Source organism: Nerophis lumbriciformis, linkage group LG23 (genome assembly GCF_033978685.3).
Source record: "Nerophis lumbriciformis linkage group LG23, RoL_Nlum_v2.1, whole genome shotgun sequence".
Lineage (NCBI taxonomy): Eukaryota > Metazoa > Chordata > Actinopteri > Syngnathiformes > Syngnathidae > Nerophis > Nerophis lumbriciformis.
Genome location: NC_084570.2, coordinates 11,552,501 through 11,675,000, shown reverse-complemented (window position 1 = coordinate 11,675,000; position 122,500 = coordinate 11,552,501). Strand labels below are relative to the sequence as shown.

Genomic DNA, 122,500 nt, shown 5'->3' with positions numbered 1-122,500 from the left:
TAAATGGTAACACCCGAGTAAGTTTTTCAACTTGTTTAAGTCGGGGTCCACGTTAATCAATTCATGGTAAAGTTACATTGTTTAATGCATCCAGCGGGGCATCACAACAAAATTAGGCAAAATAATATGTTAATTACACGACTGTATATATCGGTATCGGTTGATATCGGAATCGGTAAATAAGAGTTGGACAATATCGGAATATCGGATATCGGCAAAAAAGCCATTATCGGACATCTCTAATTTTGACAAACTGAATTTTTAAAAACAAAAAGTTAAAAAATGTGTTAAAAAATTCTGTTCACAAAAATTAAACGCAAAAAATGTTGGTGTGGAAAAAAAAGCTTTAGAAATAAAGACACAGATTAACCTTCATATTGTAGATAACAAACACTGTTCATAGGTTGTCCACAATCATTGGAGCAGACCAGATTTTGGTCATCCGTGAGGGTCGGATTGCTGAGCGAGGACGGTGAGTTCTGTATTTTCAGTGATAGAAGCATCCTCTGTGACTTAGCAGTAAAAGCACCTTCTTTCTGTTGAAGACACGAGGAGCTGCTGCACAAGGGAGGCCTTTATGCGGACATGTGGACAAATCAACAGCAGGCCCAGGACTTGGATTCCTCATCCGAGACAGAGGCCAAAGACTCCCAATCTGAGAAACTGCAGCCGCCATCTTCTCCATCAGGCCACCATGAATAGGGCTGGGGAGGTTATAGGGCAGCGGAATGAACAACAGAATTGACTTTTAAATGCGGAAATTGACTTAATGTGACTGAAATGCTGTCAACGTTAGGATAAGGAGCGTTTGTCCGGGGGGGATAAATGTTTACTCTAGCCGGGAAGCCAGCACCCACCACCCTGCTCTCTGTCTGTCTCCGGGACACCTGTCACTCCGACCTCAAAGCGTGTAAAAGGTGATATGTTTTTTCTTTTTGTGCAAATTTTGATGACTACTTGTCATCCAAAAAAAAAAAAAACACTGCAACTCCTGCTATTGCTAATGCGAGCAAGTTGGCTGTTAATGGACGCGACCATCTTTAACACCTTAGTTGGTACATTTTCTGACACTATAGTTTGGCCACCAGTGTTGAAATAATAACTGGTGCTTTCTTTTATTTGAATGCATGTCAACTTAAAGCGTTTGATATGTTATTGTGCTTTTTCATATTTAATTTGCTATCTACTTTATAACAATTCAGAGCTAATCTCTATAGTTTTAGTACAGATACTTTCAAACTGTCTGGTTCAAAACTAAATAAAATGTTTTAATATTAATCAAGATCTGATGATCTAATGAAAAACAATTATAATTTTTTGCCATATCACCCAGCCCGTACCATGACCATTGAATGTTCTTTTGGTTATTGTGACTAGACCCCGTTTTATACTGATATTTATTTGAGATATGTCAGCTTGATGTCGGGGTTATTTTTTTTATTTATTTAAAATTGTGTTTACTATTAACTATATGTATTTAGTGTTCCCTTTGTTGGGATTCAATCTTTTTTTTTTCTAGAAAGAAAAAATATCCATGGTAAAGTGGAGAATATTTTTTATATATGTTTTACAATCGCTTGGTTGTCAGTCCTTGAATGTATCTTTTTCCAGACATGTACCTACTTAATAAAGCCATATTTTGTGACACATAGGTGTGTGAGCTTTTTATACAAGACGGAGTGAAAGCTTCTCACTAATGACAGAAGCGTTTTGTCTCACCCAGCAGGCAACAAGACATTGATTTAACGTTGATTATACATAGATGTTCTTTAAAACTGACTTTGAAACAACGTTGCAAAATAGTTGTATTTGTAAATTGTGACAACATTGATGTCCAACGTTGGACCCACGTTGTTGGTTGAGAAATGACCACAATTCAAAGGTCAAATCGACGTCAAAAAGCATGTTTCAACGTTACGTTTGAGTTGCTCAACGTCAGGACTTAATTCAACCAGTTCTCAACATTGTTTTAATGTCTTCTGACTTCTGGGTAAATCGTTACATTTTTATTAAAAAGCCACCACGTAGTAGCAACATTACCTCTTGTTAGAAGTAAAGATGAATCATTAGAAAATAAAATATGTGTGAGGGATACATTTAAAGCAAGACAAAAAACGTCTCTTTTTGCATTTTTTTTTAATATATTATCAATTTTCCCCTCATATAGGACATTTTACTGGCAAAAGGGGTTTTTATTGGAGTAAAATTAAGTTTCCACAGTTCTCCCAATATTGCTAAAAAAAAAATCCAAATAATGTCCAGTTTATGTTTATTTTTAGCAATGCCTTGACGCAAAGTCTAAAAGTGAAAGTATTATGTATTAATAGAATAAAAATAATAATAAATAAGGGTGACATACGAGGGACAAAGTAAAGCAAGGAGGAAGAAAAAAACGTAGCTTTGTACATTTTTCTTTAAAGGCTCTTTTTATAATTTTTCCTCAAATACAGTTAATTTTACTGGCAAAAAGTTGTATTGAAGTAAATTTAAGTTACAGCAGTTCTCCCAATGTTGCTCAAATTCTAAAATATTGTCCAGCTCATATGTTTATTTTCAGCAACGAGACGCAAATTCGAAAAGTGAAAAAAAAAAATATATTTAAATAAAATAAGGGTGACATATGAGGGATACATTAAAGCAAGAAAAAGACACATATTGCTTTTTAAACTTTTCTTTGATGACTATTTTTTTTATAATTTTTCCCCTCATATAGGAAATTTTACCAGGGAAAAATGTTTTTTTGGGAGTAAAATTACGATACCCAAATTCACCCAATGTTGCTCATTCCAAATAATGTCCAGCTCATGTGTTTATTTTTAGTAATGACTTGACGCAAATTCTAAATGTGGAAAAAAAAAGATTTAAAAATGTATTATTAAAATAAATAAAATAAGGGTGACGAATGACGGATAAATTAAAGCATGAAAAAAATACAAGTCGCTAATCACATTTGTCTTTGATGGCTATTTTATAGTTTTTCCCTGAATATAAGAAATTTTACTGGCAACATTTTTTATTGTAATAAAATTAAGTTTCTGCAAATCTCTCAATGTTGCCAAAAAAATCAAAATAATGTTCAGCTCATATATTTATTTTTAACAATGCCTTGATGCAAATTCTAACAGTGAAAAAATTACATATTGATAAAATAAAACAAATAATAAATAAAATAAGGGTGACTTACGAGGAATTTGATGAATATAGGAAATGTTACTGGCAAAAACGTTTTTATTGGAGTAAATTTAAATTAAGCAGTTATCCCAATGTTGCTCAAATTCCATATATTGTCCAGCTCATATGTTTATTTTTAGTAATGACTTGATGCAAATTCTAAAAGTGGAAAAAAATATAAACTAATTTAAAAAATATAAACCAAATGAGGGTGACATACAATGGATAAATTAAAGCAAGAAAAAAACACATTGCTTTTTTAAACATTTTAATGATTCTATAATTTTTCCTCATATAGGAAATGTTACTGGCCGAATGGTTTTTATTGGAGTAAAATTAAATTACTGCAGTTCTCCCAATGTTGCTAAAAAATTCCAAATAATGTCCAGCTCATATATTTATTCTTATTTAATTATTTGGCGCAAATTCTAAAAGTAAACATTTTTTTTGTAATAATAAATATAAAATAAAATAAAAAATATTAAATAGAATAAGGGCGACATACGAGGAATTTGATGAATATAGGAAATTTTACTGGCAAAAACGTTTTTATTGGAGTAAATTTAAATTAAGCAGTTATCCCAATGTTGCTCAAATTCCATATATTGTCCAGCTCATATGTTTATTTTTAGTAATGACTTGATGCAAATTCTAAAAGTGGAAAAAATATAAACTAATTAAAAAAATATAAAAGAAATAAGGGTGACATATAATGGATAAATTAAAGCAAGAAAAAAACACATTGCTTTTTTAAACATTTTAATGACTCTATAATTTTTCCTCATATAGGAAATGTTACTGGCCGAATGGTTTTTATTGGAGTAAAATTAAATTACTGCAGTTCTCCCAATGTTGCTGAACATTTTTTTTTGTATTAATAAATATAAAATAAAATAAAAAACATTAAATAGAATAAGGGCGACGTACTAGGGATTAATTAAAGCAAGAACAAATAACATGGCTTTTTACATATTTCTTGATATTTTTTTAAATTTTTACCCCAAATGTAGGACATTTTACAGGAAACAATGTTTTTAGTAGAGTAAAATTAAGTTACTGCAGTTCTCCCAATGTTGCTAAAAAAAAAATCTAAATAATGTCGAGCGCATACGTTTAGTTTTAGCAATGCTTTGACGCAATTTCTAAAGGTGAAAAAAAATCATTAATAAAAAATAAGGTGACGTAGAGCGCCCCCTGTCGGCCAGTCGATGCGAACAGTAGGACGTTTGTGACGTCACTACTGTTTGAGGGTGTGTTGCAAGCGGCAGCGAAGGTGTCCAGGCCAAACAGTCGTCTTTTCAACATCAGCCGGACTAATGTGGAACCGTTACTAACTTGGACATGGATTTCAACTCTTTATTCAACGATACAGCTATTCAGTTTTCGGACTTCCACGAGTTCACGGTACGTTGTTGTGCTAACCCGCCAACTACGGAAGCTAAGCTAACTCAAGGCGCCATGTTAAATGTAGCTCGCTGTTAGCATGCTAGTATGTTAGCATGCTAAACCACTGCCAGTGTCTTCCCTTTGCGTCCTTTCTCACTTTGTTAACTAACTAACAAGGTTACCGCACAGTATAAGGTGATTTACATGTTTGACAAATTAGATCTGGAATTTGAGTTTAAGGCTTGAACCTAAAATAAAGTATGCGTTCTTTAGAACAAGTGCTAACAAAGTTAGTCTACACAGTCGCTGACTGTGGTAATTCATTAATTAAAAGTACCACTGATAGTCACACACACTAGGTGTGGTGAAATTACCCTCTGCATTTGACCCATCCCCTTGTTCCACCCCCTGGGAGGTGAGCAGTGAGCAGCAGCGGTGGTCGCGCTCGGTAATCATGTTGGTGATTTAAGCCCCAATTCCAACCCTTGATGCTGAGTGCTAAGCAGGGAGGTAATGGGTCCCATTTTTATAGTCTTTGGTATGACTCGACCGGGGTTTGAACTCACGACTTACCGATCTCAGGGCGGTATCTCTAACCACAAGGCCACTGAGCAGGTGAGCTAGTGTAACAGGGTCAATTATGTCTTGTAAATAATGTATTTTCCATTCATCCATTTTCTACCGCTTATTCCCTTCGGGGTCGCGGGGGGCGCTGGAGCCTATCTCAGCTACAATCGGGCGGAAGGCGGGGTACACCCTGGACAAGTCGCCATCTATAATGTTTTATTAATGTTATAATTACACTAAATGTGTACCATATTTTCCGCACTGTAAGGTGCACCGGATTATAAGGCGCACCTTCAATGAATGGCATATTTTAAAACTTTGTTCATATATAAGGCGCACCGCATTATAAGGCGCATAGAATAGACGCTACAGTAGAGGCTGGGGTTACGTTATGCATCCTTTAGATGGAGCTGCGCTAAAGGGAATGTCAACAAAACAGTCAGATAGGTCAGTCAAACTTTATTAATAGATTACAAACCAGCGTTCTGACAACTTTGTTCACTCCCAAAATGAATAAACAGCTGTTTTATTATTTTCCCCGAGGTAAAGTCAGAGACGTGGTGTTTTGTTTATCTTTTAACAACAGCAAGGTATAACATGTAGTGCAACATTTATATCACACAGTGGAGGGGAACTTTTCCCTGATTCAATAAACATGTAAAAAACAGTGATACTGTTAAGGTAAATCAAATGTTAGTGCAATCACAATATAGTAACACTCGAAATAGTGCAGAGCGATAACAATATATCAATAACTCAACGTTGCTCAAACGTTAATGTCACACAACAAAACACACAAAATAAACATGTAAAGCTCACGTTATGAAGTTATTCCTCATCCACGAATCCCTCGAATTCTTTTTCTTCAGTGTCCGAATTAAACAGTTGGGTGAATACGGCATCCAACATGCCCGGCTCCGTCTCGTCGAAGTCGTCATTAATCGAGTCAGTGTCGCTGCTGTTGTCTAGCAGTTCAGTGACAATGTTAAATTCTCTCGCTGCTGCTCTATTCCTGATCGTCTTAAGTCTAAACTCTGCGTCAAAAGCGTGTCTCTTAATAGGAGCCATTTTGGGGTCTTTACATAAACAAATAGAAATGAAACGGCACACCTCGCGCAGTCATATATCCCAGCATGCACCGTGCGCTTCTTCTTCTTCTACGGGGGAAAATTAAGACAGGGGAAGATTAAGTCGGCGGCTGCTTACCGTAGTTGCGATTGATTGATTGATTGATTGAAACTTTTACCTGTTGGAGGCTCAATATTGGTCCATATATAAGGTGCACCGGATTATAAGGCGCACTGTCAGCTTTTGACAAAATTGGAGGTTTTTAGGTGTGCCTTATAGTGCGGAAAATATGGTAAGTTACATGTAAATACCTGATTGTTTTTCGATGTTTTGTCTATGTGGAACCATTGTCTCATTGTCCCTCCTACTGCAATAATTACTGTGACACCAGTCACGCCTTCCAACTGCCCTTTTGTCTACGATAACGGGTTAGGGGCTCAGCGATGGCAGAAAGTTATTGACAACAATTGTATTCTGTGTATTATCAGTAAAGTGCAGCTAAGCAACAACCCATGGTGTCGGTCGTGTTCCATAAAATCCACACAACCACTGTGCCATGGCACACTATGTGCCTTGGGAGATTATGTAATTTCACCTAATTGGGTTAAAAAATTATTTGCAAACCAGTAATTATAATCCGCAAATGTGCCGTTGTTGAGTGTCTGTGCTGTCTAGAGCTCGGCAGAGTAACCTTGTAATACTCTTCCATATCAGTCGGTGGCAGCAGGTAGCTAATTGCTTTGTAGATGTCGGGAACATGGTTTGTCGTGATCACAATATGCGGGAGGCAGCGTGTAGGTAAAAAGGTATCTAACACTTAAACCAAAAATAAACAAAAGGCGAGTGCCGCTAAGAAAAGGCATCGAATAAAACAAAACTAAAACTGAACTGGCTGCAAAGTAAACAAAAACAGAATGCTGGACGACAGCAAAGACTTACAGTGTGTGGAGCAGACGGCGTCCACAAAGTGCATCCGTACATGACATGACAATCAACAATGTCCCCACAAAGAAGGATTGCGTCCGCACAACTTAAACAGTCTTGATTGCGAAAACAAAGCAGGTGCGGGGAATAGCATTCAAGGAAGACAAGAAACTGCTACAGGAAAATACCAATAAAAGAGGAAAAGCCACCAAAATAGGAGCGCAAGACAAGAACTAAAACACTACACACAGGAAAACACCAAAAAACTCAAAATAAGTCATGGCGTGATGTGACAGGTCGTGACTGTACACCTACTTTGAGACAAGAGCAAAAGTGATGCATGGTTGGTTATTGTTTGAATTTATATCCAACAATTGCAAGAACAACTTTTTATCGTCAATATCGGCTACTGAGTTTCATTTTTGTTATGTTGTCTGCTGATGGTGGGCCTCAGAATTTTTTCTATGAAAATAATGTGCCTGGCTCAGAAAGGTTGAAAAACACTGAGCTAGCATAATCTGATAAAGCTGTTTAATTTGTAAGTATCTTCTGCAATCACTTTAATCTCAGGACAAATTGTGAGGCCAGTTCACTTTATAAAATCCACAATGTAGCGCTTAGGAGCAACAAACATTCAAAGTGTACTCCTTGTAATAAGTGGGTTGTGTTTACAGTTTCTTCCTGGACACCAGAAGTTGTCTGAGCGAGTAAGAAAGCGACTGTATTATGGCCTGGATCAAGATGTGTCCCTTGAAGTTCTCTCCTCCCCAGTGACGGGTGAGTGCAAGTGTTGTCACATGATATGAACGTTTTGGTCGTGCCTGTGTTGAGCAATGTGAGCGATGTGCCCTGTCTTCTTCAGATATAGCTGTTGAAATCTTCCAGAAAAATGCCCCGAGCCCAATACGGAAACTACACAAGAAGTATGCTGCGCATGTTGCCAGGTAGGCATCGCATACTGTGGGTCAGGAATGGGCTACATCGCCTAAAATCCATATTGTAGGGGTGTAACAATTCGGTTCGATTCAGAATTTGTGGTTGCCGCTACGATTCAGGGACGATATACATGTTTTTAAATGGAACGATCCTACACAATTCACATCGTTCAGGGTACCGATCTGTGACGCATTTGCTACCGGGCCACACAGAAACATTAAATAACATAACTTTTAGAATACAAATCCATTGGAACTAGGGCTAGGCGATATATCGATATACTCGATATATCGCAAGTTTGTCTCTGTGCAATATAGAAAATGACTATATCATGATATTCGAGTATACATTCTCACGCAGTTGCTTTTAGCTGCAGGCATTACACTACAGGCGCTTCTCACTCTTTCTAGTCTCTCCTTCTCACAGACACATAAACAAGCGCACCTTCTTACATACGTCAAATACGTATACGCCTTCACGGAGCAGAGAGGTAGCAGCATGGCTAAAGTTAGCTGTGGTGCGAGTGGTAATACGAGAGAAAGAAGGTGCGAATCTGGTAACAAATGAAGGAAGAATTAATTCCCAAGAAAAACAGTCTGGCGGTGGTTTGGTGTCAATTGGGAATATGTTGAACAGACAACCGTCATTTGTCAAGCGTGGAGCAAAAGCGTTGCTACAAAAAGTAGCATTACTGCTAATTTGTAGCATCATTTGAAAAGTCACCTGCTAGAGAATGAAGAGTGCTTACTCCGCATGTCAACATCTCCGGTCGGTGCCACACCAACAAAATGCAGAGGCAACCATTTCCACATCAACACCGTATGAAAAAAAAAACGACATAAGGAGATAACGTCCGCCGGAACCTACCACATAACGAAAGACGTACACTATTTGATTTCCTATTATGCAGCTCATTTTTATTTGACAGTTATTGAAATATCTTGTGTGACATCATGCACAAAAGTGCACTTTATTTGTTTTAAACTATTGTAGTGGCGTTCTGTACAAAATGTGCACTTTAATTTAGTGTTGTTTTGATTTGTCATCTTAGTGACATCCTGCAAAAAAGTGCACTAATAGCTTGTTTTAAAATGTCTCTGACAATCTTGCACTTTCTGTTTTGAATTGACATGAATGTTTGTGCCACTGCTTAATAACTGTTTAATTAATAAATACAGTTTTGGTCAATTGACTTAGTTGTGATTTCCCTCTCTGCATGAAAGTTTAAAATGAGCATATATTAATGCAGTATGAAGAAGAATGTTTTAATGTAGACACATAGAATCATCATACTGCTGTGATTATATGCATCAAGTGTTCATTCAAGACTAAGGCAAAATATCGAGATATATATCGTGTATCGCGATATGGCCTAAAAATATCGAGATATTAAAAAAAGGCCATATCGCCCAGCCCTAATTGGAACTAATGGCAATTGTATGTAGTTGTATCGTATATCTATGCTCTTGTCCTTGATGATGATGCATAACGTATAATGCATCTGATAAGTTAGCCCAAAAAAAAGCCCACAAGCTAGCGAAAATGATTTAAAATAAACCAAAAGTCTTTGGAGGGCTTTTTATTTTTCATATTGGATATTGGATTAAATGGCCAAAATACAACGGTGTAAGTTGTATTTTTCATTTACTTAATTTTGCTGTATTTATCAGCCACACGTGGAAATCTGGTCCATGAAAATAATGCCAGCATTACACCGGTTTCTGGTGCAAAAAAGATCTATACTGCACAACTGTACTGTGGATGCAGCAACTAGATTTAGCACGGAAAGCAACGCTGTCTTTTATCTGCTGCAGGGAGGCTTGCATTTCACCATGTGCCATGATGCTGGCTCTGGTTTACATCGAAAGGCTCCGTCACAGAAACCCTGAATACCTGCAAAAGATTTCCTCTTCTGACCTCTTCCTGATCTCCATGGTATGTGTCTGGGGCTCAGATGTCATCCTATACATGTCACTTAAATGTGTCCAGCATATTCCCGGCTCACAGGCCATTTGAGCTGTCGGACGTTTCTTGATGTTGTTTTGACAAATGCACATTTCTCTTATTTTTGATTAGATGGTTGCCAGCAAGTATTTGTATGACGAAGGGGAGGAAGAAGAGGTTTTCAATGACGAGTGGGGAACAGCTGGGAAACTGGACGTTAATACGGTTAACAAGCTGGAGATGAATTTCCTGAACGCCATTGTAAGTTTGTGTACGTGTTACGTGCTCCTTCTTGTTCTGTGTTCCAATCATTGTGTGAACTCTTGCAGGAGTGGAGTCTCTTTACAGAGTCAAAAGACTTCTTTGATGCCCTGAGCCAACTAGAGACCAGGTGTGTGGTTCTCTAACGTTTTCAAAATGCAGACTTTGCAAAGAAATGTCGTGTGTAAAAAGTGTTTTGTTTTTGTTCTCAGCATTGCAGAGCGTCAGGGCATGAAGCGAGGCTGGTTTACCTACACTGACCTATGTGTGTTACTTGAGCAATCAACATGGAGCCAAGCACTTACAGCAATCTACCAGCACTTTACCAAGGTGAGTGACAGATTGAGGACCAGGGAGTCATGTGACGGTTACTTCTGCCTGGGGCTCATGTGGTATTTGGGATTGGCGGGTACTAGGGTTATCATTTATCAATGATATAAACATGGCTGACTGTAGAGCTTTTTATACTGTCGTCATATCGTGATAATGTATGTTGATGACACATTCTAGTTGTGTCTGAAAATTTGAGAGCGGCAAAAAACGAATGCGTCCTCAACGCAATGTAGAATTCTCGCTAACGTCCCGTCACAGTGCAAAGCCACTTCTAAGTCACTAATCCTGGCCTCCATGGCAGCGAATTAACTATATTTCCTACAAATATCATCCCTAGAGGACACTAATGTTTTTATTATCAAAAAAATATTACCGTATTTTCCGCACCATAAGCCGCCCTGGGTTATAAGCCGCGCCTTCAATGAACGGCATATTTCAAAACTTTGTCCACCTATAAGCCGCCCCGTGGTATAAGCCGCATCTAACTGCGCTAAAGGAATGTCAAAAAAACAGTCAGATAGGTCAGTCAAACTTTAATAATATATTAAAAACCAGCGTGATGTGGGCGCGCATGGAGTCGTATATCAACATGGACGGAGCTGCGTGAAAAAAGCCACCCGGCCTCTTCGCGTAAACTTACCTTAACCACTCGCTCATCTTTTCTTCATCCATCCATCCCTTCGAGTTAGCTTTTATGATGACGCCGGCTGGAAAGGTCTCTTTTGGCAAGGTCTTCCTTTTGAATATCACCATGGGTGGAAGTTTCTGGCCATTAGCATGGCAAGCTAGAACCACAGTGAAGGATGACTTCTCATTCCCTGTGGTGCGAATATTCACCGTACGTGCTCCCGTTGTATCCACAGTGCGGTTCACAGGAATATCAAAAGTCAGTGGAACCTCGTCCATGTTGATAATGTTCTCTGGCCGGATCTTTTTTTCAGCTATCTTGTTTTTACAATATGCACGGAAAGTAGCCAGCTTTTCTTGAAAGTCTTTAGGCAGTTGCTGTGAAATAGTAGTCCGTGTGCGGATGGAGAGATTGCGTCTTTTCATGAACCGGAAACCTGTCGCTTAGTAGGAGCCATTTTGTGGTCTTTACAGATGTAAACACACAAAGGAAATGAAACGTAATATCCGCGCGCTTCTTCTTCTTCTTCTACGCGGGCGGGTGGTTGCTTACAGTAGAAGAAGAAGCGCTTCCTGTTCTATGGGGGCGGGTGCTTACCTTGGCGGTTGCTTGCGTAGAAGAAGAAGCACTTCCTCTTCTACGGGGAAAAAAGATGGCGGCTGTTTACCGTAGTTGCGAGACCGAAACTTTTATGAAAATGAATCTTAATATTAATCCATATATAAAGCGCACCGGGTTATAAGCCGCACTGTCAGCTTTTGAGTAAATTTGTGGTTTTTAGGTGCGGCTAATAGTGCGGAAAATACGGTAACTTCTCTTTTAACTATTTTTTTAAATTGTGTCCTGATAAAGAAATAAAATGTATACTCCAGTTTGTTGCTATTATAAGGCATTTGTTCAAAGGATATGCATTTTTACAGCATGTTTTAAAAAGGAAAAATGAAAAAAAATTACTTAAGGTGTATTAAATTGATCAACTAATTCAGAATTGAATGTTTGTTTGGATGGCTTAAGTGCCTTTGACAATTTAGATTGAAGGTACTTGTGATGATTGACAGACGGAACTTTTGAACTGGCTATTGGCCGGCGCACAAAGTCAGAACTCTGGATGCTACTACAGAAAAATGAATAAATAAAAACAAATTCTCAGATGAAACAGTCTTGCGATCCAATTCTAATTCACAAAATAACAGTTAATGTTAACTTTTCAAATATTCAACATTTTTATTGTCAAATGCTAACAATTGTAAGCTGTTGACTATACATGACAACCATATGTGTTAGGACATGGCCATTAATTTTTTTTTAAGTCTCATTAAAATGGCATTCAATTAGATGTGGAAACCCTGATAGGGTCAACTTGTTTTTCCATTATACTGGTACTTTAAAGTTAATCTAACTTATGTATGCAGGTAATTTACTGCAATTAATCAGTGAATATTCTGATGAGAACATATCACTGTTTGACAGCACTAATAAAAATGCTTTGTTTTTATAAAAATTTGGTTCGGTAAAAATGTAAATACCCATCACTATTCCAAACACCCAAAGATATTAAAACAAAACACATTTAATAAAGAATAATTATGGTTTTACATGCAGAAAACAACGTGTGGGCAAAGACAGGCGATTTATGAAGAGGAAGGCGAGCCACATGGACATCACCTTTGTACTTTGCTGCGAGTTCTTTCTTAATTTCAATATTGTTTCTCACCTTCTTTGTCAAAGTGCTGGCACCCGCAACTTTGGCCCCAAGGTGGCTTATTTTACAGTTGTACTTGATTAGAAAAAAATGAATACCGTATTTTCCGGATTATAAGTCGCAGTTTTTTCATAGTTTGGCCGGGAGTGCGACTTATACTCCGGAGCGACTTATGTGTGAAATTATTAACACATTACCGTAAAATATCAAATAATATTATTTATCTCATTCCCGTAAGAGACGAGGCGAATGTCAGCAATCGTCACACACACGTCAGCAATCGTCACACACACGTCAACCAATAAAAATTCGGCGGGGGCGGGTCATGGCAGAAGTGCATTGTGCATCATGGCAGAAGTGCATTGTGTAGCTATAAAAATGGATCATTTCAACATTGGCGGTAACTTTTAAAAACTGAGAAGGGCTGAACAAAAATGGCACCGAAAAGGAAATCATATACTGCAGATTACAAGCTGGACGTAGTGAAATATGCAGCAAAAAACAGCAAGAGGAAGCGGCGCATACCTTTGGAGTTGGCAGAGTTGTTTAGAAGCGACACAGAGGAAGAAGATTTCATGGGATTTAGCGATTAGGAGTGACAGATTGTTTGGTAAACGTATAGCATGTTCTATATGTTATAGTTATTTGAATGACTCTTACCATAATATGTTACGTTAACATACCAGGCACGTTCTCAGTTGGTTATTTATGCGTCATATAACGTACACTTATTCAGCCTGTTGTTCACTATTCTTTATTTATTTTAAATTGCCTTTGAAATGTCTATTCTTGGTGTTGGATTTTATCAAATAAATTTCGCCCAAAAATGCAACTTATACTCGAGTGCGACGTATATATACCGGTATATGTTTTTTTCCTTTTTATTATGCATTTTGGGCCAGTGCGACATATACTCCGGAGCGATTTATAATCCGAAAAATACGGTACATATGCACCAAATACTCGTAGCGTTACGCAGTTCACTTGATTAAACGCCTCATCACATGCGCATCGTATTATAAAGGCGATTAAAGGATTCCCTGGCAGAAATGTGTTTATAGTGTTCCAGAGCTTTCCATTCTTTACAGAGAACGATTCTTTGTTAGAGTGCTCCATTCCACAGAATGATTCGCGTTTGTTGCGGGCAATTTAGGAATCATACGGCAGTACTGTAATAATACTGTTATTTTGAATTGTTTAGGTCTCCTGTATGCTCGGATTTTTGTACCTGACGAGTGTGGCTGGCCTCATTGCCAGCAGCACCGTGCTGCACCAACTCTCTCTCTTTCCAAGCGGCCACACTCTATTGCCACGCCCCACAAACGTCTCCCCGGCACACTTTCGCACCACAGAAGCTCCCGCCGCACTCCACCACCTCCCCTGTTGCACTCCCACCAACGAGAGTCTGAACGGTCACACCAAAGTGCTTGGAGTGAGCCGACCTCACAGTCCAGATTCTGTCCAGGCCACCCCAAAGACATCCATCGTGTATCTCTGGAGCTCACTGCTCACCTCCGTGGACTCCACATGTCCAGAAATAGAGTCGGATTCCACAGCTTCCACTTTTTGTCGAGGCTGTCATAGCAGCCTTCCTCAACCGCAGTGTTTGCTGAGGAACGGCTCGACCGTGTTCACCCATCATGCATCATGGCTGACCTCCATCTTCCTTGAAGGCGCTAACTCCAACCTAGCAATGTTTCCACCTGTGCAGCTGGAACTTAGTCATCCACAATTGTTGTTACCTGTAGACAAGACCCAAGCGCTCCTCATGCCCGGCTAGCAGCCGACAGATCCAGCTGCTAAATCAAAGAAATAGAAAGGAAACCAGCACAGTTTTTATAACAACCATACATTTTTATTTACATGAATCATATCTAGAACACACAGGAAGTGCACATCTCATATTTCACTAGTGTGTAAAAACCCTTCAGTCACTTTCTTTGACTGCAGAGATCATTATTTTAAGAGGATTTGCACTGCTTTTCTTTTGTTGGGCTGCAACTAAGCTAGTTTGCCTGATATTTGCTTGAAAATGTAAGGATTTTGTGATGAGTGCTGTGAACGATCGCCGCTAAAAAGGGTTTAAGTAAGTTGGGTTAAGTGACGGTGCTGGGCGAGAAGAACAAATATAACCGACCGGTTTAGTTTCAGGCTTTGTTTTCACTGCAATACATTTTTTTCTTGTCACAAACAGGTCACACCTGCACAAGGCTGTAAGCACTGTTCTAAATAGAAAAGAGACATGCTAAACCTTAATGTGTTCACCTTAATGGCTGCATACAGAAATCTTAAAGTGACAGTTTGCAATTTGCTGTAAGTTAAATTTTTACGTTTAAGAACACCAGCTAAATTCTGTTAACATTTGTAGTTAAAAAATATTTTTGGCACAAATACCATTTATATTGAATAAAAAATGTTTGTCGTCCCAGGATTAAGACTGCCGTTACGTGCACACTCAGAGCGTGTCCAGGGATGTAACGATAAAAAATATTAATGATAACTAAAGAAAAACTCCCGACGTATAGTATTGCCATTTTAAATGAAAATGATTTTAAAAAAAAACGCCATTGATAATTGCTCTTTGGTAAACTCACAGACTAGCTTAAATGCTAACATAAAATCAAGAGACATTAACGTCTTTCCCCATTAAGAAACGACATACCTCAATCCAAAGACATTGCTGTCTGCCAAACTAAGCTATTCAATTGTGCACATCGAGCCTACAAACTGTGCTCTCTTAAAACAGAATGCTCGTTCTATACTCTAGAGGTTTTTTTTACGGTGCGTTCAAGGACTGCTGAACAGAGTAGGAGGCAACTTCTCCCCACCAGAAAACAATAATAGATTTTATTTGGTACGTACATTCATTTGAATAAATCTTACAGTGCTAATGTACAAACTACTATTTACAAAATAAAAGCGGTCAGGTGCAAGCCTGGCTCAGGGAGGAGGATGCCCCTGCCATGCAGAGTCCCCAGGGATTGTACCATCTAGTCCTTTAAACAAATACAAATTCTACAAAATAAAAGCTTAGCCATTAAAAAGGATATAATATGAAGACAAACATTATCAGTGAAGCGTAAGAAACACAAACATGTAAAATAGTGGGTTTTATAACAGTATTTGTTTCGATTATTTAAGAAAAAGATAACTCAGTCAAAATATTTCAGTGTGTAAGGGTACTTTTTCTGCACATTAAACAATACCACGATAATAATAACCGTGATATGAAATGTTTTTATGGTTACATCCCAAAGCACGTCTTCATACACAAAAGCAGTCCCAGAGAAGCAACTAACAATTTGCAGTCATGTTGTTATGGTGGGATGTACATTTCAACGGTAACTAACCTTTGCCAAATCGCTATCATTAGTTGACAACAAAGGGTGGAATAGATCGAGATTAGAACACTTTGGAAAGTTAGCGCCGTTAAGACATCTGCGTAAGGTTTGCAAACAGTCACATTAAACCAGTGGTGTCAAACGTACGGCCCGAGGGCCGGATCGGTCCCGTGAACAGATTTAATCCGGCCCATGGGATGAGTTTGCTAAGTATAGAAATTAACCTGAAATGTTTTAATGAAAGAAACAGCTGTTCCAAATGTGTCCACTAGATTTCACAATAGCAATTATTTGTAGATTATGCTACATATGTAATAAATAAACCACATGATGTGAGTACATAAGTCGAGGAAAATTATCAAACTACATAAATAACATACTGTAATTTGATTTTGATATAATTTTTTTGTCTTGATTAAAAATTAACACCAATAAGTTGATTCATGAAAATTATCACATAATTTGTTCAGAAAATATAAATAACAATTAAAGTATATATACTATTAACCGCAACAGGTAATTGTAAAAAAACAACATGATTTGTACAATTTCAGAATGTGCTTGTTCTATTTTTAAACAAAGAAAACAATCTGAAGTTGTCTTTATTTTTAAGTTATCGTGCTGTGATTTTTCTCCATGTGGCCCCCGATCTAAAATGAGTTTGACACCCCTGACTTAAACGATAACTTGATATGTTGTGCTTTAAAGATTCTAAAACTAAGCTATCTGAATAAGTCATCCGCATTTTAGGTTTGCGTTATCGGCGACAAAGCCAAAACAAGCCAGAGAATGGAAAAATGTGAAATGTCTCCCTGGCCGCACTGTTTGCACGCACCTGCGAGAAGAAATTGTTGATTTTCCAATGTTTGCGTTTTGGAGCATGTTAACGCCACTTTCCTAACATGCCAACATTGCAGTGGGACTTGTTACTTCACTCCACACTTTCAATGCCATACCCATCTTTGACAGGAAGAACGTTGGACTCATGTTTTGATGATTGTGTCGCTTATGAAGCCAAAAATGCCAGAATTGGACAATTGCATATACTTGGAAGCACAATGTCCAATAAGTTTGTACGTCTTGTAACATGCAAATATTGTAAAAAAAACAAGACTATTTAGCGGGAAAGATGACATTAATAAAGTATGACTTTCTTTGTTGATTTCTGGAATATTACTAGAATCACTTCAGTGCAGTGCTTTTCAAATATTCATCATGACCACGCCCCGCGCTCCCCGGAGCTCATTTGATTGGTCGGTGCAAAGTCCCTTCTTCTTCTTCTTCTTCTGCTGCTCTCGCTGATTTGTCATGCAGTGCGCCAGTTTTGCCCCCATCGGTCGCTGAGGGAAAGTGAATGACTGTCTTGTTCATCATGACGGCGGCATGCTGAAGGTAGACGATGTGATGAAATGTTGACACTCGCCAGTCGTCATCATGCTAAATGCAAATTGTACATACAGCCAACAGCCAGGAAGCAGCGACTTTCAGGGGTAGGTTTGACTTGTTTTCCATGACATTAATACTGTTAAATAGGATTACATTGTGATTGCCAACTGCATGTATAAGTCTGTGCTATCGCTATGTGGCCCTTTGTTGTAAAAAAAAAAAATTCTTCAGAAACTATTAGGAACCCTGAGGATTTAAGTTTGTTCCACAGGCAGTTGATATGTGTTGCTTCCCTTCCTATCTGAGGGCTACGAGTGATAAAAACTACAGATTTTCGGCCATTTTGTGAGTTTTTACACCAGCGAGAGACTTTGCAGCGGCCAATCAAATGAGCTCCTTTGAGCGCGGGGCGTGGTCATCTCTAAATATTTATATATATATACACACACACACACATGTGTTTATATATGTTTTAGAATCCATCCTGTTTGGGTCCCACATCAACCTTAAGTAAGTCAATGACTTCACTATAAAAGTGGGTGACATTGTTATCACCAGGAAGGATGAGGCATACTTGCCAACCCTCCCGGATTTTCCGGGAGACTCCCGAAATTCAGCGCCTCTCCCGAAAACCTCCCGGGACAAATTTTCTCCCGAAAATCTCCCGAAATTCAGGCGGACCTGAGTCCGCTTTCCCACAATATAAACAGCGTGCCTGCCCAATCACGTTATAACTGTAGAATGATCAGGGCGATTTCTTGGTTTTTAATGTGGGTTTATTGTTAGGCAGTTTCATTAACGTCCTCCCAGCGCGGTAACCACCAGAGGTGTGGACTCGAGTCACATGACTTGGACTCGAGTCAGACTCGAGTCATGAATTTGATGACTTTAGACTCGACTTGACAAAATGTAAAAAGACTTGCAACTCGACTTAGACTTTAACATCAATGACTTGTGACTTCACTTGGACTTGAGCCTTTTGAATTGACATGACTTGACATGACTTGCTACTTTCCCCAAAACCCAAAGATGAAAAAGTTATTTGGGAGCGCTCCGTATTTTTCATTGTGTACTTGTCTATCAGCGTTGCGTGTGTCAGCTGGTGTGGTCTCAGTACAACAGCCAATCAAATTACATCTACTTTGTTTTCATCACACAGCATTCATCCAATCAAATTGCAGGACAACCAACAAAGAAGACATGTCCAAACCACACGCCAGTGAACAAAAAATGATACCTAAAATATTTTCGTTTGGGTATAAAAATTACGAGGTGGTCAACACAAAACGGTTTACAGTATGCAACACATGCGGTTCGAAAATTACTGATGGAGAGGCAACAACTTCCAACTTCGTCCGGCATTTGAAGTTGCACAAAGAACGGTAAGTTTTGAATGTAAGATAACGTTTATTGGCTAAGTAACGTGACTTTTATTTGCTGTGTAGTTAAATCAGTGAGGCTGTAAACTCACTGCTAACGTTATAACGTTATTGCAAACACGGGAATCTGTTGCAGTTCACTACCTTATTCATACTTTTTGTTCAGTGATTTTTTAAGCAGGGTTACGTTAGTCAATATATCACACGTAACGTTAGACGGCGGTCAGCAGCACCGCGTATTTTAGCCACCTAAAAAAAGACAAAAATAGTAAAATAAAGGTCAGTTAAAATGTATACTATATTATGAATATGTGTACCGTTTTAGCTAGCTTTCTGACATACTGTTGGTTGTTTACCTCAGTGGTCCCCAACCACCGGGCCGCGGCCCGGTACTGGTCCGTGGATCGATTGGTATCGGGCCGCACAAGAAATAATTTTTTCTTTTTTTAATTAAATCAACATAAAAAACACAAGATACACTTACAAGTAGTGCACCAACCCAAAACAACTCTCTCCCCCCTTTTGTTCTGGGCATTGAACATGAAGACTCTTCCTTCACTGTTCCGAGTGGCCATGAGAGTCTTGGCAGTGCCTGCCTCCAGTGCTCCAGTGGAGCGAGTTTTCAGCCATGGTGGCATCATACTACGCCCCCATCGTGCACAAATGACTGACAGACTCTTGGCTAATTTGGTCTTTTGCAAATGCAATGCAGCATAGGGCCCTGACATATAAAAAGTACAACTTTTTTGTTATGTTCACGTATATGTCATGTTTTTTCAATGTTAACACTTTTGTACAAATAAGTACATTTGCACTTTATTTTTCAATGTGTTTGTTCTGTAAAGGAATGAGTTAATGTTTAAAATGACTGGTTAATAGTGCTATTATAAAGTGCAATGTCAGCACAATTTTCTTTCCTGCAATTTAAAATGCACTTGTTTTAATAAATAAATACAGCGTTTGAAAAGCATACACAATCTGTGTTAATATATTAGTCTGTGGTTAAAAGGACTTGAAAGGACTCGAAACTCAAAATGCAGGACTTAGGACTTGACTTGAGACTTTCCAGTCTTGACTTTGGACTTGACTCGGGGCTTGCCTGTCTTGACTCGGGACTTGACTCGGACTTGAGGGCAAAGACTTGAGACTTACTTGTGACTTGCAAAACAATGACTTGGTCCCACCTCTGGTAACCACACACAACAACAGCAGTCACGTTTTGTCTACCTAAAGCAGTTCGTCTGCCGTAAACAGCAATGTTGTGACACTCTTAAACAGGACAATACTGCCATCTAGTGCATTTGATGAAAGCACTTTTGTGCGTGCCACACAGCAATGCATCATCAGAGAGGGTGTTCAGCATGGTTAGAAAAATAGTGACAGAGAATAGAACAAGGATGGACAATTCAACCCTTAACTCAACAATGAGTAGATGAGTCTTATGTGTGTGTATATGTGTAAATAAATGAACACTGAAATTCAAGTATTTATTTTATTTATATATATATATATATATATATATATATATATATATATATATATATATATATATATATATATATATATATATATATATATATATAAATAAAATAAATACAATAATATATATATATAATTTTATTATATATATATATATGTATATATATATATAATAAAATAAATATTTATAGCTAGAATTCACTGAAAGTCAAGTATTTCTTATATATATATATATATATATATATATATATATATATATATATAAGAAATACTTGAATTGGTGAATTCTAGCTGTAAATATACTCCTCCCCTCTTAACCACGCCCCCGCCCCCAACCACCCCCCCACCCCCCACCTCCCGAAATCGGAGGTCTCAAGGTTGGCAAGTATGGGATGAGGTCACCTACCTAGGTTCCATTCTAGAGGCTAATCTTTCCTGTGATAAAATGGCAACCAAGGTAATCAAAAAGGTCAACCAACGAACAAGCTTTCACTGTAGAATTTCCTTTCTGGTCAACAAAAGCACCATGAAGATTCTGGCGGGAACTCTCGTTCAACCCTTTTTCGATTACGCATGCACCTCCTGGTACCCTAGCACCTCCAAAACCCTCAAATCTAGACTCCAAACATCCCAGAACAAGTTAGTCAGATTACTTCTAGACCTCCACCCCAGATCCCACCTCACCCCTACCCACTTCTCCAAAGTGGGCTGGCTCAGGGTGGAGGACAGAGTAAAACAACTTGCACTGAGCCTAGTCTATAAAATCCGCTACACCTCCCTGATACCGAAGTACATGTCAAACTACTTTCTTAAAGGCCTACTGAAATGACATTTTTTTATTTAAACGGGGATAGCAGATCCATTCTATGTGTCATACTTGATCATTTTGCGATATTGCCATATTTTTGCTGAAAGGATTTAGTATAGAACAACGGTGATAAAGTTCGCAACTTTTGGTCGCTGATAAAAAAAAGCGTTGCCTGTACCGGAAGTAGCGTGACGTCACAAGTTGAAAGTCTCCTCACATTTTCCCATTGTTTACACCAGCAGCGAGAGCGATTGGGACCTAGAAAACGACGATTACCCCATTAATTTGAGCCAGGATGAAAGATTCGTGGATGAGGAACGTGAGAGTGAAGAACTAAAGGGCAGTGCAGGACGCATCTTTTTTCGCTCTGACCGTAACTTAGGTACAAGGGCTCATTGGATTCCACACTCTCTCATTTTTCTATTGTGGATCACGGATTTGTATTTTAAACCACCTAGGATACTATATCCTCTTGAAAATGAGAGTCGAGAACGCGAAATAGACATTCACAGTGACTTTTATCTCCACGACAATACATCGGTGAAGCACTTTAGCTACGGAGCTAACGTGATAGCATCGGGCTTAACTGCAGATAGAAACAAAAGAAATAAACCCCTGACTGGAAGGATAGACAGAAAATCAACAATACTATTAAACCATGGACCTGTAACTACACGGTTAATGCTTTCCAGCCTGGCGAAGCTTAACAATGCTGTTGCTAACGACGCCATTAAATCTAACTTCGCAACGGACCTCGACAGAGCTATGATAAAAACATTAGCTCTCCACCTACGCCAACTCTCATCTGCTCATCAACACCGAAGCTCACCTGCGTTCCAGCGATCGACGGAGCAACGAAGGACTTCACCCGATCATCGATGCGGTCGGCGGCTAGCGTCGGATAGCACGTCTGCTATCCAAGTCAAAGTCCTCCTGGTTGTGTTGCTGTAGCCAGACGCTAATATACACCGATCGCATCTACAGCTTTCTTCTTTGCAGTCTCCATTGTTCATTAAACAAATTGCAAATGATTCACCAACACAGATGTCCAGAATACTGTGGAATTTTGCGATGAAAACTGAGCTTTTTGTATAGGATACAATGGCGTCCCAATACTTCCGTTTCAACTATCGACGTCACGCGCATACATCATCATACCTAGATGTTTTCAACCGGAAGTTTCGCAGGAAATTTAAAATTGCACTTTATAAGTTAACCCGGCCGTATTGGCATGTGTTGCAATGTTAAGATTTCATCATTGATATATAAACTATCAGACTGAGTGGTCGGTAGTAGTGGGTTTCAGTAGGCCTTTAACGTAAATGACCGCCATAACCACAACACCAGGGGGCGCTCTACTAACCACGTTAAACCCAGATTCCGATCTAACAAAGGTCTTAACTCATTCTCTTTCCATGCCACATCAATGTGGAATGCGCTCCCAACAGGTATAAAAGAAAGGGCATCTCTATCCTCCTTCAAAACCGCAATAAAAGTACACCTCCAGGCAACTTCAACCCTAAACTAACACCCTCCCCGGATTGTTGTTAATAATCAAATGTAAACAATCAAATGCAGATATTTTTCTTATGCCTTCTGATCTCTCTCTCTCTCTCTCTCTCTCTCTCTCTCTCTCTCTCTCTCTCTCTCTCTCTCTCTCTCTCTCTCTCTCTCCGTCCGTCCACTACTTGCTGTACATATCCTAACAGGTCAGACCTACACTGTTTCAATGTCCATTTCTCTGTTCTCAATTGTTGATGACTGATGATAACAACCAAACCTAACCCCCCCTCCACACCCCGAATTGTAATTAATTCAATGTATACACCCTGATGATTATCTTGTGTGATGACTGTATTATGATGATAGTATATATGATCGTATATATCTGTATCATGAATCAATTTAAGTGGACCCCGACTTAAACAAGTTGAAAAACTTATTCGGGTGTTTCCATTTAGTGGTCAATTGTATGGAATATGTACTTCACTGTGCAACCTACTAATAAAAGTCTCAATCAATCAATCAAAAATTATTTTTTTTAACTTGGGTCGTCCTGTAGGCCAGATTTTGGACGAAGTAGCCGACCCGCCGGCCGTAGTTTGGGGATCCCTGTGCGAGAGTGTAGAGACCAAAAATAACCTCAGGGGGTCCCGGCCCACTATTTGAGAAACACTGCATTAGAATGTCCTGGCGTGCTTCACTGTTTCAAGTTACCAGGAGCTGACATTTATGCCGTGTAATATCTCACACTTGCTTTCGATTACATTTATAGGACATTCACGTTGCGTTTTTTTGAGATATTTTCGTAATGCCAAAAATCAACATGTGCTCACTGAAATTATTATTACATCATGAAAAAAAAAGTGGTGTTGCAGATGTCTGAAGCGGGACACTCCCACTGTCCAACACCAGTCCCAAAATAGTTCCACCCTCTTCCCGAAAGAGCGGGCAGCTAAGCAGAGCACCGAGTGTCTGCTTTGCTTTGAAAACATCTTTTTCATGGACGCAGCAGAATTATGGAGGTAAAATGATCAAATGGGATTGTGTTTGTTTGGACTTGAGTCATGTGTGGATTGTGTCACCTGTTGTGCTGCAGGTTTCAGTCCCAACCAAAGGGGGGATGCAGAAACAGGGTAAGGCTGCACTAGTCGGTCACCTACGTGTTGTAAACATGTGACCTGTGACCCCCTAGAGGCCGATGTCACCGTCTATATGGATTTCATGAAGACTCATTGCTGCTACGATGCCATTCCAACCAGTTGTAAACTGGTCATTTTTGACACCAAGCTCCAAGTAAGTACTGACAAGCTTGAGCAAACTGGTTGCATTTAAAACTATCGTGATAATCCATTTTGATAACACATTCTAGCTGACAGCAATAAGCCTGAATGCAACGTAGCGCCATTGCCAGCGGCTAACGTCCCTCCACAGTGCAATTCATGAACCCAGCATATAAACTAAAGCAGCTAAACATGCTACACCACACTACACAGCGGAAGAAGAAACAAACTATGGTAACCCCTAAGCTAGAGCTTTTAAACGTAAACAGATGTGGGTGGATCGATACAGATATTGACAGTAACGATACCAAGTATAGTATCAGTATACGGTCGCTACTACAATGATTAGCTCAAAATATTTTACTATCTCAAACCATTTTTTTTTGTTATTGTTTATAACTTTAACTTTCATGCGGATGTGTCCAAAGTGCGGCCCAGGGCCCAATTTCGGCCCGCAGCTCATTTTTTGGGGACCCTCGTAGTTTGTGAAATAAAAATAAATTCCATATTATCGAGATATGTTATTAGAGGTTCTGTCCAACAATAATAAAATTTAAAAAATCCGATTAATCACAGTTTTGAATTAGGATTAATCATGATTAATCACAAGTATACAAGTGGTGTTAATCGCTTGTACAGTTTTAATCAACTTAAAAATTTTAAGAATTTAAAAAAAGACCCCAATACTTGGTCACAAATGCAATTTTTTTGTTAAAATAGATTAGAACAGGGGTTCGTAACCTTTTTGACCTCAGGCCCCAACTTTTCACATAAGGTTAAACTGAACTAGTAATCGTACTCTTGATTTTAATTGTGTTTAATTATGATATCTGAGCTACTTACAGTTTAATAGGGTAAACCTGTGCTAATCACAAATATTTGTATCATTGCTTTGGTCAGGCTGATTACAAAAATAAATACTACTGAAATATATTGCAAAAGAAGGGACAAATCGAATCTGATTAAAAATAACTTGACATACAGTTACGTAATTATGATTTACAAACTAAATTTGTGATAACATGTGTTTAACTAAACTGTCAATTAAATTCAAGTGCAAATGAAAGGACTGTACAGTGTCACTACTTTAGTCATCATTTTTGCGCTTAAGAAACTTCTCTATGACTTTAGCTCCAGACTTCTTCTGTTTTTTTGATATTGTAATTACTGCCACAAGTGGTGGAAAAGTGTATTACAACTGCTCCTACTGGTGCGGCCCATAAGGACCACAGCTGAGAAACAGATATTTTTTGGCAGCCCTCTCGTGGGTGCAACAATGGAAACACTGGATTAGAATGTAAAGGAACAAAATAAATTGTGTGATTAATCTGGGTGTATATACATGACTAATGCAACATTTTTTGTGATTAATAGCACGAGTTAACTTGTTAATTTTGACAGCCCCAGTAATGAGATATTACGCTAATTTTCTTTGTCACCTACAAAACAAAGCTAACATGGATGTTTTGTCCAGCTATCTTAGCATATATTGACATAGATTTGTTTGCTTTCAGCATTTTTAGTGTACAAAATGTATCAAAGTAGCCCACGCATCCTTCAATTTTACTAAATGTGGCCCTCGCTGGAAAATTTTAGACACAACTTCTTTAGTGCAAAAAACAACTTATTTAAATAAGAGCCAATGGTAGTCTTTGCTTGTGTTTAGTCATTTTGCATTATTGATATTATTTTTGATCAAAATACTGTATTAAATGTAAAAAAAGATATAAGGAAATAATTTTGAATATTTAATTGATATTGTTACACCGCCATCTTTGTTTTGTTTTGATTATAATTCTGATTTTAAAAAAAGTAAGCAATTTAATAATCTTGAGATTATGAAGCCCCTGTAACCACTTGGTATTGGTTACAAACCTACATTTGTAGTTTGCAAACAAGAGAAGAAGTGCTTATTACATTTTAAGAAGTATAGATTACAACAGCAAGTAACCAGATATTAACAAGTAGATTAATAGTAGTTTTGACAAAACAATACAACCGGAAATTACAATATTTTGTAACCCATTTTGAAATATTCTAATATCATTTACATACAGAATAATATATCGCAGTATATATCTTTATCGCAGGAACCTGCAATATATATGGCGATATAAATTACAGGCTATATTGCCCATCCCTAGTAGCATGCTCTTAATATATGTCTCCACATCGAAAAGGTGCAAAAAGCCTTCTATGCGCTGGTGGCCAACAGCTTGAGGGCTGCACCTTTATGGGACAGCAAGTTGCAGAAGTTTGTGGGTGAGTAAAAAGTATAATAACAAGATTGAAAAGATAAAATGCTGTAATTGAATGAAATGTGCCCTCTCCACTTTCAGGTATGCTGACTATTACAGATTTCATCAATATCCTTCATTGTTATTACAAGTCCCCTTTGGTGAGAGTGATTGTCGCTAACGTCATATAAGGAGCAATACGATCATATTTTCCTCATAAAAGGTGCAGATGTACGAGCTGGAGAGCCACAAGATTGAGACGTGGAGAGGTGAGAATGTGTGGTTAAAGTTAAAGTACCAATGATTGTCACACACACACTAGGTGTGGCGAAATTATTCTCTGACCCATCACCCTTGATCACCCCCTGGGAGGTGAGGGGAGCAGTGGGCAGCAGCGGTGGCCGCGCTCGGGAATCATTTTTTTGGTGATTTAACCCCCAATTCCAACCCTTGATGCCAAGCAGGGAGGTAATGGGTCCCATTTTTATAGTCTTTGGTATGACTCGGCCGGGGTTTGAACTCACAACCTACCGATGATTGAAACTTTTATTAGTAGATTGCACAGAACAGTACATATTCCGTACAATTGACCACAAAATGGTAACACCCGAATAAGTTTTTCAACTTGTTTAAGTCAGGGTCCACGTTAATCAATTCATGGTAAATATAGATATGGTTGAAAGGAGCATTCAATGTGCTCGCTGTGATCAACATTGACATGATGTTGAATTTTCAACCAATTCTGACAATGACTTAACTTTGATTCAACAAGGTTATGATCAGTGTTGGGTTAGTTACTGAAAACCAGTAACTAGTTACAGTTACTAGTTACTTTATTTCAAAAGTAACTCAGTTACTTACACCAAAAAGTAATGCGTTACTGTGAAAAGTAACTAGTTACTTTTTTTTTCTTCTTTTTTTTTTAAAAAGCTCCCATTAATGCCCTTTTAGCCTTCATTTCAGTACTGTTATTGCACTGAAGAATAATACAATGTGTTGATCAACTTGACATGCATTTGCATCACTGAACTCAAAGAAAGCAATGTGGTCTACATACAACACACAAAGACAAAGATATGTTTCAAAGGGCCAATTTATTTCAGGCCAGAACAAATTGACAAAACTATTTGAAATAGCTGCAACATAACATACAGAGGTAACAAACAGCATAATAACAACATAGCTGTAAACCTGGCTTCACCTAAGGAAGGCACACGTGACATACACAAAGCCTAACCAGGCAGAATTTTATTGTTGTTTTGGGCAATAGACGAGATCTTTGTTCCAAGACACAACTTACATTTAACTAAAATGTTCTTTTCTTTGTGCTCAACAAAAGAAAAGAAGTGAGAATATCTCATACTTGCCAACCCTCCCGAATCTCAGTGCCTTTCCCCGGGACAACCATTCTCCCGAATTTCTCCCGATTTCCAGCCGGACTTAAGGCACGCCCCCTCCAGGTCCGTGCGGACCTGAGTGAGGACAGCCTGTCGTCACGTCCGCTTGACCAACCAAAAAGTAACCACAGAACACTATACAGTATAGTGTTCTGTGGTTACTTTTTGGTTGGCCAACGGTTTACGTTGTATTGCGCAGACCCCCCTACCCTCCCCTCCCCGCCCCACACCCACACACAGAGTGCGCCTCCGGCTTGTGACACAAGAGATTCAGGACGACACTGCAGCGCTCCAATAAAACACACTCAGATCTTCTGTTTCTAGCCAATACTACATAAAAAATAACGTAAAATAACGCAGTAACGCATCATGTAGTAACGGTAACTGAGTTACTGAATATAAAAAATAACGCGTTAGATTACGAGTTACCGCCGAAACTAACGGCGCTACAGAGTAACGCGTTAGTCCCAACACTGGTTATGATCAACATTGAATTTTTAACCAATTCTGACGATGAATCAACCATGAACCAACATATTATCAACACTGAATTTCCAACCTATTCTGACAATTGAATATAATAAATCTCTATCATTCACCAAGGTGGAAAATTGACTTTGGCTCTAACACTGGCGACAGAACTAGAAGAATGCGGGAATAACATTTTACCAAAAAAAAAACACCAACAAATAATAGTGGAAGTACAAAAACAAAGGCACTATAACAGGCCTGGGCAATTATTTTGACTCGGGGGGCCAAATTTAAAGAAAAAATGTGTCTGGGGGCCGGTATATCTAGTTTAAGAACACTAATACAAAACCTCACAATAATGTCTGATTGAATGCTAAAAATGTTATGACAGACCGCCTTAAAACGGAATGGAATTTTTTATTTGTTTTTACTGAATGAGACACCTAGAATCTACATGACAATAAAGAATGTGGGATTTACAAGATTAACTACAAACGATAAAACACTGAATATTGACAACATATGAATGTCACACCCCCTCTCCATCCACATATTTTACAATCAAGCGAAACGCAACAAACATGGCGAAATATGAACGCGAAGGGTAAAAAAATAAACAGACCTACAATCTGATACATCACTAAGCTTTAGAACCTTGTTGTAAAAATCTCCTTTCGCGTCTGTCCATGACACCCGCATTTCAGGCTAGCCGCTCTGGAAACACTCTGTGGAAACGCTCCCTACCCACACTGCTTGGTGTCTCGTCTGAGCTGCTGTGACTGAGATTACCATAGCGACTAATTAGATTACCATAGTAACTAATTAGATTACCATAGTAACTGGTATATCATCCATAAGCGCAGATTCCGACCATTGAAATACTTGTAAAGTTCAAGACTTACAGTCATTAGAAAACATCACTGCACATCATAATGGCAGCTACAGTTTCCATCTTAAAGATCTAAAAAAATATTTGGGAATGTCCGGCGGGCCAGATTGAAAAGCTTAACGGGCCGCATACGGCCCCCGGGCCTTAATTTGCCCAAGTTTGCACTAGAAGGTCGTGATTATAAAAATGGGACCCATTGCCTCCCTGCTTGGCACTCAGCATCAAGGGTTGGAATTGGGGATAAATCACCAAATGATTCCCGAGCGCGGCCACCACTGCTGCTCACTGCTCCACTCACTTCCCAGGGGATGGAACAAGGGGATGGGTCAAATGCAGAGGGTAATTTCACCACACCTAGTGTGTGTGTGTGTGAGTGTGACTATCGTTGCAACTTTAACAACATAAAGAGGAAATAGCTGAAGTGTTAATACTAATGATCTGACCTCGTGGAAACAAGTTATAACGATTGTATTTTTGTGACGAATAGTCAGACTATGACTAACAATAAAGGTTTGTCACCATTCCCCGCCCACATCTGTATGTCATCGTCCATCCGTTTTAAATGGGTTGTAAATGGGTTGTACTTGTATAGCGCTTTTCTACCTTCAAGGTACTCAAAGCGCTTTGACACTACTTCCACATTTACCCATTCACACACACATTCACACACTGATGGAGGGAGCTGCCATGCAAGGCGCTAACCAGCACCCATCAGGAGCAAGGGTGAAGTGTCTTGCTCAGGACACAACGGACATGACGAGGTTGGTACTAGGTGGGGATTGAACCAGTGACCCTCGGGTTGCGCACGGCCACTCTTCCACTGCGCCACGCCGTCGCCTTGATTTATGTTTGGGCTCATTCGGTCAAAGTACCGAAACACCAACCCTGTTTTTGACCCAAAATAGCCGGCAGTTGTTAGTTTGCTAGTTAGCTAGCTTGTTAGCTGGCTAGTTAGCTGGCTAGTTAGCTTGTTAGCTAGCCAGCTAGTAACATTGCTCAAATATGTATGGGCAGATTTTGATGAAACTTTTAGGAAATATCAGATATGAGATAAGGAATAAGTGACTATTATTATTTTCAATTTGATTAATAATAATGATAATAATGAATTCAGGATTAGTCACAAGGACTCATACTTGCCAACCCTCCCGAATTTTCCAGGAGACACCCGAAATTCAGCGCCTCTCCCGAAAACCTCCCGGGACAAGTATTCTCCCGAAAATCTCCCGATTTTCAACCGGAGCTGGAGGGGGCGTGGCCTCTGAGTGAGGACAGCCTTTTTTCACGTCCGCTTTCGCACGATATAAACAGCGTGCCTGCCCAATCACGTTATTCCATACGAAACGTCCAGCATACCGCCGATGAGCATGGTGCAGATGGAGAAGATCTTCTCGGCGTCCGTGTTGGCGCACACGTTACCAAAGCCGACGCTGGTCAGGCTGCTGAGGGTGAAGTAGAGGGCGGCGATGTACGAGCTGCGCACCGACGGGCCGCCAACCGTGTTGTTGACGTAGGGCATCTCCAGGCGTTTGCCCAGCTCATTGAGCCATCCTTGGGGAAGAGACGGGAGGACAACAGGGTCACAAGAACTCAATCATCCAGACTAGAGATAAATTGTATTATTATGTTTATCTTACCTAAAAATAAATATATTTATTAATTTAAAAAAAATAAAAAAATGTTTACTATATTTTGCTAAAAACATCAAAATTAATTGTGTTTTTATTTGTATTTTTTTGACTCCTTATTACATCCAGCCATAGAATTATACATTAAAATAAACATATTTTAAATAATTAATTTTAAGTGATCATAATCATTCATTTAAAATGACCATATTTAATTATTAAAATAATTGCTTGTTTATCAACAACTTTAGCATTTTATTCATTACATTTTGAAGCTCTCAGAAGCCAAGTTATGTTATATTCCTTAAGATTTATTTATGCAAGTTTGAGGTATCAATTATCTAAACACAGTTTTGTTTGCATATTTTCACGATGTGTGTGTGTATATATATATATATATATATATATATATATATATATATATATATATATATATATATATATATATATATGTATATATATATGAAATACTTGACTTGGTGAATTCTAGCTGTAAATATACTCCTCCCCTCTTAACCACGCCCCCCGCCCCACCCCCGACCACGCCCCCCACCTCCCGAAATCGGAGGTCTCAAGGTTGGCAAGTATGCACAAGGTTTCAATTGTACTTCTTCCTGGACACTACTTTGAACGCATCTGTAACCTATAATACTTGGTACTTCCTTTATGGGTCGTGGCTTTGCCGAACTCGTGCCAAGCAAAGGTCTCTTTTGAAATTAATACGTTTTAAAACGCGGTTAAATCGTTTAATGTGTGTCTTTTCTCTTTTGACATACTATTAGTATTAGTATCACCATATCTATCACTGTGGGTGTGTATTTCTATGTAATTGCTTCTAATTTGGACAATTTGTGGTCATTGCGTAAATCGTGCTGGCGATTTGGCCAGTGACTGTCCGTAATCTGCAGTTTCCCTTAAATCCTTTACAGCCGATGGTGCGTTCAACGAACACATTGGTTTTTTTAGAATTTGGTGAGAATTGCCACAAATGACAGTACAGTATTTATCTTCTATTGCACTATTTTAATTTTGTTTCTCTCTGAAGGGAGCCATGTCTTGAAGAATTGTAAATTTGGATTTTAATAGTGAAAATGTTCACCAATTTATACTCTGTGAGAAATATTCTGTACCTCGCAAGTGGTACAGAATATGGTGTAAGTCAGGGGTGGGCAATTAATTTTTACCGGGGGCCGCATGAGCAACCCGAGCACTGCTGAAGGGCCACATCGACAATATTTCAATTAAATTTTGCTCAATATTATTTTTGATATATACTGTAAGATAAATAATAATAATAATACTTTCATTTAACCTAACTTAACTTTATACCAAAAGCACTGCTTTGGAAATCATTTGTACCCCTTTCAGAGATCACATTTAGTTCCCCTTAAACATCCTCATGTTGCACAATGAAATAAGTATAGGATGAAGTGTGCATTCCTGTAACTTTCTCTCGTATCAGCATTCCATGATTAATATAAATAAATTAACATTAATAATAAATGACAGTAAAATAAGCACACGTATGACTGAGGAGTCATAGTGTAACTTTGTGTGGTGTTTGAGTTGTCCGACTTTTTGTGTGGCCATAAACGCACCAGTAGTTTAGTGGTATACGTGTTGGTGACGGATGACAAGTTGGTTTTGGCCTGGTTTGTACGGCAGAAAATGACTAGTTTTTCGCGATAGAAGTGTTTTACTCATGTTTTTGGTGTGGTTATGGCCGAATATTAACAGTTTTGCTCAATAAAGTGATCGATATAATTCCTGGCCTCGAAGCACCTCGATAGACGTTACAATAATTGAACGGTGTTCAATTGAACGGTGTTGACGAACATCGTTAGGGCCGCTTCGCTTGTTGTCACTGTCACTCAGAGTTGCATTGCAAAATTACACAGAATAAATGTGATTATTTTGTTTAGAATTCAGATGGGATTTGATTTGGTGCACGGCATATATTTGCTGTGCGCAGAGGACGCTTGAGCAGTGCGCAATTGCGCAGGCGCGCACCTTAGAGGGAACGTTGCTTGGCAGTCCATGTCTTGTTGAAAACACGCCAACTTTTCTCTTTTTAGCGTCTCGGAAGTAACCGTGCATCACTTGTCGCAGTGCACCTTCACTCACTGGTTACACACGGACATACGTCCATAAATAACACTTTTCAAAATAATAGCAGCACAGTTGTATTGCGTGCACGACATAGATGTTTTTTTCAACTTTATTTTGTAATTTGTGTTTGCAGCTGTTCACATTCACTCAGAATCACGCACGCGCATACTTCCACACGGAAGTAATACAAATAACGCTTTTCAAAACAAAAGCAGCACCGTTGTATTACACACTCGACATAGATACTTTTTTAAATGTATTTTGTAATTTATGATTGGCCTCACGCGAGCCGGACAGGGACTCACAAAGGGCCGGATGTGGCCCGCAGGCCGCAGAATGCCCAGTTCTGGTGTAAGTGGTACCTTTTTCCCCATGCTTTGAAAGTGAGATTATTACTTTTTGAATTTTCTCTCACCTAAGAAACTCTGTGGCACAATAAAAACTACAAAGACATCAAATAACCTCCATTCAAATAAACTTTACTGTAAAATATATTTTTTTTTACACAAGAGCATTTTAGCAATACAAGAAAAATATAGCATATACATAATACATGTAAAATAATATGTCTATTAAAATAAATAAATAAAACTAAAATAAAAATGAGGACAATGTATAAATGTGAATGCAAAATACACCTAATCTCGGCTACTTAACAAATCCATAACAAAACAATGAACCAGAAAAGGGCATTCAAATACGTTTGAAGCACAAACGTCGCATTTTTTTCATTTTTCTAATTGTGAGGGGCGCTACTGGGTGAGTTTTGGAGGTTCACGTTGGGATACTTATAATGCTAGGGAACACATGTGAAATAATAATAGCATTTCCAATAGGACAGGGGTGTTAAACTCTATCGCACATGCCGCCAAAATTCAAAGCACACTTTAGACCGTAGGCCAAACAGGATTAATAGCGAGGTGTTATATGTCAGTCATCTGTCGTTGTGTTTTCTGGCTTGGACAAAATATGCAAGACAGCCAGTGAATATGTTTTATGTGGGCAGACTCTTTTTTTTTCTTCTAAACACCACTTGTGTGGATTTGACTTTTTCTTAAGGAAATGTGCATTTGTGTAGGTTTGTTTTCTGACAGTTTGAGAGTCCATAAATGTATCGTGATACTGTGGGAGAGAGATGCTTTTATGTGCACGCTTTTGAGACGACTGCGGCTGCTCTTTCTATTAAAGCGATTGTTGGACCACTTCCTCGTCATGCTTTGAACATCCGGGCTAAAGCTACAATATTTTATAACCTGAGGAGTTGTGACTTCAGTCAGGACGTTGGTAAACAAGGGCAATACAGGAGTTTTCAGCACCTGAGAAGCGACTGCTTCCCAGCATGCTTTGTTGTTTTTAACCTTAATCACTTTTGATTGTGCTGTATTATCATGCTTCTTTAATATGGTATGTTGTACGAACAGGGTTTAATACTTAAAGTGGTGTTGTTTCTAGCCTTGTACATTTAAATTATTGCTACTTTTGGTGGTACTCTGACACCCTTAGTGAGAATGGTCAGTGCTATGCATCCTATTAATACCACTGTGGCCTCTACAAAGGCTTTTGTTACAAAAACTGCTATGGAGAGTTGTTTTTTTGTTTTCTTTTCGCTGAAGTTTGCCATGCTGGCCAGATGCACATCAATTTCCATATGGTTCCGCGGGCCAAATTAAATGCCTCCCAGAGTCAGGAGTTTGACACCTGTGCGGTCCCTAATTATCAAAGGCATCCTTTAGTGTTTGATTTTTCAATATGTGGAAAAAGTTTGAACACGGCGACGGCCAGACTGTGTCAATGGGGAATACTTCAATTAATTATTATTATTACAGATTTGTGAGCTTTAAATATATCATAACACAATATTTGGTCCATGTTTTCAAGTACAGTGGTACCTCAAACTCAGTGTGTCCCAACGTTAAAGTGTTTTGAGATTAAAGCTGTCTCTCTGCAAATTCTTACGCTTTAGCAAATGTCACAGCATACCCTGTAAGATCTGGTCTTACTCGCTAACATTGGCTTAAAGCTAGACATGGACATAACTTTGTTTTTCCAAGCATGGGAAAGACGAACGTGAGTGTGAAGGACAGTGCTGGGAAGAATAAGTCGAGGATGTTCATTGAATTGAAGAAATTAATCACCAAAAACCGGACCTTGGTGAAGCAATTTGAGCGTATGACCGATAGTCTGCACCATACTGAAGCAGAAGGAGTCTAACATCAGCCAAGGATGTTAAAATAATATCTAAATGACTGACATTTATCCATGAAAATATGGAGAGGCTGCTGATGGTGTGTTTGACGGAAAGCAGCCAGACAGAGAGAACCTAGAAAGTATATTATATATAATATTATTACATTACTTCATCAAACTAGTTAGTAGTAGTCCTTTTTATTGTATTATTTTTAATACAATATTTCTAATCCAGAAGTTTGCATTTCTTTTTCAAAAGACATGTTACATGTAAAAAGGGTGCTGCTTTGGTGGGGCCAAACATAAGTTAGATTAATTTAAAAGAATTTCAGTGGACGACGTTAATTTGAGATACAAGTGTTCTGAGTTAAGAGCTCCGTCCCAAAACCAGTTAATCTTCTAAGTCCTCTTAACCTTGTCTTGTTTAGATGTGTACTTGAAGTCTTCCCCTCCGCTTCTGATTAGCATTTCTCCAGATGCCAGGTGAGTATGAAAGCTGCCTTTAGAAAATAGGAATAATTTTGATACCTGTGTGAAGTTGCCACCCCCAACCCTTCTAATCCCCCCAAACTTTTCCCAAACGTTTGTTACGGTTTTTGTAAGTAATTCTAATGTACATTTTCTAACCAGTGATGTCATCCATCCCCCCAACCCCCGTCTTGTCCAAATCATCCCAAACTTTTCCCAATCGTTTGTGCTACGTATATGCTGCAAAACGTTTTGTTCTAACTATTATAGTTTTCAAGTTATTAATGTTTTATGTTATTAATGTGTAATTATTGTTATCAAGCATACCTAGACTCCCACGCCCGCACACCTCCCAACTATGTCAAAAATATCCACAAGTATGTCTCATTTGTTTGTGCTGCCAATTTTTTTGGTTTAACCATTATAGTTTCTAATTTATTAACGTTTTATGTAACTTTACCATCCTCCCGCCCCAACTATGTTAAAATCTTCCTAAATTTGTCCCAATCATTTGTGCTACTGGAAACATTTTTGGTCTAACTTTTATAGTTTAGGCAGCACGGTGGGACAGGATGTAAACGGAAGGTGAGTAAAACAGTTCTTTTACTTCGGTCATGTACTCACAAAAGCACTCTTCAAAGGAGGGAACAAAAGGTGACGGTGCAAACAGGACAAAACAATGTGCACCATGGAAAAAAACATAAACTACTTTGAACAAAAATAAACTAAACTTGGGTCGGAGTTGCAAGACGTGCTAACTACAAAAACAACACCAAGCTGGATGGCACTGGGAATGGCCTAGTCGCAAATAACTATTAGCATCGAAATTGTCATGCTCCGAGAGCCGAGGATTAGAATCACCAAGTGTCATCCAGCTGCCAAGGCACTGCTTAAGTAGGACTAGAGTGCCACTGTGCACAACTCCTCCACCAAAGGGGAACACAGGAACTCTAGGGGGAAGGAGAAATGTAAGAATGCACGGTCAATTGCACCAAAAAGGGGGAACTGAAAATACAAAAGTGGCAGCAGGTGGTGACAGTAGCAAAGGGTAGGGGAGATGGTTATGAATATAGAAACATTAACAAGTTAAAAACTATAGTAGTTAGACCAAAAAGGTTTGCAGCACAATAGAACGGGACTGGTTTAGGGAGGTTTTGTCTTCACACAGGTAATTTTGATCCATCTCGTCTCTTTCCCAAGCCTCTTCGACGCCATCTATTCCTTACTCAAACACAAGATCCACAGACTGCCCGTCATAGATCCGCAGTCGGGGAACGTCCTGCACATTCTGACCCACAAAAGGATCCTTAAGTTCCTCCATATATTTGTGAGCAAGCTCACCCTTTAAGTTCATGGGCACATATTCTATGATGTATTTATATTTTTGTGTGATTTGTCTGGGCTGTGCTGCCAGGGGAAAAAGGTTCCCAAGCCTGTGTTCCTTCACAGGCAGATCCAGGAGCTGGGAATAGGAACTTTCAGAAACATTGCCACTGTCCACCAAACAGCGACACTTTACGACGCACTTGCCATATTTGTAGATAGGAGGGTGTCTGCACTTCCAGTGGTTGATGAAGGAGGTATGTTCTAATGTTCTCCAAAATGTTCCTGGCTTCGTACATTTATACTGTTTGTTTTCACCAGGCAAAGTGGTGGCACTCTACTCAAAATTTGATGTTATCGTAAGTACTGCGGCGGAGATGGTTCATCCAAAAACTGTTCTCACATCACCGGATCGCCGACAGAATCTGGCGGCTCAGAAGACCTACAACAATCTCCATGTGACCATGCTGGAGGCCCTTTGTCGGCGCACGTGTTTCGTGGAGGGCGTGATCAAGTGCTATCCGGATGAAACACTGGAGACCGTCATAGACCGTTTAGTCACAGCTGAGGTGGGTGTGTCCTTTCCGCGGTGTGAGCTTCTGCTCTAGAACATCCTCTTTTACGTCTCAACCCAGGTCCATCGGCTGGTGCTGGTGGACAGAGGTGACGTGGTGAGAGGCATCATCTCACTGTCTGACCTGCTGCAAGCTATGGTCTTAACCCCAGCAGGTATTGAAGCCCTTTTGTCCTAGCGGGGGTCACAGGGGCCCGAATCTTGGTCAGTGTAGGCTTCAGTCCTGGCTGTGCTCCCACGTAGGTACGCTCTGGAGCCTCTCACACTTGTAGTCTAGGGCTCAGGGCCCACATGTTAAACAGGGCTCGAAAGGGCACGTGATTTCGCAATGCATTGTGGGAGCCGGTTAGCCATTTTTGTTGGACGTAAGTATGTTTTGTTTACATTACCCATGGTAATGTGAGAGAGAACAACAAACTGAATTAAAATGGATCATACAACATTTTTTAAAAATCGAAGGACCGCACCGAGACGAATTGTACCCTACTACAAAGGCTCTCTACCTAAATAAAATAAGTAGAATTGATCCATAAAAGCATGTCCAATGAACAAGACATTTGTGTAAGCTGTGTCCAAGGTCTTTTTAAGTGTTTTTTTAGACTCAAATACCATCAGTTCAGTTCAGTTTCAGTTTATTTGGAACATGCATACGATACAAAGTTATGCGTCACACATTTCCAGTTGTTTCATGACAGCACGTTCGAAAAAAAAGTAGGAAGAAACAGAGCTTATTTAATACTACCCCTTTTAATACCGTAGCAATTTTATCCAATTTCCTTGTTCTCTCTAACAGAACAGTGAACAAATAAATAATATACCATAGTAAGCAAACAAATATTAAATGCATAAATAATCTTTGTCTCAATTTAAAAAAAAAAGGGTTCAAGATGTTCATCATAATTCTTGTTCTGTGTACTTTGTGAACGCTTGTAGTTTGAACAGTCTCTTAAACTGAATCATATTGGTGCTTTGTTTGAGTTCTTTGGTTAATCCATTTCATAATTTAATTCCACATACAGATATACTAAAAGTTTTAAGTGGTGTACGAGCATACAAATGTTTTAAATTAGATTTTCCTCTAAGGTTATATTTCTCCCCTTTTGTTGAGAAGAATTGTTGTACATTCTTGGGTAGCAGGTTATAGTTGGCTTTATACATAATTTTAGCTGTAAATGCACCAAATCGTGGAATTTCAATATTTGTGATTTGATAAATAAATGGTTTGTATATTCTCTATATCCAATATTATGTATTATTTTAATTGATATTTTTTGACAGTTAGTGAATGAAGAGCACATTTGTAGTTATTTCCCCATATTTCTACACAGTAACTGAGATATGGTAACACTAGCGAGCAGTAAAGAATATGAAGTAATTTTTGGTCTAGAACATGTTTTGCTTTATTCATTATTGATGTGTTTCTTGCTACTTTATGTTGTATATTTTTTATATGAGATTTCCAATTATTTTATCATCTATTTGTTATACCCCAAAATGTGTTTTCTTTTACTCTTTCAATATCAGATTACAGATTACAAAGTAGAGAGGGTGTTTGCTACTGAAGAAATAAAGGAGAGAGAGAGAGACAAAATACTTCAAATCTTATATGCTTTCAAAATGGAGGGAGTTGAGGGGCGAAATGTCCTATCCTCGCAGGGGGAAGGAGGAATGAGCAAAACACATCCTGTCTAATTTGTGACACTAGCAAAATCAGGAACGTTTTGGCTGAACATTGGGCAAGGCCGTTGACAACATCAATCATAAAAGAAACCTATTTGGAGAGTAACATTTGACTGAAAACATAATTTAGTGATCAACCCGACATCACAACAGTCTTTGTCCTATTCACAGAGGTGGGGGTTTGGAGACGTCTCAAAAGGCTCTAAAATTGCGTTGCATACTGTAGGCCATAAAAGTGTCTTATCTCGGAAAAACAAAACCCAGGACAGGCAGTTAAGGCAAAGAAACCCCTACACAAACACTTTGACTACAATTGCGGTTTTTGATAAGAGATTACTAAAATATCCTTGGTCTGCCGTCAGGGCCAGCAAGGCCTTCTCTGCTGGCCTAACATAACCAGAAATTATGATCATAATTAAAGATACAATTGTTTTTTTATTTTACTTTCCCTAAATATCTAAAAGTATTCATATTCTCTTCATGTCATATTATGCTCCTTCCAGTGCTGTTGTTTTTAAGTTAGTTGTTATCCAATCAGAATTCAGCTAGCTTATGTTGCCCTGCTGTACAAAATCTGCCTGGGGCCTTCAGAATCAACAATGTCTGTGCACTGTAAGTGAACGTACACATACAGTTGATAGATAATTGCGATAGCCAATCAGATCACTAGTTGTTGTCAGTAAAGCCTTCTGACATTTACGCGTCCTGTGATTGGATTCTCACTTGTTTGAGCCGTGGCGGTGCTATGCAGATCAGCAGAGCCACACGTTAGCGCAAGAATTTAATATAGCTACTTTTTTAACCCACATAGAAGAAGAAAAAAACGTTGATTGGGTGGCAGATATATTTTTGCAAGGCCGTTTTCAAGAAGGATATTTAAAGAGAAACTACATCTTGTGAGACGATGTCGGCCAACCCCGGAAGCTAGCTCAGCTGTTCTGGCGATAAAATGGGGAAATGTCTGCCACTTCCACTCGAATTAACCGACTACGAGCGGTACCACTGGCTTATAAGGCGTCGAATGGGTTCTACAAATTGTGAGTTCAAATACTTTATTTCTTAATTTTTTCACGTTTAATGTTTTTTACCATTTTAATTTGGACAGTACCACATAAAATATGTTTTAATTGCTTATGCGGGTTTATTTGATTTTTAAATGCGCAAGAAAATAACCTGTTTTGTTGATGTGTTTCAAGACCCAGTAGTGCGTAAATGTGTTTCTGTACAGTATTTATCCAGCAACGGTCATGGGGTGACATAAATTATGGTATTTTGAGAGGTAATCATTGAAGTCGGACATCACTGAAGGCATAAGTGGCTGCCGCCATTGTCGAAACCAAACTAGTATATGCAGTATGTCATCAACAGTGAGTTGTTATACCGGTGAAGAACTTTCAGAGTGCCACCCCCCCTCCCAAAAAAAAAGACAATTATTACTTTTAAATACTTTGATAACTGCGCTACTTCTCCAAAAATTATACTCATTAGTAAACAGTAAACAGAAAACATGCTTTTTTTCCCCCAAAATACAGTACGTTGTTTGTCGCCCAAAGCTACCTTGCTAATGCTAATGTGAAAAAGAATAAAACATGCCTTGGTACGTACCAGTCTGAAAATGCCGTGAACACATCAACATGTACTAGGTGATGGCGTTAAAAGTCATGTTTGATCGTCTCACGGCTGCTTTCCAGGCTATTCGCCGTCTCTTTATTAGCTTTGTGACCCGACTTTCTTCGGCTTGGCTTTCATGCTGGAAATGAGAAAAGTCTCACCAAATCCTTATTTCCCTGAAGCAATCATGACCAGAATTAGGGCAGTTAATGATGCCGCCATGTTTAAAACTTGTTAAAGGAAAAAATACTTTTAACACATAGTTTTGCATTCAGCCATGTAAATAAGCGATTCAGAACCCAGCATAACCCACAATGCAATGCGATTCCACTTCACACTTTCAAGCCTTATTGTGTCTACATTCGTCCCTCGTTTATAACTGTTAATTGGTTCCAGACATATATTTCTTTTTTTTGTATGCACTTTTCTATGCATTAACACATCTGTTAATGCTAACTACTTGTGCAAAAGGGCTATGTGCAACAATACCAGCGCTTTACCTTATATGCAACAACTTAGCACACTTGCACTTTAGCACTTATCTACCTTCAACTACTATGGAGACTTTATTCTTGATTTGTCCTAAACTGAGGTCATGCAGCAACCAGCTGTTTTATATAGGTCTCCAATTGGTTTTATTTATATTAATATATATTTGAATCTGTGTATTCTGTTGTACTGTTTATGTCTGATGTTGGTGCTCTCTAACTTTTCTGTACATGTTTTTTTATGGACCTTGTTGTATACACCATCAACCTGCCGGAGACTGCAGATGGAAATTAGCCATTGGCTACAATCTGGCACATGTAAATGTTAGATGTTCATTAATGTGCATTGTCCCACTAAACAAATACAATTTTAACACTAATACTACATGACTGTAATAAGTTAATTGTCACGAAGTATATAGATCAATAATTATAAATCATATATTTTCAAAGCTAGAGGATAAAAAATATATTTACGACTTACTAAATGTATTATGGGAGCCCTCCAAACATGAAATAACACCTTTACACTCTTTTAATCCGATATAGTAATGCTGCCTGAGGCTGAGCCAATCAGCGGCTATGACACTGAACAGCGCGCTTTGATTGGTTTGGTCTTCTCTCGTGGCCAACACTACTGTAGCATTGATATTTTTAGTTTATTTAAAAATGTTTATGCTTGAAAATGCTGAATTTAAGACCCAAAAATTGGTAAATATGCTTAAGAAATATATATATATATATATATATATATATATATATATATATATATATAAAACCTAAAAAAAAACCTGTGATGTGGTGACGCATCATTATTTGAAGCGCGATATGGCGAGGGACGACCGTACAGGCATGATTATATGTGGGCCATTCCACCGTATCGGTGTTGTTTGCATCAACGGAAATAGAATTACGAAAAAAATTAACTGTGAATTATATTTTTTGCTAAGCCAAGTGTCCCGCACATTGATCTGACTGCATATTTAATAAATATACATTAATATAAATATAAATCAGATGGGCCAATTCACATTTTGATAGGCTCCAGCAACCCCCGCAACCCCGAACGGGACAAGCGGTAGGAAATGGATGGGTGCATGGATGGGTGGATGGATGTATAGATTATCAGATTTTGGGTATAAAAAAAAAAAGGAGCACCTTTTAAGTTTTTTTTTTTTTTAGCAAATGTCACTGTTTCGGTGGAATGGCCCACCTGCTTCTGCTCCGAACATTTTTCATGCAATTAGATTGGATTTCCTTCTGATTTTTTACGTATATATTTCTCCTATTTATTTTCAGAAATAACCTTATGAGTGACATGTAGAAGAAGAACAATTGCCCAGCTCAGTGCTGCTGTTTACATGGAGATGATAGAATGGACTGTGATCGAACCTTACAGACTCCGCAAAACAGTTCTGTTCTCTCTTTTCATTTTGCTACTTTTGATCGAATTGATCAATATTGCACTTCTTGTTCTGTGTTGTTGTATATTTATTAATAAACTGTATTGTATTGTGAAGCGTGTTGTACAGTATTTTCAGCAATAATTTAAAACACATATATAAGAAAATGCAATATCTTTTAGTTAGTAATGATTGAAAATATTTCTGAAATAACCAACATGATTGGATGCGTTTATTTGATTGATTGATTGTAACTTTTATTAGTAGATTGCACAGTACAGTACATATTCCGTACAATTGACCACTAAATGGTAACACCCAAATAAGTTTTTCAACTTGTTTAAGTCGGGGTCCACTTAAATCAATTCATGGTACAAGTATATACTATAAGCATAATACAGTCATCCCACAAGTTAATCATCAGAGTATTTACATTGAATTATTTACATTATGTACAATATTTACAATCCGGGGGGTGGGATGAGGAGCGTTTAGTTGATATCAGCACTTCAGTCATCAACAATTGCATCATCAGAGAAATGGGCATTGAAACAGTGTAGGACTGACTTGGTAGTATATGTACAGCGAGCAGAGAACATAGTGAGTTCAGAAAGCATAAGAACATTTGATTATTTACATTTGGTTATTTACAATCCGGGGAAGTGGGATGTGGAAGGAGGAGGGTGTTAGTCAAGGGTTGAGGTTGACTGGAGGTGTTGTTTTAGTGCGGTTTTGAAGGAGGATAGAGATGCCCTTTCTTTTACACCTGTTGGGAGTGCATTCCATATTGATGTGGCATAGAAGGAGTTTATTGTCATTGCACACAAAATACAATGAAACTTGGTTCAGAGTTCCATTTGAATTTCTTGCAGCATGTTATAAGAAATACTGAAAATAAAGTGTTACATGTGTGGCAACAGTTGCTCAACAGTGCTCTTTCATGCAATACTATTTTTGTCCACACGATGGTAGAATGGGGCTTTAGTGTGTATTTGTCTGTACAGTACTCTACGTGAAGAGGGAAGCACGTGACCATTTGGAACGGGCCTCCTGAGTTTGCCGTTGTTTTACCGGAAGTCATCATTGCTTGCCTGTTAAATTTGCATTCTAATGTGTTAGGTGAAAAATACACACCAGCAGTTGGCCCTTGATTGTGATTTTACAGTGAAATGTTGTATTATAATTTGAACGGACACGGAGGTTTTTTTTTTGTGGTTTTTTTTTAACATGTGTGTTTTATTTTGAAGGTACACCCGGAAGTTGTTTGTTCGGAATGCCGGGCTTTTCACCCCGATCTCGCCACCTACCCCGTGATCTCCAAAACAACACAACAAAGTGGAGCAAATAAATATGGCGACCGCAGAGGAGTCACGAAGACGCCCCTCGCTCACCTCCTCTTCGGTCGGCCTGGAGGCGCTGTTCCCCGCCGGCACGTCGGCGCACTCTTGCGGCGACGAGAACCCGGAGCTCGACCGACTGCGGGAGCGTCTAGCGGGCTGGCTGTCGCCGTACGAGCCCGCGCTACTGTGGCTTCAGCAGCTGCTCGTGTGGGAGAGGCCGCTGTATAGCATCTCGGTGGCTCTCACGCTGAACACCTTATTCTGGTATGGTTGTGTCTAAAGGCAAGATGTCGCCTGTCTGATAGGCTCGGTAATGATGTGCAAGCTAACGCCAGCGTGGACGTGGAAGTCACGATAAGGCTGCTTAATCCCATGTCTTTAGCCGCATGCTAACATAGCTCGTGGCGAGTGTACGCTCATAATGATGACCAAATATGCGTGAAATTAAATGAACGTAAAAAAAAGAAAGTATGTTTACAAAACCAAGTTTGATTATCTTTATTGAGGCTAAAGCAATACTCGGGCCTTGTCAGCTGTCACTGACATGTTTGGTGACAATGTGTGTTTAGGCAACATGGCTGTCAGTCTTTAACCAGGTAGTTATGTAACCCCACTCTGTAGGGATTCTTTTTAATCTGTTTTTTTTTTAATCAAGTAGGATGTTTTTTTTCCCCCCCAGGCTCCTGTCATCCACCTCCCTGCGCCCTCTCTTCCTGTTGAGTGTGTCCCTCCTGGGACTGATGCTGCTGGAGAGATGGAAGCCCAAGTTGCCCATTATTACTAGTAAGACAAAGCATTCACATGTGGCTGAAATCCATTCAATCATTAAAAAAACATTTTTAACATGTAACATGCCTTTTTAAAAAGAAAAACGCACTTTTGGAAAGAAATATAAAGAATAAAGAAAACGTTACAACAGCCTGCGCTGCAAACAATTACCGTATTTTTCGGAGTATAAGTCGCACCGGCCGAAAATGCATAATAAAGAAGGAACAAAACATATATAAGTCGCACTGGAGTATAAGTCACATTTTTTGGGGAAATTTATTTGATAAAACCCAACACCAAGAATAGACATTTGAAAGGTAATTTAAAATAAAGAATAGTGAACAACAGGCTGAATAAGTGTACATTATATGAGGCATAAATAACCAACTGAGAACGTGCCTGGTATGTTAACGTAACATGTAATGGTAAGAGTCATTCAAATAACTATAACATATAGAACATGCTATACGTTTACCAAACAATCTGTCACTCCTAATCGCTAAATCCCATGAAATCTTATACGTCTAGTCTCTTACGTGAATGAGCTAAATAATATTATTTGATATTTTACGGTAATGTGTTAATAATTTCACACATAAGTCGCTCCTGAGTATAAGTCGCACCCCCGGCCAAACTATGAAAAAAACTGGGACTTATAGTCCGAAAAATACGGTACAGTAATTAGGGTTGTCAAAGTTTAAAGGTGCCATATGTAATAATTTCATGTCAAGTCGTCATTAAATGGATCTGGTATGTCAAAAGACATTAATAAATCATTAACTTAAAGTACCAATGATTGTCACACACACACACACACACACACACACGAGGTGTGGGGGAATTTGTCCTCTGCATTTGACCCATCCCCTTGTTCACCCCCTGGGAGGTGAGGGGAGCAGTGAGCAGCAGCGGTGGCCGTGCTCGGGAATCATTTTGGTGATTTAACCCCCAATTCTAACCTTTGATGCTGAGTGCCAAGCAGGGAGGTAATGGGTCCCATTTTTTATAATATTTGGTATGACTCTGGGTTTAAACTCACAACCTAGCGATCTCAGGGCGGACACTCTAACCACAAGGCCACTGAGCAGCATGTTCTTTTCGAATACCTTTATAACTGATAACGGTAGTTCAGCCGGGATATGATCATTTCAAAATTAGATACCGGGGCGGTATAGCTTGGTTGGTAGAGTGGCCGTGCCAGCAACTTGAGGGTTCCAGGTTCGATCCTCGCTTCCACCATCTTAGTCACTGCCGTTGTGTCCTTGGGCAAGACACTTTACCCTGTCTGCTCCCACTGCCACCCACACTGGTTTAAATGTTACTTAGGTATTGCGTTTCACTATGTAAAAGCGCTTTGAGTCACTAGAGAAAAGCGATATATTAATGTAATTAATTTAATTTCATTTAATTTACAGTTCCGAAAAATTGTTAGTGTTGTAGCGGTTGCTTTAAGGACATAATTCCCCACACTGGTTTACTTGACTTTGTCGTCATTAGTCACTGTCATTGTTCTATTGTGCACATAACATTGTTATTCTTGTTTAGCATTAATATACAGTATGCGGTTAAGAGTGAGTAATTCGGTGCGGCCCATTTAGGGGACCGTCAGGAGATTTACCCAAAGGTGTGGGTTTTGGTGTGACTGCTTTTTTGAGTCTCTTTGATGTAAGCAGTCATTCAGTCTCGTCTTTGATGGAATAAACGGCGCACACGTTTTTGTGTGTCAAAAGATACTTCAAGTTGTCTTGTTTTCGCGTTGCAAGCCCAACATTGTTTTCATTTCAAAGCCCCGCCCTCCACTGTTTGACCAATTAAAAAGGCCGTGAGTGTGTCACATCCAGGTTGCCAGTTACGCACCGCCCTCTTTGTTGAGCGCCTGCCACTGGTAAAGTTACTAAACATGTCAGACCTTAGTAAATCTAAAAGGCGTCGTTACGATTCTCAACTTATTCATGACAAAGCCAGGTACAAAACGAGGATTTGTATCCAGGATGCCTTTGAAAGATGGGGGCGATTTGAACGCGGAGAAGACTTTTTTCATTTTGACGCCAAACTTGCTAATTTCCTCCTTGATAGGTAAGTCAGGCATTTAAGTGTTCTTATTAAATGGACATTTTTATTGGTATTTGCTTGGCACAGTATGATGCATAACATGTAATGATTTTCTACTTTCTGTATTGACATTGTAGTAGGCTATATGATTTATGTGTAACGTGTTTTTTGCGTAACATAGGTTGGCTCATAGAATTGCACTCTGTACTGAAAGATGGTGATATGCGTACATGGAAGAGAATGCAGTGCGTCAGGTTGGATGCAACATGTAGGTATGCTGAACGCAATCAGAATAGTTTTAGTTTTATTGCCATTGTTTGAGAACAAGTTCACAAACTAAGAATTTGTCTTGGTATAATTGTGCAACATATAACACAGAATAGGTAATACAATGAGCTGTAACTGAGCTATCAGATCTTGTTATTGTTCATTTTTGACATCAGTAAAATGTGGCTTAATTACTTCGTAAACCATCCAAGCATAAACAAGAGAAACCTACAGCGTTAGGACTCGTCGATTGCCATTGGAAGTTCCTTGGAGTAGGATTCGGATTCGGCTGCGTATAAGTCATGGAGAATGGGAGGGGACTACAGAATTTTGACCGTGATTACAGTACCATTTCTGGCCACATTTCTACATATGGCACCTTTTAACTAGTTAACGCATGAGATGAATCACAAAAAATGATTGCATTAAACATGTATCAGGACAGAATAATCACCCAGTATTTTTTTCTTCAGAATACATCCCAATGGGACTTTAGATAAAACTGTTATCAAGTTTTGAGCAAAGACATTTTTTATGCCTTTTTGACATAAAAAATGCATTTGTGTCAAAATATTGATGTGTTTTTTGAAAGTTAATTTTAAATTATGCAGGCAAGTCATTTTCTGTGATTAATCTTAATTAAATATGTGATTAATCTGATTTAAAATGATTTCACAGCACTAAAAATAATCTGATAATATAGTTTAGCATGTACCTTGGGGAGCAGACTTTTGTTGGAGTCTCCTGCGGGCTGCTTCTCTATTGTGTAACAATAGGAACTGGGAAATCGTTGTTCATGTTTGCACACAGATGTATTTGAGGGACGCATTGGAGAGGTCAGACTTGACAACAATCTTAGAGGATGCAAATGACTCCCCAGCTTAGGTGGACATGTTTTTAATGGTTTCTTTCTCTGATTCGGTTGTCCGCTTCTCCTCTGCACTAACTTTCTCAGTGGTTGCAGGATTGTGTTTTTCTCTGGGCGGCGATCAAATGCCTGTTTTAGGCTCATACACAAACTTTATACGTATTTACGAGTTCTGTCTTGTATTCAGTACTGTCTCTTACCTTTTTTATCAAAGTGCTGCCCCACTCAAATTTGTTTGATCCCATGTTGGCTGATTTTGCAGTTATACTGAAAAACGTAATTGCTCAGAGATTCTTTATTTTTGCACTCAATTCCGCAGGAATACAGACTAGTTAACGGTTACTGCTACCCATAGAGATGCTGCTGGGCCAGATAAGATCCACAAACATGGAGAAGAAATATATCCTCTTACTGGACAATTCATTAGGTACGACCTTACGGTCTAATTAGATGTATCAAAACTGTTTGTGGGAGGCACACACCTGTGAACGCGTGCAGCGTAGCCGAGACTGTGTTGACTGCAAACATTGTGCTTGCATAAAGACAAAAATACACACGTAGACACAGAGTCTTTCTTATCTGTGTGTGATCGGTGAGTACATTTGATAGTAATTTAAACAACTCGGAATCAAAAAGTAATGTATTTTTTTTCCAATTATAGTTTCGCATGAAGAGGTGCCCCCCATCCAAAGGTACATACACACTGTTTCTGTGCTTGCGTCTTAGCGTGTCACTATCGATATGGAATGTCAGACTGCATTTTAAGTACCACTTGGAGTGCGCTTTTAGCATTTGAGTTGTGTGTGCACGCAGTGAATCGATGAGGGCGGAGCAGCGTCTGCTCAGCATTCCTGAGCTCAGCCACCACCTAGCAGAAAGCTACCTGACGTGCTGTCTGTTCCTGCATGAGACTCTGCAGTACAAACGTCAAAACCACGGCAAGGTAAAACACATGAAAAATTAAAGAATAGTTGTTGTTTTTTTAAACATTTGAATTTGGGGTATCCCGATCCGATATTGATGTAAGATATCGGTCCGATAACAGCAAAAGATCAGTTTGCATCTAAAAACTTGAATATACTGTAAAGACTCCAATGCAAGCAGTTGTGCAAAGCTAGACAGCCAGTTAACATGTTAATCCTCAAAAAAACACACAAGAGTTGTTCTTTTCTATTTCAGGGAAGTCATTTGCAAAAGGTAAACATGGTAGGCTATAAGCTACTAGGAGCTAGCAGTTACACAACAGCTAAGGACACAAGCTAGACATACAAATGTACTTGATTAAACAATATTGCAGTCTAAAACACGACATTTGTCAATATAAACAAGTATCAAATAATTATAGTTGCATATTACACATTTAATGTCTCCTAGGAAAAAGCCTCTTAGACAGTTTCCAGTAACTTCAATTTAGTATGTCCTGAGCACAACCCAGTGCTTTTTAATTATGTTCTTTTAGGGAGAAGAAAAAATGTTGCGGCCCCCCCCCTTTCCGCCGGGACTATAAATAATATCATTAGATATTAAATTGTTATTGGTAAACCTCTGCATAATAGTGTATCCTTATTAACATTTAGGAAAAAAGATGACCTTACAACAAAGAAAAACTTGTTTTTTAGTCTAACAGAAAATATTTAAAGTGCATCAATTTACCTGAAATTATATAAATAATAATAATTTAAAATATAAAAATGTTTTGACCAAATTGAGCCATTTGATACTGGGGGGAAAAAAATGTTAAACTCAATAAATAACAAATTCAAATTGATCAGTAACATTAGGCATGTTCCCCGGGGTCACACGGTCCCTGGCATTCGCAATTTTAACTTAATAAACGTAATTATTATGGCTAATAAGTTTCCCCCAAAAACAATTTCCACTCCACTTAAACTTAAGGACAGCATAAATCCATTTCAGACAGTTAATAATAAATAGGTTAGTGGTTCTCTGATTAATTTTACTTGATAAAGCCTTTTCTAACATTTCACACTGCAAAAAAATAACAGTATGTATTATTCCTGCTGATATCAGATCAATATTGGTATTGGCAAATACTTAAGGTTCCAATTAGGGCTGGGCGATATATCGAATATACTCGATGTATCGCGGGTTTGTGTCTGTGCGATGTGGAAAATTACTATTTCGTGAGTATTCCAGTATACGTTCTCACGCAGTTGCTTTTAGCGGCAGGCATTACACGGCAGGCTTTTCTCACTCTTTCTTGTTTCTACTTCATACGACCTCGCCGAGCAGACAAGTAGCGGCATAGGTAACGTTAGCTGTGGCAGATGGTGCTAGCGGAGCCGTTTGAGTGGTAATACAAGAGAGAGAAGGTACGAATCTGGTAATAAATGGAGGAAGAATTAATTCCCAAGAAAAACAGCACGGGGTCCATCGTCTGGCAGTGGTTTGGCTTCAAGCGGGAAGATGTTGAACAGACAACCGTAATATGTCAAGTATGCAGCACTACTAATTTGTAGCATCATTTGAAAAGTCACCCGCTAGAGAATAAGGAGTGCTTGAAACTCCGCATGTCAACATCTCCGGCCGGTGCCACACCCAACAAAATGCCGAAACAACCAGCACTGACCCAACTGACCATTTCCAGACCAACACCGTATGAAAAAAATAGTCAACAGAAGGAGATAACGTCCGCAGTAACCTACCACATAGCGAAGGACATACACTATTTGATTTCCTGTTATGCAGTTAATTTTTATTTTACAGTTTTTGAAATATCTTGTGTGACATCATGCACAAAAGTGCACTTTATTTGTTTTAAAACATTGTAGTGGCATTCTGTACAAAAAGTGCACTTTAATTTAGTGTTGTTTTGATATGTCATCTTATTGACATCATGCACAAAAGTGCAATAATAGCTTGTTTTAAAATGTCTGACAATCTTGCACGTTCTGTTTTGAAATTACATGAATGTTTGTACCACTGCTTAATAACTGTTTAATAAATACAGTTTTGGTAAGTAGACTTAGTTGTGATTTCCCTCTCTGCATGAAAGTTGAAAATTAGCATACACTAATGCAGTATGAACAAGAATGTTTTAATGTAGACACATAGAATCATAATACTGGTGTGATTATATGCACCAAGTGTTATTCAAGGCTAAGGCAAAATATTGAGATATACATTGTGTATCGTGGCATGGCCTAAAAATATCGAGCTATTCATAAAAGGCCATATCGCCCAGCCCTAGTTCCAATAACGGTATTGTATGAGAAGTGAAAAAGTTGTATCGTGCCCCCCCTAATTTAAATGTCACTATTGTATGAAAAATGATGAGTTTTTAATAACCACGGGTATGCTTTGCACCTGCACCGCTCTTTCACTTCCTTTTCACTCTTTTACACCTTTAAGACAGTCACCTTATTTCTCATTTTTTCAGTTTTGTGCCATGATGTGCAGCGGCTGTTTTGCGCTCGCAGGTGTTGGACATTATGTTCCAGGAATCATGATCTCTTATATAATAGGTGAGTCAGCCTTTTGTCCCTTTTTGATGTGAACGCGTATCTTTAATTCGACACACAGCACATGCAGTGCTTAGTTCCTTCTCTTTGCACTCTTAGTCCTCAGTGTGCTGCTGTGGCCCCTGGTGGTGTACCATGAGCTCATCCAAAGGATGTACACTGGCCTGGAGCCCATCCTGATGAAACTAGACTACAGCATGAAGGGAGATACAGAGCGTCGCAAGCACGACAAGAGGAGTGAGTGCCGCGACACTAGATCCTGTCAAGCTGTTGTGGGTGGGACCTGTAAACGACATGTGTGTGTTTAACAGAGGTGAAGAAGGAGGTCGAGGAGGGTGATGAGCCAAGAGCAGAGACGGAGAGCGAAAGTGAGGAGGAGCTCTCCTTTTTTGCCCCAACGGTATGAATCACCCTCATTTCACATTCAAACTGTCCAAACTTTTACCACTGAGGAATATATACTAAAAAAATAAATAAAAGTATTCAGGAGGCCATTTTAATATTTTTATTTTGTAAAAAAAAAAAAAAAAAGTTCAAACCTACCCTTTATGCTAAGAAGTTACAGTATATAGATTTAATGAAAAGCATAGCCTGCATGTCAGCTTTCTGCTAATAGCTTTACCATTTCAACTTTTTTCCTTACATTACTTTATTTTTATAGTCATTTTGTTTTTAGAATGTGCTGCGGGCCAATAGAACGTAAGTTGTGGACAGCAAATGGTCCCTGGGCCGCACTGTAGACATGTCGGGTTGGCGTGACAGTGATGGTCCCTGAATTTTTTTAATGTTTGTAATGGCGTGCGCGATAAGAATCAGACAGATCTGATGACATTAGAAAATAGCTCTGATAACCAATTTTAAAAAAAACACTCCAATGAGGTGAGATTACTCAACTGTGGTGTAGGTGGGTTAGGGAAGTCCTTCTTAAATAGTAGGGCGGCTTGTGTGACTGTGACATGCTTTATCAGTATCATGCTTCAAACCTCACTTCGAAAAGCTGTGCACTTAAAATTGCCCAAAAAGCTTCGTTATGTCTTCTTGTTCATATACTTTTAAAATTTTCTTGTAATCAGACAATCTTTTCGGTATATTAGATGGAATGTAAAAATTCCATCTAATATACCAAAAATATTGTCTGATTACAAGAACATTTAAATAGTGTGTGCACTTAAAAATGTGCTCATTGTAGCCATTCATCTTGACTTCTCCATTTTCACAAAAAAAAATCAGCACCATGTTTTTATTCAGTTTTGTTTTGTAAGTTAAAATGTTTTATATATTTTGCTCCTGAGTTAATGTTGCTGATCCATTTGAATATATTATTTTGCATTGAGTTTATTTTATTTTTCAGTATCAAATTGTTCAAGTCATTCAAAAAATGTTTAGTTTAAATAAGGATACTTTTTTAAATTTCAGGCAAATGTATATACTTTACATCTTTTCTGTTACAGACTAAAAACAATGTTAATACATTTATCCTTTGTTGTAAGTCGATCTATATGTCTGTCGTTTTTCTTTTCTGTTTTCTTTAAGGTTAATAAGGACACAATGTTATGCAGAGTTGTACTTGTAACTATTTTATAGACAAATGATAATATTTATAGTCGCAGCGGAGAGTGGGCCAGTAAATCAAGCGCTCCTTTTCTCCTACATGCCGTGCTGTAAACTTGCCCTAAAGTCTCCCTGTGCTCATTGTAAACAAACATGGCTTTGCTCGTGTGGGACGTCTTCATTGTTTCAGAGGAAGATTTTTTGTGTTCTATTTGCACTAAATGTTCTGCAAACATTCCAAAGGAGGAAAAAAAACTTTAAGCTTCAACACATCAAACCTTATCAGGCCACATGAAACGCCAGCATTGCTACAAAGGTGTTTTGAAAGCCTACAAAGACGCCTGCTGCCCCAGAGCCAGCCGCAAAGAAAGGCCCTGGGGTTTGTTCCTATGACTGCAGCGTTTAAAAAGTGAAAAAAGTTTCCCAGAGACGACGTGAGGGCTGGACAACCAGACAGACCTTTATTACCGTTAAAAATATTCTGGTACCACAACTTCGGAGTATTTTAAGATACGAGATGTCTCTCAACTTTTTGTTGTGCTCTTAAGTTACGTGCATAAATTTGAGTTACAAACCTCCCCGCCATTAGTTGGCGTAGCAAATGGCACAGTGAAAACATCTGGTATGACTTGCTAGTTTAAAGCTAGTAATCGACATTACTTTGTTTTCCAACATTTGGAAACCATCAGCATAAGTCCAGGTTCTATACCTCCCCGTGGAAATCAGCGCTGCTGAGGCTTTGAAAAGCGGTTTGAGATGCATTCATGCACACGTTTGATGCGACATTGTGGTTGTCCTGCTCAGGTGGATGTAAAGACCACAGCTCTGGCGATGGCCATCACAGACTCCGAGCTATCCGACGAGGAGGCGTCCATATTGGAGAGCGGCGGCTTTTCCGTTTCCAGGGCCACGACACCCCAACTCACGGATGTCTCTGAAGGTAAATGTTGCTCGTGTCAACGTGCACTTGGAATTCTGCCGGTGCAGAAATAATCTTTTTTTTTTTTTACTATTATGGTTGTTTAGTGAAATGCTTGTTATTGGCAGACAAGGGTAAACGCGCAGAAGCGCCCAGAACACATGCAATTCAGAAAAAAACATGACTAATTATATTGGTAGCTCTTTAATATTACTTTTTAAAAAGTTGAATAAATACAGAGTTCACTCCGCCAACTTTCTTCTGGCTATTTGTATATCCCTCTCAGACCTGACACCACTGGTAGGACTTACTTCCGAGTAGCATGCTAACAATGGAGGGCCAAACTCGCGTGGAAGATTCCTACAAAATGGATGCCGGCTCATGGAGACACAATTACATTTCTATATTCCTCGTTACACACACACACAGGAGTTGCATGAACTCCGGTAAGGTGCATGTCTTGCCAGAACACCGGCTCCAGTTATAACGAGCGCATGATCTAGAAGCCGCTTCTTAGATATGAATCCTCACCACTATGGTGGAAAATAAACAATGTTTCTTCTACTGGAGGTCTAGAGGAAAAGAACTGGTTAAGCATGCTACACACACACACACACACACACACACACACACACAGAGCAAGAAGGAACAAGAAGCTAACCGCTAAACCTTCAACGCAAAATAGGGGTGTTTGATTCAGATGTCAATACTATTGATACCTTGTATAGTATCAGTGTATAAACGATACTAAAGTAATTAGATCAATATTTATCGTTTTCTTGTTCCTGTTACAAAATCATTTTGGAGTGTTTTTTGTTATTGTTTACAAATTCAGGGAGTAAGTCTCTGGATACAATGGAGCCAATAGTAGTTTTTGTTCAGTTATTGTACACAAACCACTTTGTTTGGTCAAAAAAAATTGTAAGTAGCATTCAATGCCACAAATTTAATATATTGCATATGTATGCATGTAGGTAGGTAGGTACGTAGGTAGGTACTACAAAATTATTACGGTAATTTAATTAGATAAGCTTTATAAAAGTGTGTAATTGTGTTTACTCTAGTTACTTGCTATAAAACATTTTCACTTCTATAATCTATTGTCAAAGTATCGGATCAGGAATCGAAACCCGATTGGTTCTGATGCCAAAAAATCGCATCGGGATTAGAGGCCAAAAATGTTGATCGGGACATTCCTGAAATAGATATATGTGCCATTATATATTAAATAAATCATGAAATAAATTACAAATTAAAAGACCAATTAAATAGTGAAATAATTACGTCAATATGTCATCGTGGTTTGTAAAGCCCTTTGTGGCACATGTGATTAAGGCCTATATCAATAAATTGTGATTGATTAAATAATTAAAGGACTAAATGTAATTTAACATTAAGTAAATAAATGACACTTTTATGTATTAAATTTATAATTAACTAATAATGACACATTTAAGTACAGTGGTGCCTTGATTTAGCAACTTAATTGGTTCTTGAACATGGTTCGTAAATCAAAAACTTTGTGTAATGAAGCAGAATTCCTCATTATAAAGCAATGTAAACATGAAGAAGTGGTTCTAGCCTTGACAATAGTCCTGATTTTTGTAAAATAATGCACATTTTGAAGACATTATATAGCACTGTATATTATCACACAGACATAACAAGGGGGTAATGGATCAACAATCTATCCATTATTAAAAGAGCACGACAGCAGCAAGCAGAACCATCAACACGCACACACACAAAAGTCCCTATGGTGCTCTCATAAATGTTAACCATGTTGCTACAATAATAGAACAAACTTTTTTTTTTAAGTAAAATCTTTTTTACCTTGCTGTCAGCAAACCGCAGACAACGTGCAGTCACGAGGCTGAGAAAAGAGAGCCTGCCTCTGGCATTAGCGTGTCATGCAGTTGGTTAGCGCCATTACCATTAGGGGGCACCACGTGAAAGTGACCGATCACTTATGTAGCTGATCATTAACGTTGAGTCAACATGTTCTTTGTAGAAGTTTTAGTTCGGTTTAGCAGCATAACGTCCATTCCAAACCCCATAGAGATAATTGGTAAGTTAGCAACGCATCAAACACTGTCATGGGGACAGATTTACGTCCAAATTTATAAAACAACTTTACTACTTAAGATGACATTGTGACCGAACCTTTTACCCAAATATATGATGTTTAAACATTAGATTGTTCAAAGTTTTTGCATATTTATTGTCTTTTATTTGCTTTTTCAATCATTGCCAAAGCGGCACAGCAGTTTTGAAATGACGTCTTGGAAAACGCAGCATATTTTTTTACTTTTTGATTTAAAATTTGGACATTATCTGGAATATAAACACATGACTATTAAACATATTGGATTTAACTGAATTGTGGTAGTCAATATAGTCTTTTTGTGTGTTTGTACCTGATTATTTATAGTACTGTATTTTTCGGAGTATAAGTCGCCCCGGAGTATAAGTCGCACAGGCCGAAAATGCATAATAATGAAGGAAAAAAACATATACCGGTAAGTCGCACTGGAATATAAGTCGCATTTTTGGGGGAAATTTATTTGATAAAACCCAACACCAAGAATAGACATTTGAAAGGCAATTTAAAATAAATAAAGAATAGTGAACAACAGGCTGGATAAGTGTACGTTTTATGAGGCATAAATAACCAACTGAGAATGTGCCTGGTATGTTAACGTAACATATTATGGTAAGAGTCATTCAAATAACTATAACATATAGAACATGCTATACGTTTACCAAACAATCTGTCACTCTTAATCGCTAAATCCCATGAAATCTTATACGTCTAGTCTCTTACGTGAATGAGCTAAATAATATTATTTGATATTTTACGGTAATGTGTTAATAATTTCACACACAAGTCGCTCCTGAGTTTAAGTCACACCCCCTATGAAAAAAACTGCGACTTATAGTCTGAAAAATACGGTAAATACACCTCTTTACTTAACCATATTGCTACAATGACAATAATAGTTGTAAAACAAGTTAGATCTTTTTTTACCTTGCTGTCCATGAACAGCAGATGACGTGCAGTCACGAGGCAGCAAAAGGGGGGCAGACAGGGAGAGAAAAAGTGTGTGTGGGTTTTTTCTCCTTTCTAAGTCTAAGTCCACAGAGAATCCCTCCTTCTTAACATGCTGGTTTGTTGGCTTTTTTGAACCCATATTGAATAAGCAAAAGAGACAAAACTTGGTGAACGGCGAGAAAAGAAACACGCTGCAGCACTGAGAAGTAAAGAGAATGTGATGGAGGTGGCTCCGCCTCTCCAAAATGGCCCGTGTGTACTGTACTGTACAGGAAGTGATGTCAACAAAATGGCAGCGCCCGAAGGCAGTGTTTTTCAACCTTTTTTGAGCCAAGGCATGTTTTTTTCATTAAAAAAATACAGAGGCTCACCACCAGCAGAAAACGTTAAAAAATAAAACTCCACCAGGTCGCCGTGCCTTATTTTGAGTTTATTTGATGTTTTGCTTTAGTTCCTGTTTTGCGCTGTTATTTTGGTGCATCTTCCTGTTTTGTTGGTGTTTTCCTGTAGCAGCTTCACGACTTCCTTTGAGTGCTATTGCCCGCACCTGCTTTGTGTTAGCAAGCAAGACTATTTAAGTTGTGCGGATTCTATCCTTCTTTGTGGTTACATTGTTGATTGTCATGTCATGTATGGATGTACTTTGTGGATGTCATCTATGCTCCACATGCTGTAAGTCTTTGCTGTCGTCCAGCATTCTGTTTTTGTTTACCGGTACTTTGTAGCCAGTTCAGTTTTACTTTTGTTTTGCATAGCCTTCCCTATGCTTCATTGCCTTTTCCTTTCCCTTTTGTTCATTTTTAGTTTAAGCATTACATACCTTTTTACCTACAAACTGTCTCCCGCTGTGCTCTGCATATTGGGATCACAACAAACCATCCTCGTCTCACCCGACACGTTCCGACTTTTACAAAGCAATGAACTACCTCTTTCCACCTACTGATATGGAGTATTACATGGTTACCCTGCCGAGCTCTATACAGCACAGACACTCGACGACGGCACATTATTTGCAGATTATAATTATTGAAAATAATAATAAAATATTTTCTGAACCAGTAAGGTGAAGTTGCATAATTTTCCACGGGACACAAAGCAATATCACATGGCACACTGGTGTGCCGCGGCACAGTGGTTGAAAAACACTGCCCTAAGGCTTCCAGCAGCACACAAAATGAATGAATGAATGAAGCGTTCACACGCTGAGGCATGTTTGCAAACTGAAACGTTTGCAAAAAGAGGGGTTTGTAAATCGAAGTTCAGCTGTAATTATTGAATGATACATTCATTTATTTGTCCTATTTGGCCTTCCATAGCTAACGTCCGCTTTCATCACACTTTCATCTAGAGATGTCCGATAATATCGGACTGCCGAAATTATCGGCCGACAAATGCCTTAAAATGTAATATCGGAAATCATCGGTATCGGTTTCAAAAAGTAAAATTTATGACTTCTTAAAACGCCATAGGGAGAAGTACAGAGCGCCAATAAACCTTAAAGGCACTGCCTTTGCGTGCCGGCCCAGTCACACAATATCTACGGCTTTTCACACACACAAGTGAATGCAACGCATACTTGGTCAACAGCCATACAGGTCACACTGAGGGTGGCTGTGTAAACAACTTTAACACTTACAAATATGCGCCACACTGTGAACCCACACCAAACAAGAATGACAAACACATTTCGGGAGAACATCCGCACCGTAACACAACATAAACACAACAGAACAAATACCCAGAACTCTTTGCAGCACCCCCCGCTACCCCCTACCCTCCCCCCTACCTCAACCCTGCCCACCTCAACCTCCTCATGCTCTCTCAGGGAGCGCATGTCCCAAATTCTAAGCTGCTGTTTTGAGGCATGTTAAAAAAAAATGCACTTTGTAACTTCAATAATAAATATGGCAGAGCCATGTTGGCATTTTTTTCCATAACTTGAGTTGATTTATTTTGGAAAACCTTGTTACATTGTTTAATGCATCACAACAAAATTAGGCATAATAATGTATTAATTCCACCACTGTATATATCGGTATCGGTTGATATCGGAATCGGTAATTAAGACTTAGACATAGGGATGTAACGGTACGTGTATTTGTATTGAACCGTTTCGGTACGGGGGTTTCGGTTCGGTTCGGTTCGGAGGTGTACCGAACCAGTTTCCACACGGACATATTAAGTAGCGTAACGCACGTTGTGTAAACAATGCACACCGAGGCACAACACACGGCATGCTAGCAGCTAACGGGCTACGATAGACTGACCATACGTCCTCTTTTCACCGGACATGTCCTCTTTTGCGGCGCTGTCAGGGCGGAATTTCTTAAATGCCTCGAATGTCCGGCATTTTGAGTTAGGGTTGCGTGTATTTTCAATGTACCGGTACGTTCAGGGTTAAGAAGGGGTTAAAAACAAAACAAATTGTGCGCGCAGCAGCATTTGTGAGGGAGGGGCAGAGACAGAGAGAGCGAGAGAATTATGATAAACGCGCAAGCCTCGCCAGGCTTTGCTTTTTATCCATAGATTTATCACATTTAATTTTTTTTTTTTTAAGTGTGCCCTGGAGGCCATTTGCGGCCCACAGCTAATGTTTTAAAGGCCCACGGCACATTCTAAAAATACTATTAAAATAAACAAAAACATAACACAAGTGATATAAAAAAGCTTAAAGGTGAAATGTAATTAAGAAAAAGTTGCAATGTTGACTAATAAAACAAAGCTGTTTTTTTTCTTTCAAACTGTCATTGCTCAAAACATAATATTGAATCAAAATCAATGTTATTATGAATTATTGACCTATCCAAGGTTCCGATTACTTCACATCAAATATTCCACTAAGAAAAATATTTTTGGTGGAAGATTTTGCAAATTTGGTAAATAAATAACCCCAAAATTTATATTTTGTTGTTTTCTTACTGTACCGAAAATGAACCGAACCGTGACCTCTAAACCGAGGTATGTACCGAACCGAAATTTTTGTGTACCGTTACACCCCGAGTTGGACAATATCGGATATCGGCAAAAAAGCCATTATCGGACATCTCTACTTTCATCGTGTTATGGCGGTTTGCATGTTGGCCGCCGCAGTTATGTTCCCTCGTAACAACTTTGGCCTCAGCAATGCATGCCGTGTCTTGCAGACCTGGACCAGCAGAGCTTACACAGTGACCCAGAAGAGTCCTACCTGCGGGATCTACCTGAATTTCCATCCGTGGAGGAGTTTCCGTCCCTGGAACGCAACCTCCTCCACTTTCCGTTGCAAGGTCCGCGCCAAGGCGACAGACCCCGGTCAGGCGCTCCTTCAGAGGCGGAACCCTTGAGCCCCGCCAGTCTCCTCATCCAGCACCTGGCGTCCCCGCTCCACTTTGTGAACACGCACTTCAACGGCCACGGACGACCGCCCGGCGGAGAAGCGGGTGTGCCGCCAACCACAGGGGGGGAAATATTAAGTCGGGGAGGAGAGGAAGAGGAGAAGACGGCGGCTGTGACCGAGGGTGCACAGCTGTCACTGGAGGCTCTTAGCGAGGAGATTGTGAGCACGGCCATCTCTACTGTGGTGCAGAACACTCTGTCAGCACTGTTGCGCTCCAGTGAAGCCAGCGAGGAGCCCGCCCTGGCGGAGTTCCTTCCTCATGAAACCCCACCGGGCGTTATGGACACCTCACCTGCAAGCACCTCAGTGGCAGCGGCGCTGGGGCCCGATGACGACCTGGAGACCACAACCACAGAAAGCGTCACGGGAAATGACACGCTGGTCGCCACAGAGGACGAGGACTTTGAGCTTCTGGACCAAAGTGAACTGGACCAGGCGGACGAAGGGCTGGACCTCAGCCCCGACGGACTGCTGGTTCGAGGTACGCCAGACACGCCTCCGCAGCATCAACCTCAGTCATAGCTCCCATCAAGCCCCGCCCCCTTCCTAACTGTTTTCTTTTTATTTATCCACTAGAAAACATCGCTGTATCCAAAATATTCATCTAAGAGTGTTTCATACCGTTGGTGGATGATTGGAATTAAGCTGTAGACCTTAGCACAGCTGTCGGCGTTTTAGATCTAGCGTCCAAATTTGCCTGGTAAGCAAATTTCCTGCCGTCGAGTAAACCTGCTGTCCCAAGCAGATGTTGTAACAGAGATTTGGATTATAATGCAGTGAATATGAGCTCCACATTTATTGAATTCAACAGTGGATTTAAAGAGGTTTTACAGCTCCCTTAATGATGTCGGTTTGAGCCCCAGAGTAAAGGTTTTTACTTTTATGTTGAATCAGGCCAAGTGAGTCACTTGTTGCCTGGAAACTATGACATTGTTGGATGTTGACCGGAACTTACACACGTAAGTGACTTCAAAGGCTTTGAGTTATTCATCCTCATATCTAATGACTAACCGCGCCGATCACATGACATGCCAGGCACTACGCATGTGTTGAACTAAAGAGTTCACTGCATCAGAATCAAGGGCAGGTTTTAATAACCACTCTGCGTCCAAATCTCTGTCGCGTTGTGTTTTGTTCCCGACTTGTCCTTGTGCACTCTTTGTACTAACTTCCCCACGTACCAGCCTCCCTGTGTATATTGTAGAAATGTTAAAAAAATATATAATTGTGTATGTTCTGCATGTAAAATGACACTGTTTAATATCTCAGCTGACTACGTGCTGCGTGTGTGTGTGCGTGTGTGTGCGTGTGCGTGTGCGTGTGCGTGTGCGTGTGCGTGTGCGTGTGCGTGTGCGTGTGCGTGTGTGTGTGTGTGTGTGTGTGTGTGTGTGTGTGTGTGTGGGTGTGGGTGTGGGTGTGGGTGTGGGTGTGGAAGAAGAACACATTTGAATGTTTCAGGTTAAAAGTCCGTTAATATTTTCCTACTAAAGGAATAAATGTTTTGCTATGTCCTCATTTTCAATACAACGCAACTGTAAAAAAAATATTCATAACATCGGAGGCTAGCAATTTGTGTTTTGTGGTAGTGTGCATACAATAATGCTTCATAAAACTTGCTGAATTGTAAACTTAAAAAAAAAAAAAAAAAAAGGATTATATTTTCTAATTTCTCTTTTTTCCACCAAAGTACTCAGTTTGATCTTTTACATCTTGAGACCTATTCAAAGCAAAAGACCACGTTTCACTGGATAAGCAGGTTTATTGGACGCAAACGGGTAAATAAAAACTGCAGCTCCACGTGTGGAAGTGAGAGAATAAAAGAACAAACTGAAACAAAACACAAAAAGTCACGTCATGGTTTTTGTTCCCCGCTGACACGATCGGTTTCTTCACCTCCCGGGCTCTCCTGCTTGGTCATCTTTTTCCTGCGAGGAAACATCTGTTACGACAAAGTGCTTCTTGGCTGCCATCTTGTCCTGAATGTACTCGCCTGAGTTCACTTGCAGAAAGAAGAAGTTTCTGCTTCAGATCATCCCCGACTGTGACGTCAGGCACCGCGGACCAGAGGCCATCTGCGAAGGTCACCGGAACTGAAAGGACGACGTCGCCAGGGAGGTCGTAATGGCCTGCAAGCTCAGTGAAAACACTCTGCTTTAATTTCCTGAGAGCGGGGCCGACCCCTGGCATTAACACGCTATGCCTTTTGTTTAGCACCACAACCACGAGGGCAGACCTGGGCAAGTTAAGGCCCGGGGGCCACATGCGGCCCGTTAAGCTTTTCAATCTGGCCCGCCGGGCATTCCCAAATAATTTTTTGCCATTATGATGTGCAGTGATGTTTTCTAATGACCGTAAGTCTTGTTGGAATCTGTGCTTTTGCATGATATTTTAGTGACTAGTGTTGTCCTGATACCAATATTATTTCGATACTTTTCTTAATAAAGGGGACCAGAAAAAATGGCATTATTGGCTTTATTTTAACAAAAAATCTTAGGGTGCGGCGGACCAGTACTTTTCAGAGGCGGTATGGTACCAAATATGATTCATTCGTATCGCGGTACTATACTAATACCCGTATACCGTACAACCCTACTAGTTACATAGTAACTACAAACCCAGTTTCCATATGAGTTGGGAAATTGTGTTAGATGTAAATATAAACGGAATACAATGACTTGCAAATCCTTTTCAACCCATATTCTATTGAATGCACTACAAAGACAAGATATTTAATGTTCAAACTCATAAACTTTTATTTTTTTTGCAAATAATAATTCACTTAGAATTTCATGGCTGCAACACGTGACAAAGTAGTTGGGAAAGGGCATGTTTACCACTGTGTTACATGGCCTTTCCTTTTAACAACACTCAGTAAACGTTTGGGAACTGAGGAGACACATTTTGTAAGCTTCTCAGGTGGAATTATTTCCCATTCTTGCTTGATGTACAGCTTAAGTTGTTCAACAGTCCGGGGGTCTTCGTTGTGGTATTTTAGGCTTCATAATGCGCCACACATTTTCAATGGGAAACAGGCAGGCCAGTCTAGTACCCGCACTCTTACTATGAAGCCACGTTGATGCAACACGTGGCTTGGCATTGTCTTGCTGAAATAAGCAGGGGCGTCCATGGTAACGTTGCTTGGATGGCAACATATGTTGCTCCAAAACCTGTATGTGCCTTTCAGCATTAATGGTGCCTTCACAGATGTGTAAGCTACCCATGTCTTGGGCATTAAAACACCCCCATACCATCACACATGCTGGCTTTTCAACTTTGCGCCTATAACAATCCGGATGGTTCTTTTCCACTTTGGTCCGGAGGACACGACGTCCACAGTTTCCAAAAACAATTTGAAATGTGGACTCTTCAGACCACAGAACACTTTTCCACTTTGTATCAGTCCATCTTAGGTGAGCTCAGGCCCAGCGAAGCCGACGGCGTTTCTGGGTGTTGTTGATAAACGGTTTTCACCTTGCATAAGAGAGTTTTAACTTACACTTACAGATGTAGCGACCAACTGTAGTTACCGTACTGACAGTGGGTTTCGGAAGTGTTCCTGAGCCCATGTGGTGATATCCTTTACACACTGATGTCGCTTGTTGATGCAGTACAGCCTGAGGGATCGAAGGTCACGGGCTTAGCTGCTTACGTGCAGTGATTTCTCCAGATTCTCTGAACCCTTTGATGATATTACGGACCGTAGATGGTGAAATCCCTAAATTCCTTGCAATAGCTGCTTGAGAAAGGTTTTTCTTAAACTGTTCAACAATTTGCTCGCGCATTTGTTGACAAAGTGGTGACCCTCGCCCCATCCTTGTTTGTGAATGACTGAGCATTTCATGGAATCTACTTTTATACCCAATCATGGCACCCACCTGTTCCCAATTTGCCTGTTCACCTGTGGGATGTTCCAAATAAGTGTTTGATGAACATTCCTCAACTTTATCAGTATTGCCACCTTTCCCAACTTCTTTGTCACGTGTTGCTGGCATCAAATTCTAAAGTTAATGATTATTTGCAACAACAAAAAAAGTTTATCAGTTTGAACATCAAATATGTTGTCTTTGTAGCATATTCAACTGAATATGGGTTGAAAATGATTTACAAATCATTGTATTCCGTTTATATTTACATCTAACACCGTTTCCCAACTCATATGGAAACGGGGTTTGTAGTAGGGTTGTACGATATAAGGTCAGACGAGGCACCAAGCAGTGTGGGTGTGGCTTGATTGTAAAATATGTCGATTGAGAGGGGGTGTGACGTTCATATGTTCTCAATATTCAGGGTTTTATCGTTGATAGAACAATTACAAATTCCATTCCGTTTTTAAGGCGGTCTGTCATAACATTTTTAGCATTCAGACATTATTTTGAGGTTTTGTATTAGTTTTCCTAAAAAAAATCTATACCGGCCCCCAGACACATTTTTATTCTCTAAATTTGGCCCCCGAGTCAATATAATTGCCCAGGCCTGCATTAGGGGGTCCACATGATCACCATCAATATTGAGTTGACAAGGGTGTACCCCGCCTTCCACCCATGTACTGCTGGGTTAGGCTCCAGCGACCCCGAGAGGGACAAGCGGTAGAAAATGGATGGAAGTTTGTTTGGTCTGTCAGCAATTATAATTGCCAAGTTAGCGACACGTCAAACGTGGCCATGGTGACAGATTTATGTCCATATTAAAAAAAGGACCGTACTATTTAAGTTTATATTGTAGCTAAAACTTTTACCCCAAAATATGTCTCAAGAACATTTTTTTTCATAGTATATTTTTTTCCCATTTATTGTGTTGTTGTTTTTTTCCTTTTCAATCAATGCCGCAGCCAAGCAGTTTGGAATTGACTTTCGTGTGGTAGGAAATATCAAACACTTTCCCTTCCCCCCTTGGAAATATCAACATGTTATATGCAGTACAGGCCAAAAGTTTGGACACAATTCAATGCGTTTTCTTAAGTTTCATGACTATTTACCTTGTAGATAGTCACTGAAGGCATCACAGCTGAACACACGTGGAGTTATGTACTTAACAAAAAAAGGTGAAATAATTAAAAAAATGCTATATATTCTCGTTTCTTCAAAATAGCCACCCTTTGCTCTGATTACTTTTTCGCACACTCTTGGCATTCTCTCCATGAGCTTCAAGAAGTAGTCACCTGAAATGGTTTTCACTTCACAGGTGTGCTTGAAGCTCATCGAGAGAATGCCAAGTGTGTAAAATATGTTATTTTTTAATATAGAATTGAAAACATATTTTAACTGCATTTTTGTTTGGTTGTGTATTTTATGCACACACTTGGGCTCTCATTGCAAAATCTGCTCCTGGTTATCAAGACCAATACAGTAAAACCTTGTTTATCGCTGTTCTCAGGGCGGACACTCTAACCACTAGGCCACTGAGTAGGTACCTACTCAGTGGGTGGCCTAGTGGTTAGAGTGTCCGCCCTGAGATCGGTAGGTTGTGAGTTCAAACCCCGGCCGAGTCATACCAAAGACTATAAAAATGGGACCCATTACCTCCCTGCTTGGCACTCAGCATCAAGGGTTGGAATTGGGGGTTAAATCACCAAAATGATTCCCGGGCGCGGCCACCGCTGCTGCCCACTGCTCCCCTCACCTCCCAGGGGGTGATCAAGGGTGATGGGTCAAATGCAGAGAATAATCTCGCCACACCTAGTGTGTGTGTGACAATCATTGGTACTTTAACTTTTTAACTTTAATTGGTTAAGTAGGAAGTAATAATGGAATATTTTTGCAGTAGATATTGGTGCAGAGGATTCTGCATTTTCTCAGGAGGTTAAGGATTACTGTGATTGAAAACAGGAGTTCCTAACACTATTTACCTCAGTGCCCAATTTTTCCCACTACAAAGGGGTCCGGGCCCACTCAAATATAAACACTAAATACAAGCGGTAGAAAATGGATGGTTGGATAGTAATCTCATTTTTTATTCTAATCGTATTCAAGAATTATATGTAGCCTCCTTGTAGTTTAACTGTGCAGTGCTAAAATGAATAAATTCTAAGTTAATTAAAAATAATGTTTTTTAATAAATGTCAAAATTTAAGTGCAAAAGAAAAAAGAACTTTACCACTTTAGTCATATTTTTTGCGCTTAAAGTTTGACTTCAGCTTCAGACTTCTTTTTTTTTGTAATTGTCAGTACTGCCACAAGTGGTGGAAAAGTGTATTACAACTGAGTACCGCTGCGGCCCATACGGACCATAACTGAGAAACAGATACACTATATTGCCAAAAGTATTTGGCCACCTGCCTTGACTCGCATATGAACTTGAAGTGCCATCTCATTCCTAACCCATAGGGTTTAATATGATGTCAGTCCACCTTTTGCAGCTACAACAGCTTCAACTCTTCTGGGAAGGCTGTCCACAAGGTTGCGGAGTGTGTTTATAGGAATTTTCCACCATTCTTCAAAAAGCGCATTGGTGAGGTCACACACTCATGTTGGTCGAGAAGGCCTGGCTCTCAGTCTCCGTTCTAATTCATCCCAAAGGTGTTCTAGCGGGTTCAGGTCAGGACTCTGTGCAGGCCAGTCAAGTTCATCCACACCAGACTCTGTCATCCATGTCTTTATGGACCTTGCTTTGTGCACTGGTGCACAGTCATGTTGGAAGAGGAAGGGGTCCGCTCCAAACTGTTCCCACAAAGTTGGGAGCATGGAATTGTCCAAAATGTTTTGGTATCCTGGAGCATTCAAATTTCCTTTCACTGGAGCCCAACTCTTGAAAAACAACCCCACACCATAATTCCTCCTCCACCCAATTTCACACTCGGCACAATGCAGTCCGAAATGTACCGTTCTCCTGGCGACCTCCAAACCCAGACTCGTCCATCAGATTGCCAGATGAAAAAGTGTGATTCATCAGTCCAGAGAAGGCGTCTCCACTGCTCTAGAGTCCAGTAGCGACGTGCTTTACACCACTGCATCCAACGCTTTGCATTGTACTTGGTGATGTATGGCTTAGATGCAGCTGCTCGGCCATGGAAACCCATTCCATGAAGCTCTCTGCGTACTGTATGTGGGCTAATTGGAAGGTCACATGAAGTTTGGAGCTCTGTAGCAACTGACTGTGCAGAAAGTCGGCGACCTCTTTGCACTATGCGCTTCAGCATCCGTTGACCCCTCTCTGTCAGTTTACTTGGCCTACCACTTGGTGGCTGAGTTGCTGTTGTTCCCAAACTCTTCCAAATTTCACGACTGGATTTGTTGCACAGGTGGCATCCTATGACAGTTCCACGCTAGAAATCACAGAGCTCCTGACAGTGGCCCTTTCTTTCACATGTTTGTAGAAACAGTCTCCATGCCTAAGTGCTTGATTTTATACACCTGTGGCTGGGCCAAGTGATTAGGACACCTGATTCTGATCATTTGGATGGGTGGCCAAATACTTTTGGCAAAATAGTGTATTTTTGGCGGCCCTATTGTTAATAAACACTGGTTCAAAATGTCCGCACCTGTGCACAGTACCCCCACCGAATACACCTGATTCGGAATAGAGGCCCCGTTCCAAGCCTTCAGGAGAGTGAGGATCCCGTTGGCGGTTGACATGTCAGCTCCGCGGCAAGTCTTCGAAACCACAGCTGCCTGCTGACTGTGCACGATGTCTAGGAAGGTGGTCTCCAGCCATTCACTAAACAAGAGAAGAAAGAAGATACAAAATAAGTTGCCAATCAAATGGAACCATACAAGGCTCCAAATGTCACTGTTTATTGGAAAATATAAACAAACAGACTTGAACCTGGTTAGAGCCTTTCTAATCCTGTGGCCCCACCTCGTCATTGTGGACATGAACCTCATTAGAATGAGGATTTAGATTGTAATTTCACAATGTGCATTCTTGCTGAAATAATCTTTCACATGAGCACAATAAATACACAATATTTTTGTATTTTGTCATTTAATATACATGTTTCTATACAACATTTCTAACTGTTCAGTTTAAGCATTTTTATCTGAAACATTACCCCAGCAGGCACAAGGTATCGATACAACGTCAATTATGCGTACATGTCCTTCAAAACTGACTTTGAAACAACGTTGCCAAATAGTTGTATTTGTAAATTGAGACAACGTTAATGTCTAACGTTGGATCCAATGACCAAATTTCAATGGTCAAATCAACGTCAGAACCCAACATTGAAAAAACGTCAATAATCATGTTGTTTCAACATAGTGTTTGTGTTGTAGGATATTGGTTGGGAAAAGACCAAAATTCAATGGTCAAACCAACGTCAGAACCCAACATTGATTAAACGTCATCAAAAAGCATGTTGTTTCAACGTTGTATTTGTGTTGTGGGATATTGGTTGGGAAAAGACCAAATTTCAGTGGTCAAATCAACGTCAGAACCCAACATTGCAGAAATGTTGTCAGAAAGCATGTAGTTTCAACGTTGTAGAATATTGGTTGGGAAAAGACCAAATTTCAATGGTCAAATCAACGTCATCAAAAAGCATGTTGTTCCAACGTTATGTTTGAGTTGCCTAACGTCAGGACCTAATTTAACAAGTTATCAACGTTGTTTTAATGTCTTGTGCCTGCTGGGTTAATCTTGTCTTTTAATGTCAAAAACCTCATTAAAAAGCTGGTTTCAACCAAAATCATGCAATAATTAGTTCTTGTATTGCATGTATTGGTTGGGAATAGACCAAATTTCAATGGTAAAATCAACGTCAGAGCCCAACAATGCATAAATGTTGTCAAAAAGCATGTTGTTTCAACGTTGTATTTGTGTTGTACAATATTGGTTGGGAAAAGACCAAATTTCAATCGTCAAATCAACATCAGAACCCGACATTGATTAAACGTCATCAAAAAGCATGTTGTTTCAACATAGTGTTTGTGTTGTGAATATTGGTTGGGAAAAGACCAAATTTCAATGGTCAAATCAACGTCAGAACCCAACATTGCAGAAAAGTTGTCAAACAGCATGTAGTTTCAACGTTGTAGAATATTGATTGGAAAAATACCAAATTTCAATGGTCAAATCAACGTCAGAACCCAACATTGATTAAAAGTCGTCAAAAAGCATGTTGTTCCAACGTTATGTTTGAGTTGCCTAACGTCAGGACCTAATTTAACAAGTTCTCAACGTTCTTTTAATGTCTTGTGCCTGCTGGGTTAATCTCATCTTTTAATGTCAAAAACCTCATTAAAAAGCTGGTTTCAACCAAAATCATGTAATAATTAGTTCTTGTATTGCATGTATTGGTTGGGAATAGACCAAATTTCAATTGTCAAATCAACGTCAGAACCCAACAATGCATAAATGCTGTCAAAAAGCATGTAGTTTCAACGTTGTAGAATATTGGTTGGGAAAAGACCAAATTTCAATGGTCAAATCAACGTCAGAACCCGACATTAATTAAACGTCATCAAAAAACATGTTTCAACGTTGTAGAATATTGGTTGGGAAAAGACCAAATTTCAACGGTCAAATCAACGTCAGAACCCAACATTGATTAAAGGTCGTCAAAAAGCATGTTGTTTCAACGTTGTATTTGTGTTGTGGAATATTGGTTGGGAAAAGACCAAATTTCAGTGGTCAAATCAACGTCAGAACCCAACATTGCAGAAATGTTGTCAAAAAGCATGTAGTTTCAACGTTGTAGAATATTGGTTGGAAAAGACCAAATTTCAATGGTCAAATCAACGTCATCAAAAAGCATGTTGTTCCAACGTTATGTTTGAGTTGCCTAACGTCAGGACCTAATTTAACAAGTTCTCAACGTTGTTTTAATGTCTTGTGCCTCTCATCTATTAATGTCAAAACCCTAATTAAAAAGCTGGTTTCAACCAAAATCATGCAATAATTATTTCTTTTATTGCATGTATTGGTTGGGAATAGACCAAATTTCAGTGGTCAAATCAACGTCAGAACCCAACATTGATTAAACGTCGTAAAAAAGCATGTTGTTTCAACGTTGTATTTGTGTTGTAGAATATTGGTTGGGAAAAGACCACAATTCAATGGTCAAATCAACGTCAGAACCCAACATTGATTAAACGTTGTCAAAAAGCATGTTGTTTCAACGTTGTATTTGTGTTGTGGAATATTGGTTGGGAAAAGACCAAATTTCAGTGGTCAAATCAACGTCAGAACCCAACATTGCACAAATGTTGTCAAAAAGCATGTAGTTTCAACGTTGTAGAATATTGGTTGGGAAAAGACCAAATTTCAATGGTCAAATCAACGTCAGAACCCGACATTAATTAAACGTCATCAAAAAGCATGTTGTTTCAACGTTGTATTTGTGTTGTGGAATATGGGTTGGGAAAAGACCAAATTTCAACGGTCAAATCAACGTCAGAACCCAACATTGATTAAAGGTCGTCAACAAGCATGTTGTTCCAACGTTATGTTTGAGTTGCCTAACGTCAGGACCTAATTTAACAAGTTGTGAACGTTGTTTTAATGTCTTGTGTCTGCTGGGTTAATCTCGTCTTTTAATGTAAAAAAACCTCATTAAAAAGCTGGTTTCAACCAAAATCATGCAATAATTAGTTCTTGTATTGCATGTATTGGTTGGGAATAGACCAAATTTCAATGGTCAAATCAACGTCAGAGCCCAACAATGCATAAATGTTGTCAAAAAGCATGTTGTTTCAACGTTGTATTTGTGTTGTAGAATATTGGTTGGAAAAAGACCAAATTTCAATGGTCAAATCAATGTCAGAACCCAACATTGCAGAAAAGTTGTCAAAAAGCATGTTGTTTCAACGTTGTATTTGTGTTGTACAATATTGGTTGGGAAAAGACCAAATTTCAATCGTCAAATCAACATCAGAACCCGACATTGATTAAACGTCATCAAAAAGCATGTTGTTTCAACATAGTGTTTGTGTTGTGAACATTGGTTGGGAAAAGACCAAATTTCAATGGTCAAATCAACATCAGAACCCAACATTGAAGAAAAGTTGTCAAACAGCATGTAGTTTCAACGTTGTAGAATATTGATTGGAAAAATACCAAATTTCAATGGTCAAATCAACGTCAGAACCCAACATTGATTAAAAGTCGTCAAAAAGCATGTTGTTCCAACGTTATGTTTGAGTTGCCTAACGTCAGGACCTAATTTAACAAGTTCTCAACGTTCTTTTAATGTCTTGTGCCTGCTGGGTTAATCTCATCTTTTAATGTCAAAAACCTCATTAAAAAGCTGGTTTCAACCAAAATCATGTAATAATTAGTTCTTGTATTGCATGTATTGGTTGGGAATAGACCAAATTTCAATTGTCAAATCAACGTCAGAACCCAACAATGCATAAATGCTGTCAAAAAGCATGTAGTTTCAACGTTGTAGAATATTGGTTGGGAAAAGACCAAATTTCAATGGTCAAATCAACGTCAGAACCCGACATTAATTAAACGTCATCAAAAAACATGTTTCAACGTTGTAGAATATTGGTTGGGAAAAGACCAAATTTCAACGGTCAAATCAACGTCAGAACCCAACATTGATTAAAGGTCGTCAACAAGCATGTTGTTCCAACGTTATGTTTGAGTTGCCTAACGTAAGGACCTAATTTAACAAGTTGTGAACGTTGTTTTAATGTCTTGTGTCTGCTGGGTTAATCTCGTCTTTTAATGTAAAAAAACCTCATTAAAAAGCTGGTTTCAACCAAAATCATGCAATAATTAGTTCTTGTATTGCATGTATTGGTTGGGAATAGACCAAATTTCAATGGTCAAATCAACGTCAGAGCCCAACAATGCATAAATGTTGTCAAAAAGCATGTTGTTTCAACGTTGTATTTGTGTTGTAGAATATTGGTTGGAAAAAGACCAAATTTCAATGGTCAAATCAATGTCAGAACCCAACATTGCAGAAAAGTTGTCAAAAAGCATGTTGTTTCAACGTTGTATTTGTGTTGTACAATATTGGTTGGGAAAAGACCAAATTTCAATCGTCAAATCAACATCAGAACCCGACATTGATTAAACGTCATCAAAAAGCATGTTGTTTCAACATAGTGTTTGTGTTGTGAACATTGGTTGGGAAAAGACCAAATTTCAATGGTCAAATCAACATCAGAACCCAACATTGAAGAAAAGTTGTCAAACAGCATGTTGTTTCAACGTTGTAGAATATTGATTGGAAAAATACCAAATTTCAATGGTCAAATCAACGTCAGAGCCCAACATTGATTAAAAGTCGTCAAAAAGCATGTTGTTCCAACGTTATGTTTGAGTTGCCTAACGTCAGGACCTAATTTAACAAGTTCTCAACGTTGTTTTAATGTCTTGTGCCTGCTGGGTTAATCTCATCTATTAATGTCAAAACCCTAATTAAAAAGCTGGTTTCAACCAAAATCATGCAATAATTATTTCTTTTATTGCATGTATTGGTTGGGAATAGACCAAATTTCAGTGGTCAAATCAACGTCAGAACCCAACATTGATTAAACGTCGTCAAAAAGCATGTTTCAACGTTGTATTTGTGTTGTAGAATATTGGTTGGGAAAAGACCACAATTCAATGGTCAAATCAACGTCAGAACCCAACATTGATTAAACGTCGTCAAAAAGCATGTTGTTTCAACGTTGTATTTGTGTTGTGGAATATTGGTTGGGAAAAGACCAAATTTCAACGGTCAAATCAACGTCAGTACCCAACATTGATTAAAGGTCGTCAAAAAGCATGTTGTTCCAACGTTATGTTTGAGTTGCCTAACGTCAGGACCTAATTTAACAAGTTGTGAACGTTGTTTTAATGTCTTGTGTCTGCTGGGTAAATCTCGTCTTTTAATGTAAAAAACCTCATTAAAAAGCTGGTTTCAACCAAAATCATGCAATAATTAGTTCTTGTATTGCATGTATTGGTTGGGAATAGACCAAATTTCAATGGTCAAATCAACGTCAGAGCCCAACAATGCATAAATGTTGTCAAAAAGCATGTTGTTTCAACGTTGTATTTGTGTTGTACAATATTGGTTGAGAAAAAAACCAAAATTCAATGGTCAAATCAACGTCAGAGCCCAACAATGCATAAATGTTGTCAAAAAGCATGTTGTTTCAACGTTGTATTTGTGTTGTAGAATATTGGTTGGAAAAAGACCAAATTTCAATGGTCAAATCAACGTCAGAACCCAACATTGCAGAAAGGTTGTCAAAAAGCATGTTGTTTCAACGTTGTATTTGTGTTGTACAATATTGGTTGGGAAAAGACCAAATTTCAATCGTCAAATCAACATCAGAACCCGACATTGATTAAACGTCATCAAAAAGCATGTTGTTTCAACATAGTGTTTGTGTTGTGAACATTGGTTGGGAAAAGACCAAATTTCAATGGTCAAATCAACATCAGAACCCAACATTGAAGAAAAGTTGTCAAACAGCATTTGTTTCAACGTTGTAGAATATTGATTGGAAAAATACCAAATTTCAACGGTCAAATCAACGTCAGAACCCAACATTGATTAAAGGTCGTCAAAAAGCATGTTGTTCCAACGTTATGTTTGAGTTGCCTAACGTCAGGACCTAATTTAACAAGTTGTGAACGTTGTTTTAATGTCTTGTGTCTGCTGGGTTAATCTCGTCTTTTAATGTAAAAAAACCTCATTAAAAAGCTGGTTTCAACCAAAATCATGTAATAATTAGTTCTTGTATTGCATGTATTGGTTGGGAATAGACCAAATTTCAATGGTCAAATCAACGTCAGAGCCCAACAATGCATAAATGTTGTCAAAAAGCATGTTGTTTCAACGTTGTATTTGTGTTGTACAATATTGGTTGGGAAAAGACCAAATTTCAATCGTCAAATCAACATCAGAACCCGACATTGATTAAACGTCATCAAAAAGCATGTTGTTCCAACGTTATGTTTGAGTTGCCTAACGTCAGGACCTAATTTAACAAGTTCTCAACGTTCTTTTAATGTCTTGTGCCTGCTGGGTTAATCTCATCTTTTAATGTCAAAAACCTCATTAAAAAGCTGGTTTCAACCAAAATCATGTAATAATTAGTTCTTGTATTGCATGTATTGGTTGGGAATAGACCAAATTTCAATGGTCAAATCAACGTCAGAACCCAACATTGCAGAAATGTTGTCAAAAAGCATGTAGTTTCAACGTTGTAGAATATTGGTTGGGAAAAGACCAAATTTCAATGGTCAAATCAACGTCAGAACCCGACATTAATTAAACGTCATCAAAAAACATGTTTCAACGTTGTAGAACATTGGTTGGGAAAAGACCAAATTTCAACGGTCAAATCAACGTCAGAACCCAACATTGATTAAAGGTCGTCAAAAAGCATGTTGTTTCAACGTTGTATTTGTGTTGTGGAATATTGGTTGGGAAAAGACCAAATTTCAGTGGTCAAATCAACGTCAGAACCCAATATTACAGAAATGTTGTCAAAAAGCATTTAGTTTCAACGTTGTAGAATATTGGTTGGAAAAGACCAAATTTCAATGGTCAAATCAACGTCATCAAAAAGCATGTTGTTCCAACGTTATGTTTGAGTTGCCTAACGTCAGGACCTAATTTAACAAGTTCTCAACGTTGTTTTAATGTCTTGTGCCTGCTGGGTTAATCTCATCTATTAATGTCAAAAACCTAATTAAAAAGCTGGTTTCAACCAAAATCATGCAATAATTATTTCTTTTATTGCATGTATTGGTTGGGAATAGACCAAATTTCAGTGGTCAAATCAACGTCAGAACCCAACATTGATTAAACGTCGTCAAAAAGCATGTTTCAACGTTGTATTTGTGTTGTAGAATATTGGTTGGGAAAAGACCACAATTCAATGGTCAAATCAACGTCAGAACCCAACATTGATTAAACGTCGTCAAAAAGCATGTTGTTTCAACGTTGTATTTGTGTTGTAGAATATTGGTTGGGAAAAGACCACAATTCAATGGTCAAATCAACGTCAGAACCCAACATTGATTAAACGTCGTCAAAAAGCATGTTGTTTCAACGTTGTATTTGTGTTGTGGAATATTGGTTGGGAAAAGACCAAATTTCAACGGTCAAATCAACGTCAGAACCCAACATTGATTAAAGGTCGTCAAAAAGCATGTTGTTCCAACGTTATGTTTGAGTTGCCTAACGTCAGGACCTAATTTAACAAGTTGTGAACGTTGTTTTAATGTCTTGTGTCTGCTGGGTTAATCTCGTCTTTTAATGTAAAAAACCTCATTAAAAAGCTGGTTTCAACCAAAATCATGCAATAATTAGTTCTTGTATTGCATGTATTGGTTGGGAATAGACCAAATTTCAATGGTCAAATCAACGTCAGAGCCCAACAATGCATAAATGTTGTCAAAAAGCATGTTGTTTCAACGTTGTATTTGTGTTGTAGAATATTGGTTGGAAAAAGACCAAATTTCAATGGTCAAATCAACGTCAGAACCCAACATTGATTAAACGTCGTCAAAAAGCATGTTGTTTCAACGTTGTATTTGTGTTGTGGAATATTGGTTGGGAAAAGACCAAATTTCAATGGTCAAATCAACGTCAGAAACCAACATTGATTAAAATTCTTCAAAAAGCATGTTGTTCCAACGTTATGTTTGAGTTGCCTAACGTCAGGACCTAATTTAACAAGTTCTCAACGTTGTTTTAATGTCTTGTGCCTGCTGGGTTAATCTCATCTATTAATGTCAAAAACCTCATTAAAAAGCTGGTTTCAACCAAAATCATGCAATAATTAGTTCTTTTATTGCATGTATTGGTTGGGAATAGACCAAATTTCAATGGTCAAATCAACGTCAGAGCCCAACATTGCAGAAATGTTGTCAAAAAGCATGTAGTTTCAACGTTGTAGAATATTGGTTGGAAAAAGACCAAATTACAATGGTCAAATCAACATCAGAACCCAACATTGCAGAAAAGTTGTCAAAAAGCATGTTGTTTCAACGTTGAATTTGTGTTGTAGAATATTGGTTGAGAAAAAAACCAAAATTCAATGGTCTATTTTTAACATCAGAACACAACATTGATTAAACGTTGTCAAAAAGCATGTTGTTTCAACGTTGTATTTGTGTTGTAGAATATTGGTTGGGAAAAGACCAAAATTCAATGGTCAAATCAACGTCAGAACTCAACATTGAAAAAATGTCAATAATCATGTTGTTTTAACGTTGTATTTGTGTTGTAGAATATTGGTTGGGAAAAGACCACATTTCAATGGTCAAATCAACGTCAGAACTCAACATTGCAGAAAAGTTGTCAAACAGCATGTTGTTTCAACGTTGTAGAATATTGGTTGGAAAAAGACCACATTTCAATGGTCAAATCAATGTCAGAGCCCAACAATGCATAAACGTTGTCAAAAATCATGTTTCAACGTTATAGAATATTGGTTGGGAAATGACAAAAATTTCAATGGTCAAATCAACGTCAGAACCCAACATTGCAGAAATGTTGTCAAAAAGCATGTTGTTCCAACGTTGTAGAATATTGGTTGGAAAAAGACCAAATTTCAATGGTCAAATCAACGTCAGAGCCCAACAATGCATAAACGTTGTATTTGTGTTGTAGAATATTGGTTGGGAAAAGCCCAAAATTCAATGGTCTATTTTTAACATCAGAACCCAACATTGATTAAACGTTGTCAAAAAGCATGTTACTTCAACGTTGTATTTGTGTTGTAGAATATTGGTTGGGAAATGACCAAATTTCAATGGTCAAATCAACGTCAGAACTCAACATAGACAAAACGTCAATAATCATGTTGTTTTAACGTTGTATTTGTGTTGGAGAATATTGGTTGGGAAAAGACCAAATTTCAACGGTCAAATCAACGTCAGAACCCAACATTGATTAAACGTCGTCAAAAAGCATGTTGTTTCAACGTTGTATTTGTGTTGTGGAATATCGGTTGGGAAAAGACCAAATTTCAATGGTCAAATCAACGTCAGAACCCGACATTGATTAAACGTCATCAAAAAGGATGTTGTTTCAACGTTATATTTGAGTTGCTCAATGTCAGGACCTAATTCAACAAGTTCTCAACGTTGTTTTAATGTCTTGTGCCTGCTGGGACCCTTTATTGGTTATTTCAAACTTATTTCACAACATTTGTCTGTTTTAAATGAACATGTTCAACTTCAATGCAATTTGCTACCTAAAATTGCAGTTTTTAGTTGATGATCCAGCGCTTGTATGGAATCTCGTTTATTTTCTTACTGACTTGTCGTAGATGATCTCAAGGACGGGCTGGAAAAAGAAAGGCGGTCCTTTGACGGGGCCGTCATAATTGAAAACCTTTGCCCTCTGTAGGTCGAGGTCGAAGCTCTCTCCGACATCCCCCCACACGATGACGTCGGTCACTTCTAAAGGAGATCATGACGGAGACGTTGCATGACAAACCCTGAAGCCGGAACGTTACGGGGACTGAGGAGCGTGTAAGCCGTACCTGAGGTCCTCACTTTCAGCTTGTTCGCGATGGCAGCTCTGGCTTTATTCTCCAACTGGGTTGCCATGGCAACAATACGGCTCTTGTCAGTAGAGCACGCGTTCAGGAGAAACGAGCACCTGAGGTTCACAAGCGAGCCGCTGGACACGATCACCTTCACCTCCGCCTTTGCCTTGGCTCCAATCAGCTGTCCATATTGGGTGTACAAGTCTGCTATTGCGTTTATATTCAACGGTTCCTCCTCGTCCTTCGAGGGTTCCTCTCTAGACCAGCCGTCATCCAGCAGGAGGATGATGTCAGCGTCCTGGAACGCATCTTTGAGATCCGTGTGAATGGTCACCTGAATATGCATGAAGCAACATGGTGGTAAGATGGTTAAGGATGCATCAAGAATTAAAGCTGCAAACAGTCCTTCCCGATGCCGAGACCCACCATCAAAAATTTCCGGAAGATCGGCGTTTGTGGAAGGATGTTACGAGGACCACACTGGTCTTGATACACTATATTGCCAAAAGTCTTTGGCCACCCATCCAAATGATCAGAATCTGTCAGGCTTTCCCCTGACAGTTTGGTTGTGTTTTAGTTTTTTCTCTGTGTGTGTGTAGTATTTCCTGTCAGCGCTCTTGTTTTGGTTATGTTTCCTGATTGTCTCCCTGAGTGCTGCTTCCCCTCAGCTGTGGCTGATTGGCACCTGGCCACACCTGGTGTCAATCAGCCAGCTGCTATTTAAACCTGCCTTCCCCTCCAGTCAGTGCTGGATTATTGTCATTATTATTGTCGTTCCTACCTGTCGTGTCGTTGTTCTTAATACTTGTCGTTGTAGCTCTGTCTACTTTTGTTTCACTCTGCTCATGTCCTAGTTCCTTCGTGTCACAGTAAGTGTTTTTGTTTCTTTTCCACAGTTAGCCTCTGTGCTATTTTAGTTCATAGCCAAGTTTGTTCTCCGCCTTGTGCGCGCCTTTTGTTGTTACCCTTTTGTTTGTTGTTTTACCTTAGTGTTTAATTAAATCATGTTTTCTCGCACAATGCCTTCCGCCTTCTCTGCATCTTGGGGTTCGGCACCTACAAACTCTGACAGAATCAGGTGTATAAAATTAAGCACTTAGGCATGGAGACTGTTTCTACAAACATTTGTGAAAGAATGGGCCGCTCTCAGGAGCTCAGTGACTTCCAGCGTGGAACTGTCATAGGATGCCACCTGTGCAACAAATCCAGTCGTGAAATTTCCTCGCTCCTAAATATTCCAAAGTCAACTGTCGGCTTTATTATAAGTAAATGGAAGAGTTTGAGAACAACAGCAACTCAGCCACGAAGTGGTAGGCCACGTAAACTGACAGAGAGGGGTCAGCGGATGCTGAAGCGCATAGTGCAAAGAGGTCGCCCGACTTTCTGCACAGTCAGTTGCTACAGAGATACAAACTTCATGTGACCGTCCAATTAGCCCACGTACAGTACGCAGAGAGCATCTAAGCCATACATCACCGAGTCCAATGCAAAGCGTCGGATGCAGTGGTGTAAAGCACGTTGCCACTGGACTCTAGAGCAGTGGAGACGCCTTCTCTGGAGTGATGAATCACGCTTTTCCATCTGGCAATCTGATGGACGAGTCTGGGTTTGGAGGTCGCCAGGAGAACGGTACATTTCGGAAATTTGATGGAGGAGGAATTATGGTGTGGGTTTGTTTTTCAGGAGTTGGGCTTGGCCGCTTAGTTCCAGTGAAAGGAACTTTGAGTGCTCCAGGATACCAAAACATTTTGGACAATCCCATGCTCCCAACTTTGTGGGAACAGTTTAGAGCAGACCCCTTCGTATCAAACGTGACTGTGCACCAGTGCACAAAGCAAGGTCCATAAAGACATGGATGACAGAGTCTGGTGTGGATGAACTTGACTGGCCTGCACAGAGTCTGGGTTTGGAGGTTGCCAAGAGAACGGTACATTTCGGAAATTTGGTGGAGGAGGAATTATGGTGTGGGGTTGTTTTTTCAGGAGTTGGGCTTGGCCCCTTACTTCCAGTGAAATTAACTTTTAATGCTCCAGGATACCAAAACATTTTGGACAATTCCATGCTCCCAACCTTGTGGGAACAGTTTGGAGGGAGCCCCTTCCTATCAAACATGACTGTGCACCAGTGTACAAAGCAACGTCCATAAAGACATGGATGAACTTGACTGGCCTGCACAGAGTCCTGACCTGAACCCGCTTGAATACCTCTGGGATTAATTAGAACGGAGACTGAGAGCCAGGCCTTCTCGACCAACATCAGTGTGTGACCTCACCAATGCGCTTTTGGAAGAATGGTGGAAAATTCCTATAAACACACTCCGCAACCTTGTGGACAGCCTTCCCAGTTGAAGCTGTAATAGCTGCAAAAGGTGGACCGAGATCATATTGAACCCTATCGGTTAGGAATGGATGGCACTTCAAGTTCATATGTGAGTCAAGGCAGGTGGCCAAATACTTTTACAATATAGTGTATCAACAGACTTCAACCTTGACGCCTTATATCAGTTTGGAAGGAGATCTGATCATTTAAAGTGAAGTAATGACAGTTTAATTGGTGATGGCGAGGACCAGTTTTCACGGGCAAGTTCCCCCCACCACGAATAGGCACCAATATGTACAAACACATTTGGCATCTCAGAATGTCATCATCCTCATTTGTACCAATTTCGATCAAGATCGGAATTTGTGGAGCTGTGTTATAATTGTGGCAAGTTTTGGGGCGAACCATCAGATCAAAGTTTGGCGCCATGCCGCGCACACGTCCTACGGCGTGGAAAAAAATTCCTTCACAATTTAGCCTATATGTTTAGTATCTGTCATTTTAACCGCGGCTCATTTGGTCTAAGTCCCGAGGAGGAGTTCGTTAAAATACAAACCCCCTTTTTGGCCTAGATGGCCGACTTCGTGTTTGTTTTTGAATATGGGTTCCTGGAACTTTTACGTGCGTCTTGTCATGATGGACGTCTCCAACGATTTCCGTGACAATCTGGTGGCAGGGGCTAATAGTTTTGTCATTTTTAAGGTGGCGCTAGAGTGTCAATTTCGAAAGTTTGTGGTTTTGAACACCAAAATATAGAATTTTTTTTGCCAGATCTAATGCGCCTGGATGTACTGTCCATCTTTGGCAGATTTTCCTCAATGAATGTTTTTTATTTATAAATCACTTCTTGCTCTGGTTCCCCCTTATTTATGTTATTTTATGCGTATAGACTGCAGTGGCTACAGTTTGTGGTCGCAGGACATCATTGGTGTGTTGGTTTCTAGAGCCGACACAAGTCTTACGGTAATTAAAAAAAAAAAAAAAATCATATTTTTTTTATTTTTTATTTTATTTTATTTTTTTATTTATTTATTTTTATATTTGCCGCTCCATGGTCATGGAATAACTTACAAAAGGATCTGAGGCTACCTGAACTCATCACTTTGGGGGAATTTCCGGCCATTTAAAAAAATCGAGAAGCTGTTTCTATTGGGCACTGTACTTGTTTTTCAATAATTTTTATTTTTATTGTGTGGAGTTTGCATGTTCTCCCCGTGACTGTGTGGATTCCCTCCGGGTACTCCGGCTTCCTCCCACCTCCACAGACATGCACCTGGGGATAAGTTGATTGGCAACACTAAATTGGCCCTAGTGTGTGAATGTGAGTGTGAATGTTGTCTGTCTATCTGTGTTGGCCCTGCGATGAGGTGGCGACTTGTCCAGGGTGTACCCCGCCTTCCACCCGATTGTAGCTGAGATAGGCTCCAGCGCCCCCCGCGACCCTGAAGGGAATAAGCGGTAGAAAATGGATGGATGGATTTATTGAAACATTTTATTTTTATGTTTATATTGTAGGTAATTTGTGCTTTTAACTAGAGATGTCCGATAATATCGGCCTGCCGATATTATCGGCCGATAAATGCTTTAAAATGTAATATCAGAAATGATCGGCATCGTTTTTTTTAATTATCGGTATCGTTTTTTGTTGTTTTTTATTAAATCAACATAAAAAACACAATATACACTTACAATTAGTGCACCAACCCAAAAAACCTCCCTCCCCCATTTATACTCATTCACACAAAAGGGTTGTTTCTTTCTGTTATTAATATTCTGGTTCCTACATTATATATCAATATAATAATGTGTTAATTCCACGACTGTATATATCGGTATCGGTTGATATCGGTATCGGTAATTAAGAGTTGGACAATATCGGAATATCGGATATCGGCAAAAAAGCCATCATCGGACATTCCTACTTTTAACTATAGTGTGTGACTGCTACTGTTTTTTGTTGTTCTTATATCTACAAACCTTGTTTCCATATGAGTTGGGAAATTGTGTTAGATGTAAATATAAACGGAATACAATGATTTGCAAATCATTTTCAACCCATATTCAGTTGAATATGCTACAAAGACAACATATTTGATGTTCAAACTGATAAACTTTTTTTTTTTTTGCAAATAATCATTAACTTTAGAATTTGATGCCAGCAACACGTGACAAAGAAGTTGGGAAAGGTGGCAATAAATACTGATAAAGTTGAGGAATGCTCATCAAACACTTATTTGGAACATCCCACATGTGTGCAGGCTAATTGGGAACAGGTGGGTGCCATCATTGGGTATAAAAACAGCTTCCCAAAAAATGCTCAATCTTTCACAAGAAAGGATGGGGCGAGGTACACCCCTTTGTCCACAACTGCGTGAGCAAATAGTCAAACAGTTTGAGAACAACGTTTCTCAAAATGCAATTGCAAGAAATTTAGGGATTTCAACATCTACAGTCCATAATATCATCAAAAGGTTCAGAGAATCTGGAGAAATCACTCCACGTAAGCGGCATGGACGGAAACCAACATTGAATGACCGTGACCTTCGATCCCTCAGACGGCACTGTATCAAAAACCGACATCAATCTCTGAAGGATGTCACCACATGGGCTCAGGAACACTTCAGAAAACCACTGTCACTAAATACAGTTTGTCGCTACATCTGTAAGTGCAAGTTAAAGCTCTACTATGCAAGGCGAAAGCCATTTATCAACAACATCCAGAAACGCCACCGGCTTCTCTGGGCCCGAGATCATCTAAGATGAACTCATGCAAAGTGCAAAAGTGTTCTGTGGTCTGACGAGTTCACATTTCAAATTGTTTTTGGAAATATTCGACATCGTGTCATCCGGACCAAAGGGGAAGCGAACCATCCAGACTGTTATCGACGCAAAGTTCAAAAGCCAGCATCTGTGATGGTATAGCCAGCATCTGTGATGGTATGGGGGTGCATTAGTGCCCAAGGCATGGGTAACTTACACATCTGTGAAGGCACCATTAATGCTGAAAGGTACATGCAGGGTTTGGAACAACATATGCTGCCATCTAAGCGCCGTCTTTTTCACTGCTTATTTCAGCAAGACAATGCCAAGACACTTCGTAAAAAAAGAGTGCGGGTACTTTCCTGTCCCGCCTGCAGTCCAGACCTGCCTCCCATCGAAAATGTGTGGCGCATTATGAAGCGTAAAATACGACAACGGAGACCCCGGTCTGTTGAACGACTGAAGCTTTACATAAAACAAGAATGGGAAAAAATTCCACTTTCAAAGCTTCAACAATTAGTTTCCTCAGTTCCCAATCGTTTATTGAGTGTTGTTAAAAGAAAAGGTGATGTAACACAGTGGTGAACATGCCCTTTCCCAACTACTTTGGCACATGTTGCAGCCATGAAATTCTAAGTTAATTATTATTTGCAAAAAAAAAAATTAAGTTTATGAGTTTGAACATCAAATATCTTGTCTTTGTAGTGCAGTTAATTGAATATGGGTTGAAAAGGATTTGCAAATCATTGTATTCCGTTTATATTTACATCTAACACAATTTCCCAACTCATATGGAAACGGGGTTTGTATTTATGAAACTTGGTTTTGGTGCACTCTTGGCCAGGTCGTTTTTGTCAAATATATTTTGATCTCAATTAGTTTTTACCTGGTTAAATAGATAAAGGAAAATTAAAAAAATTAAATGAAATGGAAATTTTGGTGAGTTTTCGTGCATGTTGAGGGCTTTAAAAATGTGCCAAAACATATAGCTGTGTTGCTCGGGCCCTAATTATGTGCCTTATGGAGCAGAGGGAGAGCCAGGTCTTCAGTCTCCATCTTCACCGACTGCAGTTCCTCCTCATTGCCGTCCACATCCAGGAGATGGAGACTGACGGTCGACGCTTGAGGCAACACCTCCGCAGAGAGCAGACTGGGGATCAGCATGTTGCATGTCGGGTTCAGGGCTCTGGGAGAGTCCAAATCAGACCAATCAGCCACAAATCACACCACGTAGCTTCAGTTTAGCTCACCTGCTGATCCATACGTGCTGGGGGTGGATAAGGCTGGCATGATGCTGCTCCTCCTCAATAAGGTCCAGCTTGGTGACAAGGTTTTCTGCTGCAATGCTCAGCATCAATTCTTCGGCCATGTAGGATGTGACGTCGTAGTACTTCTGTACGATATGGTAAATGACGGATTACACAACAGCAATAGATTTGTATGGCACTATTAAACGTAGTCGAGGCCGACCTGACAGTGCTCTAAAAAGTCCCCGAAGCCCCCTAAGAAGACCCCTTTGCCACCTTGGTGCACCAGCTCTCTCCAAACCAGGGGAGACTCTTCGTGGGTCCAGCCGTTTCTCGTGCACGTTTCTTCCAGCCAGTCCTGTCACACACCAGATGTGGCGATGATGAGTGGATAAAAACACAACTTATTTTAACAATACATTTAATTTAATATTTTCATAATTATAGCATGATTATTTAATCATTTATCATTTAAATATACATTAAATATATTTTAATTATATAATGTAATAAATAAAAAATAAAAATAAATTAAATATAAATAATGTATTATTGTATAATAATATGTAACTATTATTCAATTACTATTATATATAATTATAATGTAAACAATGCAAGTGCCCATTCCCTGCTGTTCTGCAGCATGTGAATAATAATAATTGATATTACCAATACTGTTAAAAAACGTGACCTCAACTTGAGAGTGTTTTGGGATAAGAGCTGTCTCTTGGCTATTTGTTAAATTTGTGTTACAAGCATCCCCGCCATTAGTTGGCGTGGCAAATGTGAGTGAACCTTGTAAAATTTGCCTAAAACATCTAGTCTTACTCACTAGCATTTGCTTGTAGCTAAAGATTGACATGGCTTTGTTTTCAAAGAAAGCGAGCGTGAAGGACGGTGCTGAGAAGAACAAGCAGATGAAATGAATTTGATTTAAAAAAATACATCTTCAAAAACAACCGTGCGTGTCACCAACTTGTTGCAGCAGTTTGAATCTGCACCGCACTCAAGCAGAATGAGTCTAACTAACGCCATCTTTGAGAATATGGAAACGCTGCTGATGGTGTATTAGACAGAGAAGCAACCGCAAGGAGATACCGTAGAAGTCCACTCTCCAAATAAATGCTGTACATAAATGTTTAATTACTTTATAAAACTGATGAAGTTGTTGGTCGTACAATCAATAATATTGTTTTATACAGTATTTCTTACTAGGAAGTGAACTTTTCTTTTTAAAAGGCATGTTGCATGTTAAAATTGTGCTATTCTGGTGCGATGGCGGGGCACGCACCAATAAAAGTTGATTTTATTTAATTTTAATGGGAAACATTGATTTGAGATACAAGTGTTTTGAGTTCAGAGCTTCGTCACAGAACCAATTACGCTTGTAAGTTGAGGTACTGCTGTATCAACAAAATAATACAATTATTCAATTTATTACTTATTATAGTTTGAACAGTGGTTTAAAATAACTAAACAAAAGCCAAAACGAATGCAGTTTTATTTGGCTATCATTTAAATCCTTTGAGACGGATCAATCCAAATATCAATCGCACCAATACCAATGGTTCTATCAGAATCAGGTCAATAATAACGTGAATAACTTGATATTTTCACAAGTATCAGCGTGTTTTCTTGTTGTTGTCGTTCATATTGAGTTGATGTGTTTGATGTTGTGCATCCTCCTGGGAAACAGTGTCCGCTCCAATGACCATTCGTGTTTTGCACAATCGCGCTTTTTCTTTCTCCAAAACTTGCAACTCTGACTCAATAAATAGACCCGAAACAAATGTCCACTGCAGAGGACACTGGTACCAATAGTAGTGTAATAGTTACCAATAGCAGTTTTTGCTTTTGTTCACTTATTTTTCACTACCACCTTTATTTTGTTTAAAGAAATGCTTAATAAAAAGGAATCATTGTATAATTGTGTCGAATAATTGTCACATTGTATTTTATTGTTGTATCGCAAAATCATTTACCAATAAGTTGATTGATATTTTGCTATTATTGTTATTCTGCGTTTTATTCTGGATATATATAATGATCAACAAATGATCAACAAATTAAAGGTAAAATCACAAAATCGTTCAAGGAGCTTTAAAAAATCGCAAGTATCGTTTCAGTCTCGGCAATACTGGTCCAGTGTTTGTAGACGATTGATAACAAAATGTGCAGTACTGTATCACCCAACCCTGTACTATATAAATACAACAATATCAACAATGTGACGATATGAATAGCACGGCAACACTCACACAGATATCTGTGGCAATAAAGTAAAATCTCGTCACGCTAGTTCCTGTATCGATCTGATACTGAGACCACCCGTGATCGACACAGTTGACATTTGGATCGATCCACCTACACTTTACCTTCCATTCATCTGGGAGGATTGACATCTTGTGAATTCTGAAGTTCGGCAAAGAATTCTGTAATCTGTCCGCCAAAAGTTCTGCTTTGGCATAATAAGGGCAGTCTGTTTTGCCTGCCAAGAAAAAAAAAGATACAATTTCGATATATGTTTAAAGTTATGTGGTTTAACGTTGAGTAGCAGACCTACCGGCCAGCACAAACTTTGCCATTTTATGGAACGAGTGTAGTTTCAAGGCCTTCACAATTCAATGTCGTTCTCTTAACATAATGTAAATAATAGGTACGTGAATTGTCGAAATTGTTGACGCTAAAGTTTTAGCATGAGGCGTACAGTAGGTTGCTAAGTAACGAGTTTTTTTTAACAGTGCGCATGTCCGGAAGTAACAAACACGTGATGCAGGCACTGATATGGAGAACATGCTATACTTCGTTATATGATATATATAAAACTAAAATAAAAACGGAGTAAGATATTTTGAAATTCATACAGTAAAAATATAATGCATGTAAGAGGGCATCACCCGCTAACATCGTAGAACGACTACAGTAGCATGATAGTGCCACTCCTTTTCAAAAGGGGGCAGTAATGTGCCCAATAAAGTCAACCGACCACCAGTAAACAGAAGAAGGCTGTTACGTGACCCACGCTGCAAGTACTCCTTCACATGTGCTATGCTACCTTTGACGTTAGGCCTTATTTACAAACATTGGCTCACTAGCGCGTTGTTTTATCACTGAAGCGACATCCAATACCGATTCGGGAACACTTTTAGACAAGGGTTGAGGTTAGAGTGTCAAGGTAGGCCGCTGTTCCAAGCGTTGGCTAGTATGTCTCCATAGTACACTAAATAGAGGCAGCTTGTTGACCTTGCTCAAGTTAGTGCATGTATTACTGTCGATAGACAAAAGCTAAACATAAAACTATCTTACTAGATAAATATATGTGTGTGTCACTGATATTGGTAATTTAACAGCATCTGAAGTCAAGGTGATAATGTGTCATTAGTACCAAAAAATAATTAAAGTACAGTTGTGAGTGACGTCACACAGGAAGTCATGAAGCGGACCTTTCACTTCTGCATCTCGAAATGGCAACAATACACGTTGGTGTCAGCTTCAGCCAAGACCTCGTCGTTGCGGAGTCAGCAGTTACACGTTCATGGCACAGCAGGACATATTCAAACACGAATGGTTGCAAGTTTAAAAAGTGCAGAGAGGTTCCACTCCCAAGGTTCCAGTTTGGGACTGGAGCGAAAGGAGCATCTCTCCGATCCATTGGTGAGGGCCTCTGAGCTTCAGTCTCCCTCAAGCCAAACAATGAAGATTTCCCTTTTCTTTGAGGAACTGAAACAGTGTGGATCCCCATCGGATGTGCTTGACCTCGCCGGCCATAACACACCTGGACGAATCAGCAACTCCTTAATGAGTATGTGGAACAGCGTAAAGAAGTTGTCTAAGGAGCAGCAGCGCTGTGAGCTCCAGCTGATGTTTGAACATCCGGGATTTGAGACACTGCTGCAGAACGCCATGACCAATGTGGGGTCCGAACCAAGTGAAAACCTTGCTTACTCCCTGCTGGCGCTGGTAAAACTGGGTGTGCCCCAGCATAGCCGTGTGGTCCAGATGTATCTCCGTACATGCCAGGTAGATAAAACACAAACAAAGCTCTATTTTTTTTGTGTTAAATTCTTTTTTTTTGTTTTTCCATTAACAGGAAAAGTTAAATGACTTCGATGAGAAAAGCTTTTCAGTTTTGGCCGCCGTTCTGGAACGCATGGAGAGCAGGCCCAACGTTGATGCACTGAAATATGGCATGAGGTTAGACATATCAAGTAACTCATGTACAATTATTTCATCCCCTGCTAATTTCTTAAATACCTTTCCAAGGACGTGAACAGTCCTTAATTGTATAACTTAGGTCAGGGTATCCATGGGAAGCCTTTAATGGGTTAATATCCAATAATTGGAATGTCTGAAATTCTAGTAAACATCATAAAATGTTTTATATACAACGTATTCTATTAAAAAAGAATACACAACCAGCTAGTAGGGATAGGTAAAGTTTCACATTTGAACCAATACAGTACCAATTCCTGATACTTGGGTATCGATACGGGTACTCAACAGTGCCAATTTTTGTACTTTTTGGGTGTGTTAATGTGGTAATAAATGTTAATTTCTCATTTGTTTTACTTTACCACTGAGCTGATAATAACCGTGCTGACAAGTTGTTGTCCAATATCTTGTCTTCTTACATTTCTAAGTCTCATTTGCAAGTATGCATTCATTTCAGTTTGTCCTAGGTGTGTTGACAAGTAGTAGTCTTTAGCCATAAAGTTGTATGTGTCAGTCTTATCTTTTGTTGAGACCTACAAAGTGTTAATGCTAGAGTCAGGGGCGGCATGGCGTAGTGGGTAGAGCAACCATGCCAGAAACCTGAGGGTTGCAGGTTCGCTCCCCGCCTCTTACCATCCAAAAATCGCTGCCGTTGTGTCCTTGGGCGGGACACTTCACCCTTTGCCCCCGGTGCCACTCACACCGGTGAATTGAATGATGAATGATAGGTGGTGGTCGGAGGGGCCGTTGGCGCAAATTGCAGCCACGCTTCCGTCAGTCTCCCCCAGGGCAGCTGTGGCTATGAAAGTAGCTTACCACCACCAGGTGTGAACGAATGATGGGTTCTACATGTAAAGCGACTTTGGGTACTTAGAAAAGCGCTATATAAATCCCAGTTATTATTATTATTATTATTAGAGTCCACCGATCAGTTTCGGACAATTTTTTTGAAAAAGTGTAGGATCGCCATTGTCGATCAAAAATGCTAATCCCTCTGGTTGACACTATTTATTTTTCGCCCCACGGCTGACAAGCTGCTAGCAGCTATTTTTGTGTGTTCATACAGAGTGTGGAGCCGCTCCTCTAAACTAATAATAATCCTCTTCATTACGGAAAATAAACTGCATTTCTTCCTAACTTAAGTATTATTCTGAAGCGTTTTTATCACTGGAGGATAATGCTGAACATATTACACACAGATGAAGGGGATAAGGAAGTATTTTATTAATATGGTCAATAGCACTTACCATAAATTTAAAAATGTACAGTTACCGTACTTTACGGGCTATAAAGTATCGGTATTCAAGCTGCACCTTCCAAATTTTAGAAGAAATAGATATGTTTACATATATTAGTTGCACTGGAAAACCGCAGCTATATACCGGTAAGAACGATTTTGTAAATGTTCACATACCTTAAATGTTTCCGGCAAAACGGATAATCAAACAAAACAGAAGCCATCGTCATGGATCCATTAGCTGCGGAGACTCGCTCTCCAAACAGACTCAATAACTCTACGATGACATTTTGGTGAATTCACAAAGCTGAAACAATACAAGAAAAATTCTATTGTAAGTTAATTATACCAACACAGACCCTGGGAAATGTCTTAGCATATTCGTTAATGTTAATGATGCTAGCTTGATTACATTACAATAGCTTGTATACATTTGCATGAAAACACTTCTATAGACACCACACATGGGACGGTTTAGTAAATATGAATTGTTTGTTATATTATAAAACTTACAAACATTGCTTGGAGTGAAAAAGAATCCTTTTAATAAGAAACACTGTGGACGAAACAGGATATCATTTGGCTTCAAGGCACGAAACAGGAAGTACATTTTCAACCCACAGCACAAACAACACATTTTCAGTGTCTCTGTCAGTGTTGAAAACTATTTGTTGAATACAAGACCGCACTGTTTTATAAGCCTCAGGGTTCAAAGCGTAGGAAAAAAGTAGCGACTTATAGTCCGAAAAATAAAGTAATACATATGATTGGTATCAGTAGGTATCGGCTAATTTCACTTGTAGATGAGCAGCATAAAGCCCTGATTGGAACATTCCTAATTTTTACTGTTAGTATTGTACTTATTACCAGGGTACCTGCGGGGTCTTAAAATATCTCAAATCCCATAATTTGAATTTAAGGCCTTAAAATTTGTTAAATATGACTACTAAAGGTCTTAAAAATATAGTGTCTTTATTCGAAACAAAAGCATAAACTTACGTCTCGCATTTAAATCATACTTGCCAACCTTGAGACCTCCGAATTCTGGAGAGGGGGGGGGGTTTGGTGGTAGCGGGGGTGTATACTGTAGCCCGGAAGAGTTAGGGCTGCAAGGGATTTTGGGTATTTGTTCTGTTGTGTTTATGTTGTGTTACAATGCGGATGTTCTCCCGAAATGTGTTTGTCATTCTTGTTTGGTGTGGGTTCACAGTGTGGAGCATATTTGTAACAGTGTTAAAGTGGTTTATACGGCCACCCTCAGTGTGACCTGTATGGCTATTGATCAAGTATGTCTTGCAGTCACTTACGTGTGTCTGTAGAAGCCGCATACAACATCTGAGTGGGCCGGCACGCTGTTTGTATGGAGAAAAAGCGGACGCGACGACAGGTTGTAGAGGACGTTAAAGGCAGTGCCTTTAAGGCACGCCCTCAATATTATTGTCCGGGTGAAAATCGGGAGAATGGTTGCCCCGGGAGATTTTCGGGAGGGGCACTGAAATTCGGGAGTCTACAGTAAAAATCGGGAGGGTTGGCAAGTATGATTTAAATGTATTGAATTTTGAAAGCACTAAGGCTGCAGCTAATGATTATTTTTCTATCGATTAATCTATAGATTATTTTTTCGATTAATCTATAGATTATTTTTCCTTTTACAGATTATTTTTGTATTTAAAATGAAGATGAAAAAATAAATTTAGGCCAGTTTTTTCAAAAGGCGTGACTTTTATTTACAAAAAAAAAAGTATGGCCACTCAGTCAACATTGACAACAACATGACAATATATTCTGTAACAATGTAAACATTTAAAATTTTTAACATTTAACAAAATTAAAAGTAGCTTATTTGCTTTTTAATGTGCAAATATAAAAGTAAACATCCAGTGCAAATCTTAATATTCTGCAATAGTATAAGCATTTCAAAAGTAAAAGTATTGCTTATTTTGCTTTAAAATGTGCAAAAATAAAGATAAACATCCAATACAAAAAATTGCAAAACGAAATATTCTGTAACAGTGTAAACATTTCAACAAAAGTAAAAGTATTGCTTATTTTGCTTAATAACACAACAATGATAGTATGATTAAAGTGAAAGTTAATTGTTCGTTTGTACATAGTATATGTAACTGTTAATGTTGTAAAAGGTATTTGCACTACTAATTAACGTTAGCGTTAAAGAAGAGCGCGTCTTTATAAACACTGAACAGGCACGCCAAACGCGCCTCTCAGAGCGAAACAGTGTTTTAGTTTATGAATTTACAACGCAGATACAAATGACACATTCATGTTTTTGTGTAATGATGACAACATATACTCACGCGGATGATTGACTAGTTGATGATGATGGCAAGAACGCTGTCGGGTGTTTTCTTTTCAAATGTTCGTTCATAGCCGTTGTGCTGCTATTATAGGCCATTTTCGCTCGACGCAGTGTGCATACAACAACTGTCAAGTGTTTTGCTTTTTTCGCTGTGCTTATCCCACACTTGAAGGGATGTACCAATGCTGAATGTGGCTTCTGGATTTCACTCAAAAGACCAGACCGTAGTTACTTTTTCCTTTTATTTTCCTTTAGTTTGCAACAGTTTTTCCAACGAAGAAACAGCTTCTTTTTTCTTCTTTAGTCTTTTTAGCAGTCTTTAGCAGTGTTAGTAGACTTTAGTTTCTTTAGCTGTCATTAGCTGTCTTTAGTAGCCTTTAGCTTCTTTAGTAGCCTTTAGCTTCTTTAGTAGGTGAAAAACCTTTAAGGACAAAACACCACATGATTAACATGCTGTAAAAAATCAATCAATTATCAATCCCATAATTTACAATTATTAATTAGGCTATCAAACTCTTAACCATTAAACAAGTGCAAGAAAATGGACACATCTTTTCCCTTTTAAGTTAAAACAGATTTTAAATAAATTGTCTCAACATAAATGCACCAAGATACATATAAAATACATTTAAACCCAGAAACACAATAGATAAATGCAGCAGAAAACCCAATATGTAAATACATAAATACCTAACCAATTAACCACCTATTTATAGATACATATTTAAAATCCATATTCAATATAAATATATTATTAATTTAGCAGTGAAACACTCAATCTTAAACGCTGACTACTGGTAGAAAAATGCCCCTTTTTCTATGTCCTCACCAGCAGCCAATGATCCAACACAGTTAAATCCAACACTTTAAGTTGAGCGACTTCACCATCCTGATGAAGCAAACTGCTCCAACATTTATCAAACTAAGCAAAGAATATCAACACTTCCTTACTAAACAACAGTTACACAAACACCGTGTGTATTTAGCCTCCAGACTAAGCACGCTACATGCACACAACTCCCCCGAATCCCCACATCTCACCAGCGCAACAGGTGCGCCACACCCACAAAGAGAAATAAAGTCTTACCGGCTGTCCGTTCAGCTTTTGGTTTTGGTACACTTTTGGCACAACTCTGGGTTATCTGTGATGAACTAAACCTTTTTCCACTCTGCGCTGGCGTCTTTTGTACTCCTTGATTTGACACAGCTATCTAATTACCGGGCTCGCGCAACAGCAGATGAGACGGGAGCGCGCCGCGTTATACCTGCGCGTGAACGTAAACCGATCGGCTCTGATCATATAAGCCGACTGACCGAAATAATGCCCAATTATATACATTTCCTGGGCTTGCCAAGGTGAATAGGGATGTGGATGTGCTCTAAGATAAAATATAATTGTATTAAGTGGGGTTTGGCTGGTTGCTAAGCAGCCACGGTTGCGAGCTCGCGCGTCAGCTGACGAGACAGCTGTTCGCCGCTACAACATTATTAGGCCGTTTATTGAAATACTCCCACACTTTTGACGACTTTTGGCGTGCTTTTTTCCCCTCGCTCGCATCGTCTGCTTTGCGCTCCGCCATGACGGTAGTGTGACGTAAATATGCGACGCGTCGACGCACAAAAACGGCGTCAACGTATTTACGTAACCGATGACGTCGACTATGTCGACGCGTCGTTTCAGCCTTAGAAAGCACTAATTTTTAATTACGAAACGGGACTAATGTAGCTGTGCAGTGCATCCAGAATTGATCAAGGACAACTTAATGCATGCTCAATGCATGGTTTAAGCCTGTAGATGGAAACGTATACGCCGTTACCTACTTCTTACCTTCTGTTTTGGTTAATATTCTGTCACTAACTGTTAAAATAAACCTACCATAAAAAATGATGGACTGTTCGTCTTAACAAAGGGGATATGCTGAGAAAATCAACAGTGGATCAAGTAATGATGTGGTTTTATCTCATAAGTTTGAGTTAGAAATACGTGATAATGTGTGTTAGTGATACTTTTTCAGATCATGTCAGTCATTCCCACTCTAATTTGTCGCTCCAGGTTGGCAATTGAGGCCCGTCTTCCCCGTATATCAACTGTTTTGGCACTCCACACATTGATGCGGCTCTTGGGTAAAGATATATCGCTTGACCTCAAACGAAAACTGGAGGTTTGTTTCCCTGTTACTACCATTCCGTACTTAGTCTGAGCTGACAAACAACTTTTTTTCTGAGTTGTCACTGATTTTTGTTGATTAGTCAACAAAGATTATGTTGCATTTTGATGCATTTATTTCCCCCACCTTTCCTCTAATCATTTATTAATATGGATACAAATCTACCTTTCCTCTAATCATTTATTAATATGGATACAAATAGCTATGGGACTTACAATGGGGAAAAATAAGTATTTGATCCCCCTGCTTTTGTTAGTTTGTAGCTACTGTATGCACGAAGACATTTTTTAATAAATAAGTACAATTTGCTGCTAGTCTAAGTGCAATTGTACTTCCAGCAGTATATATGATAAATGTTAACACTAATCAATAAAACTTTCAGAAAAAGGCCTTATCAATGACAGACCAGTTCAGCCTCGCCAGCACGCATCACATGATCTACACTATGGCCCAGATCGGCTTCTTTTCCAAACCACTGCTGCAAATCTGCTGTAAAACAATCACAGGTACTATTAAGTGTTATATAATTCCAATTGAGATCACAAAAAAGAAATGTAACATCTTGCTTTTGATTGATCTGTTTTACTCTTTCTTCTCATGTTGTGTTCATAGAACACCTCAATGGAATGCCATTTAACAGACTGCTAAAACTGCTGCAGTCGTTCCAACAGTTGCTCTACAGAGACTTGACCCTGCTTACAGGCATCTCGGACTACGTCACCTCCACAGGAGACATATGGTCCCAAACAGAGGTACTGCATCACAATTGAAATTTTTCGCCAAAAGTTGGCGGTTATCGTACGGCCAAACATTGCGCTTAACAAACTAGTACGTCTGCTCGCTTATTATTCCTTGGAACAACATGAATCAACCCCCGTGCTTTTTTTTATGGAGTACGACTACAAAATACCCCACTCCGGGGGCCAAAGATAGTTGCGAGATGTAGCATAATGCTATGGGGTTGTGTAGTCACGACTAGGTGTGCACTTTAAATATCAGACAGACAAATACCGGGCCGATATTGTACAGATCATTATACAGATGAATCAAGAAGTGTTAGACTAGCTCCAATAAATACAATTAAATGAAATAAAAGTACAGCAATGAAGTGAGATAACCCGCACTGTGCTGTAGGTGGGTTGACTCCTTCTCTCTTATCTCGTAAGAGGTCGCAAAGGTCCCCTTAGCTCATTGTAAACAAACAAATGGTGTCGATAATGAGGGACTTCTTCACCATTTCAAAAAAAGCACAGAATGTTTAGCAAACATTCCGCTAGGAGGGGAAAAACATTGAGCTTTAACACCTCAAACCTTATGAGGCTCAAATGCCAGCAGTTCTACGACAGTGTTTTGGAAAGCCTACAAAGATGTGTGTGCTGCTAAAGAAGCTCCTCTAAAGCCAACCACATTGAGAGATGTGCAGAATCACAATCATCCTGATCAGCCAAGTATGTAACACAAGGAATTTAAGTTTGTTCAATGCAAGAAACAAGGAAAAACTCAATGACAAGGAGAGCGCGCAGTACAGTGGGGGCCATCTGCGGCGCCATCTTGGTATGAAACGAGGGAGATATAAAGAACACAAGGGCATAAAAGTCATTAAAGGAGCACAGAGCTGATGCAGCAAGCTGCCACTTCAGAGGCAACATTTCTACGGCTACAGAAGTAAAACACAACAAAACACAAAATTTGCAGTAACTAAAACATGTTGCAAACATACGATTGCACTATGCATAGACAAACAACAAAACAAAAACACCATTTCAACCTCTTTGGTGCTCAGGCCATCGTCTGCTGTGGGGGGAATCTAAATTTAAAAAATAATAGATACAAAACACTCACTACTTCTCAAGACCGATAATTTATCTGTATCAGTATCGACTTGAACATTTTTAATGTGCATGGGCGGTATAGCTCGGTTGGTAGAGTGGCCGTGCCAGCAACTTGAGGGTTCTGGGTTCGATCCCCGCTTCCGCCATCCTAGTCACTGCTGTTGTGTCCTTGGGCAAGACACTTTACCCACCTGCTCCCAGTGCCACCCACACTGGTTTAAATGTAACTTAGATATTGGGTTTCACTATGTAAAGCGCGTTGAGTCACTAGAGAAAAAACGCTATATAAATATAATTCACTTCACTTCACATCCCTAGTCACGACAATGTGACGTGGTGTGCCGTAAAGCTCCATCTAGCGCAAGCGCGTGATTGCACCAGCTGATAAAAACAAAGTCGTGTGAGCACACAGGTGTTGTTGCTTTATTGAAAGAAATGAAAGCACTAGCACTTTGATAAAGAAGGTGAGAAACGGCATTGAATTCAAGAAAGAAGTCGTAGCAAAGTACAGTGGCGGCGCTTGTGGGGCATCTTACCATCTGCCCTCGCCGCTCATCGCCGCAAAGTTTTCAATAAAGGTCAAAGGGATGTTATTGTTTATCATTCCATTTAATTTGTCATTTGTATGTACCTCACATTGTTTTCTACATTTAAAACTACAATTATTCTTTTAAAATATGTTTTGTGTTAATATGTTTGGGAGTCAGGAATGGATTAATAGATTTTTACATTATTTCGTATGGGGAAAATTGCTTTGATTTTCGTACAATTTTGGCTTTTGTCTGATCTCTTTATTGCTGAGGAAAACTGTATTTTAACAGCGCAGCATGGCTGAAAATTGTGCTCGTGTATAACATTTTTTTGATAGGATGTTATGGTCACTTGATAGCACGATCACATATTTCCTCACTTCTCAGGTCATCGTGATCCTGTCCAAGTTTGAGAAACTGGCCTTTTGTCCCACAACCTTGATGGCTGCATTTGCTGAGAAAGTCATCACCAACCCAGACGCACTAAAGCTTATAGACCTTGTGTGTGTCCTCAAGGTGTACTCGTTTCTTAACTATGACCTGCAACAAAACCGAGAGCTGTAAGTTCTGTCTTACATTTGAATTCTTCTGCCTATGCAAAAGCCTCTGGCACGATGCAACACATTTTTGTGTTAATTTTCTACAATGCACTGTGGCTTTCAGCTACAGATATTTACTTGTGGATTGGTTTCAAAAGGTGGTCTAACAAAAATATCTCCCCTGGTGCTGTTGTAGGTTCCTGCAAAGTATTAGCCAGGCTCTGGAATCCTACCTGCCCAAGATGTCTGCCTTTGAATTGTTAAAGACGTGTTATTATTTCTGCATTCTTGGCCACTTCCCACCTGCACTACTGGAGAAACTCCTACAGGACAGCACACTGGAAGGCCTCAGAAGCCAAGGTTTAGGCCTAAACTCACTCACAGTTAATACATCGTTGGTGTCATTTTCTCAATCTATAATTTTCTACAGTAGGGTATCAGCAGAGGATACAGGAAAATATGTTTCAGGTGGTACACCTGTGTCTCCATTTGGACCAGCCGGTCCTCCCTCAGCCACTAAGTGTGCCACCATCTATGTTGGGAGATGTGACACTCAGTGATCCACCACCCAACCAGCAACTCTTGCAGCTCCTTCAGCAGGTGTTGTGTGACCAAGCAGATGTAGCGGTACAAGAAAAGGTGGTGGTGGAAAACCTCTACTTTATAGGTAATAGAAGATGCATTAACATTATTGCTTAATATAAATTACTTTAGAGAAGGCATTTTATTCTCTTAAAAAGGGTCAATGCAGTGCAGTCAGAAGGTTAAATACACTCCTGACAACAGAAAGTTATATGAATTATGGGCTATATCATGATAATGCATGTTGATGAAACATTTTAGCTGTGTCCCACAAATATGATTGGGACAAGTATCCTCAGTGCAATGTCGTGTCCTTGCTAGCGAGCTAGCTTTTAATGTCCCTCCACAGTGCAGCTTCTAAATCACTAATCCTTGTCTCCATGGCGGCAAATAAAATGTGCTTCTTAAAAGGAATAGAGGATAAGGAATAGCTACAGTAAATGCGCTACACTACACACCATAGGTGAATACAAAATAGCCCTGCTAACTGTTAAGTTAGAGTTCTTGAATGTACACAAAGCAGGCGGTTTGATACAAATATCGACCGTAACAATACTACAGTATCAGTATATGGTTGATACGCCAATGATTAGATCAATATTTTTTTATATCACAAAATTGTTTTTGTTCTTACTTAAAAACTCAGGAAATAGAGCCAATAGTTTTTGCTTTTGTTTAGTTATGTTTTGATCTAAATATAAATGTACTGTCTGAGATGGGCTCCAGCGCCCCCCGCGACCCCGAAGGGAATAAGCGGTAGAAAATGGATGGATGGATGGATGTATGAATTAAAAGGGAATAAGAAAATAATTTAAAAAATGTATTGATATTATTGAATCGCCATCCTGTTTTTGTTGGATCACAGTTGCGATCAAAAATGTAATAATTTAATGGTCCTGAAAGATTTTACGTGTCAATATTGGTTTGACCAATACTGCCCTGTCACTACTTGGGTGGGATCGGTACTAGGGATGTAACGATATCAAAATCTCATGGTACAATATTGTCACACTATTAATGCCAAGGTATGGTATTACTGCGGTATTAAAAGAAAACAAAGAAACCTTGGTAATAAAAAAAAAAAAAAGAAATGGTATAGTGGCTAAAATTAAGTAACAGGAATGTTAAGAATAAAGGCACGATCATTGAACATCATCATAATGCTCAAAAACTCACTGCGCAGGGGATCATGGGAGATGTTTTCTTCTCAGACCGGCCCATTCACTAGCTACAGAAAAAAACTAAACGTACAAGAGTACTCCAAGTTCTAGTTTGATACAGTCACATGCCATGGCATTATTGCTAGCATTTTGAAACTGAAATTCCACAATATTTAAAATACCCTTACAGCCCTAATCGATAACCCACATTTGCAGTATCGCCCAAAACTAATGTTAAGTATCCAAACAACAAAATATGTGCTTATTACATTTTCACAGAAGTGTGCCTAGAACCATGTTACAACAGAAAGTAACCAGATATGAACAGTAAATTAGCAAGTAGCTAAATAATAGTTTTGTAAAAATAATACAACTGGAAATAATGTAATATGTTAACGCATAGAAGTTTTGAAATGCTTCCATTATCATTTATATGCCAAATAATATATTGTTATTGCAAGAAGCTGCAATATAATTGATATATATTTTAGGCCAGTGTTTCTTAACCATAGGGCCGAGGGCCATTGTTGGGCCGCGAGCGCCCCCTAGAGGACTGCCAAAAGATACCGGTTTCTCATCTGTGGTCTGTATGGGATGCAGCAGTACCGTACTCAGTTGTAATACACCTTTTCACCATGTGTGGCAGTAATGACAATATCAAAGAAACAGAAGAAGTCTGGAGCTGAAGTTAGAAGTTTTTTAAGAGCGAAACTTATGACTAAAGTGGTGAAGCGGTATTTTACTCTGCACTTAAATTTCATTGTCATTTTCGTTATAAAATCATATTAATTATTTATTTTAGAACAACAATATTGTATGTATATTTATGAGTGCCTTCTTATGCAATATATTTGGTTAGTAATTTCTAATCAGCCTGACCTATACTTAAGGTGTATGTGTTTAATAATCTTTGTGATTAACACAGGGTTTCATATCATTTGACAAGGTTGTAAACTGTAAATAGGTTAGATATAATTCTTGAATCAACAGTAAGATTACTAGTTCAGGGTTAATATTTGAGTGGGTCCTGACGTCAAAAAGGTTTAGAACCCCTGTTTTAGGCCATATCGCCCATCCCTATTTTGGTCTCTTCCAGACATATTTGAACCATTTTTGTCCCACAGTAAATAGACATTACGCAGTGAGGGAAAGTTTGCTTTGTCGTCCAAATCTCTCCTCGTCTTGTCAATAATACAATATCTTTTTGAAAAATGTATGCAACTCAGGCCAGAAATGAATGTTGTGACACTGCAAAGGTTTAATACAACTATGCCACAGCTAATGCTTGCTGTGATCAGAGCTAAAGATGGTCCAACAAAATATTGAATTGTGAGACAATTTTTGGGGGAAATTCGGTGTATACTGTAGAGAGACTTTTGCCTCAACCACTTTATAAGTGGTGCTAAAAGTTCCAGAGTGTCTTTTAACGTGACAAAGCCAAGACCCATTTATTAACTGGAAGCTTCTCTTCAGCACCATACAAGAAGAAAAATAGTCTGACAGCACATATTGGATGGACTGCTACTCGGGAAAATGAGACAGTCCAGGGAAGTCAGTGAAAATCTAAAAGGAGAATTGGGGAAATATTTGGGAGCCATTATTAAACAATTGCACATTTTATGGTTGTCAGTCCATATGCAGACAATGGACTGTTCATTTTATCTGTGTATGTACAAGTTATTTGAGTGTGCCATGGTCCAGAAAATTACACTGGAACCCGTTTGAATTTGTGGTCTATGCCAGGAAACTAACTGAAATAAACTCAACATGCAAAAACACAATTAAATTGAATTTGTGCATCTAATTATTTTTTGTTTAATTGTAAAATAACAAATGTAACGTAATTAAAACAAATTTGCAAACCTTCCGGCCACAACTCCCACCGGAAATCAAACCCAGTATGTCTGCTTTACAAGACCAGGGCATTAATGCTGCAGGGCACTGCGGATACAGACAATATCAAATGAATTTTGCTATTATCAGTGATGCAGCAGTAAGTGGCTGATAATAAGTGTCCAGTAGAATTTCATATAAAGCGGGCTGTCATTTATAAATTGACATAATAAATGGGGCCCCCCACAGTGCGTATAAGGAGGGGTGGCCCTGGTGCAACCTGTGGATTACAGTGGTGTTTGTTTTTATTCTAAATAACACAGTACAGTCATTTGGTAATGTGCTTTTAGTGGCCTTTGGTGTCTACTTTTTGACTTTTGTATACAACAAGTGAAACGTCAATATTTTCCAAAACATTGATAACAAATTCATAAATACTTCAGTTTAAAGCATGGCAAACTTTTCCGCAACGTTTTGAAAAAGCCGATGCAAAATTAACAAAAACACACAAAAAAAGCCTGCACAATAGGCAATATTACTGCTCGTTATGAGTGTATGTAAACTTCTGACTGACGACTGTATGCTTGCTAATAAGTACGTGATGTATTCTTGAATAGCAAGCTTTTGTTCCTGTGTTGACTTTCAGATGCTGTGATAAGCAAACCCGTGGCAAACCAAAGCGAGGAAACGTGCTCACAAACCGAAAGGTAAGCCACGGGAAGTAATGTTCTCTTCATCACAAACCTTCAGTATTAAACATTCCTGGCGCTGTTGTAGAATTGCAGTGCTTTGCCCAGGTTCCTCTGCATTCTGCTTCAATTCATCTACACCCCGCGGCCTGCTGGCTCTTAAACTTCGCCATCTGAAGGTGTTAGGATATATTCCTATCATGGTAAGATCATTTTTTCTAAAACAAAAGACACCATGTGACTTGTATATCCTTGCTTACATTTCTTAGTGTAATGAAATTGCCCAAGTATGCTAAAGACGTTGGTCTTCACGTCCTCTTTGTCCCCCAGATAACAGAACAGGAGCTGAGGTCAGAGGAAAAGGCAGGAGAACTTCTCAGGGAACGGATGTTTCCGGAAATGCCAGCCCTGAGCTCGACAACCAGCAGCTGATCATTTTTACCGTCATCACAAAGAAGTTATGTCCCTATGACCTGTAAGTATCACTTCTGTGATCCTCAATCAGTTGGTAAAAGTTTTTTTTATCCCATCAGAACAATTGCGTGATGTATTAAAACTATTCTATGGGTAAAAAACTGTCAATTAAACTTTCATGTGGCCAACTCATTTCTGTTTTGTTTGTACCATAGCTTTTTTTAATGTTGTATTTTATAACAAGTTGGAGTGTCCAGAGCCAACATCTGTTCGATATTAAAAATATATATATATCGGATTAACCTTCATCTAATACTGTGGTGTCAAACTTGTTTTCATTGAAGGCCACATCGCAGTTATGGCTGCCCTCAGAGACCCGCATGTAACAGCAAATAATATATGCATTTGATTATTTATTTATTTTTTTACATACACTGTAAAAAAAAATCTGTAGATTTTTCAGTAAGAAAGTGGCCACTCAGTCACCACAATTTTACTGTAAAACATACATTGGGGTTTTATACAACATGTAAATGGAAATAGAGTACCACTTTTTTTTTTTAACGGGAAAAAAAGTGGCAGCTTCGTCACCAGAATTTTACTGTGAAATGTATGGTGGTTTTTACAACATACTACAGTAACTAGAAAAACAATACTACTGTTTTTTTTATATTTGAATTCTGGGAACTGAGCTGCCATTTTTTTACCGTAAAAAAATGTGTTGCCGTTTTTCCATTCATAGTGGTACACCTTAAAAGTAACCATAGATTTTACAGAAAAAAAACTGGCATCTCTATCGACAAAATTTGACGGTAAAAAAACCTGTTTTTTTTTTTCAATTTACAGTAATATGCTGTAAAAACTAATCATAAGCAGAGGTGGGTAGAGTAGCCAGAAATTGTACTCAAGAGTACTGTTACTTTAGAGATTTATTACTCAAGTAAAAGTAAGGAGTAGTCACCCAAATATTTACTTGAGTAAAAGTAAAAAGTATGTTGTGAAAAAACTACTCAAGTACTGAGTAACTGATGAGTAACATACACACTCATATTATATATATATATATATATATATATATATATATATACATATATATACATACATATACCGGTACATTGATATATACAGTATATAATTTATATGTATTTATTTTGCTGTTTTTGTTTACATGTTAAAGGTGTTTTAATGAATATACATGCATGTTTAACATATAGATTCCTTTCTTTAATGAAGACTAGAATATAAGTTGGTGTATTACCTGATTCTGATGACTTGCGTTGATTGTAATCAGACAGTCGTGATGATAACGTCCACGTTTTCAAATGGAGGAGAAGAAAAGTTCCTCCTTTCTGTCTAATCCACATGAAAGTGGTGGGTTTTTGGCATCTTATTTGTCCAGCTTCCATATTAGTTTTTATACACTTTAAAAGAAATATATTGGCGTCAAACTCCGTAGCTTGCTAGCTTGTTTGCGCTGGCTTTCGGAGACTCTTGTTTTGAAAGCACAGGCGCGATGGAGCGGCACTTTTATTGTGAAGACAGGAACGTCCTCATGTGCGGTCAGTCTTTAGGCTTTTGACGGGATGTACGGTTGAAATAAAACAGTATCTTTTTTCCTTCACACTTTTGATTGATTGATTGGAACTTTTATTAGTAGATTGCACAGTACAGTACACATTCCGTACAATTGACCACTAAATGGTAACACCCCAATAAGTTTTTCCACTTGTTTAAGTCAGGTCATGTGACCACCTGGCTCTGTTTGATTGGTCCAACGTCACCAGTGACTGCATCTGATTGGTGGAACGAAGTGAAACGTCACCAGTAAGGCAGGCACCTTGAAGGTCTGTCTGACAGACCACAACAAACAAAGCGTGCATTAACAGATCGATAAAAATTAGTAGCGAGTAGCGAGCTGAATGTAGATAAAAATAGCGGAGTAAAAGTAGCGGAGTAAAAGTAGCGGAGTAAAAGTAGCGTTCCTTCTCTCTAAACATACTTAAGTAAAAGTATAAGTATGTTGCATTAAAACTACTCTTAGAAGTACAATTTATCCCAAAAGTTACTCAAGTAGATGTAACGGAGTAAATGTAGCGCGTTACTACCCACCTCTGATCATAAGTCAAGCAGATATTTAACCCTGTAAAGTTTGAACCACTAAATAATTGACAGAAAATTCCAATTACTTGAAACTTGAGCTTTCATTGGTCTTTCTGAACAAATAATTTTTTTAATTTTTGTTTTGACAAATATCAATTTCCACATACAGTATGATTTTCAATTAATATCATATTTGACAAAGCCGGTCACAAAATATTATTTTTATAACAAACAAAACATAATGTAATACACAGAAATATGTTAGTATGAAACATAGAAATTACATTTATCATCATCATCTTCCCCGAGTTGCCCCACATCACTTAAATTCAGATCCCTTATCGTATTCAATGTTGTAATTATTTGCCATCTGAAAATATTGTATGACTTATTTTTTTTTCTCTCCTGCAAATCAGAAAGCAAGAATTGCTGCAACACACACCAAGTTATCACCCTAATAATCAGTGTTGGGACTAACGCGTTACAAAGTAACGCGTTACTGTAACGCCGTTAGTTTCGGCGGTAACTAGTAATCTAACGCGTTATTTTTTATATTCAGTAACTCAATTACCGTTACTACATGATGCGTTACTGCGTTATTTTACGTTATTTTTTAATGTAGTATCGGCTAGAAACAGAAGAAGTGTCGTCCTTCTGTCTCACAAGGAAAAGAAAAGGCGTGCTTTCCTCGACCGAGGAGCGGAGCGCAGGGGAGACGTTCCTCCAGGGCCTATGTATTTCGGGGCTAACAACTTTCACTTTACCCGGCAGTGGGTCTTTACAGCTCCGGACTCGAGGGTGAATGAGGAGGCCGGCGGTTTGTTGCAACTTTGCGACTTTATTGGTGTCTTACACGCAGCCATCCACCAAGCTAGAGCACCTGCACACACTAACTGTTGCGCTCACTCACTGACGTCACTCACCTCACATGCTGTCATATCTTAAAGGGCCACACGCACACACACATACGCTACTCTCATAACAACTAACAAGACATCATGGTGAAGTCAGAAGTCGAGTTTCTTAACAAGTTAACATGGAGACATTGTCACTACTTTTCTTTTGTCGAGCACAAAGAAAATAACAGTTTAGTTAAATGTAAGTTGTGTCTTGGATCAAAGATCCCATCTACTTAAAGTTAAAGTGCCAATGATTGTCACACACACACTAGGTGTGGTGAAATTATTCTCTGCATTTGACCCATCACCCTTGATCACCCCCTGGGAGGTGAGGGGAGCAGTGAGCAGCAGCAGTGACCGCGCCCGGGAATACTGCCCAAAACAGCAATTCAAATCTGCTGAAACAGCTACATAAATGGTAAATGGGTTATACTTGTATAGCTTTTCTACCTTTTTAAGGAACTCAAAGCACTTTGACACTATTTCCACATTCACCCATTCACACACACATTCACACACTGATGGAGGGAGCTGCCATGCAAGGCGCTAACCACCACCCATCAGGAGCAAGGGTGAAGTGTCTTGCTAAAGGACACAACGGACGTGACTAGGATGGTAGAAGGTGGGGATTGAACCAGTAACCCTCAGATTGCTGGCACGGCCACTGCTAGCCAGGACAACATTGATAGAGCCATTGCAGCGTATGTGCTAGAAGACATGCAGGCTATTTCTACAGTGGAGTCACACGTTTTCAGGCAGCTAATTAGCATGATACCGGCGTCAAACAACAAATGGCACGGAAAACATGTTCCAAGTACCTGGACAGTGAGCACATAAACATGGAAAGCGAGCTAAAGAAAACACTCCAAACTCTGCCTCTGCTCATCATTGAAGGTACACTATCAATTCTCTTATATACTATTTCATTCTAGACTTCTAGAGTGTTTGATTATCACATCACTCTAAATGTATAGACTATAAAGTTCACAAACATAAAGAGGGATGCTAGTGGACCAGGCCAATCTTTCCTTATCTCTAAACTAAAACTGGGGAAATGTGTAGAGTGTTCTGGGCTTCACTACAGTGTTGATCTCCTGAATACATGATTTTATTTCACAATTCCTTGAGAAAAAAAAATGCCTGGTTAGGCTTTGTGTATGTCATGTGTGCCTTCCTTGGGTGAAGCCAGCTTTACAGCTATGTTGTCATTATGCTGTTTGTTACTTATGTATGTTATGTTGCAGCTATTTCAAATAGTTTTGTCAATTTGTTTTGGCCTGAAATAAACTGGCCCTTTGAAACATATCTTTGTCTTTGTGTGTTGTATGTAGACCACATTGCTTAGCAGAGTTCAGTGATGCAAATGCATGTCAAGTTGATCAACACATTGTATTATTCTCCAGTGCAATAACAGTACTGAAATGAAGGCTAAAAGGGCATCAATGAGAGCCTTAAAAAAAAAGGAGAAAAAAAAGAAGTAACTAAATAGTTACTTTTCACAGTAACGCATTACTTTTTGGTGTAAGTAACTGAGTTAGTAACTGAGTTACTTTTGAAATAAAGTAACTAGTAACTGTAACTAGTTACTGGTTTTCAGTAACTAACCCAACACTGCTAATAATACAGCAAATTGGATACGTATATGTTACCTGTAAATATACTGTATTGTGTATTGTAAACATTTGGTTTGTTTACTTGAAAAATTAAGACTATGTTGCTTGAAAAGTATTTATAATGCATGGAATGCACTAAAATGCCAATTGATTGGTTAATTTAGATTTACAGTACTGTTATATATTCATTCATTCATTTATTTATTTATTTATTTATTTATTTATTTCAGGCAATGACATAAAAAAGTACAAAGTTGACAACACATAATAATATAAATAAATATAGTGCAAAAGGTAATGTATAGTATGTAATGCATGATTATCCAGTTTTGCCTGAAAGGGAGTGGGAAGAAGATCATTTATTTAATCCCACCCCCAGTTCTCCATTCAGTGATTATTCACATGAGTTTCACTGTTACTTTGTTCAAAGATTATAATACAGATGTTGTATCATAGTGGCATTATCACAGGTAACAATAATTATTACACTGTAACAATAATTTGTATCAACAATGTAGGAATAATGAATATACCAACAATGGTAATAGACAAAATGCCAACAATGGTAATAGACAACATAGCAATAATGGTAAGGAAACATTGAGCACATGTTAACACTTTGAGACAGAGTACAACAGCAGGTCAAATTAAAGACCCTCATCTCTATATTTGAACCAGACCCCATGTTTGTATAATAGTTTAAATCCATTAATAGTTTGGCATTGCTTGTGTTGTAAGTCCAGTTTGTTCCATAGTTTTACTCCGCATACAGACACACAAAAACGTTTACGAGTGGTTTGAGCTCTCGGCAATGAGAAATATCCAAAATATACCTGCTGTTTCAAATTTGATTCACACATTTTCAACACAGTTTTACTATAAAATATATTATGAAATGTTAATTTTTTTTTTTTTTTTTTTAAGTGTTTGGAATATATGATAACATAATATTTGTTGTAATATTGGATAATTTTAAAGGTATGCAATTTCGTAGGAAAACATAAGGTACTTTATTGACGCTCTTTTTTCCTTCTTTTTATTCAAAACATTAATAAAACGTTCAAATATCGTAGAATGTAACGTCGCAGAACCGCCGTCGTAAAATTTTGCAAGTGACAAAATCTTCGCGCATGCGTGGACCGTTAGTTTGTGCTCATTTGACGTCACATCCGACTTATTAATAACTATGCAGGGTTCAAAGTGGTGGTCAAAGCGTTCTGAGGGGCATTTTTTCCTTCTCAAGCAAAAGTGTTTACTTTGTTAGGTTTGTTTGATATACTTTTAATGTTTAGTATTTCCCATTGAAGTATTATCTGTACATTATTTGCATTTTATCTTGTTTCGGAGTTCTTATGACACATTTTTGCTACAAGTGTTTCGTAAACCACCAACTTGGCGAGTCTAAAAAAAAAAAAAATAAAGCAAATGTGAGTAAAACCTAAACGAGTTCTTATTTTACCAAAGGCAGCAATCATAAATGAAGCTTTCAGCACAAACACAACGTTGACATCTATAGTTATATTTTGATAACGACGTGTAACAAAAACAAGGCAACATGGCCGAAACTTGCCGTTAAATGAGCTACGTTTACTATGCCGTCTTCTTCCCCAACCAGCCAGGTCTTCAATGGTGTCTCCTATTTTCTTTATGAGTGGTTAACATAATGGAAAAAAAACAGTGAATGAAGGCCATCAAGTGCTACTTGCAGTTTGCTTACCAGGACGCGTCACCGCAAGTTATTATCACGAAATGCAAAATACAAAAACGATGCAGTTTTTCTGATACCAATTTCCTTGACCCAGCCACACACAAAGAAGTTGTAGACCTCCATCCTTTTCCAAGTTTTCATCTGTTTTGTCGTGTAGAATGACGTCTGGAGCACCAGATAGTTCAACATGTCTGGGAACGCGACTGAGAGAGAATACTTGAGATCACTCGACAAAACTTTTTTTTGGTTACTGTGGAGGGGGGGGGGGGGCGTGGCCTGCGGGCCTGCAGCGAGGCGGGGTGTGCCAGGACCGGCCTCGAAGTCAGCGACGGGTGCGTAGATGGTCCACCTGGGCCTTGTTATCTAATCACCTGTCGCTCTGTATAAGCAGCAACCGGGAGGAGAGACGGGGTTGGAGCTGGTGGAGAGCGAGAGCCTGCCTGTCAGAGCCATAAAGACAATTGCTGGAAAGCAACCTGAGGGCAATAGATAAAAATAAAAACTATATTATAACCATGAAACGAGCTCGCATGGCAATGCTTGATGGTCTGGAGGGCCCACGGGAAGGCAACTTCCACAGTAACGTATAGGGATCGATTCTATTGCATGGTTAGATTTTTTTTCTCGTATCTGCATTTAACGGTAGATCTAGGCCCCTTGCGTAATCAGATGGTTCACACACTGTTTGACCACAGTTTCATTCACCATAAGTAAACTGAATACAAAGAATAGCTGCACCCTGGAGACACTTTGTTACGCCCCTTTTGGGAATGCCCACAGTGGTGACGACAACGCGAGAGTGGACACAGGATTTGTAACGTGATCCTAGATGGTTGATACAACACCTGTGAGTATACTAAATTTTATTTATCCAAACTTGGAAGAAATATGATTGATAAACAAGCCACTTATGATTGTTGTTATTTCGCTTGTTGAGTGTATTGCGTTCATACATTTTAATTAAGTGAGAATTGCACATTTGTATGGGTCACTACGCACCTGGCAATTTAGCAACTATAATTAAGCATATTTAGTCACGTGCCAACAGAGGTGGGTAGAGTAGTCAGAAATTGTACTCAAGTATGAGTACTGTTACTTTAGAGATTTATTACTCAAGTAAAAGTAAGGAGTAGTCACCCAAATATTTACTTGAGTAAAAGTAAAAAAGTATGTTGTAAAAAAACTACTCAAGTACTGAGTAACTGATGAGTAACATACACACACATATCATATATATATATATATATATATATATATACAAACACACACACACATATATATATATATATATATATACACACACACATATATATATATATATATACATACATTGATATATACAGTATATAATTTATATTTATTTTTTTTTGCCGTTTTTGTTTACATGTTAATAGTGTTTTAATGAATATACATGCATGTTTAACACATATAGATTCCTTTCTTTCATGAAGACAAGAATATAAGTTGGTGTATTACCTGATTCTGATGACTTGCATTGATTGTAATCAGACAGTAGTGATGACAAACGTCCACGTTTTCAAATGGAGGAGAAAAAAAGTTCCTCCTTTCTGTCTAATACCACATGAAAGTGGTTGGTTTTTGGCATCTTATATGTCCAGCTTCCATATTCGTTTTTATACACTTTACAAGAAATACATTGGCGGCAAACTCCGTAGCTTGCTAGCTTGTTTGCGCAGGCTTTCGGAGACTCTTATTTTGAAAGCGCAGGCGCGATGGAGCGGCACTTTTACTGTGAAGACAGGAACTGTGCAGTCAGTCTTTAGGCTTTTGACGGGGTGTACGGTTGAAATAAAAAATTGTCTTTTTTCCTTCACACTTTTGATTGATTGATTGGAACTTGTATTAGTAGATTGCACAGTACAGTACATATTCCGTACAATTGACCACTAAATGGTAACACCCCAATAAGTTTTTCAACTTGTTTAAGTCAGGTCATGTGACCGCCTGGCTCTGTTTGATTGGTCCAACGTCACCAGTGACTGCATCTGATTGGTGGAACGGAGTGAACGTCACCAGTGACTGTATTTGTTGAAACGCAGGCACTATGAAGGTCTGTCTGACAGACCAAAACAAACAAAGCGTGCATTAACAGATCGATAAAAATTAGTAGCGAGTAGCGAGCTGAATGTAGATAAAAGTAGCGGAGTAAAAGTAGCGTTTCTTCTCTATAAATATACTCAAGTAAAAGTATGTTGCATTAAAACTACTCTTAGAAGTACAATTTATCCCAAAAGTTACTCAAGTAGATGTAACGGAGTAAATGTAGCGCGTTACTACCCACCTCTGCGTGCCAACTGCTTTTCTTTTTTTTTTATTGCTAATTTTGTATGTTTACACACACCATTCATATTTTGGTACTTGATGCATGCTAATGTTACCATGCTACTGTAGCATTTTGAACATTTTTCAGGTACACTCATCAGACTAAAATATTTTAGTACCGGTACTTGATGCATTTTTGCTTGCTAACATTAACATGCTATCTCTTTTAGCTAATTGAAATGGTATTTTGGTGTTTATATTTTGGTATTTCATTAATGCAAACTAAGCATGTTATTGTGAGCATATTAGCACAGTACTGTTTTCTTTTGGCTCATTTTGCTCATATTTTTTTGCCAGTATATAAATATGTATTAAATTTGGGAAACCACCATTTGGTGGGCCAGACGAAATGACTTAGCGGGCTAAATTTGGCCCTTGGGCCCAATTTTAGGCACCCCTGGGGTCACCATTAAGCATATATATTTAAATGGCATTGAGGCTGGCTCTACAGGCTTAATGTTTGACATTAATAGCATTCATTTATTGTACTAGACTTGTATAAATGCATTAGCATTTATTATGTTAAGGCTTTTTAGGGTATACCTGTACAATAAGTAACAAAGGTGGATACAAAATAAAGTATTTGTTTTAAAGTGGTTTGTGTTGTGTCATGGAAAGGATATCAGTGTTGATAACCTTACGTTGTAGAAAACTGGACTTATTCTTATTTTAAATGTGTCCATTGTGATTGTGAATTGACATTTCAGTTCATTATTTTCTTGAGATTTTCCTATGCCACACTTGCACATTTTTCCTCTTACAGAGCAAAACAACAATGTTTTGTGACAGACAAACACCACAAGTGGCCAAAGTAGATGTGTACATTGGTCCATTTTGCCCAAGGAGAGGTGGGTATGTCGGGCTCTGTAGCTCACTTCCAGGGCCACCAGAAGACCCTCGTGAAATATAAAGGTGAGTACATTTTATTTTGAAATCAATATTTACATTTTGTTTGCTGTGTTTTTTAAGTAGTTATATCTCCACTGATATGAATTTAGTTATTTGTCTACCTCACAATGTTTGTGATATCGTAATTTCCAAGCTCTAAGCCGTTACTTTTTGCCCCATGCTTCAAATCAGGGGTGTCAGTTACGTTGTTAGCTACCTGTCAATCTCGGAGGGGGGTGTCGGTCGATCACCAGGAATTAAAGGCCTACTGAAATGAATTTTTTTTATTTAAACGGGCATAGCAGATCCATTCTATGTGTCATACTTGATCATTTCGCGATATTGCCATATTTTTGCTGAAAGGATTTAGTACAGAACAACGACGATAAAGTTTGAAACTTTTGGTCGCTGATAAAAAAAAAGCCTTGCCTGTACCGGAAGTAGCGTGACGTCACAAGTTGAAAGTCTCCTCACATTTCCCCATTGTTTACACCAGCAGCGAGAGCGATTGGGACCGAGAAAGCGACGATTACCCCATTAATTTGAGCCAGGATGAAAGATTGGTGGATGAGGAACGTGAGAGTGAAGGATTAGAGTGCAGTGCAGGACGCATCTTTTTTCGCTCTGACCGTAACTTAGGTACAAGGGCTCATTGGATTCCACACTCTCTCCTTTTTCTATTGTGGATCACAGATTTGTATTTTAAACCACCTCGGATACTATATCCTCTTGAAAATGAGAGTCGAGAACGCGAAATGGACATTCACAGTGACTTTTATCTCCACGACAATACATCGGTGAAGCACTTTAGCTACGGAGCTAACGTGATAGCATCGGGCTTAACTGCAGATAGAAACAAAAGAAATAAACCCCTGACTGGAAGGATAGACAGAAAATCAACAATACTATTAAACCATGGACCTGTAACTACACGGTTAATGCTTTCCAGCCTGGCGAAGCTTAACAATGCTGTTGCTAACAACGCCATTAAATATAACTTAGCTACGGACCTCGACAGAGCTATGATAAAAACATTAGCTCTCCACCTACGCCAACCCTCATCTGCTCATCAACACCGAAGCTCACCTGCGTTCCAGCGATCGACGGAGCGACGAAGGACTTCACCCGATCATTGATGCGGTTGGCGGCTAGCGTCGGATAGCGCGTCTGCTATCCAAGTCAAAGTCCTCCTGGTTGTGTTGCTGTAGCCGATCGCATCTACAGCTTTCTTCTTTGCAGTCTCTATTGTTCATTAAACAAATTGCAAAAGATTCACCAACACAGATGTCCAGAATACTGTGGAATTTTGCGATGAAAACTGAACTTTTTGTATTGGATAAAATGGTGTCCCAATACTTCCGTTTCAACCATCGACGTCACGCGCATACGTCATCATACCTAGACGTTTTCAACCGGAAGTTTCGCAGGAAATTTAAAATTGCACTTTATAAGTTAACCCGGCCGTATTGGCATGTGTTGCAATGTTAAGATTTCATCATTGATATATAAACTATCAGACTGCGTGGTCGATAGTAGTGGGTTTCAGTAGGCCTTTAAAGGGCCCCTATTATGCAAAATCGTGTTTTGTTACCTATTGTTACATGTGTTTGTGTATGTGGGATCAGCATAAGTCCTGAAAATGTGAAATCAAAGCATGGAGCCACGGCAGAGATATTTATAAAACAATCTTGCTTTCCTTCCTACTTCCTCCAAGCAAGCTGCTTGGAATTTGCACAATTTGTGATGTTTTTCCATTTGGTGACGTCAGTAAATTATCCATATATGGTAGACATTTGCCCAAAGGTCTCTGTGCGAGTCCAGCATTGTAGTCAAAAAGTTCCTTTTTTCCCCTCTATTCTCTTGTTTTGGGGAAGACTATAGCTCGTACATCAATCCAATCCACTTTATTTATATAGCACATTTAACAACAAAAATGTTTCCAAAGTGCTGCACAACAATATAGAAAACAATATTTCAAATATTATCCTTAGCTCCACCAATGACTGAATAAAAACAAAAAATAGATATAAAACCAATACAAAAACAGTATACAAATAAATATGATTAAAAACGATTTTAAAGGGTAAAACCAATTAAGTAAATAGAAATCAAAATGTATAAAAAAAAACACAGAGGACAACAGAGTACCACACAACTCACATAGTGTTAAAAGCCAAAGAATAAAATTGGGTCTTAAGACGAGACTTAAAACACTCCACTGTGGGGGCAGTTTGAACATGGAGGGACAGAGTGTTCCAGAGCTTAGGGCCGACCACAGAGAAGGCTCTGTCTCCCCTGGATTTAAGTCTGGTCTTGGGCACCACGAGCTGGAGCTGGCTTAGCTCATACATGCACATGTATCTTACCCTGCTGCCGTTTCTTCTACAAAGTAGCGTATAGTTCAAACTTATATCTGTCAGTCGACTCCATATGGAAGTGCTAAAAACTACCACAAAGATGACGGGGAGAAGACGTTGTCAAAGTGGAGGCACGTAAATAAGAGCGCCCACAAAACGGCGCTTCCTGAAGAGACGGTCAGAAAGCGGCTTTAAGATGGTTTGTAAAACATAATCTATGCAACATTTTGACCAAAGAACCACCATGACATGTCTTTTAGACCACAATGAATTATTTTACATGTAGAAAAAGTCATATGACCCATTTAAAAAAATAAACAAGACCTATCATCATTCTCTGCTATGACGTCACATTAGTCACTTGATTGTGAGAGGACCAACGGCTGCTGTGTTCAGTATGAAAAAAAAAAAAACGTCAGGCAGGAAACGCGAGCAACACTTTTTATTTGACACACTCACTCCCAAGCACTTGCTGTCAAACGTGCAAAACCAACCGCACAGTTCCTGTCTTCACAATAGCTGTGCTGCTCTATCCTCAATCAGTGAACGTTTATTTGTATATCCCTTAATTAAATCATCAAAATCGTTGTGCTTGGGTTAACAAAATTAGAGTTTCAGGAAACTAGCTTGCACACCAGGGCTATTGATCTACATAATGAAGAGGGGCCCCAGTTTCAAAAGTCCAATGACTTGGGGGCCGGACATTGAAGTGCCTCCGCAGGTTATATTCCTTTGAGACTTACTTTACTTGATTACAAAGTAAACACATCGGCTTTCACACTGCACTGTCAATAAAGTCATTATTCTGCCCTCGTTACTCGTTTCCAGCGTGTGCAGATAGTTAACGGCATGAAGAAATAGAAGCTCCAGAAGTTTTGTTGGGGATTGATGTTGCTCCTTTAAAAATTAATTTCCTTCCTCAATGTTAATTCTTACACTTATTCCTTCCTTTGGGCTCGTAAGACTGAAAATATAAACATTACAAAAGTATAGCATCCATTGTGTATTTTACTTGAATAAAATGAAAGGTGGGCACAGGGGTTAGTGCATGTGCCTCACAATACGAAGGTCCTGAGTTCAATCCCGGGCTCCAGATCTTTCTGTGTGGAGTTTGCATGTTCTCCCCGTGACTGCGTGGGTTCCTTCCGGGTAATCCGGCTTCCTCCCACCTCCAAAAACATGCACCTGGGGATAAATTGATTGGCAATTCTAAATTGGCCCTAGTGTTTGAATGTGAGTGTGAATGTTGTCTGTCTATCTGTGTTGGCCCTGTGATGAGGTGGGGACTTGTCCAGGGTGTACCCCGCCTTGCGCCCGAATGCAGCTGAGAAAGACTCCAGCATCCCCCGTGACCCCGAAAGGGACAAGCGGTAGAAAATGGATGGATGGATGGAAAATGGAAGGTTTCATGTTAACACATTTACACAACTACATATAGAAATTAAACAACATTTACATACAAACATTGCAAACGATGTACTGGTATGTGACTCATCACAATTAAACCTAATGTGCAGCGTTATTGCCCTCTACTGGTCAAATTTAGCGCTACATGTATAAACGAGCTCTGATCGCCCAGGGTTACTTTTAGAAGACAAATAAAACACGACCACGAATACAAAAGACATCAAGAAATCAGCAATTTCTCAACTGCAAGCCAACTCAACTCCAAATGATGTGCTGCAGCTTTAACAATTATTTGTATCCTTTATGTTTTAAACCTCCGTCAGTCCTGCTATAAAGGTGACTAAATTTTTCCCCTCTAACACGATCGCCTCTTTATTTCCCTTTTCCGGTTCCCCCCTATTTCTAGAACTCACTACCTCTCCCCCGTCATTCCTTGGAATTATTTCCTATTCCCCCTTTCATTGTTTATCACTTTCAAAGCTTCTGCGTATGTAAATTTGTGCTGTACTCTAACCCAGTGTTTTTCAACCACTGTGTCTGGTGTGCTGTGGGAGATTATGTAATTTCACCTAATTGGGTTAAAAATATTTTTTGCACACCAGTAATTATAATCCGCAAACAATGGGCCGTTGTTGAGCAGTGTTGGGTTAGTTACTGAAAACCAGTAACTAGTTACAGTTACTAGTTACTTTATTTCAAAAGTAACTGAGTTACTAACTCAGTTACTTACACCAAAAAGTAATGCGTTACTGTGAAAAGTAACTATTTAGTTACTTATTTTTTCCTCCTTTTTTTAAGGCTCCCATTAATGTCCTTTTAGCCTTCGTTTCAGTACTGTTATTGCACTGGAGAATAATACAATGTGTTGATCAACTTGACATGCATTTGCATCACTGAACTCTGCTAAGCAATGTGGTCTACATACAACACACAAAGACAAAGATATGTTTCAAAGGGCCAATTTATTTCAGGCCACAACAAATTGACAAAACTATTTTAAATAGCTGCAACATAACATACATAAGTAACAAACCGCATAATAACAACATAGCTGTAAAGCTGGCTTCACCCAAGGAAGGCACACATGACATACACAAAGCCTAATCAGGCATTTTTTTTCTCTCAAGGAATTGTGAAATAAAATCATGTATTCAGGAGATCAACACTGTAGTGAAGCCCAGAAGACTCTACACATTTCCCCAGTTTTAGTTTAGAGAAAATGAAAGATTGGCCTGGCCCACTAGCATCCCTCTTTATGTTTGTGAACTTTATAGTCTATACATTTAGAGTGATGTGATAAGCAAACACCCTAGAAGTCTAGAATGAAATAGTATATAAGAGAATTGACAGTGTGTACCTTCAATGATGAGCAGAGGCAGAGTTTGGAGTGTTTTCTTTAGCTCGCTTTCCATGTTTATGTACTCACTGTCCAGGTACTTGGAACATGTTTTCTGTGCCATTTGTTGTTTGATGCCGGTATCATGCTATTTAGCTGCCAGAAAACGGGTGACTCCACTGTAGAAATAGCCTGCATGTCTTCTAGCACATACGCTGCAATGGCTCTATCAATGTTGTCCTGGCTAGCAGTCCCTCCGTTAAAATCCTTAGGTGGAGGTGAAGTGGCATCGGAGTCTGTGTCTCTCTTTACTAGCTTCGTCAAAGCATGTTGCTTATGTGGCGTGGCGAAGTTGGGAGAGTGGCCGTGCCAGCAATCTGAGGGTTACTGGTTCAATCCCCACCTTCTACCATCCTAGTCACGTCCGTTGTGTCCTTGAGCAAGACACTTCACCCTTGCTCCTGATGGGTCCTGGTTAGTGCCTTGCATGGCAGCTCCCGCCATCAGTATGTGAATGTGTGTGTGAATGGGTGAATGTGGAAATAGTGTCAAAGCGCTTTGAGTTCCTGAAAAAGGTAGAAAAGCTATACAAGTATAACCCATTTACATTTATGTAGCTGTTTCAGCAGATTTGAATTGCTGTTTTGGGCAGTATTCCCGGGTGCGGTCACTGTTGCTACTCACTGCTCCCCTCACCTCCCAGGGGGTGATCAAGGGTGATGGGTCAAATGCAGAGAATAATTTCACCACACCTAGTGTGTGTGTGACAATCATTGTCACTTTAACTTTAAGTAGATGGGATCTTTGATCCAAGACACAACTTACATTTAACTAAAATGTTATTTTCTTTGTGCTCGACAAAAGAAAAGTAGTGACAATGTCTCCATGTAACTCGACTTCTGGCTTCGCCATGATGTCTTTTTAGTTGTTATGAGAGTAGCGTGTGTGTGTGTGTGTGTGTGTGTGTGTGTGTGTGTGTGTGTGGCCCTTTAAGATATGACAGCATGTGAGGTGAGTGACGTCAGTGAGTGAGTGGGCGAGAGAGGCGAGGGAGCGCAACAGTGGATGCGTGCAGGTGCTCTAGCTTGGTGGATGGCTGCGTGCAAGACACCAATAAAGTCACAAAATTGCAACAAACCGCCGGCCTCGTCATTCACCCTCGAGTCCGGAGCTGTAAAGACCCACTGCCGGGTAAAGTGAAGGGTGTTAGCCCTGGAGGAACGTCTCCCCTGCGCTCCGCTCCTCGGTCGAGGAAAGCACGCCTTTTCTTTTCCTTGTGAGACAGAAGGACGACACTTCTTCTGTTTCTAGCCGATACTACATTAAAAAATAACGTAAAATAACGCAGTAACGCATCATGTAGTAACGGTAACTGAGTTACTGGATATAAAAAAATAACGCGTTAGATTACTAGTTACCGCCGAAACTAACGGCGTTACAGTAACGCGTTACTTAGTAACGCGTTAGTCCCAACACTGTTGTTGAGTGTCTGTACTGTCTAGAGCTCGGCAGAGTAACCATGTTATACTCTTCCATATCAGTAGGTGGCAGCAGGTAGCTAATTGCTTTGTAGATGTCGGGAAGACGTTGTGTCATGATCACAATGTGCAAACGACAGCGGGAGGCAGCGTGCAGGTAAAAAGGTAGCTAATTCTTAAACCAAAAATAAAAAGTGAGTGCCTTTTAAGGATGGCTATGCAAAACGAAACTAAAACTGAACTGGCTGCAAATTAAACAAAAACAAAATGCTGGACGACAGCAAAGACTTACAGCGTGTGGTGCGGGAGGCAGTGTGCAGGTAAAAAAGTATCTAATGCTTAACCCAAAAATAAACAGAAGGCGAGTGCCGCTAAGAAAAGGCATTGAAGCTTAAGGATGGCTATGCAAAACGAAAGTAAAACGGAATTGGCTGCAAAGTAAACAAAAACAGAATGCTCGACGACAGCAAAGACTTACAGCGCGTGGAGCAGACAGCGTCCACAAAGTACATCCATACATGACATGACAATCAACAATGTCCCCACAAAGAAGGATAGTGTCCTCTTGGGGTGTGGGGAAAAAATCGATTCGATTTCGAATCGCGATTCTCACGTTGTGCGATTCAGAATCTATTCTCATTTTTAAAAAGTCGATTTTTTAATTTAATTTTTTTTTAATTTTATTTTATTTTTTTAATTAATCAATCCAACCAAACAGTACACAGCAATACCATAACAATGCAATCCAATTCCAAAACCAAACCCGACCCAGCAACGCTCAGAACTGCAATAAACAGAGCAATTGAGAGGAGACACAAACACGACACAGAACAAACTAAAAGTAGTGAAACAAAAATGAATATTATCAACAACAGTATCAATATTAGTTACAATCCCTCATTGACATTATCATTAGACATTTATAAAAATAAAAATGAACAATAGTGTCACAGGGGCTTACACTTGCATCCCATCTCATAAGCTTGACAACACACTGTGTCCAATATTTTCACAAAGATAAAATAAGTCATATTTTTGGTTCATTTAATAGTTAAAACAAATTTACATTATTGCAATCAGTTGATAAAACATTGTCCTTTACAATTATAAAAGCTTTTTACAAAAATCTACTACTCTGCTTGCATGTCAGCAGACTGGGGTAGATCCTGCTGAAATCCTATGTATTGAATAAATAGAGAATTGCTTTGAATCGGAAAAATATCGTTTTTGAATCAAGAATCGCGTTAAATCGAAAAAATCGATTTATAATCGAAAAGTGACCCCAAGAATCGATATTGAATCGAATCGTGGGACATCCAAAGATTTACAGCCCTAATATGTATGTATGTATGTAAATATATACTGTGGATATATATATATATATATATATATATATATATATATATATATATATATATAGTTCTAGTAAAAAGGTGAGAGAACACCACAAATTATTCGGAAATGAAAGTTTAAGGTAGAAAAAGGAAATGGTTCAGGTTAGTTTCGTTTAATACTTGTCTGCAGTATAGTTTCAGATCAGAACAGCCTCTTCATGCTCAAAATAAATGAATTATTTTAAAGTTAAATGCAATATTTGAGTTGAACCAATTTTTCTGTAGATAAAAATGTGTATAATGAGGGCAGTGGCTAAAATTGTGCTTTCAATAGTCTTTGAAGAGAACCCAGGCCCCGATTGTGGTTTCATTTAGAGTTGAGGTTAAAAACATCCAGTCGTTTTTATTTTTTTATTTTATTTAAAAAAAAAAGTTTTTTATGTTCCCCCCACAAACGTCATCTGTGGTTTCTGAAATACAAATAATTCCTTTTAGGGCATTTCCACTGAATCGATATCATTTGCATTCTATATTTAAGATATACAATTCAACCCTCAGGGGACATTCAATTGCAACTATCTTCCTAGACAAAACATAAAAGTCCTTTAGATTTTTGAAAGGCGTAAAACATTTTGGCTTCATATTAGTTTTACTTTTTTTGCTCAAATTTCTCAATAACCTTCAATCCTAAACAAAAATATCAATATCAATGTTTTTTTGTTTCTTTTTACCATTTTGAATCAGTCAAAACAAATTGAGTGAATTATCACTAATCAGATAATCTCACAGGTTTATATTAGTCATTTACCTCATATTATGCAAATGTGTACTAATTGAAAACTTGGACATGATTTCATCAAAAGGCATTTAAAGGGTTGAAATATAAAAAAAATGATATTAGATAGGTATGTTTGTTTAGAACTGAAGTTGATTGAGAGAATTGAGCAAAGAAAGTAAAAACTAAGATATAATCCAAAATGGTTTTATGTTTTAATGAAGGACTTTTATGTCCTGTTTGGCTTTAAGGTATATGGGGAATAAGAGATAATCATACACCAGTGAACATTTAGAAATTGACATTTTAAACTAAACTTAAACCCTTTTAGAAAAAATCATGTATAGTGGAGTAACACAACAAAAATGATGGCCAAAAATACGGGAAAGAAAAAAAAGTCTGTCTTTGTCCCCTAAGTAATAATTATAACTACTTTGAGCATTGGAAATTGCATTTGTTGTCTGTCACCACCTCTTGAAATACAAACTTACCATGAATATACAGTATATTAATACATCCTTATAATGTTGCTACTCATCTGAAATGTATTTTCTTAAAAAATAAAATATATATATATATGTATATACATTTCACACTTCAATGGGGTTTCTTGGTTTTCACTCAGTTACCCTGACACATTAATCCTCTGAAAAATTGTGAAGATATTAAGTCACATGTTAGCAGGAAGTTGCATTATCCAGATCCTCTCTGAGACTGAAACAAAGCTCACTTATTAATTTTTCTGTATATTCAACCACTTGTTAATTTTTCTGTATATTCACTGATATTTTAACTATTGGACCTTGGCACGGTCTTGTTACCTAAATATTTGGTTTTACATTATCTGTTTATTTTTTTAATACAATGTTTTGGTGAATGTTCTTAGTGTCACATATTAGCATAAATGCCATGTCGTCATATTTCACGTATTTGCTAATTCTATTTTTTTTTTTTAAATCTCACTCCTGTTACTTTCAGTCCTGGTACTCAATTGAGTCATTTTCAATTAAGGAACCTTGCAATTGATATATGTATGATCAAATTTATAGTTACAGTTTATTGTGCGGGCCACAACAAGCGTATAAAATGTCCGCTATGTAAACAAAGCCTCAAAATATGCAATAATATAATAAAGATGTCCGTAGAGCAGGGATGTCCAAAGTGCGGCTCACAGCTGGAGTTTTGTTGACCCGCAACATGTTGAAAGAAAAATGTAAGGAAAAAAGGAGCAAAAATATTTATAATAATGGGAAAAAAAAGCTCAAAATATAATACATTTGAAAATCTAAATAATTTTTTTTTTTTTATTTTGTATAAAAAATATAAATCATACAAAGTGACAAATTGTATTATTATTACTTCTTAGTATCAAAATTTCTGCTTTTACTCATGTCATAATTTTTTCTCTTTTCTTTCATTTTTACTGTTTTTTTCTGACAATATGTTGCAGGCCAACAAAACTTGAGCTTTGGTCCGCAAATAGTAGAAAAAGGCCTTTTGTCATCTATCGTATACAACAAAAAGTTTGTCTTTGAATATATGTTAATTGTTTATATGTAGTATATGTCTGTTTCCAGCATTTCTTTTTTTTTTTTTACTAAATAAAAATATATACAGGTAAAAGCCAGTAAATTAGAATATTTTGAAAAACTTGATTTATTTCAGTAATTGCATTCAAAAGGTGTAACTTGTACATTATATTTATTCATTGCACACAGACTGATGCATTCAAATGTTTATTTCATTTAATTTTGATGATTTGAAGTGGCAACAAATGAAAATCCAAAATTCCGTGTGTCACAAAATTAGAATATTACTTAAGGCTAATACAAAAAAGTGATTTTTAGAAATGTTGGCCAACTGAAAAGTATGAAAATGAAAAATATGAGCATGTACAATACTCAATACTTGGTTGGAGCTCCTTTTGCCTCAATTACTGCGTTAATGCGGCGTGGCATGGAGTCGATGAGTTTCTGGCACTGCTCAGGTGTTATGAGAGCCCAGGTTGCTCTGATAGTGGCCTTCAACTCTTCTGCGTTTTTGGGTCTGGCATTCTGCATCTTCCTTTTCACAATACCCCACAGATTTTCTATGGGGCTAAGGTCAGGGGAGTTGGCGGGCCAATTTAGAACAGAAATACCATGGTCCGTAAACCAGGCACGGGTAGATTTTGCGCTGTGTGCAGGCGCCAAGTCCTGTTGGAACTTGAAATCTCCATCTCCATAGAGCAGGTCAGCAGCAGGAAGCATGAAGTGCTCTAAAACTTGCTGGTAGACGGCTGCGTTGACCCTGGATCTCAGGAAACAGAGTGGACCGACACCAGCAGATGACATGGCACCCCAAACCATCACTGATGGTGGAAACTTTACACTAGACTTCAGGCAACGTGGATCCTGTGCCTCTCCTGTCTTCCTCCAGACTCTGGGACCTCGATTTCCAAAGGAAATGCAAAATTTGCATGGTTGGGTGATGGTTTGGGGTGCCATGTCATCTGCTGGTGTCGGTCCACTCTGTTTCCTGAGATCCAGGGTCAACGCAGCCGTCTACCAGCAAGTTTTAGAGCACTTCATGCTTCCTGCTGCTGACCTGCTCTATGGAGATGGAGATTTCAAGTTCCAACAGGACTTGGCGCCTGCACACAGCGCAAAATCTACCCGTGCCTGGTTTACGGACCATGATATTTCTGTTCTAAATTGGCCCGCCAACTCCCCTGACCTTAGCCCCATAGAAAATCTGTGGGGTATTGTGAAAAGGAAGATGCAGAATGCCAGACCCAAAAACGCAGAAGAGT

General features: G+C 38.9%; 6 protein-coding genes across 14 annotated transcripts in view; 5 read left to right on the top strand and 1 right to left on the bottom strand.

The window, feature by feature from the left end:
- The window catches only part of abcb6a (ATP binding cassette subfamily B member 6 (LAN blood group) a), a 25,028-nt gene extending 23,381 nt beyond the window's left edge, over window positions 1–1,647 (top strand). For both annotated transcript variants that reach the window (XM_061985102.2, XM_061985101.2), the window contains exons 18-19: window positions 404–472; window positions 546–1,647. In XM_061985102.2, the coding sequence (XP_061841086.1) occupies window positions 404–472; window positions 546–702 (226 nt within the window). In that variant the 3' untranslated portion in view covers window positions 703–1,647. The remainder of the gene's footprint in view (window positions 1–403; window positions 473–545) is intronic.
- A 2,750-nt stretch (window positions 1,648–4,397) lies between these two features.
- cnppd1 (cyclin Pas1/PHO80 domain containing 1) lies at window positions 4,398–16,795 on the top strand. The gene is made up of 8 exons (XM_061985117.1): window positions 4,398–4,575; window positions 7,791–7,893; window positions 7,979–8,060; window positions 9,867–9,987; window positions 10,129–10,257; window positions 10,326–10,387; window positions 10,470–10,587; window positions 14,122–16,795. Exons 1-8 carry the CDS (start codon window positions 4,513–4,515, stop codon window positions 14,698–14,700), a joined length of 1,257 nt encoding a protein of 418 aa, XP_061841101.1. The 5' UTR covers window positions 4,398–4,512; the 3' UTR covers window positions 14,701–16,795.
- Window positions 16,796–17,585: 790 nt separating this feature from the next.
- Window positions 17,586–42,635, top strand: prkag3a (protein kinase, AMP-activated, gamma 3a non-catalytic subunit). Of its 3 annotated transcripts, XM_061985123.2 has the most exons (12): window positions 17,586–17,751; window positions 24,009–24,109; window positions 26,277–26,358; window positions 26,436–26,494; window positions 26,557–26,602; window positions 35,443–35,497; window positions 36,683–36,809; window positions 36,897–37,062; window positions 37,127–37,164; window positions 37,228–37,374; window positions 37,441–37,622; window positions 42,458–42,635. In XM_061985123.2, the coding sequence occupies exons 1-11, from the start codon at window positions 17,703–17,705 to the stop codon at window positions 37,555–37,557; spliced, it is 987 nt and encodes a 328-aa protein (XP_061841107.1). In that variant the 5' UTR covers window positions 17,586–17,702; the 3' UTR covers window positions 37,558–37,622; window positions 42,458–42,635. The 3 variants fall into 3 exon arrangements, with proteins under 3 accessions (XP_061841107.1, XP_061841106.1, XP_072771971.1); XM_061985122.2 differs by having other exon boundaries at window positions 37,127–37,374; XM_072915870.1 differs by having other exon boundaries at window positions 37,127–37,378; window positions 37,441–37,618.
- Window positions 42,636–43,822: 1,187 nt separating this feature from the next.
- retreg2 (reticulophagy regulator family member 2) lies at window positions 43,823–61,565 on the top strand. Of its 2 annotated transcripts, XM_061985112.2 has the most exons (10): window positions 43,823–44,165; window positions 44,581–44,684; window positions 48,518–48,548; window positions 48,670–48,799; window positions 51,257–51,341; window positions 51,438–51,575; window positions 51,650–51,738; window positions 53,694–53,829; window positions 60,004–60,717; window positions 60,813–61,565. In XM_061985112.2, exons 1-10 carry the CDS (start codon window positions 43,912–43,914, stop codon window positions 60,842–60,844), a joined length of 1,713 nt encoding a protein of 570 aa, XP_061841096.1. In that variant the 5' UTR covers window positions 43,823–43,911; the 3' UTR covers window positions 60,845–61,565. The 2 variants fall into 2 exon arrangements, with proteins under 2 accessions (XP_061841096.1, XP_061841095.1); XM_061985111.2 differs by having other exon boundaries at window positions 43,825–44,165; window positions 60,004–61,565.
- A 103-nt stretch (window positions 61,566–61,668) lies between these two features.
- On the bottom strand, window positions 61,669–86,698 carry mdh1b (malate dehydrogenase 1B, NAD (soluble)). Of its 2 annotated transcripts, XM_061985115.1 has the most exons (10): window positions 86,522–86,698; window positions 86,334–86,446; window positions 84,182–84,316; window positions 83,962–84,104; window positions 83,729–83,897; window positions 77,627–77,966; window positions 77,402–77,543; window positions 67,714–67,889; window positions 62,227–62,362; window positions 61,669–62,161 (listed from the first exon to the last, which is right to left on the bottom strand). In XM_061985115.1, exons 1-10 carry the CDS (start codon window positions 86,541–86,543, stop codon window positions 62,089–62,091), a joined length of 1,449 nt encoding a protein of 482 aa, XP_061841099.1. In that variant the 5' UTR covers window positions 86,544–86,698; the 3' UTR covers window positions 61,669–62,088. The 2 variants fall into 2 exon arrangements, with proteins under 2 accessions (XP_061841099.1, XP_061841098.1); XM_061985114.1 differs by having other exon boundaries at window positions 61,669–62,362.
- A 221-nt stretch (window positions 86,699–86,919) lies between these two features.
- Window positions 86,920–101,663, top strand: fastkd2 (FAST kinase domains 2). Of its 4 annotated transcripts, none has more exons than XM_061985107.2 (12): window positions 86,920–87,612; window positions 87,676–87,978; window positions 88,049–88,152; window positions 93,778–93,886; window positions 94,275–94,398; window positions 94,505–94,644; window positions 96,642–96,814; window positions 96,990–97,153; window positions 97,224–97,460; window positions 101,015–101,075; window positions 101,146–101,260; window positions 101,388–101,663. In XM_061985107.2, the coding sequence occupies exons 1-12, from the start codon at window positions 87,391–87,393 to the stop codon at window positions 101,487–101,489; spliced, it is 1,854 nt and encodes a 617-aa protein (XP_061841091.1). In that variant the 5' UTR covers window positions 86,920–87,390; the 3' UTR covers window positions 101,490–101,663. The 4 variants fall into 4 exon arrangements, with proteins under 4 accessions (XP_061841091.1, XP_061841090.1, XP_061841089.1 ...); XM_061985106.2 differs by having other exon boundaries at window positions 87,658–87,978; XM_061985105.2 differs by having other exon boundaries at window positions 86,920–87,978; window positions 97,227–97,460.
- Window positions 101,664–122,500: the final 20,837 nt, after the last annotated feature.

What these genes read in the sequence shown, in the direction of transcription:
- cnppd1 (XM_061985117.1), top strand. Translation starts at nt 4,513, where the DNA reads ATGGATTTCAACTCTTTATTCAACGATACAGCTATTCAGTTTTCGGAC. An exon ending in ACCTCTTCCTGATCTCCATG is followed by an intron (nt 9,988 to 10,128) that starts GTATGTGTCTGG and finishes ATTTTTGATTAG; the next exon opens with ATGGTTGCCAGCAAGTATTT. An exon ending in TCTACCAGCACTTTACCAAG is followed by an intron (nt 10,588 to 14,121) that starts GTGAGTGACAGA and finishes TGAATTGTTTAG; the next exon opens with GTCTCCTGTATGCTCGGATT.
- prkag3a (XM_061985122.2), top strand. Translation starts at nt 17,703, where the DNA reads ATGCAAATTGTACATACAGCCAACAGCCAGGAAGCAGCGACTTTCAGG. An exon ending in CAAGTTGCAGAAGTTTGTGG is followed by an intron (nt 26,359 to 26,435) that starts GTGAGTAAAAAG and finishes CTCCACTTTCAG; the next exon opens with GTATGCTGACTATTACAGAT. An exon ending in CAAGATTGAGACGTGGAGAG is followed by an intron (nt 26,603 to 35,442) that starts GTGAGAATGTGT and finishes TGTCTTGTTTAG; the next exon opens with ATGTGTACTTGAAGTCTTCC.
- retreg2 (XM_061985111.2), top strand. Translation starts at nt 43,912, where the DNA reads ATGGCGACCGCAGAGGAGTCACGAAGACGCCCCTCGCTCACCTCCTCT. An exon ending in CAAGTTGCCCATTATTACTA is followed by an intron (nt 44,685 to 48,517) that starts GTAAGACAAAGC and finishes TTCCAATTATAG; the next exon opens with TTTCGCATGAAGAGGTGCCC. An exon ending in TCTCCTTTTTTGCCCCAACG is followed by an intron (nt 51,739 to 53,693) that starts GTATGAATCACC and finishes TGTCCTGCTCAG; the next exon opens with GTGGATGTAAAGACCACAGC.
- mdh1b (XM_061985114.1), bottom strand. Translation starts at nt 86,543, where the DNA reads ATGGCAAAGTTTGTGCTGGCCG. An exon ending in ACTTTTTAGAGCACTGTCAG is followed by an intron (nt 84,105 to 84,181) that starts GTCGGCCTCGAC and finishes CATATCGTACAG; the next exon opens with AAGTACTACGACGTCACATC. An exon ending in CTTGAGATCATCTACGACAA is followed by an intron (nt 67,890 to 77,401) that starts GTCAGTAAGAAA and finishes TCTCTTGTTTAG; the next exon opens with TGAATGGCTGGAGACCACCT.
- fastkd2 (XM_061985103.2), top strand. Translation starts at nt 87,391, where the DNA reads ATGAAGCGGACCTTTCACTTCTGCATCTCGAAATGGCAACAATACACG. An exon ending in ACCTCAAACGAAAACTGGAG is followed by an intron (nt 93,887 to 94,274) that starts GTTTGTTTCCCT and finishes TAAAACTTTCAG; the next exon opens with AAAAAGGCCTTATCAATGAC. An exon ending in CTGCAACAAAACCGAGAGCT is followed by an intron (nt 96,815 to 96,989) that starts GTAAGTTCTGTC and finishes GTGCTGTTGTAG; the next exon opens with GTTCCTGCAAAGTATTAGCC.